The following is a 144,179-nucleotide window of genomic DNA, read 5'->3' as shown; positions in this document are numbered from 1 at the left end:
AGGAAGGTAACATTTGCAAATTCCTACTTAAAACTTTTCCTTTAGAAATCATGCTGCTTTGCTTTTTTTATTTCCTCCAAATAAAAGAAAAAAAAAGAGGAGACCCAGCCCTTCTTTTTCTAGCACCACAATGCCACTTTTTTTTTTCGCCCCAAAGAAAACACAACCAATCAATCATTGGAAGAAAACAAAACAAAAAGAAATGGATCATTTCTTGATGCAATAAATATTAGGATGCTTTAGCAGGGGAGACGGAGAAGGGGTAGGGTTTGGACAGAGCAGTGGAGGACTCCTGGATGGCTGGCAACATTTCCCTTCCCAGTGAAAGTGCTCATTACGAGTTTTCACCACATGGTAATTTGTGAAGCTACACATTTGTTTTATGTGATTTCCTGTATTTGTGTTAAATTTAACATAAAAGGTTAAAAAGGGGGAAGGAGAACAGGTCACACCTTCCCACTGGAACTGTTCCTAGCCGTGTTCCTCTGTAGATAGCTGTGGGATTATCTCCCCCCATTGCTTAGGGAGCAGTGCCAGCCCCAGAAAATGGAAGAACCCTACTTCTGCAGAGAGATGTAATGATTGCTCACATTTCCGGAGCACCTACTCCAACTATTACAGTTGAAAGACTGTTATATATATTTTCTCCCCTAGTCCTTAGAGCAACCCCCTGAGACCAATACTTCGATTATCCCCTTCTCACAAATGAGGAAACTGAGGCACAGAGGTTGAGGAACTTCTAGTTATAAGTGCCCAGGTCAGAATTCAAATGTAGGCACTCTGAATTTTTCTTACCACCTACTTGGGGGCAGTGGGAAGGGTGGGGAGCAAAACCATTATGGCTACTCTCTACCTCTGGATATCTTGCATTTCTCTTTCATTAACAAAATATGGTCTTGCCAAAGAGGGAAAACAGTCCTCATCTTGGCAGGCCCTTCAACAGTTGGCTTGAGCCAGTTTGGTTGTGCCAACAAGTAGGCACAAGCTCCTGTTTCCTTCTGAGTGTGACATGCTGTAGTGACCGGCCGTCGCAGTGTGCCCAGGACCAAGAGGTGTCTTTACGTACAGGAATTTTGACGCTAAAACTGGGAAAGTTTCAGGCAAACTGGGAGAGTTGGTCAAGCTAAATGGGCCCCTGCATTCAGATCATGCAGGGACAATCTCCCTCAGAACAAAGCTCAGGTGAGAGCTGGGGCATTGTAATGGATCTGTGAGCCACAGACTGCCACCAGAGAGCACACGGAGAAACTGAGAGATCTGAGCACTCAGAGCCTGGCTAGGCAAGGGGCTGCCCGGGATTGAGTCAACTTCCTATTAGAGAAGGCTGAATGAATCCTGACAGCTAGAGAAAAAAAAAAAATATCGATGATAGCATAGGAAATGTTCAAATGAGAACAAAATTTACATTTCTTTATATTGGGCCATAAATCCCCCCTTGGACTCGCCGTCAGTCTAGAGCACGATTAATTCTGTCAGTCACTCTGAGGCAGCGCTGTGGTCTTAGCAGACAAGGATTCCTGCACACTGCTATAATCCCTTGCCGTGGACTAGGGCTCAGGGCATCCACAAATGTTGCAAGCGCCTCTGCAGCTGACTTGGACTTGTTAATAGTGTCCGGCTTATTGTCAGAGAGGATGTGAGTCAGTAGAGGCCACACGACTTGCCACCAGCATCCTTTTCCTCTGGTCAGGAGAGGCAGACGTGGAATTGGAGAGTCTCGGAGGTAGAAGGGAGGACACGGAAGAGATGTGTGGCCCGCAGCCTGTGGGGACGGAGGTGGTGCTCAGTGGGTGGTGGGGGCAGGCGGGGGGGGGGGCGTGGACATTAAAAATGACCACCATGTGACTTAGCTTCATTCACATTCTTTACTATATTTCCCTCAATATTCCTTCAACAAATATGCATGAAGCACTTGCTGAGTATTTCTCTTGGCATTGAGGATCGGTAGTACCATAGACAAAGTCTGTGTCCCCATGGAGTTACATTCTGGTGGGGAAGTAACCTGGAGGAGCCCACATTCTAATGCCTGGGTCTCAGTCTAACTGCCGTAAGTGCCTGTTCATTGTAGACTTCATATGCAGAATAGCAACGTGTTACCTTTAAGGATCTGTTGAAAAGGAACCATTTTTGAAGAACATGCTTAAGAAAAGGGACTGCTATGGTTATTTCCCTCCTACCTATACTTCTTCCTCAATGAGTATCTCTAAGCCAATCCTAGAGCCACCAAGGACAGCTGTACAGGTTGCACACTGCACAATGTGTAGGGCACTATACACTTAGATTACAACAGGTCCCCCTTGGACTTGCACAACCACCATCTACCTAATGCAGATATCCTACCATCGCACCCTGCCAAAGAATGAAGCCTTTGAACTCATCCACAAAAGACAGTCTACCTTCTTGACTTCCGGTCCTGAAACCTTGACTTGTTTCATAGTTTTTTCTAAAATGCAAACTGGTCTTATTACCTCCTTCAAACCCCTTTAAGGCAGGGACTTCCAAATTTGAGAGAAATACATCTTACGTTATAACCCAGCCCATATACACACATATACACATACATATAACTAAAACCTTCCCCTGCACTACTTAACACTGCCTTCTCTTTTCTACTGAGGAAAGTACGGTGGTTGAGAGTACGACTGTGGAGACAGACTCCAGGTTTCCATTCCAATTCCGCACGTACTAGCCATGTGACCATATCAGGTTGCTCTGGCTACCATAACAAAACACCACCAACTAGGTCGCTTAGAACAACTGAAATGTATTCTGTTATAGTTCTGAAGTCTAGAAGTCCAGAATCAATTTGTGGCCAGGCTGGGTTCCTTCTGAGAGTTGTGAGGGAGAATCTGTTCTGTGCCTCCGTCCCAGCTTCCGATGACAGCCTGCAGTACCCGACATTCCTGGGCTTGTGGATATCTTTCTCTGATCTCCGCCTCCATCTTCCCACGGTGTTCTTCCTGGGGCTCTGTCTTCACATGGCCATCTTCTTATAAGGATACCAGCCATATTGGAGGAGGGGACCACCCGACTCCAGTACGACCTTCATCTTATGAATCTAATGACATCTGCGACTACCCTACTTCCAAATAAGGATACATTCTGAGGTAGTGAGGGTTAGCACCTCAGCATGTCTGTTTTTGGATGAACACATTTCAACATAAAACAGACCTTAGGCAAGTGCTTCAAGTTCTGCATCTGCAAAATGGGAGAAACAGCAGTACCATCCTCAACCTATCATTCAGTTAATAGTGAATACACAAACTCTCAGAACAATTCCTTGAATGTCATAATTACCATTTAAGAATTTACCATTATTTTATTTTATACACTCATTATAAACCACTGTATTGATTTCATAACCACATTTTGAAGATCATTGCTGTAAATGTATCAGATCCATTGCTGTCAGAATAGAATTTCAACTCCCCCCGCACCCCCCCACACACAAACACATGGCTTCCAAGACCTTCATGATGGGCCCCTGCTAACCACTTAGCTTCCTCCATCCCAGGCTCCCTTCCCATGGTGAACTTCTTTCAGTTACCTGAGCATATCATAACCACTCTTGCTCCCAGGACTTCGTGCAATCTCTCATTCTACTACCTCTAATCATCTGGAAAACTGCTTTATCTTTCAGCTCTCAGTCAAACAGCACCTTCTCTAGGAAGTCTGCCCTGACCACCAATTATGGGCTACTGCCTCACAGTTCTCCCTGCACAGCACTTACAAATTATATTGTCAATGCCAGTTTATCTGAGCTAACAAGCTCCCCAGGAATAGCATCTGACTTATTAACTACTATATGCTCAACATTAACTACAGTGCCTGGAAAACACTCTTAACGGCCTACCAATAGTCATTTCTTCTTTTTTTTTTTTTAGATTATTTATTTATTTATTTGTCAGAGAGAGAGAGAGAGAGCACAAGCAGGGGGAGCGTCAGGCAGAGGGAGAAGCAGACTCCGTGCCAAGCAGTGAGCCCGATGCGGGCTCCATCCCAGGACCCTGGGATCATGACCCGAGCCGAAGGCAGATGTTTAACCAACTAAGCCACCCAAGTGTCCCCCAGTAGTCATTTCTTACCTCCCCCCTTTTTTTAAAACCTAACTGAACCTTATTTTTTTCTGATATCAACGACTCCACAAGACTAAAGGAACTCTTAGCATAAATCATGACTGATCTGTCCCAATGAGGGAAACCCATCCATCTTGCCAGGAACTGATTTAGGGATGGGCAAAGGCACCTACTTCTGGTCCATGAGACATGAGGGCAGTTCTGCTGGGATGACTTCTAGGAAACAGGTCCAGGAGGATTCTGAAGAGCTGTGTGAGAAGAAGGAGCCCATGCCTGTCTCTAGGTGACTGGAGTGGCAGCCGTCCCACAGCCATGGCAAGAGAGGCAACAGGACAAATGTGAATCTGCTGAGGGTGGCAGAGCCCAATGGTGGATGGAATCCATCTGAGTCCTTGGCGATTTTGCTAAGACTCTGCACAAACCATTCTACCTCTGGACTTCTTGAAGATTATAGACTTTCCTTCTCCTTATTGTTTACTGCCATTTAGGTGAGGTTTTCTGTCACTTGCTGCTGAAAGCAACCTGACAGATACAGGTACTCAGTGAGTATTCTTGAATGAATAAATGATTACAAGCTACACATGCTAAAGAGGGAGAAGAGAGAAAACAACTAGGAAGTGGCCCATCCAGCAATAGCAGGCTAGAGAGGGCTTTCTCACATATGTTACGTTACTTCATCTTCCCCGCAGACCATAACCACAGTAGCCTTGCTCATGTTGGAGACAAGAAACTAAAGCTGAGAAAAAAAACGTGTGTCCTACCCAAGGTCACAGACTTAGTAAGTGCTGGAGCTGGGAATTAATTACTGTTTTACGAGGACTTAGTTCAGCATCTTAATTGAGACTTTTCATTTATAATACAGGACTTCTTAAATTCCTTTTTTTTTTTCCATTTCCACTTCCATTGAATTTTTGCCTGCTAGTTTAGAAGTATTCCAGGGGTGCCTGGGTGACGACTCAGTCGGTTAAACATCAACTCTTGATTTTGGCTCAGGTCATGAGCTTGGGGTCTTGAGATCAAGCCCCACCCCGGGCTCCTCACTCAGCCTGGAGTCTTGAGATTTTCTCTCTTCCTCTCCCTCTCCCCTTCCCCCCATTTGCACTCTCTCTCTCCCACAAAAACAATAATGAATAAATCTTTAAAGAAAAGTATTCTAATTTTGACCTTATCCTGGTCACTCCTAACTTTTGACTCAAACTCATGTTATTTACTCCTACTAACTTCTCAAGCCCAACACTACCTCTGTCTCACCCCCAGGAAGTAGGGTGCATCACCCCTCCTCCTCGAGACAAGTCCAAGGGACACTCCTATGTCACGTGGTCTCCTTAATTCCTCTCCTACCTCCCATCAAGTTAGTAGTGCAGTTTCTCCAGGGTCACCAGCAGCCCACGCTAGTTTGCCATCTTGGCAGGAAGCCCAGGTGTGGGAAATGGATCCCATATATGTCAAATTCCAAAATGCATTATTTTCACTAGCCCGTGAGGCCTGTGTAGACACATGTAGCCTGCAGGTAGATTCTCCTAGTAATCTTAGAAACAACAAAACTCATTCGTTCAGCTCTCTGCAGCCCTCTTCTCGTCCCCTTGGTGGAAATAAGTGACAGGAACATAGGATGCATTCTTTCCTCCACCCACCAGAATGTGTGCTTCTTGCAGCCAGCATTTCACAGATGAATGCCGTAGAAAATGCCTTAGCTGCATCCAGGGAATTTCAAGTGCTTTCCTCCTGTTTCTGAGGGAAAACAAACATACAAACAAACAAAAACTGTCCTTTCTGCAGCAAAGCCGCGGGAATTGGCTGTGGAGGGTCCGCGTGAGCCGGAAACCATGTGCCCTCTAGTGGTCATCTGCAGGAAGTCCCCGCCAGATGGTCATTTCCTCAGAAAAGCAGCGGGGAGTGTGGGAGACAAAAAGACAGAGTGCCTCAGAACACTTAAATAATAAACTTTAATGGTGGAGAGCCACTTGCTTTAGAATTTCACTTAAAATACCGAATACAAGTCATGGGTGTTAAAATGGACATCCAAGCTGTGCACAAATCCTGGCAGGTCCTATGGAAGCTGCCCTGGCATTGGCCTCCTTGCACTGAACCCCCATGGGCTTGGATGGCTTCCCAAAGCAAGGATGCTGAGCTGGAAGAAATCCACTCACCAGAATTCCTCCTGGGAAGGGAAGGCTGTTTCTAGTGGGAAATATTTGCTAAGAAGCTGAGACCTGTGTGGACAGAATGAATGGTTCTGAGGAGACCTGGGAGGATTGGCTTTTTTTTTTTTTAATTGCAGCCTGAAGAAAGGCAGATGAAAAGGACAAATGGAAAGAGAGAAAGCCCAGAGGAGGGAAGGCTGCCCGCCCTTGAGGGGTGAGCTCTCCCAGGGCCCACCCCACCAAGTTTGCGATGGGGTTCTGTTCCCACTAATGTGTGAGGGGGGTTTGGGGGGTATCTCAAAGGGCAGATGAGCTCTGCATGGGAGTTGGGGCAAAAGGGAAAACAGCAAGAGAGCACAGGAGGTGGGGCAGATGTGCGGGGGGTGGGTAAGGGGGGGCTAGAGAAGAACAAGGAAATAAGCCCCAGGAATTCACAGGTGTCAGGGGAAGGGATTAGACCATAATTATCTAAATTTAATGAGATCTCTGAGCGAGAAGGGGAACCCTACCTGGTTAAGTTGGACAGGCATAAACTTAGTGAAAGTAGATGTTTAGGCTTCGGTTTTCAGAGACAACCACCAAACTTCGCTGCAACTTCAGTCCCGATGCCAAAATGTACATAATAAGAACAACAACAGTAAGACGCCGTCATAATGGTCCTTGCCAACTCAGAAATGACAAATGTGACGGTGGGGTTCAGGAACAAAGCCTGTGATCTGAAAACAACGTAATAAGCTGCGGAAATTTCTTTGCCTTTAGTTTTTTGTTGCCAAGGTGGCTAAGGGATGACAACACAAACCCAGATGAGCAACTCAAGGTCCCCCAGGCACATGTTTGTTGGACTATGACACAAGAGTAGCAGATCTAGGACTCAAACCCGTCTTTAATTGCAAATCCCACGTTCTTCTCATATCCTATATTGCCTCTTCCACACAGAAAGTTCATTTTTATTGTTTTTTTATGGTGAAATAATTTCAGTTGAGACAAGCATATAGTCAAATCCTTCTCTCTGACCTAATCTACTGCTTTCTTTTGGTACTAGAAAATCAGTGTTATAACAGCCCTAGAACTGCCAACACAAATATTTAGCCCTTCGTCTAAGGATGGGACCCAACTGACCACCTAAAACCCAAATAAAGCACATGTAACTGCTCTTTTCCAAATCTTTCGTGTGTGCCTGGAAACAAATTTTAGATTCCTTTCCATTGAGATTTCTTTCCTCCAAAATAATCGAGGGATGTGACTTTTTAACATATACCATCTTACACATGGACACATTGAGAGCAGGGTGAGATCTTATTCATCTTTGCTTCCCGGGGCCTTGCACCTTTTGGGCACCTTTTGGTAAATGGAAAGTGGACAAATGCTCCGACGTGGGCAGCAGGAGGAAGAAGTATGCTCCTCTAATTTTTCGGTAGGAGACCACAAATGAAAAGAAAAGGTTAAGTCAGGCCAGCGCACACATCCACCTCATCATTAGTTTAGAGCGCTGCAGGTCAGAGTCAGAGTTTCCCCAAAGTCTTATGTTAATTGCATAATGATTCATTCAAATGCCTCCAAATGCGATTTCCATCCCCTGGACTGACTTGTGCAGGCAGGATAAAGTGAAGACAATTTGGAGTCATTTGCTTTGTTGCCCCAATAAAAGAAAGACTTGGATTTACACAGCCTCTCTTCTCCAAGAGCTCAGCATGCTTGCCCATCTGGTGTCTCAATTTGTCTTCGTTTCACCCTTGAGAAAATCAACAAAGGGTGTGATGCTGGTGTTAGGTAGGACCAGGGCAGGTAAGACAGTATGTAGGCTCATTCATGCTCACCACAAGAGGGCGCCCATGAGCCCCCCAAGTCACACGTTTCTTCCGGGAGACTCCTATTGCCTACTTTAGTGGCCCGCACTGTGCTGTGGGCACCAGAAGATCTCCACCCACAAGCAATCCCAGCCTGCCAAGGCTAACAATGGAGAGAGACAAGCGAAGGCAGAATTGCAAAATAGAATCACAATACAGTGTGATAAGAGCAAGGCTGCAGGGATGGATTAGGTATACGTGTGGGGAGTCTGGGATGGGCACAAAAGGGAGGGACTTATTGAAGGGTTTAAAAAGTAAAGTTTGTAGGGGCGCCTGGGTGGCTCAGTTGGTTGGGCGTCTGCCTTCGACTCAGGTCATGATCTTGGGGTCCTGGGATCGAGTCCCACATCGGGCTCCCTGCTCATCGGGGAGTCTGCTTCTCCTCTCCCTCTGCCCCTCCCTACTTCTCTCTCTCTCTCTGTCTCAAGTGAATGAATAAAATCTTTAAAAAAAAAATAAAAAATAAAGTTTGTAAGTGAAATAACTGAAAAGACAGTATTAAATTCTTTTTAATTAAATTAATTAAATCAGAATTTCCATTCACCAAAATGACTGTAAATTATATGTTTTCTATGCTTGATTGACAAATTTGGCTGAAAGGACTAAGGTACATTTCCCTTAATAATCACAAAATAAATAGAAAAAATATACCCCCCCAACAAGAAGTAAAGCTTGAAATAACAAGTGTTAGCAAGGATGTGGAGGAGTTGGAACACTTGTGCATATCTGGTTTGAAAGTAAAATGGTTCAGCTGTTGTAGAAAACAGTCTGGCAGTTCCTCAAAAAGTTAGCATAGAATTACCATATGACCCAGCAAATCTACTCTTAGGTTTGTATCCAAAAAAACTGAAAACAAATATTCAAATCCTTGTACACACATGTTTATTGCACTGTTTACAATAGCCAAAAGGCGGAAATAGCCCAAATGTCTGTCAGTGGATGAATTGATACGCAAATTGTGGTATATCCATACAGTGAAATATTATTCAGCCATAAAAAGGACTGAAGTACTGATACCTGGTACAATTCAGATGTGCCTGGAAAACATCATGCTAAGCTAAAAGCTAGACACAAAAGGTAATATACTACATAATTCCATTTACACAAAATATCCAAGATATGCAAATCCATACAGACAGAATGCAGATGGGTCACTGTCCAGGGCTGAGGAGAGTGTTGAATGGGGAGTGACTGCTTAATGAATATGTCTTATTTTGGAACGATAGAAATGTTTTGGAGCTAGACAGAGATGGTGGTTGCGTAACACCATGAGTGTACTAGGTGCCACAAAATTGTCTATAATGGCTTGTTGTATGTTACCTAAATTTCACCTCGATAAATTTTTTTTTTAAAGATTTTATTTATTTATTTGAGAGACAGAGAGAATGAGAGAGAAAGCACATGAGATGGGGGGAGGGTCAGAGGGAGAAGCAGACTCCCCGCCGACCAGGGAGCCCGATGCAGGACTCGATCCAGGGACTCCAGGATCATGACCTGAGCCGAAGGCAGCCGCCCAACCAACTGAGCCACCCAGGCGCCCTCACCTCGATAAATTTGTTTTCATTTTTATTTTTATTTTTTTAAAGATTTTATTCATTTGAGAGAGAGAGAGAGAGAGGGAAAGAGTGCACAAGCAGGGGGAGGGGCAGAGGGGGGAGGGAGAAGCAGACTCCCCGCTGAGCAGAGAGCCCAACATGGGACTCGATCCCAGGACCTGGAGATCATGACCCGAGCCGAAGGCAGATGCTTAACCATCTGAGCCACCCAGGTGCCCCAATAAATTTGTTTTTAAAAAGTAAATCTTGAGGGGCACCTGGGTGGCTCAGTCGGTTGAGCATCTGCCTTCGGCTCAGGTCATGATCTCAGGGTCCAGGGATCGAGCCCCGCATCAGGCTCCCTGCTCGGCAGTGAGTCTGCTTTCTCCCTCTGCTTCTGTGCCCCCTCTCCCTCTGTTCTCTCTTTCTCTCTCTCCCTCCCACTCTCACTCTCTCTCAAGTAAATAAATAAGATCTTAAAAAAAATAAATAACTCTTGAGCCAAGAGGTGACTGGGAGAGGGAGGACAGTGGGGTCCTGACAGATGGCCTGGAGGAGGGCATGGGAGCCCCCGGAGCATCGTGTGTAAGAGGAAAGCACCAAACAGACAGCACGGGCGGTGTGTCTGGAGCTGTCAGAGTCATTCCCCATGCTGGACAGAGGTACACGGCGGAAGGTGGTCTTAAAGAGGGCTTCACCAGGGAGCAGAGAATTAGACAGCAAATAGTTCGCAGATAGATTCCATTAAGTCTCTGTGTCCTGTCATAATGTCCTGTTATATTTCCAAATACTTAGACAACTGACCAGCTGAGGTAGGAGCTGGGCCGACCAGGGGCCATCACAGCACCAGACAGAGCAGACTAGACCTCACCTGAGGCCAAGGCCAAGATTCGTCCCAGAAGCTACTCAGTTCTAGGTCTGTCTCCAACCACCACTTGGAGAAATGCAGGAACACCCTAGACGTGTACTCCATGCCATAGGCCTCTTTGCTGGGGCTTTCTCTGACCACTAAGTTAACCTCTAGGGCAGAGGCTCTTAACCTTTATTGTGCCATGGACCCCTCTGTGCTTCTTCGTTAACAGAAATTGAGAATATAATCTATGATGACTCTAATAATTACAGCATCACAACGAGCATAAATGGTGTTCTGACATATCTGCAACAAGTCTAATGTGATATAAAAACATCCATGGTTTCTCCTGCTGAAGGAGTCACTATGCTAACAGTATGGTTGTTGCTTCTATTCATGATTGAAGGGAATACTAAATTTCAGTTAGAAGCTAATGAAAATAAAGCTTATGAACCCCCAAGTGACAACCCAGAAGGTAGGAGGCAGAAGTTCAAACTCTCATTCCTCGAACCGATTGGTGGTCACTGGTGCCTAACAAAAAGAACTGAAAAACTGTGCATGGCCGAATTGGCTGAGGTCTCCTCTCAGCTGGGTTGGAGACAGCAGGCGAAGACAGATGGGACGAGCTGAAGGAGAGCAGTGTCAGGGCCCCAGGGGACAGGGAGACTGTAAAGGGCACAGTCAGAAGGAGGGAGACATCTGGGTGGCACTTGGGTTTCCTACCCGCTTAGCTGGCTGGGAATGTGATGGCGTCTGCAGTTTTTTCTCTGGAGAACTGGCCAAGCAAGTCCTGCTCAATAAGGTTTGTGAATCACCGACTAAGCAGAGTGTTAGGAATGACATTTTTGCTCAAGCAACTTTGGGTGTGTGTGTGTAGGGATGGGACATATATAGAAAAAAACTCCCCAGAAATTGCTCTTACCAAGCACATCATAGAGCAAGGAGAAAACCCAACTGTGTGCAGTATGCTTCTTAATAATGCAAACCATAATGCAAACCCACCCCCTATTTTAAAAAGCCTCATTCCCTGTAGTGATCATGAGGGGTGCCTGGATGGGATGGCCATTAAATGTGTGTGCACCACCTGTCCCCTGTTCTCCCCTCCAACCCTTCCGCACTCTGTGCCAAAATGCCATCCCTCTTCAGCTTGGCCCCCAAGGCCCAACATGAGCTGCCTCCATTGACCGCCCCCCACAGCCTCTTCATTAGTCATATCCGCCACCCTCACTTGACACCCAGCAGAAGTGGGCCACCCACTTCTCAGTTTCCCTGATGGGCCAGGATCCCTCACCTCCAGACCCTTCTCCACTACTCTGGCCACTTACGGGTCTGTCTCCAACAGCAGGTGAGGATGGGGACCATGCCTTGTTTCTATAGTGGCCTCAGCACCTGGAGAGAGCCAGTGCACAGTTGTTGAGTACATTAACATTTGAGTGTCAAATTAATACTCACCAAATACAATAGAATGTAGCTGTTTAGGTCTTACATCAGTCTGTTCAGGTTGCTGTAACAAAATGTCATAGACTCTGTGGCTTCAACAAACAGAAACTTATTTTCTCTCAACTCTGGAGACAAAAAGTCCAAGATCAAGGTGTCAGCTTGTTTGGTTTCTCCAGAGGCCTCTCTTCCTGGCCTCCCACTGTGTCCTCACATGGCCTGTCCTCTGTGTATGCATAACCCTGATATCACTTTCTCTTTTTGGGGGGTGGGGGAGAGACTCTTAAGCAAGCTCCACACCCAGTGTGGAGCCCGACACAGGGCTCGATCTCATGACCCTGAGACCGTGACCTGAGCCAAAATCAAGAGTCGGACACTTACCCATTGAGTCACCCAGCTGCCCTTCTTCCTCTTATAAAGACACCAGTCCTAATGGGTTAGGGCCATGCTAACAGCTTCATTTTACTTAATCACGTTCGAAAGATCTTTCCTCCAAACACAGTCACATTCTGAGGGGAGCCACAATTCAGCCCATGAGCAGGTCTGGGAACAGGGTAGATGGTGCCCGGAGGCAATGAATGGGTTTGCACCTCCTCTGCTGCCCCTTCTTCCTATGCTGCCATTTAACTATCATAATGAATATAAAGCCTGGTGAATTGAGAAGGGCACACATGGGCACAGGCCCTTTTTCTACAGTAGCAGCTTCCTTAGCAAACTTCTCCCAAGCAGGGCTGGAGCTAAAGTACTTAGAAAACATTCCGTAGTCACACTTTCTCAAAATTGAAGAAAGGCTCTTATAAAACTTTTGGGTCAACTTCAAAATAACCGAACAACTAGTGATCACCAAATTAGAGACACTTTTGTCTTAACATTTCCTGGAGACCTCCTCAGAGAGCAATACCCAAAGAATCTTAAAGAATCAACCACAGGGTTTGGTCCTTGCAGGTTCCCAGAATGTGGCTTCTGTGCTCTGAGCTGTCTTGCAGCTCCTGGCCCACCTCCCGCTAACTTCCTCGGTGCCGTTGGTCAGGCAGACGCTGCTCAAGCTGCAGAACAGATTCAACTACACATTTGGGTTTTTGTTGTGGTGGTGGTTTCAAAGATTTTATTTATTTATTTGAAAGAGAGAGACGGAGATAGGGAGAGAGAGCATGAGCAGGGAGGAGAGGGAGAAGCAGGCCCCCTGCTGAGCAGGGACCCCAGGACCCCGGGATCATGACCTGAGCCGAACGCAGACGCCCAACCGACTGAGCCGCCCAGGCACCCCTCAAGTGTACATTTTGTTTGAACTGAATCATGTCCCTCCACAAAAAACTCAAATGTTGAAGTCCTAATCCACCCTCCCACCCTCCCCCCAACTATATTTGGAGATAAAGCCTTTAAAGAGGTAATTAAGGTTAAGTGAGGTTATAAGGGTGGGGTCCTAATCCAATAGGACTGGTAGCCTTATTTTTTTAAAAAAGGGGGGGCGGCTGGGCGGCTCAGTCATTAAGCGTCTGCCTTCGGCTCAGGTCATGCTCCCAGGGTCCCGGGATCGAGCCCCGCATCGGGCTCCCTGCTCTGCGGGAAGCCGGCTTCTCCCTCTCCCACTCCCCCCGCTTGTGTTCCCTCTCTCGCTGTGTCTCTCTCTGTCAAATAAATAAATAAAATCTTTTAAAAAAAAATAAAAAATAAAAAAGGGAAGAGAAACCAGAGCTCTTGCTTCCTCCATGTACGCACAGAAGAAAGGCCATGGGAGAACACAGGGAGGAGGTCCCCGTCTGCAAGCCAGGAAAGAAGTCCTCTTGGATTCCTAGGCTCCAGAACCATAAGAAAATAAATTTCCGTTGTTTATGCCACCCAGTCTATGGTATTTTACGGCAGCCCAAGCAGACTAATACAGAATCCCAGGTCCCACCCCAGACCGACTAATGAGAACCGGATTTTGAAAAGGTTCATTCTTGTTCACACTGTTGCAGTTTGAGCTGCACTGTCTTAGAACATCTACAGTCTTAAAGCTCTATTCTGCTTTTGATACAATGGGCCATTCATGAACCTCAGCTATACTGAGAGCTAACAGACAAATTAGATGAAACCTTTTTTTTTTTTTTAATGACAAAAACATGCAACTGGAGTGGACATCTGATGCCCTTGTCTGCCTAGCACTCCTCTTCCTGTTGGAGAATTTGTCTATCCCGTGTAGTTCCCACAGGGATATAACCAAACAGGTCCAAGCAGATTTCCTTGAGATTTGGTGTGTGGATGCTGCGAGAGAGAAGGCGTCTTTCTTCTGGATCATAACTATGTAAGGACATAGGTATAAAGCTGCCAGGCTTCAGCAGGAAAAAAAATAAAACCAACCTGCAAAGAAAACCAGAGATGAGAGTTGGTGAGAGAGAGCCCTGTCAGCACGGTGTGGGCTCCCCAAATCCAGCCAGACCCTTGGCTTAACCGGTTCTCTAAGCCAATTTATGCTTACACAGAGACGGATTTCTGTCACGTGCAACCAACGTATTTGGATATTAGTACACTTCTCACAAATCTTGTTTGCTAGAAAGCAATATTCAGTCCAGAGGTTAACCAATCTGGTACCCCCAAATTTTAGTATTACGTGCTGGGCATCAAGCCGAGTGCCAGGGATACCAACATGAAGAAGGTGTAGCCCCTGCCTTCAAGTTGCTGACAGGCTGGGACCTGGGACTAGTGAGAGTGTCGACAATGGGGCAAATCATGCAGTAAAGCTAGTAAGTGCTGTCCCAGAGCTATGAGCAGAGTCTCATGGGAAGATAGAGGAGGGAGGGAGAATCTTGAGAGGACAGGGAACAGGCAAGGGCTTGACAAAGGAGTTAACATTTGAGCAGAATAGTAAAGTGGAAATTTCCCAGGAGTCTGGTATGGTGACTGATGTTCCAAGCTGAGGAATGGGCATGTGCAGAAACAAGGATCTGTGGAACATTCGATGTGGGGTGGGCGGGTGCTGGGAGGAGCCCACGGAGGGTGTGGTTGAGGGGGGTAAGGTACGGGGCGAGGCCACAGGATCTATGTTGTGGAAGACCTTGTCCAGCCGAGGAGTTGGGTTTAATCTGTAGGCAGCAAGGAGCAAATGTGGGGTTTTGAACAGAGAAGAGTTACGAGCAGATTTGTGATTTAGAGAGATCTCTCTGGAGGTTAAATGGGATCATTCAACTAGGAACCCCTGGCTGGCGGAAACATCATGGTACGTGGTAATATTTAATAGTACTTGTTGAATTGGGAGACAATGATGGTCTCAGTGGATGCGGTAACAGTGGGACTAGGAAAAAGGGAGCAATGTTGCAAGATGTTGAGCTAGAATGTATAGGACTTATCAAACATTTAGGAACGAATTAAAAATGATTTAGCAGTTTCTCTCTTGGGTGACCAGATGGGTAGAAATAAGAAATAGGTATAGGTTTTCAGGTAAAGATAATAACCTCAATTTGAGCATATTAGATGTGAGCGGCCTGGGAATCCAGGGTGAACTTTCTGGAAGGAAGCTGGCCTAACAGATTAGGAGCTCAAGAAAGAGGTCAGAGCAAAGGACAGAAGGGCCTGGAAGTCATCATCACAGAGATGCAGTTCAGAAGAGAGGGTGTTAGTTGAGAGATTAACCTCTGAAATACCAGAAATCACTTAAATTATGACTCTCCAAAGGAATGTGTCATACTCAAGTTCTTTCATAATTGTCGCATGCAACGACAAAGCTCCCCCACACCCCCACACTCCCAAATTCCTCCGCAGTACAGGTAGGGGTAAAACAACGGGGAATCTAGCAATTTGACTCCCTTGGCATGTCTGCACCATTAACCGTCCATAAGCTTCTGGAGATTCTGGCTGGCAGCTGATGCTGGACAATTCGTAAGGAGAAATGGCATCCGCATCCACTGAACCAGACAATGTTTGAAGCACTTCTGCCAACCCCAGGAAAACCATGGAACCAGGAGTCCTTCCAGTCTTTTCATTTTCCTGCCAGACTTGGCCCTGTGCTCACTCTCCCTCACCAGGAGTCCCTGCCTGCACCTCCATAGGCACCTAACAAGATGCCAGGGTCCTTGTGGTGGGCACACACATGAGTGATGGGGACAGGCGATCGTGACCAGGGAGCCAACAGCCCAGGGCCTGATGTACTGCGATTCTCAGCTAAGTGCTCTGGTTTAGGTAACGTTTCTGAGCCTATCAGAAAGCTGATTACTTTTCTTATTACACCTTTTTCTTTAAAAACAAAAGAGAGAAACACAAATTAACATAAATATTTCTGTTCTAAAAAGCACATCATATAGCAGTATTATAGTATGACCTTTTGAGTGTTTTTTAAAGCACATGCACGTGTGTGTGTGTGTGTGTGTGTGTGTGTTTAGAATATACCCAAGAGGATCACACCCAACACTGGGAAGCTAGGATGAGGAAGGGGGAATGGGGAGCTCTTACTTTTTACCCTTCTGTATAATTTGCTTAAAAACACAAAACCTTGTTAATTTTCAAATAAAACTTTTTTTCAAAAATCAGTGAACATTTTAATCAATCACAGAAGGACAACCAAAATGTAATAGATTTCCCAGGTCTGTGCAGGAACATGCATCACTGAACATCATGGCTTCAAGCAGATGTTCTTAACCAAGTCAGTACAAGTCTCTGATGACTGCCGGAACAAGAAGGCGGCCTCCTGTCTCTAAAATCTCCCCTTCCCCCCTTGCAGCCCTCCCAGGTCAGGTAAGAACTTGTCTGGAGACTATGTGTAGGAGAAGGGAGTTACCACGATGGTAAACAGGGGAGTCACTCTCTACAAAGGCACCGTGAAACAAGACCAGGCACTGGATCACATACTACAAATTCATGGGGAACTTGAGACTCTTTGCCCAGACTAACCCAAGTTTATCATAATCTAAGGTAACATGAAATTCATATGAGGTCAATGATCAAGTCTAAAGCTGCCTTGTCCCTGGGTCGAAGGCAGGTGGAAGCATGTTCTGAGCTGACTTCTTTCCCTCAACAAGAGCTGGATTGAGGACTGGTTGAGGTTCCCTTCCCTGCCACCCTAGGGAAAGACCACAAGGAGCATAAATCATGAGAACCTCCTCAGAATAATTAGAAAAATCATGAAGGATTAGGATTAACTGGCTCAGAAAACATTTCATGAGGGCAGAGATGAAGAATTCCCATCTGGGGAATTTAATTAAGAAGTTAAATAAAATTAAAGACAAAAATCAACTTGGAAAACGATAGACCCTCGATTACATTTTTGCCACTCTTTAAATATCAGGAAATTGAAAACACCAACATTAACGATCAGCAGCCCAAACAGGAAAGGTGGTTTCTTAACGTCCTGTGACACTGCCAACAAGTCCTCTGCGGGCACCCCACCTGCCCTCAGTAGGAGGAGACTGGTAGGGAGTCCTGTCTGCCCACCCACGACCCCATCACCTCTGCCCTCCACCACCCCCAACAAAGGACAAGTCTGACCGCTCCTCCTGACACCCTGCAGGGTCTTCATCCTCCACTCTTTGTGAACCATCTCATTTTTGTGTTCATATTTGCTTAAAATCAGTAAATTCCTAGGCCAGGTTTAGGTAACAGAAGGGCTTTATAAGTAGTTTATGTTGTCTAGACCCTAGGTCTGCTGCAAACACAGTCCGGAGCAAAGTGAAAAATAACATTTTCCTAAAGAGAGCTTAGAAATTCTAATCCAGTGCATCTTGATTCAGAGAACAGGACTGAGTCGAGGCCACTAGTCACAGGCTATTGCCAAGAAAAGACAGAGAGACTACCAAAAATAAGACCAACCAATCCGGGCGCCTGGGTGGTTCAGATGGTTGGGCATCTGCCTTAGGCTCGGGTCGTGATCCCGGGGTCCTGGGATCGAGTCCCGCGTTGGGCTCCCTGTTCCTTGGGAGCCTGCTTCTCCCTCTGCTTCTCTCTCTCTCTCTCTCTCTCTCTCTCTCCCCCTCTGTCTCTCATGAATAAATAAATAAAATTGAAAAAAATAAGACCAACCAATCCACCCCATGTCACAGTACAGATATCACAATTCAAATCACCTGGACTGAGATAAATTTACAAAATCTTTGTAAGATAGTTGTGCCATCAAAAATAAGATCACTGCCCTTGGTAAGTCAGCGTCTGGCTATACTAACTCATGTCACGAAGGGATTCAGATATTTGTACACCCAAATTCATAGCAGCGTGATTTGTAATAGCCAAAAGGTGGAAACGACCTAAGTTGTCCATCAGTGGTTGAATGAGTAAACAAAATGTAATACAACACACACACACGCACACGCACACACACAATGGAATATTATCCAGCCTTTAAAAAGGAAGAGAATTCTGAGCCACGCTATGATATGGATGAGCCCTGAAGACATGCTAAGTGAAACAAGTCAGTCACAAAAAGACAGATATTGTATGATTCCACTTAGCTACCTAAGGTAGTCAAAGTCACGCAGGCAGAACGAAGAATTGTGGTTACCAGGGCCTAGGGGAGGAGGGGATGGGGAGTTAGTGTTACATGGGTATAGCGTTTCATTTGAGAAGATGAACAAGTGCTGGAGATGGATGGTGGTGACAGTCATATAGTTAGAAAGCACTTAATGCCACTTAATGTACATTCAAAAATGGCTAACATGAAAAATTTTATGTATATTTCACCACAATAATTTTTTAAAGGCTGACCCTAGACCACAGAGAGTTGCATTGAGTCCAATATAGTTGATCCATGTTCAAGTGGATCCTTTTCTACATCTGGAAGTTGGTTGATCTTTCTGGTTATGATTTCAAATGTTGTAGGTATCATCAACCCAATGGTATCATCTGGCTCACAATTTTCCATCCTGAGCCTTACACTCTCCTCTCAGCAGCTGGTACCTCCCTGGTGTCCCTCAGCCACAAGCAGCACCTATGGCAGCTTCTGCTTCATTAGCCCAAGCACAGCCATTTTTGGCTGACCCTGTCCCTCCGAGTTTTAACCCTACAGGTCGATCCTGACTTCTGATTCTACCAACACCTACCACTATCATCATCTAAAACCCTTTCAGTGTACCAACATGCTCTGTACAGAACAAATGAAAGGCACATTTCCTGTGTCCTGGAAGATAGTATTCTAAGGATGACAATGAGCTTAAGGAGGCAGAATTTATTCCCCAAGTTGTGCTTTTAAAAATTCTTGGTGGCAGGGGCGCCTGGGTGGCTCAGTCGGTTGGGTGTCCAACTCTTGATTTTGGCTCAGGTTGTGATCTCAGGGTCGTGGGATTGAGCTCCGTGTCTAAGCATGGAGTCTGCTTGGGATTCTGTCTCTCCCTCTCCCTCTGCCCCTCCTACCGCTCACTTGCTTGCTCTCTCTCTCAAAAAAAAAAAAAAAACCTTCATGGAGGGAATCTGGCCCATGCAGCCCAGAGATGGTAATTTCTTGTCATTGTATCTCCACTCTCTCTCTTCACTCTATTTCTTCTCTTCCTCTAAACACACACACACACACACACACACACACACACACACACACACACAAAACAAAATAAAACACAACTCATCTCAGGTGGAGTTTTTTCACCCCTTTCTCCGAAACATTAGAATCTTTGGAATTTCAACTGCTTCTCCAAGAAAGCTTATCAGAAAGATCTTTTCAAGCAAGTACTCACTCTAAATATATTTTGGCAAATAAAGGAATTTTGATCTAGTTATACATATGTATATATGCCTCCTACATTTTCGTTTTTACAGTTGACCATGCACTTTTATGAGCATGATCAGATTTGATCTTGCCAAGAACCTTGGGAGGTAGGTAGGCTCATCAAGGCACCATGTAATAAATGAGAAAATTGAGGCCCAGAGAGGTTGTGTGTGGCCCAAAATTATGTGATCAATCAAGAAAAGATTTACTCCAAAATACCTTCAAGTCTATTTCTTGCTCTACTACATTGTGTGGATCAAAGCAATTAGCCAAACACCATCAGTAACCACCATTTTTGGCTTTCTACTGTGTCCGGGATCTGGAGCTGACCCTAGAATACCAACACTTAGTCCCTGCCCTCAACAGATGGTTCAGTGAGAAAAAAAGAATTTTTTAATAGGAAGTGGCTAATGCCAATCACCAAATACCCCTACAGGCAATAAATGCTGCAAAGTGTCCTACAACTCGGGGCACGTGAGCAGGCAGGACCTACACGGTGTAGGACCAACACCCTGGCAGGACCAGTGAAAAGAGTTTGAAAGTCCAAACCCTCTAGAAAAGATAAGCCTATGAGTGGTCTGAACTCCTTCTTGCTTCTAGGCACTGACTGAATTGGTCTCAGTCTGTTGTTTTGTCTGGTACGGCTGCCCTTGGGCCTTCTCTACCCTTTTCTGTGACAGACCCCAACAATGACTCACCTCCTTTTCCAAATCTTGCCACAAGCTCAGGTGTGCTGACAAACCTGGCCTAGAGCCACAGGCATCCTTGCTATGGATTCTACCCACGGGGCCACATGCCCAGCCTGCCATCCTTGATTGCTCCTCTTCCTCAGGAGCTATTGCTCACTCTTTCCTGGAATAATAGTGCCCCACCTGCCCCTGATGTTTCGGAGAGTAAAATCCTTGGACAAAGATAATTCAAAGACTATGTTATCCAATAAGAATTTATTAAGCACCTAGGGCGCCTGGGTGGCTCAGTCGTTAAGGGTGTGCCTTCGGCTCAGGTCATGATCCCAGGGTCCTGGGATCAAGTTCCACATCGGGCTCCCTGCTCCGCAGGAAGCCTGCTTCTCCCTCTCCCACTCCCCCTGCTTGTGTTCCCTCTCTCGCTGTCTCTCTCTCTGTTGAAAAATAAATAAAATCTTAAAAAATAATAATTTATTAAGCACCTAGTAGGTGCAAAACACTCATGACCTTGAGTTTGAGCAATCAGTAACCATCAGTCACATTAATAACCAACTAAACAGACATTTGTGTCTGTGATTTACCCTATTGTAAGTGGAGTAGGTGGCCAGTGGAAACTGCCAAGGGCTCACTCAAGTTATCTTTCTGTCAATTTGGAACTTGCAGGGAAATCTGAAAGCCAGACACACCCAGTTGCTACCACTAAAAAGACTCTTGTTGACTCAGTATTTCTGGACCCATTAACGGTATTGTGATATTAGCTGAGGGAAGGTTTCAGAGGGACCCCCGAAGGGTACATGGGGCAGAGAAAATGGAAAGTCCGAAGCATAAAGCATTGACCAACGAGAGCTGGCCTAAGGAGCAAACAATTTTCAGTGACCTTGGGCAACCAAAGGTTTAATGGGGACCCTCAGGGGAGGAGGTATCTAAAAGGAAAAAGAGAGTGGAAGGAGAGGTACCAGACAGGGAGCGGCAGTCTCCAAGGTTTGCCCCTGAGCCAGCCCTGAGGAGAGCTAATGGAATGCTTTGGAAAAAGGGACACCACCTCTGGGTGCCTCCCAACCCAGCCTGAGCCTGGAAGAGAACAATTAAGAGTGCCAACACTGAAATGCTAGCATGTTCTCCATTCTGTGCGAATTCCCAGAACGACTGAGGCTCTCTTCTTTGGAGGCTTTCAACCTAATGCTCCCCTTAGGCCTTTATTCTGTAATAAAGAGGACAAGGCTGTCACATTCGAGATTTACAGCCCCCTGGAATCTTCCGAGTAGAATGGGATCCTGCTTTAGTTTTCCAATCCATCCCATTCACTGGCCAAATTATTTTGTGCATAACATTAGGTCTGTAACCAGCCTTCCTTTGGTGGTCTGCCATATTGTTAAAAAATGTGCCAGAAAGGGCGCCTGGGTGGCTCAGTTGGTTAAGCGACTGCCTTCGGCTCAGGTCATGATCCTGGAGTCCCAGGATCGAGTCCCGCATCGGGCTCCCTGCTCGGCAGGGAGTCTGCTTCTCCCTCTGACCCTCTTCCCTCTCGTGCTCTCTCTCATTCTCTCTCTCTCTCAAATAAATAAATAAAATCTTTAAAAAAAATAAAATTAAAAAAAATGTGCCAGAAAACAGTGGAGATTAAAGCTTAATGGAGCTAAGGGAAATAATTTGTAATGAGCACTAATAAACACTAAGTGTGGAACTATTAGTGGGGTTGTCATCAGGATGAATCGCCGTTTTAAATGGTGTGAGATACTTTGTGGTCCACAGAGAACAGCCCTCTGTTCTTGATCCTCTGTCAAACCCAGGAAAGCCTTTAGCGTTTCAACTCTCCTGGACATTTCCCCCCGTAACTACTGGAAATCAAAACCATAACCATGATGGGAGTTTTGAGGGCAAAATTCTATAGCTGTTCCAAACTTATAAAATGTAAATATCATGTGATATTTTGTAGCTGTTTAATTTTTTACGATTTTCTCATTTTTATACTTGTAAATATAAGAAACGAGTGGACTGGGACTTGTTTGAATGTTTCTTGAAATGTACAAACTATGATTTTCCCCTTTTCTGGCTATTTTATTATGGGGATGTATACTGTCTCAATGGGGTTTAGCTGGAACTGTGTTTCCCAGAACCCCCTTATGGTTCTGAGATGGAGTTGGCCAGAAGAGGCACCTGGGTGAGGTCTGGAAGGCAGGAGTAAAGCAACATCCATTATTCTCTGAAGGTGAAAGACAGACACGGCGCTTGAGACAAGTTCTAGCCTCGCCTAACTCTCTCCCGTTCTGTGTCCTGCTCTTCCCACCACCAACGCTACTGACCACCCCTGCCCCAGGGCCCCCACTAGGAGCTGGGCTGCAGACCTTCAGAAGCCATGGTTGCACAGAAATGACCTCTTTTATGGTCCTACGCTGGCAACTGAATGTATCCAGTTTCCCACATAGATGCCCCTGCAATTTGCCGACCACGCCAGCCCTTCGAGGGCACAGATAAGTGACTTCTCTGATCCTCCAACCCCTCCTTTCAGGATCTTACTTCACCAGTGTCTCCCACCATGGTACACTGAATCCCTTTCTCCATTATTCTGCCTCCTGGATTAAACCCTCACTGAGTCCCTTGCCTCACCATGTTGGAAGCAGTAAACCAGCCAAAGCGATTTCACACCAGAGTGAAGAGCCGCAGAAAGATGTACAATGCTAAACTCAATGTATCTATTCAGTAGAAATAAAGATGAACCATATCAGGCAATATTCTATGTAAACCTTCTTTCTTGAGCTCTAAAACAAGAGCCTGGCTAAGAAGTTATTGGTTTTTAAAGATTTTTATTTATTTATTTATTAGAGAGAGAGAGAGAGAGAGAGAGAGCACCAGCAAGAGCACGAGTGGGGGGGAGGGGCAGAAGGAGCAGACTCCCTGCTGAGCAGGGAGCCCAATGCCAGGCTCCATGAGGGACTCAATCCCAGGACCCCAGGATCACGACCTGAGCCGAAGGCAGCCACTTACCTGACGGAGCCCCTCAGGTCTTTATTAGTCTTTAATTGTCCTTTTGGATTTCAAAGATAGTTAAATAGGATGGGTATCAGTTTCCGGCAAATGCTGATGCCCCAATTTTACTTGCTAGTTCTCAGCAGCTGCACAAAGAAAAAGGAAATTGGAAGCCATGGTGATTATGCTCTGTTTAAATGGTAAGAGTCCCATCTTTAGTCTTGAGCTGTGCACAGCAACAACATAGTCATCATAAATATTTTTCCACCTTCTGAAAGTATATTACACAAGAGATCTCCCAAACACTAAGACTTCCTTTATTATTCACATATTTCACCCTTTTACATGCCCCCAAGGGTCTCATCTCCGCCTCTGCCAAATGCAGCTTCTCCTGATTATCTCGTGAATTCCTCCATGAAGCGCTAGCAACTCTTGTCTGCCTCCTTGCTTTCTCTGCACTTTCTTAGGGGCCCAAGAGACAATCCTAAGCCTCAAATCCCTCATCTGTGGTAACTTGAGAATATTCTACCATGTGGTATTAAGTGTGGCAAGAGGACTCACACACAGCATCACATACATTACCAGGGTATCACACACACAAAGGAAAATGGCAACCAAAGGAAACCTGGTAAGTCACCAGAGAGGCATCTGCCCATGGTAGAGCTATGTGTGCTGTTCAGTGGACAAGATAAAGAGCTAGAATAAAAATGATACCAGACAACAAGCAACAGGAAATCTGGGAGAACTGGGTTTTATGTAGTCCTGACTCTGCAGTCACTTGCTGGATGGCGGTGGGCAAATCACACACATCTGTTGGGGCAAAAAGTACTAATTACCCCAATATACGTTTGTAATTGCATATAATTGGCAATGGCAATGTATCTGAGCATGTGACAGCCAGGAATAAAGACTGCAATTCCCAGCCTTCTTTGCAGCTAGATGTAACCCTGTGACTAAGTTCTGGCCAGTGGGATATGAGGCAAGACTCCATGGAAGTTTCCAGAAATTTCCTTACAAGACAACAGAGGTACGTCTGGATGGCTCAGTCGGTTAAGCGTCTGCCTTCAGGTCATGATCCCATGCTGGGATCCAGTCCCAGGGAGGAGAGGGAGAAGCGGGCTCCCTGCAGAGCAGGGAGCCTGATCTGGGACTCCATCCCAAGACCCTGGGGTCATGACCTGAGCTGAAGGCAGACGCTTAACTGACTGAGCCACCCACGCGCCCAATAATTAAAATCTTAAAAAAAAGAGAGAGAGAGAGAGAGAGACAACAGAGACATGTGCCTTTTGCTTTTTCCCCTATAGAATTCTGCGTTGGGCCATGACGTCAAGAGCCACACCCTAGTGACTGTGAAGTTGAAAGGTAAAAGTACCCTGGGTTGTCAACGACTGAGGAGCCCCCACACTAGACTTTTATGTTATAGAAAAATATCTCTATTGTTTAAGTGCCTGTTTTTCAGATCTCAGTTACAGTTACATCTAATCCTAACAAATACATGTGTTGCTGTTTTTTCAAGTGTATTTAGATGCCATTAAAATTAACAAGATAAATGTCCAATTGAAAGGTTATTTCATTAGCAATACTTTGACAATATTTTTTAATCAGTCAAAACAACTGCTATTGGAACTTTTCTGGAGATTTTTTATTTAAAAAAAATCTTTATTCAAGGGGAGGCTGGGTGGCTCAGTTGGTTAAGCATCCGTCTTCAGCTCAGGTCATGATCCGGGGTCCTGGGATGGAGCCGCTCCATGGGGCTCTCTGGTCTGTGGGGAGCCTGCTTCTCCCTCTCCCTCTGCAGCTCCCCCTGCTTGTTCTCTCTCTCTCTCTCTCTGTCAAATAAATAAATAAAATCTTTAAAAATAAAAAATAAGTAAATCTTTATTCTAAAAATATTGGGACACTCTGGGAGTTGGGCAGAAGCTGAAGTGAATAGAGGAAAGTAGAAAGCAGGAGTAAAAATAAGTCACAAGCTTGCCTTTTTCCACTTCACATATCCACCTGGTTTATCTCTTGGCATAATGGGAGCAAGAATAATAAAAGCAGATGTAGGAAAATAGCCTAAGGCTCCACCAAAGCTCAGCATCAACAACATTGCTGAGATCTGTCTGCAGGTATCCCAAGTTGTTTGCTTAGCTGGGCCTCTTAACCACGTTTCTCTAGGACTCATGGTGTGAGCTATTCAAGTCTTCAGTGATGCAGGGTTATATATTTTATCTGTCCCTTTTCTCACCATCCTTTGTCACTCTATGTCTGCACGTGAGCTAAAACCTTGACAGCGCTCTCTGTCCAGGTTCTTTCTAGAATATTGGCCCTTTTTTGTCTTCCCTTCTGTTTGTCCTCATTTCATCAATTTTAGCTCTCCCCGAGTGAAGGTCTCCTTTCTCCCATCAATCCTGGCTCTCTGTGAAGATGCAAAATAAGCACATTTTATCAGGGGAACACCCACTGGTCCTTCATCTCTTTAAGTGTATTAACTGCATCTTGATCCCAGGTCAATTGAGAGGCAAAGAACGCAGATCCTTCACTGATTATCACAGGAATCCAGTTACTCCATGCACTTTGGCTTTGTTTCTCTGGTCTTTCCTGACGCTCTGTGGTTCACAGAGAGAGGTCAAATGAAGCTGCACATTAGATACTCCTGTTCTTCCAGAGGCCGTCTCTGGCCTTGCCCCCAGTAACATTGTTATCAGGGCAGTTTTCTTTTCAAGAGGTCCCGGGATGGCTCCCAGCCCTTCTGCCTCCCCTCCTTCATTCTGCCTCCCTACTTCCTATGCCTTTTTCTGTGCAGATCATTTGAGATTTGCTCAGCTTTGGGCCCATTTTTACATAGCCCATCTCTGCAGTTTCAAATTCTCCAAGGTGCTCAACCAAAGGCCTGGCAATTGACAGAAACCTTGTTTGGAAGCCAGTGTATCCATTCTCTCTTCTTGCCTGACTTTGCCCCTTGGGGCCTCAACCTTCCTTCCCGGTTTATCATATGTATTACTTCAAACAAAAACAATTCCCTTCTAAAAAAGAAATCTACCAGCAGCTAAGAGAATAAAATGTCCATTTGCTTCTGCCTTATGGATTTCCCTGTAACCACTAACCTTATCGCAAGTAAATTTTCAATTACCTGTTCATTTCCTGGCTTGTTAATTTCATGGGTTCATAGGAAAAAAAGTGCTTATCCTTTTGCTTTTTTGTTTTCTTAAAATTAGTGTTTGTGATGAGCATGATCTAGAATGTTTCTGCATTTATACTTAAGGACAGGTTGGCATTGTCCCTCTAGAAAAGTACTTCCTCTTGGGTTTTAATATTTGCTGGTAAAGAAACTAAAGGGACATTTAGCAGAATGGACATTACAGACTTTATCTTGGGAAATTGAAAATAGAATCAAATGAGTCTGCCCCCTTAGCTCCTGGCCTTAAATTACACCTATCATTTCCAGCCGATCCCATTATCCTTGATAGCATAAGGAAAAAGACCTAATTTTTTTAGTAGGGCATGTAGGTTGGAAGACCATTTCTTTGCCCAGGACAGTTCTAGCATAATTATAAATAGAAATTCTTTCCATTCTCAGAACACCTGGGTGGCTCAGTCGTTAAGCGTCTGCCTTCGGCTCAGGTCATGATCCCAGGGTCCTGGGATAGGGTCCTGGGATCGAGTCCCGCGTCGGGTTCCCTGCTCAGCAGGAAGCCTGCTTCTCCCTCTCCCTCTCCCTCTGCCCCTCCCCCTGCTTATGTGCTCGCTCTCTCTCTCTCTGACAAATAAGTAAAATCTTAAAAAAAAAAAAAAAGTCAGTGTTTAAAAAAAAGTTCTTTCCATTCTCAAAAATGTCCCATTCTGGGCAATACTATATATGGTCACCTGGGTGAGGCATTTGAGGTCTGGCTCTAACACAACGACTGGACTGTAGTTAGAGGTGGTGCCTGTAGGGCCTAAGAATACGGGCTCTCTGGTCCAACTGTCTGGATTCAAATTCTGGTTTCCCCTCCAGAGTGCCCAGATCAGTTCGGGTCCTCAGCTACAAGCGACAGAAACTGCCTTTGGCTGATTTAAGCAGAAAAGGAATTTATGAAAAGGAGAGGGGGTGGCTCATGCAGAAATTGCCAGGAAGGCTGGAGAACCGTGCTCGGAGGTGAGACATTTGGGGGCACTATCCAAAAATCACATTGCAGAAGTGGTCTGGTGATGGAAGCAACCACTGTGCCCTTGAGGGCTACAGTGCCTCCCCCCGCCCAGCCCCTGCACAGCAACCCTGCAGGCCTAGGACCGGACCCTGCTCCGCTGGCCCCCAGCGCGCTCTCCATGACCCTTGCTTCTTTCCACTGCAGGAAAGGTACAAAGTAGAGCTCCGGGCTGACCCTTTCGCCAGGGCGTTTTCTCACATCTCTTACATTTTTCATTCTTACAATGCTTCTCGGAAGCCTCTTCTACCATCCACATGGGAGCTCCTGGGTCCCTGATTTCACCACCCAGCAATACTCTATTCCAATATTTGTATAAACATACAAGTTAATGAGCACAAAACAGGCTCTTTGGTGAGGCTCAAAACCATCACTACAGATAAAGAAGAAAAAGGCAATGTAAAAATCCTGTTTAATCTAAAAACATTAGAAGGATGTGTTCAGACTTTATTTTAAAAAGCAGCACATGCTGACAAAAAATCAGTAACCTACTCCTAAATATATCCCCCACAGTGGACTCTGATATACCTTGGCTTTTTTATGCCTTATATTGAGCAATTTTTTACAGACCTTGTCCAGCTCCTCAGAATAATGCACAACCAGGAATTTACACACGAGCCACTGACCTTGCTAAATCAGCGGGTGGTTATCTGAGTCCTTTGCCATTGAGCTCTCTGGAGAAGTCATGGGCAGAGAAACACAGTCTCTGGGCCCATTCAGATTTACCCTACTGGTTTGGCAGAGATGCCCGGGCAGATGAATCCATGGCGGGACCCAGCACAGACTCAGCATTAAGTGGTAGGCAGACGCTACTCAGGCTGGTCTCCCCAAAGCTGGCATTCCCATCCCCAGTGAGCAACCAAGATACCATCCGTGCTTGCCAAACTCCTGAATTAGAAAGCTGAGCCTGGGCTACTGATGTCCAATGAATTTAATGGACAATGACACGATTTGAAGGTGATTCAAATGTGCTCAGCACTCGATCATGTTCTTGGGAGAGAAGGTTCTCACTGTGGTAGATGGAATTTTCTCTCTTCCTTACGAATCACTAAGTGAACTATATTTGAAATTTTGCAAATAATAAGCAAGTCCAGATCTCAATTTTCATTCCACAAGTGGATGCTGTGGGAAAAAAAAAAGTGGCAATAATTGTTCTTTCCAGATTTTCATATGTTGAGCCTGTGAGACGCTTGTAAAACCAGAATGAAAGGGGAAGCAGGAAGCCAGGCAAAGTCTCCGATCTGGATTTTATTTCATCTGATACATAGTATAGGTTTGTTGGGCTTCCTGCCTCTGAACCTTGAAATTTTACAGAAAGTATATTTTGCATTGATTATAAAAATGATGATGGTGAGGCTGTTTCTGCTAAAAGAAAGGCTAAGCCCTTTTATTTTATTTTTTTAAATTAATTTATGTATTTGTCAGAGAGAGAGCACAAGCAGGGGGAGCGGCAGGCAGAGGGAGAAGCAGGCTCCCCACTGAGCAGGGAGCCCAACGCTGGACTCGATCCTGGGACCCTGCGATCATGACCTGAGCCGAAGGCAGACGCTTAACTGACCGAGCCACCCAGGCGCCCCTAAGTCCATTTTAAAGAGCAAAACAGACTACCTAGTTTATATATGAAAGCAAGTGCAAAATGAATTGTGGGAAAATCTGCTTAGTATAGCTAATGTCCACGAATAGATCAGAAAATGACCTCAGGAGACTTTAGCTGGCTTAGAGGGAAACTTGTACCGGTTAGAAAAAGCCAGGCCATTTTGGGTGGCTGAACCCTCGGGGAACATGGCTGTGCATTGTGGCAAAACAAAAAAGCATGACCCAGGGTGAAGGTCCTGGTTGGACTTCAGTGCTCACCGCCCCTGAGCTGGGTGCTGGGTTCATCCCATGGCCTGCACCAAAAGCAGAGAGTGGAGATATAAAGGAAATGGGACTAAATGAATTGAATTATGTCCCCCCAAAAGATGAAGAAATACCCCCAGTACCTGTGAATGTGACCTTATTTGAAAAAAAAGGGGGGTCTTTGCCAAAAATCAAGTTAATATGAGGTCATGAGAGTGAGCCCTAATCCAATATGACCATCCTCACAAAAAGGCAGAATTTGGACATGGAGAGAGACACACAGAGAGAGAAGCCAATGTGAAGACACGGGGAAAAGATGGTCATCTGCAAGCCAAGAATGTCTGAGGCCACCAGAAGCTAGGAGGGAGGCCTGGAGCAGATCATTCTCTCTCACCTTCAGAGAGAGCATGGCCCCACTGACATTGACTTTGAATTTCTGGCCACCAGAATTGTGAGACAATACATTTCTGTTGTTCAGCATATATACTTAGTACTTTATTATGGCAGCACTAGCAAACTAATCCAAGGAAAAACCGTAGGGTTGTACCAGAAGGCAAAGCCTGGGAGCAAGACCAGGACATGAGGTCAGGATGCCACAGAAGCCACGACTCACCCAAACTTCTCTCTCGGTGCTCTACAAACCACACAACAGAAGCAAAACCTGATGCCCAGGGAAGGGTCGAAGGCTGCAAACCTATGGGGGAGGGCTGGAGGCCAGCTCTGGAAGAAGGCAGAAGGTACACGGAGGCCTGATCAGACTTCCTGGGGCTCCCATCTCTAGGCCTGTGGAGAGAGCTGTCAGCAGACCTTGCCACTAGCACAAGAGTAAGACAAAGTGTAGGTAGGGCCTTGGTCCTGCAGAACAAAGGCGACAAGGTCTAAAGGGGAGGCTTTGGGGTTAAGCAAAGCACATTCAGAGCCAAGAGGCTTGACCCATCCAAAGAAAGAGAAAGGTGTTCATGACTCAAATCAAAGTAACTGAGCTGAAGGAAGACAGGAAGAAAGAGTTCTTCAAAAATAAGATTGTGTTCACAATATGTCCATTTTACCTTCATAAAAATAAATAAGGTAAAAAACAAAAATGTAAAAAAACCCAAAAATGTATATTAGTCCTCATTACTGGTGGTTCTAGTTTCTTTACTATGTACAGAAACCAACAGAACATTTGAAGCTGTCGGAGGATTTTTCAACTCTGGCCAGAGAGGGATACCCCACGTCTGCATGATTACATCACACTAAGAATTTAATTGGCTCCTTTAGGCAAGATGTCTGAATGTTTTCTATTTCCTACAGATAAACATCAAGCCATAAGTCACGTTTTTGATCCAAGGAAAATACCAAGGCAGTTGTCAGTTCAGAAAAGATAAAGTCTGATGGCCTAGGAGTGAATTTACTGAGTCTCATGTTATATTTGCAAAACAACAAGAACTGAACTAAGACTGCAAGTGAAATGGAAATCAGTGTTTCAGAACAAAAATAGAATAATGCATGAACTCTATCCGCTCTTGATCACATCTGAGTAGAGGCAGAGGCACTGGGTTTTCATTTCTGTTTGTCATTCTTGTCTTACCCACACAAAAATGAACTAGCTAACTGAGGTATAATCATAGTGCCCCAAATGGATCCATTTTCCTAGACAGTTTCAAATCATCTCATAACCACATTCAGTTGAAATATGCTTTCCTTGTAACCCATGAAAGGAATGTTACATTCCTCTGCCACACAAAATATGAACATTATCCAAATTTCCAAACAAGCACAAGACTGCCCAGATGTTTGTTATTCTGAACCCTCCAGAAAAAAGAAAAAAAAAAAAACACAACAAATCAGGAACCGTTTTTCTTGTAAAGAAAACTGGCTCTGACTCTTAGAAGGAAGTACCATAAATATATACTCACAACAAAAAATACCTATAAAATCTTTGGAAATACAAATAATGATGGAAATGCTCTTTTTTTTTTTTCAGCTTTGTTTACCACAGCAGCTGAGATTAACAGGTGTATCTGTGACATTGACCTCGTGTGATAGAAGCGAATTTCTTCCACATGATGCCAAGTAAATAATCTCTGAAGAGTGTTACCTGGAACTTTAATCTTATTATCTCCTAGAGATCCTTAAGGGAAGAGGTCAAAGTTGATTTGTTAAATACCAGTAGACACTGTTTGGCAGGGTTAAAAAGACCTTTACAAAATGTGCAATAAGGAAATAGGGTCACAGAATCATCCAGTTGGGGGACATTTTAATTAGTAACTAGACTCAACCATGAATCAGTTTAATCTTGGTAACAAAAATGATCCAAAATATTCAACTGAGCATTTTTCAATCTGCTGTGTTCTATTGTGTGAAGACCCAGAGAGGAAGATACACACAACCCAACCAAAGAAGGGATTAGGACACTTCTACCCAACAAGAATTACAGTAATAAAGTGGCAACTGTCGGTTGAGGACCTGTTATATCCTGGGCGTGGGCTTTATGCGCACCATTTCCTTTATCCTCCCGACTCTTTGGGGCAGATGTTATTATCTCCGTTTTACAGTTAAGAAAACTAAGTTAGGGAGGTACTTGCCGAACATCTCACTGTCAAAAACTGAAGGGTCTGAGATTTTACCCTTCTTGTAAATTAATGAGCTAGTCTGCCAATTTCATGCATGCTGGCAGAAGACAAAACTCCTGCGTCAGAGACCCCCAAAAATTATTTTCCTAGGGCGCCTGGGTGGCTCAGTTGGTTAAACATCCAACTCTTGATTTCAGCTCCTGTCATGATCTCAGGGTCATGAGATTGAGCGCCGCGTTGAGCTCCACACTCAACAGGGAGTCTGCTTGAGATTCCTTTTCTACCTCTGCCCCTCCCCCCCAAATTAAATAAATAAATCTTTTAAAAAAATTATTTTCCTGGCACAGCAGACACCCTGAGCTTTATGTACACATCAGTTTCCTACTTAGAGTGACCATCCATTTCAGTTTCCCCGGGACTGTTTCAGTTTCTGCACTGAAAGTCCCAGGCAGGGCGCCTGGGTGGCTCAGTCTGTTAAGTGTCTGCCTTTGGCTCAGGTCATAATCTCAGGGTCCTGGGGTCGAGCCCCATGTTGGGCTCCTTGCTGGGGGAGGCTGCTTCTCCTTCTCCCTTTGCCCCTACCCCCCCTTGGCCTTGCTCTCTCACTCTCTCTCTCTCAAATAAATAAAATTTTTTTAAAAATTAAAATCTTAAAAAAGACCCAGGCAAACCAGGACAGAGGATCATTCCAGTTCCCCCTGCCCCCCAAATCCTACAAAGACAATGGAAAGCAGCCCAGGTGTGATGCTCACACACTCGCAACTGAGGAACCCCAAGCTCAGGAACCCCCCAATCTTGTAAGATAGCTATTAGTAAACTTGCCCGTGTTTTGCCCCCAAAAGAGACAATATTTGTATTATCTTGGGTAACAACAAATGTGCCCAGTGCCCTGGAGGGAGACACTTTATCTTCTAAGCCTTCACTATACAAACACCCTTGAAAAGATTATCTGATACAAAAGCTATCGCAAATGCCGAAATGTGAGAGACTCAGAGAGAGCTATCTCCCAACTTTCATAGCTGATAAGTGGTGAGAATAGTATTCAAATCCAGATTCTTCAGATGTTGAAATCCCTGTGCTGTCCTGTCTTTTAAATCATTCTTCTCAGATTTACAGAGTTAAGGTCAAAAGAGGGTGAGCTTTTCTTTTAGCTGAAGCTTAAAAAACATATGGTATTTTCCATCTTGAATGAACTTATGGAATAGAAATTTGGGGGTATTGCAGAAATGATACTGTAATCCAAAATAAAGTACCAGGAGTCTGTTAAGCTGATTTCTAAGTGCTCTTCCTGCCCTGAGAACCTGGCATTCTCCGTCCACATTATTACCACCTGCTATTTCTTTTCCTCTTGTTATGATGAATGCCTTCCACAAAGTCATATTCTCATTTTGAATCCAGGCAGAATTTCAGCGGCAAAGCTGGGGTATGTATTTTGATACCAGTGTAATTTAAAAACAAATTACATTATAAAAAGAAAACTAAGATTATAGCAGAGAAACTCACTTTTTCTTTTTTTAAGTAAACTCTACACCCAGTGTGGAGCTTGAACTCACAAACTCTATGCTCTATGGACTGAGCCAGCCAGATGCCCCTCACCTTTTTTTTTTCTTTTTCTTTCTTTTTTCTTTTTTTTGACAAATCTTAATTAATTGTACAATGGTAACCACAGCATCAAACAGGTATGACTTTTTAGGCAAAGTTTAAAGCATATTTTTTCTCTAATATTGAGATCAAGTTTCCTTTTTCTATTTGTTTAACCCAAGGCTCTAGCAGGGGAGGATATTACTGTATGTTTTAAAAGGTTATTTTGAATTCCTTTCTGCATAGAGCTGGTTTTTCTCTCTATTGCTCTTTAAAGATCAAAGAACAATGAAGAGATGAAAAGAAGAACCAAATAAGCAAACAGAGAACAAAGGACCGATGATAAGAGAGTTTCTATATTGCCTTGGTGATCATTTGCTATAAGGACATTGTGACCAAATGGGGGCACAAAAGTTAAGCAAAATATGAACAAGTTGATAAAAAATAACCCATCCTTCAAAGAGGTAGCTGGCGATCAAGAGACCCTTAGGACATGATTGCATCACCCCCAACCACATGGATTCCCTTGTAAAAACAATTACGGTCCCCATTCTGGGATTGCCACGCTGCTCAGGGACGATAAAGATGAGCACTCATGACCCAGAGCTATTTTCAGTGTGGCAAAATTATCCACTCTCCCAGCAGGGGCCTCCAAGAGCCAGACCATCCATCCAGTGCATGAAGCAGAAGAAATACTGTAGGGGATGGTGCAAATTTTGGCAAACTAAGGAGCACTCATCCCCATCTAAAAATGCTCAAATTCAATTTAAACAAAACTGCCTAAATAGACTCTGAGCCAATCTGGACCGTCAGGGGGCCGAACGGCCCCCCTTGCCTCCCAGGCTAGCTCAGCCAGTTTGCTAAGACTTCAGCAGCAGTGAAGAAATGCCCAACCAAAGCTTTGATGAAGAACACAAGAAATATGACTTGCTTATCAAATGCCATTTGACTGACAAAAATCTTTCAGAACATGGAGTCCATGGGATAGAAAACAATGAAAGGGGTGTTTAGAATAGAGCTGTTTTTCTCTCCAAATGAATTGGGATCTGGCACGCTAGGAAAAGAACCAGAGTGCATTTGCAAGAAAATTTAATGAGAGTTGATTTTCAGTAAGCTTATTGTTAGAAGAAATACTCTTTTGAGGGTTCTATGTTCTATTCCCTGATATAAAGCATGAAGATGCCCCTGGCTTGGGAAGGACAGGCACACCAGCCTTATTGACATTTCTACTTGGAAACTGAATGGGCTTCAGCAAAGGATATTGCTGCTTTTCTGAAGCATCTCCTGCTGGCGTCAAAACACAGACCCACTGGCATTTCAGTAGGGTCACGAGTCTAGATAGCTCGTGACATCAGCTCCCCTCCCCCTCTGACTCCTCCACTCCACCCAACTTTCATCCTATGCAAGGTATTCTTTGCATCTTCTTTCTTACTTTCTTCTCCCTCTTATGCCCAATTTTTAACATTTCCATTCATCGCCTGCTACCATGGCTATTTTCTGACCTTCTCTGTAGTTCACAGGCTTAAGATGCTTTTCTTTCTTTCTTTTTTTAATTTTATTTTATTATGTTATGTTAATCACCATACACTACATCATTAGTTTTTGATGTAGCGTTCCATGATTCATTGTTTGCATATAACACCCAGTGCTCCATGCAATACGTGCCCTCCATAATACCCATCACCAGGCTAACCCATCCCCCCACCCCCCTCCCCTCTAGAACCCTCAGTTTGTTTCTCAGAGTCCAGAGTCTCTCATGGTTTGTCTCCCCCTCCGATTCCCCCCCCCGCATTTTTCCCTTCCTACTACCTTCTTTTTTTTTTTTTTAACATATAATATATTATTTGTTTCAGAGGTACAGGTCTGTGATTCATCAGTCTTGTCATTTCTGTTTTCATGGAATACACACTGACCGCTGACGAGAAACATTAAAATTACTGTTTATCCCAAGTGATTGGCATTTTGTCTTCTGAGTGCATCAGTAAGATGTGTAGGTGACCTGGATTAGAAAGGCCCAACCTTTCTGACGTGGAATTCTAGAAGTTGGAGAAGCCAACTTGCTGGGTGACTGTTCCTAGTAACACACAATTGAGATCAAAACACCTCTCACTACTGTCCTTCCTAGTATTCTCAGCACCAATAACATGCATTTATTTTGTGCCAACCACATGCCATGTGATCTGAATAACAAGCAGATTCCACTCTCCTAATCCCCCTCCCCCATAAGCACATGCAAAGATAAAAAGGCAGATGTTGCAAATTAGCCTGTGTTAATATCCATCCAAGAGCCAAAGAGACCCAAAATCCAGAGTCAAGGTTCTTGTCCTGACTTCCTACATCTTAAAATCTGTGACTTTCTCCACACCCACATGCAGACACAGGATTTCAAATAGCGTGTAATTCAAGCAAAGCAAATAGAATGAAGGGACTATTTTTTAAAATCCATATTTATAACAATAAAAAAAATTCAAAATAAAATCCATATTTAGTTGTGGTCTTATAGGAAAGAAGGAATTGTTTTATCATTATCTACCTTGAAAAGGTTTTTCATTCAGAAATCAGACTATTGGGTAACATAATCCCCAAAATTTATTAATGACATAGTATAAAATGTCAACATATGTATGTGTATCTTATTGTTTTAATCACCAACCAATGCTATTAAAGAGCATATTATTTTTGGACAGTGGGCATTTCCTCACTACTTCTCTTCAACCACAGTTGAAATCAGATTCTACGAGACCTGTCAGTCTTCAAATTGTCATTAATTTCTCAATTTCTAAAGTACCTCAATCACCACACACACCCACAGCGCAGTCTCTGAGAGAACAGAACACACGTGCCTCCTTTCCAAGTGTGTCCACTCCCCAACCCACATCGCACATCTTCAACTTGAAGGCAGGTTATTGTCATTTGTTTCAGACCCACAGGGAAGAGAAGGCCCAGAGTAGGGGCTTCAGTGGAAACCTTTCAAAGAAGAGACTTTGCTTGCAATTGCACCAGTTTATCACTTCATGTTTCATAACAGGATTATCATGAGTTATGTTTAGAAAAGTCATTCTTTATGGTTAAAGTAGGATTAACTAATAGGATTGAGAGAATTTTAAAACCATTCAGAAAATAAGATTCTTCACAGATGTATTTCTACTTACGTGAATAATAGGGAATGATCTCTTAGCCAAGATGACCATGAAGTTCACTTTATCTAAATGTGTAAGCACTAGAAACATTGCAGACAGTGTAGAAAGGCTTTAGAGAAAATCATTTTCCATTGAGAAACCATGTGGGCTACTTGTCTTTGAAGAAATACAGTTTTAATGTAGTACAAAGCAAAGACACTTGATTCCCTTTCCACACGTACTTCTTGAGGACCCATGGGTTGGTCCAAATCCGGGATACCATGAAATTTCATTTATTGACTGTACAAAGCATTATAACTGGGGAGATGGGGATGATAGCAGGAGCATCTCACAGATGGTGGGGTCACGAAAGGCTGGGTGTCAGCCAGAGCGGATGGCGCAGAGAGAGGGGGAAGGGAAAGCTCAGAGACCCAAAGACACATAGAAACTGAGAGCCAGCACGGTCACAGCTGAGACGGCAGGCAGCAGGAGCCCTGGAAAGCCATGTTCCAAGCTCTGAGACCTCCGCTGACATTTTAGAGGCAGCTGGGAGAAGCATTTTATTTTTTTTAATTTTTTTTTAAAGATTTTATTTATTTATTCATGAGAGACAGAGGGAGAGAGAGAGAGAGAGAGAGAGAAGCAGAGGGAGAAGCAGGCTCCCAAGAAGCTGGGAGCCCGATGCGGGACTCGATCCCAGGACCCTGGGATCATGACCTGAGCCGAAGGCAGATGCTTAACCATCTGAGCCACCCAGGCGCCCTGGGAGAAGCATTTTAAAAAGCAAGATGTAATAAGCAAGATGAAGAAGTCAATGAAAAGGACAAATGAAAAGGACAAGAAGGTAGAAAAATGTCTGAAATACAAATACATTTCGATACAGTAAGCCAGCATATACGTCCCACAAATACCTGACCGTTAAGACTAAAAGGAACCTGGGGTGCCTGGGGGCTCAGTCAGTTAAGCATCTGCCTTCGGCTCAGGTCATGATCCCTAGGTCCTGGGATCGAGCCCCACATCGGGCTCCCTGCTCCGCGGGAAGCCTGCTTCTCCCTCTCCCACTCCCCCTGCTTGTGTTCCCTCTCTCGCTGTGTCTCTCTCTGTCAAATAAATAATAAAATAAAATTAAATTAAATTAAAATAAAATAAAATATAAAATAAAATAAAATAGAAGACTAAAAGGAACCTGAACCAAAAGAACACAGTGTTATTCTGAGCCTTTTACTTTGTTAAATATGAAAGCCAGCTTCCCACATTGCATATTCTCTCCTCCCAAAATGAAGTTGTGGGGGTCTCTCCTCTGGCACTTCATTTTCTAAAGAGAAAAGTTTTGTTTTCTGTATCTCATAGTGTACTTCAAAAACAGAATGTCAGCTAAACTGCCCAATCAAACTCAACAGAATACCCAGAGAGACAACCAGATTTGATGTGTCTCTTGACATAATTCAACAGGAAGTGCACACTAACACCCCTGAAGTATACTTGCCAAAAAAAAAAAAAAAAAAACACTTGAATCAGATCAAGCCTCTAGTTCTAAACACCAATTTGCAGGAAATACAAAAGAACAGGAAAACATGTTAAAAAGCAATATGACAAATCTAACAAAATCTAGAATGTGGCAAGTTCTACAGGACTACAGACCCACCTTCTTAAACAATTGCAAGAAAAAAAATAAGGGAGGGGAACCTATAGATTTAAGACATTTAACATTATGCAGCCATCAAAAAAAATGAAATCTTGCCATTTGCAACGACGGGGATGGAACTAGAGGGTATTATGCTAAGCGAAATAAGTCAGTCAAAGAAAGACAATTATATAATCTCACTGATATGAGGAATTTGAGAAGCAAGGCAGGGGATCATAGGGGAAGAGAGGAAAAAACGAAACAAGACAAAACCAGAGAGGGAGACAAACCCGTAAGAGACTCTTAATCTCAGGAAACAAACTGAGGGTTGCTGGAGTGGTGGGGGGTGGGAGGGATGGGGTGGCTGGGTGATGGACATTGGGGAGGGTATGTGCTATGGGGAGCGCTGTGAATTGTGTAAGACTGTTGAATCGCAGACCTGTACCCCTGAAACAAATAATACATTATATGTTCATTTTAATTAATTAATTAAATAAAAGATTTAACAGATGCATCAACCCAATGTAAAGTGTACACTGGCTCAGATTCTGGTGTGAACAAACCATCTACAACAAAAAACTTACGAGACAATCAGGCAAATTTGAATACAGACTAAATATTTGATGATACTAAAGAATGACAGTGAATTTCGCTTAGAATACATAAAAGTGATATTTTAAAATGATAGCAATCATTATGGCAAAATTATAGAATGGCAGGGATTTTGCATCTGAACAGTTCAAGAGACAGGGCAAGTTTTGTGGGAGGGTGGGGTTAAGCAGGAGGAGGTTATAAATGAAATAAGACTGGCCATGTGCTGACGATTGCTGGAGCTGGGTACTGGGTGCGTGGAAATGTGTTATGCTGTTCTCTCTACTTCTGTGTATGTTAAAAATATCAATAATGAAAGGTTTTAGTTTGGGACGCCTGGGTGGCTCAGTCAGTTAAGCCTCTGCCCTTAGCTCGGGTCATGATCTCGGGGTCTTGGAATCAAGCCCCACATTGGGCTCTGTGCTCAGCGTGGAGTCTGCTTCTCCCTCTCCCTCTGCCCCTCCCCGCCATGCTCTTGCTCTCTCTCTAGTAAATAAAATCTTAAAAAAATTTTTTTAATTTTTTTAAAAAAGGAAAGTTTTTGTTTAATGAATATGTAACAGCATTAAAAATAACAATATTTCCTCTAGAGGAGACTTTTGACATATACATCAATAACTTATACATATTTTCTAATTTACACAAAAAAATTATCAAAGCATGGCTTGTTATGCTAACAGTATGTAAAGAGTTTCAAAAAAAGCAATAATAAACAAAACACCAACAAATCCATAGAAGAATCAACATAATTTATGAATGAGCAATTCACAACAAAAAAAAATGTGTCTTAAACATCAAAAATTTTTCAACTCCTCTTCATACTAAGAGAAATGTAAAGTAAAAATAAATACTATTTTTTCACCGATCAGCTTGACAAAGATCAAAAGTTGGCATATTGGCAAGACAATGAGGGAAAAGGCTTTCATATATTTCTGGTGGGAACTGCCCTCCAAATTTGTGGAAGGCAAGTTGGCAGAGTCAGCCTTACAAATGCACCTACGTCTTGACACACCAATGTACTTCAAGGAATTTATCTTATAGATAAACTGGCACACACAGGCAAAGTTGCCTTTGTACAAGATTATTCACTGCAACATTTTTTGAAATAGTAAATGGTTGGAAACAACTTAAATCTTTATAGAAATGTACCGGTAAAATAAATTCTGATCCATCCATAAAATAGAAAACACTAAATAATAGTACAGTTGTTATGTCTGATTAGGAAACTATCTTCAAGATATACTGTAACTGGAAAACATTAGGTACATAATAATGTATGTACATATTACCGTATGTGATATAAATAGGAAACAACATATATGTATGAATTTCTTCTTAATATCTAAAATGCCTTAGGAAACTGATTACTTCAGTTGCCCTGGAAAGGGGACCTAGAGGTTGCTGGGGAGGCAATCAGAGGAAGAAGGGCACATAGATTCACTGCATGCCCTTTCGTATCTTTTGAGTTTTGAATTACATGAATATATTAACTGTTGAATAAATTAAAAATGTAACAATCTTTGGAGATGTTAAATTGACTAATTCGTAGGAGACTTGGGACAGGGTGTTGTCGATACAGAGATACACAGTAAGTCCTTAAGTGGGAGGGTTTTCCCAATAGTAGGATGGAACTTACAGAGGAAAAGGGGCCATCACATGACTACAGGGCTCAGGATCCATGTAAAGAGATTCCCAGGCTCAAAAAAATCCACTCCCCTACACCGCGTCACACTGCAAGGAGGGCCCCTAACAGGCAAATGTGTCTTCGCCCTTTAAAGACCAAATGATCATTTTCTCTGTAAACCTACCCCACGCCAACACCCACCTAGAGCATATATATAATAGGGAAACAGCAGAGAAAATAATGAAATCAAAGGGAAAAACAAAGCACTAAAATAAACTGATATAGACTAAAGAAAAAATTACAGCAAAAGTGCCTGCTATGAATTTCCAGCTCATTTCTCCTCCGACAGGAAAGGCAAGGGAGGGCCTTGGGCAGGAGAGGTGGGAAACCATCAGCAGAGCGGATATGGTCAAACACCGACCCACAAAAGGCTGGTGGCTGGTGACCTGGCAAGGCCTCTCTTTCCCATGGCCATCTGGCTACAGCTGGAACTCCTTTTGGAACCTTTGGTACCTGAACCTTCCTAGGACACAGAAAAGGCGTCCATGCCTGTGACATATGACCTAGGATGAACATCTGCTGCCCAGAGTGGGCTGCTCTTGGGCTGTTTTCTTGTTAGCAAGTGATACAGATCCTCAGTGTGACTTCTCAGACACCTCATGGGTCAAGCTCCTGGTTGATTAAATAAAGATTGGGCCAACAGTGGCTCAATAGCCACTTCCAATCATCTCTCTGCCATTTTACAATGTGTAACAACTCATTTGCCTCTCTTTATCTCCTTTTATGGCCTTTTCCCACCTATAAAATGGGGTCAATACATTTTCACTTTGTAGGAGGTGGGGAAGGTAGGGGTTTGCAGAAATTAATGTTTTCACTAATCTTTCAAGTACTTCTATAAACAAGTGACTATTACTGTCTTCTAACGAAGGCTCTGTCTCTTTGCCCTAACACCCACCAAGCCTCCAAGGCCCAAGGCAAGAGAAAGTATACTCTTCAGGGTTTACCTTGTTATCAAGATCAACTAGTATCAGGATGCCTGGGTGGCTCAGTCGGTTGGGCGTCTGCCTTCAGCTTGGGTCATGATCCCAGGGTCCTGGGATTGAGTCCCGCATCAGGCTCCTTGCTCGGCAGGGAACCTGCTTCTCCCTCTGCCTGCCTCTCTCCCTGCTTGTGCTCTGTCTCTCTGACAAATAAAGTCTTTAAAAAAAAAAAAGATCAACTAAGATCAAAGCTATGCTTATATACCATCCTACACAAAGACTCCATACTTGTTTTGTTGCTGGGGTAGTCCCCTATCTGCAAAGGTGTCTGCCCGCATGATAACCCAGAGGAAAGATCCCTACATACAACTCTGAATTAGTAATGGATTCTTTGTTTCAGGTCTGGCAAATAGAGAAGACAGCACAAAGTTTGCTGCTAAAGAATACTAGGCATTTAGGGGCACCTGGGTGGTTCAGTCAGCATCCAACTCTTGATTTCTGCTGAGAGTCGTGAGTTTAAGCCCCAAATGGGGCTCCATGCTTAGCATGGAGTCTGCTTAAGATTCTCTCTCTCTCTCTCTCTCTCTCTCTGCCCCGCCCCCTGCCTCCAGCACATTCTCTCTTTTTCTCTCTCAAAAAAAAAAAAAAAAAAAAAGTCCCTGGAAGAAAGGAAAATCCATTGTTTTGGAGAAAACAGGGGACAGGGCCCCTTGCAGAGGGCTTCCCTCGAAACCACCCCCACACGAGAGTGAGCCTGCTTAGCTTTCTTGCTGATGACAGCGTGACATATATTTCTCACACTTTCAAAACTGGGCATTAAATACTGTATATAACTAACGTTAAAAGCAAAAAAAGCAAGGGGCTTCTGGGTGGCTCAGTCGTTAAGCGTCTGCCTTCGGCGCAGGTCGTGATCCTGCGGGATCCTGGAATCGAGCCCCGCATCGGGCTCCCTGCTCAGCGGGAAGCCTGCTTCTCCCTCTCCCACTCCCTCTGCTCCTGCCGCTGCTCATGCTCTCTCTCACTCACTCTCTCTCAAATAAACAAATAAAATCTCTAAAAAAAAGAGAGAGAGAAAGCAAAATATAAAAATGAAATGCACACCGCAAGCCTGTGATCATATGAAGAAGTTAATAATGGCTCCACACACACAGATTAAAAGAAGAAAGTACTGCGATGAAAAGTGTGGTATGATTTTAAAACATTATTAATGTCTTTAATGTTATATTGTCCTTTCACTTAAAAGACAAAAAGCTGTCTGGCAACTTCACCATCATGAGAAGCCATTTTACTAGGCTGTTAGCATTACTAAGCACAGTTTCAAATACTTTGGTGCTAGCAGAACTACTCTCCCATTACGGTTAACTAGACCAATATTCCTCTTAAAATGAGGTTTGTAAGCCTATTTAATGGGTAATAACATGTTGCCTTTTTTTGGATGAGACTTTCATCCTGCTGGAGGCTCTAGTCCATCCTCAAAGTAAAGAATCCAGGCTATCCTCACCTCACAGCCTGCAAAATAGGCGTGGGCTTTAATGACTTCTATAAGATCGAGCAAGGAAGGACCCCACCACCCCGAGGCGGCTGCCCCACGGTGGTGCACCTGCACCGAGGCAGTCAGATTTGGGACTCCAGACCTCCTGTTCCTGTGGAAGCAGAGATGGTGGCAGAGTGGGGAGGAACATGCTAGAAGAGGCCTGGAGGGAAAAACACATGGGCCTCATTTTCACTTTTCCCCTCTTCTTCTGTTTCCACAGTAAAACAGGTCGGTTGTCTCTTTGTAGGTTATGCCAATCTTTTACAAAACCCCATTTACAGTCCTGTTAATAACTTGTGGATATTTTCCATTTGGGGTAGAAGGAAACAAAACAAAAGTTAACACACTACGTATTCGCCTGTGAGGCATATGTGACATATGTCAGGTTGGGAAGGATAGAAGAGAGTGGAGGCCCTGTGGAACCAGATGACTTACACCCTTCACATCTCCTTGGTTCTCCCTCCTTCGCCACCAGCTCCTGGACACCATCACTCCTGTCATCTCAGATCGCAGTGGTCCTCCTTGGATTTCAAGGGCACAGAGTCTAAGGGTTTTTATTCAGGGCTGTGAGAACAGTGGTTTGCATAATGAAAATATTGCCTACGAACTCACCCTCCAGAAGGTCACGGCACGCATCCACTGTCGAAAGCCTCGCTCGTGAATGAGGTGAAAGGAATTCTACTTAACATAACTTCATGGTAAAATAAGCATTTGCTCAGAAGAAGCCTTCTTTGCCTGGACACACGTTATATTCTGGTCCAGTCAGGTTGCCCTCCGTGCAGCCTCTCCTGAGGGGTGACTGCCCTTGGATGCCTTCCTGGTCTTCCGGACCTTGCAGAAATCGAGGCCAATCAATGAGTTCTGGGCAACAATCACACATCTAGGTTTTATGCTACAGACCCGTGTCATTCAATACAATAGCCATAAGCCACATGTAGCTTTTTATATTAATATTTAAATTTTAATTAAAATTATGTAATTATTTAATTTTCATCAAATTGAAAATTTGATTTCTCCATTGAACCAGCCACATTTCAAGTGCCCAAATCAAATGTGGCTTGTGGCTCCTGTATTGGTCAGAGCAGATCCAGAACATTTCCATCATCACAAACAATTCTGTTGTCAGCCACAGACGGAATCCTCTTAACCTTCTTCTCATCTCATTTTCTTTTTTTAATTTAATTTTATTATGTTATGTTAATCACCGTACATTACATCACTACTTTTTGATGTAATGTTCCATGATTCATTGTTTGCCTATAACACCCCATGCTCCATTCAATACATGCCCTCCTTAATACCCATCACCACCCCCCATGAGACTGTGAGATTCTCTGAAAGCCAGGGTGGGATTTTGTCACCTCTAAACCCCGGCTCCTAGTCCAGGGCTCTGCAGGGAAGGCACTCAAAAAATGTTTGCTAGATGATATGGACAATCCCTTCTCTTGGCTCCCACGACATGCACCTACCTTGGTCACAACACTTGAACACCCTTTTCAACCAAAAAAGTTTTTATTGATTTTTACTGATTTTATAAGTAATACAGAAACGGGGCGCCTGAGTGGCTCAGTCGGCTAAGCATCTGACTCTTGATCTCAGTTCAGGTCTTGATCTCAGGGTCGTGAGTTCAATCCCTGCGCTGGGCTCCACGCTGGGTATGGAGCCTACTTAAAAATAAAATAAAATCCTGGGGTGCCTGGGTGGCTTAGATGTTAAGTGTCTGCTTTCGGCTCAGGTCGTGATCCCAGGGTCTTGGGATCGAGCTTGCGTCGGGCTCCCTGCTCAGCGGAGAGCCTGCTTCTCCCTCTGCTTCTCCTGCTCCCCCTGCTTGTGCTCTCTTGCTCTCTCTGTCAAATAAATAAATAAAATCTTTAAATAAAATAAAATAAAATCCTAAGAAATAAATAAATAAATGTAATACAGAAGATAATAAAAATCAACACAGAATAGTCCCACCTATAGACAACAACTCTTAACATTTTGGGATATTTTCATTCATTTATTTAACAAGTAGATATTTTTGTTGTTTACTGAGGTATAATTTGCATACAGTAAAATTCACCACTTTTATATGATATGTGTATGATGTGTGATGAAAGTAATTGCCACCACATTTCTAACAGCCTCAAAATCCCCTCCTGCCTGTTTGTGGTTAAACACTCTCCCCACCCCCTCCTCTGGCAATCAAATGGGATTTTTTGTCCTGTAGTTTTCACTTTTCACAAATGTCATACAATGGAGTTGTACAGTAAGTGGCTTTTTAAGTCTTGCTTCTTTCATTTAGCATGCTTCTGACAGTCATCCATGTTGTTGGATGTAAATATCTATTTTTTTATTATTGCTAATTTTTTTTTTGAGAGAGAGAGAGAGCACAGGGGGTGGGGAGGGGCAGAGAGAGAGAGAGAGAGAGAGAGAGAGAATCCTAAGCCAGCTTCATGCTCAGTGTGGAGCCCAACATGGAGCTCGATCTCATGACCCCGAGATCATGACCTGAGCTGAAATCAGGAGTCAGATGCTTAACCAACTGAGCCACCCAGGCACCCCTTGCTGAGTAATATTCTATTGTATGGATATGCTGCAATCTGTCTATCTATTCTACATCTTATGGACTCTTGGATTGTTTCTAATTTTTGTCCATTATGAACAGAGCTGTTAAAACATTCATACATAGATTTTTGTGCATACATGTGTTTTCATTTCTCTTGGGAAAATTCCTAGAAATTGGATTGTTAGTCATACAGTAAGTGTGTGATTAATATTATAAGAAATTTACAAAAAACTGTCATACCAACTTCCAAAGTTACCAGTTTGCATTCCCACCAGCCATGGGAGAGGGTTTCGGTTGCCCCACATCTTCATTAGGATGCTGTATTATCCTTTTTTTTTTTGGTTGAGCCATTCTGATACATATGTAGTATATTTCATTATGGTTTTAATTTGCATTTTCCTAATGATTAATGATATTGAACATCTTTTTATATGGTTATTTGTTGTCAATATCTCTACTTTGTGAAGTTTTTGTTTTAATCTTTTGCCCATTTTTTTTTTAATTGGGTTGTTTGTTTTCTCATTACTGAGTTGTTTCTTTATGTATTCTAGATGCCAGTACTTTAGCAGAAATGTGTTCTAGACATTTTTTTATTTTTCCCCTCAGTTTGTGGCTGGTCTTCATTTCCTTAACAATACTTTCTGAAGAGCAGAAGTTTTTGTTTTGGGGGGGGGGGTTGTTGTTGTTTTTTTGAAGAGCAGAAGTTTTTAATTGTATTGAAGAACAAAGAAATATTTCTTAGTAACTGCCATATGCTCAACTTTGATCAGCACTGGAGATATAATAAAGCTTAAATTTGGACTTTTGTTTTTAACAAAATTGGCATCCATTGGCTTCTAGCCTACTTTTTCACCATCTGATCATGAAAGTTTCCACATCATTAAATATTATCTGAGAATATAATATGTAATGTGTGCATAGTATTCCCATGGCTATATCTTAACTATCCCTCTCTATTATGGGATGTTGATATTGATACCAATCAATCCTAAAAAATAGAGAAAAGAAAGAGAAATGCATGATTGCCATCCTTGAACAGAAGTCTCTGTGCACATCCCTGATTCTTTTCTTAGGATGAATGCTTACAGTTCCAAAGGCTGGGGCAAAGACATCGTGCTTTGTTTTCTAGTTGTCTCTTGAGCAAGACTACAGATGTCTTGAAACAAAAATCTTGACCTCCTTGTGGTGCCTGTCACATTGGAGGCGCCCCATATGTACTTGATGGATGAATAGTTAAGAAGAAAAAGGATTCCACTGAACTTCATCCTCTCCTCTTCCTCTGGCAAAAGAAAATAGGAGTGTCCCTCAGCTGTCTACCTTGCTTTCTGAGATAAAGGGACCAAGAAGAAAGTTTTCTTCTGCGAGAAAGCTTGCCAAGGAGAGGTGGGTTCCCAGAAAGCTCGGTGACAAGCCCTGTTGCTGCTCAGCAATGCCCTTAGGGGGCCCCACCCCCTGAGCATATAAAGCCAGGCTGCACCGGGGCAGCAGGTGCTGGTACTCAGCCTCCAGAGCATCGTCCTGGCCTTGGCACCGGCGCTGGCACGCGCTATGGCAAATGAAGTGCAAGTCCTGCTCTCCCCGCTGAAAGGGGGGCATCCTCCTGCAGGTAGGCTACCCATCTGCCCTCTGCCGTCCTGCAGAGCGCCCTGGTCTCCCTGCAGCCACTGCTCTTCTTTCCATCAATGCCTGCTACGGGGGCACCCCAGCAGAGCCAGGGTTCTCAACGTCCCCTGTTGCTTTAACTTCCCACCGCCTGATGGCCTCCTATGTCTTAGAACTCTCTGGGCTTGTGAATAAACCCCCTGAGGATTTGTCAAGCCCCAGTTGAATTAAAGCCTCATTACAGATGAAGGTGTAAGGGATTCAGAGCTTGTGAAAAGGGATAGCTAAGGTTGGACCTTCCCTCCCAGGCTGTAGGTGAGCAGCGACACCCCACAGGAAGAAGATTTACTGCCATGGCAACCTTCTTCCCAAGACGTGCCAGCTCGAAGACCCAGTCACCCCAAGCTGACTGTGCACCCTCTGACTTTGGACCCAGGCAAACCCACTTCCGCACAGAGGACAATTTTATTTTTCTCTTTCTTCTCAGGCTTTGGGGTTGGGCGAGGTTAATCCAGAATGTAGTTTGCCTTGTCATCAAACAAACGGGCACTTTTTAATACGGACCCAAGCCCTGGAGGGGGCTGACTGGGAAAGGTAGCAATCAAGGTGTTTTGCAAAGTATCCACAGTTTTCTCTCACTCTTTTTTTTTTTAACTTATGCTCTCTGAAATACGGAAATTAGTTTTATTGTATTTAACCATATGTTCATATAGATTGGCTGAGGCGTGCAGGACTATTTTTAGTCAGTTTTATGTTCTTTCAACTGCCTTCCTTCTTTTTTTCCTTAAGAAACATCTCAAAATCTCAACCACTTTGTCCTTGCCTTTCTCCATTGACAAAATTTATTTATTGGCATAATGCTTTGGCACCTCTAAGCCGAGCTTATTTCAGTCATCTTTGCTGCAGAGGATGGTGGCAGCTATACCCTTCAGAAAGCTTCAAAAACTGACACAGAGGTTCGATGACTTTCTGGTGGGCTGCCCACCTGAAAAGAATCCGAATTTTACTACTAATTCTGAGCTTCAAGTTCTGGGCACCATGCCCTGGTTTCTTGTGGCAGACTCCTGACATTTTATACTTAAAATTGGATTTAGCAATAGTTAACATTATCTATATCTAAGGTTAATGATGCTGGGGGCACCTGGTGGCTCAGTCATTTGAGCGTCACATTCCTGATTTCGGCTTAGGTCATGATCTCAGGGTTGTGAGATCCAACCCCACATCAGGCTGTGCACTGGGTGTGGAGTGTGCTTGGGATTCTCTCTCCCTCTGCCCCTCCCCACCTCTCTAAAAAATTAATAAATAAAATAAAATAAATTTTAAAAAGTTAATGATGCTAACTAATGGTCAGGAAATATACATGCAAATTATCAGAAGAGACATTCATAATAGAGAGAAAAAAAGAACACATTGTCTTCCCACCACTTCTACCCGAATCTTTCATGAAATGGGTAAGCTAAAACCTGATTTGCTAAATTACATTTATGCACAAAGAACACAGAGATAAACTTAACCAAATGAAAGTTTGAATGAAACCACCAGGAACTTTCTGTCCCACCACTAATGATTGCTAATTACTCTGTGTACATAGCACACCATGACTCCATCAAGCATGTCATAATGCCTCTGGCGTGACAATTAATTATTATGAACTGTGACACTACAGATAAGAGGTTTGGGATAATTAGAATGGAGATGAAGGCAGACTTTTGCCTCCCCACTGAGAGCAAGGGAACAAAGAAACCTCATCCTTCAGCTTGTCTTGCTACATATTTTAAGTCTGAACCAGTTTGCTATGGTACAAAATTTTATTTATGGAACAAAAATAATTCATTGCCAAAACACCACTAAATTCTTCACTGATTTTTATAAGCAATATAGAGATCCCTGAAAGTGGGCAGCAGGTGTGATATGGCGGGAAGGTTCTGACACCGCATTTGGAATCGGGCAGAGCCTTGGCTTAACCTCTGCCTTCATTCCACACCTCTGGCCTCAGAATCCTCATCTTTAAAGCAGCGGCTAATAAATAGCATCGATATTATATGGTTGTTAAGACAATTAAAGGAGAAACCCCATGTAAAGCACCTGGCGCATGAATGTTAGTCCCCTTAAAATGCAGGTCTAGTGAAACACACGGCTGGCAGAAGGAATGATTCTCCCTGATCGATCGCAAGATGATCGATCACAAGACAAGTTTTCTTGTCCATTTCTTGTCCTGATGTTCGAGGGCTGCATGAGGCCCGGCCGCGGCAGTCAGAACAGAAAGGAATGGAAGGAAATGGACCAGATACATGTGCCTGCCTCATCATAGTTAAAAATGAAACCTCTCAGAAACCAACCAGCTGTAACTCCGTCCCACCTACGTGTGGAGTGCTTAGCCATGTTTCTTTCATGTATGTTTATATAGTATACATCTCAATTTGGTTAGCCCTGGTTATAATTTGTGCTGGGAAAAAGACTATATTAAACATGAGGTGGTCAAGGCGCTAGTCAGCTTAGCTTTGGATTTTCTGCTTTTTTGATTTGCCTCGCTCTCAGTTTTAGAAGAACCCCATTATATGAACGGCCAATGTGTGAGTGGAAGGTGATAGGAGGAAGCCAAGTACATGAGGAACTAGAAAGGGCAGGAGTTCCTGAGTTTTTCTGTATTTCTTGCAGGTTGTAATTGGGTTTAAGTCAAATGAATCAGAGCCATCAGAGGGGTCACTGTGGAAGGAACCCCCAGAGAATCAGTTTTCTGCCTCGCTAATGAGAGAGGGAAGTTTGGAGACATGCCCAAGTGTGAATCAAATACAGAAAAGGAGAGGGAAACCATAGCTACCTAAGGGCCAGGATCATTTGAAATAGAACAAACACCGAAGGCTTCCTTCTCTCAACTCCAGTCTGCTCAAGTCAATGTATGGGGGTTGATCTGTGAGGCTCGAGGAGAGGTTGTGAGACCCACTCCCCCACATATCACGGGGACAAGGGTTTGGATGACGGCAAGACCAGCTGCTTTCCTAGACACGGCAGCAGCCCTGTAGACAGCGATGCGCCATCATCCTTGTTTCACAGAAGAGCAAACTAAAAGTCAGCAAGGTTGAGGGACTTGCCCAAAGCCACACCGCTAGTGGGGGCCATGGGGCTGAGATCTGAAAATAAAGTGGGCCCCATGCCAAAGCTCTCCTGCTCTAGAGCCCTCTCTCTTTACTTCACCACCTTTTCCTGACTTTCCTTTTGGGTCTTGATTGACATCTTAAAATGGGCTGACAAACTGACTATAAGTGCAAAGTGAATGTTTTGCGAACATCTAACTTCTTAGTTAAAATCTTCAAATATAACAGCTCAGTCACAAGGCAGAGTGTGCACAAACCTTTGTGTTATTCAGCTTTTCCCCTCCATTTTCCACTGATTAGTGAAGGAAAAAAGCTTACTTTGCGGGCATATGTGTGTTTATCTCGACTATCCTCTATCAAAAATTGTTGTCTGGAAAATCTTAACTGGAAAATTATCATATAGCATCCTTAACTCAAGGGCCTATTTTTGCAAAGTTATACACTACAAAAGCAGCCACAAGAGTATAATGCTTACTCAGAGATAGGAAAGCAAAGGTTCATTTTCCCCACATAAATTTAGATTTTTCTAATGAAACTATCCAGAAGGGCATCTCTCTCTTTTACATTTTTTATCTCTAGTTCATTTTGCTTAAAGTCTTTTTTTTTTTAAGATTTTTTATTTATTTATTTGACAGAGAGAGAGAGACAGCATGAGAGGGAACACAAGCAAGGGCAGAGGGAGAGGGAGAAGCGGGCTTCCCAGTAAGCAGGGAGCCCGATGTGGGGCTCGATCCCAGGACCCTGAGATCATGACCTGAGCCGAAGGCAGACGCTTAACGACTGAGCCACCCAGGCGCCCCCATTTTGCTTAAAGTCTTATCCTTATGTATTTGTACTCAAAGAACTGTTAAAATGTTAAATCAGTTCATATTTTACCTTGCCCAATTCCGACTGGTCCTTCTACAGAAGTTCAAAAGGCAATATAGTCCCAAACATGGAATTGTGTAAATTATTACAACTTTAAGTAAACTAAGTTAGATACAGTGAAACTTTGAAGAGTTCTCATGAGTCGGACCTATCTGGTCTATCGAACATGGGCAAGTATCTGATTGTGTTGGATTGTAAATATTTATTTACAATGGTTTATCTTGATTCTGGGAGACAAGTGTGACTAGTGTTCCCAGCAAAGCTTTGAAGATGACCCTCCCACAAACTGGTTCCATCTAGTTCAGTCACACCAAGTAGTGAGAGCCTTAATCTATATCTTAGTATTAGCCATGTAGAGTATGGGGATATTCTCTTCTGTGTCTTTCTACTGTACATGGCTGACCAAGCAAATTACCCACCAGAACAAGTTTGATACAAGAACTGTGCTCTGGAAATCCAAGGTGTGTGTGGTTTACTTATGCTTCCTAAATCACTGACTTAGAGCACAGAGCCCCATCACAGAGAGGATTCAAAGACTCCTGGATGAAAGTAGGAATCTTCTAGGAGGACTTTTAATTTCCCTTCAAATGTCTCTGTTTTATTGTTCTTAAGAACATTCCTAAGAATGCATTCTTAAATTTCTTTTGGCATTTACTTTTCTGTTAAGTGCCTTATATTCTTTCCAAACTCCCTCCAAAGGGAGGAAAGTGATTTTATTTTGGAGGAAAAGACTTAAGAATAAAGATCACCTAGTTCAACTTCCGGCAAATTCCCCCAAAGCCTTCTGAGATGTTCATGGCAGGTGGACTCCTTTTCTTTAACAGAGAGCCAAGGGACGTACTCTTGTACTAGGCAACCTACTTCCCTTTGAATAATACAATCTAGCCAGGCTAGTAGCCAGGCTCTGCCTTTCTGGAACATTCATTCTTTGGCTTCAGTCTCTCCTCTGGAACAACATCAAATAAATACGAGTAATAACAATTACTGTGAACCAGGTGCTTGTGTCACCTCTATTGTCAAGAGCAACCTCAACAATTAGTATTATTGAAGGATGCAGAAACTGAGTCTTAGAGAGGTTTAAGTAACCTGCTCAAGGTCCCAGAGCTCAGTAGGGGTAGAGCTATCTGACCCTACATAAAATTTCCTCACCAGGAGGGGCACCTGGGTGGCTCAGTCAGGTAAGCATTTGACTCTTGATCTCAGCTCAGGTCTTGATCTCAGGGTGGGGAGTTTGAGCCCCACGTTGGGCCCCACACCTGGAGCCTACTTAAAAAAAAAAAATTTCCTCACTAGAAAATCATTCCTCCTCCACATGATAGCCCCTCAGATCTTTGAAGATGGCACCTACACTCTCTTGAGGCTATCTTCTTCAGAAGTGATCTTTCCAGGCTCCCTTGTTCCTCCTGTGACATGGCTTCCTTCCTCACACTGGTCCCTCTCCTCTTGACTTCTCTAGGTTGTCAAGGTCTTTGCAAATCAGTAGCATAGAACTCAACATTCCAAAGGCATCTCATTTTTAACTATTGCTTATTTTAACCATTAACAAGTTTGCTTCTATAGTTGGTGATAATAATCAGTCCAGGTAGAAGAAAATATGTAGGAACAATAGCATCAAGGAAAACACAAGGAATATTAATAAGAAAATAATTACAGAACTCCGTATTTCAAAAGCACTTGTCACAAGGAGAAAGAAAAACACAGTTGGGAGGAGTACTGAAGGCCCAAGCTCTAGACCTCCTGTTTGGCTCGTCTCAGCGCGAGAGAAACAGCAGTGCTGTGAACACCAACCCCCTCACACAGAGGCACACCCTCCTCAGTCTTCCTGGGAATGCCGTCCCTTGGTTTATTTCACATCTATATTCCATGGCTGTTCAGAAGATGTTTTCTCATCATTTGATTTCTGTTGCTGATTACTTTGTATGCCTTTTTCTCATATAATGTGTGTCTCTCTCTGTGTGTGCATGAATTTAAAGCAGACCATGTGTAAAAATAGCATTCTTTTCCTAGACTGCATCTAATAATACAAAATTCTAATGAGAAGCTTTTATAGTCAATGAAAAAACAACTGGGTGATTCAAAATGACCAAGTGGAGTTTATTCCTTGAATGCAAGAATGGTTTGATAGTAAGATATCCATTAATCTATCTTTATAGATTAGTATCTGTTAATACAAGTAACCACACGAAGGACAAAAAGCATGGATCATATCTATGAATGCTAAAAAGGCATTTGTAATTTTGAAGACCAGTGAAATAGTAATAGAAGAACATTTCCTTAATATGAAAAAAAATATAAATATATATAATATTTGCATATGTATCTGTATGTGTGTATCCATCTAAGTACACATCATACTTAATGGGAAAATACTAAAAGCCATCTCTTAAAAATTAGTATAATGAACATGTCAACCATCACAACTATTTAACATTATTCTACAGGAAGTAGTACTATTATTTTTTAAAGGTTATATAATTTTTTTACCTGAAAAACCTAAACGAATCAACAAAAAAACTATTACAAACAATAAGAACTCAATAAGGTCTGGTTATAAAATCAATGATATAAGAACAACAATCTGTCAGAGTTAGAATTGAAGAATTGACCCCATTTATAACAGCAACAGCAACAAGCAAGATAAAATGCTTAAGGAATAAACCTAACAATAAATGTGTAAGATTTATGCGAACTAGTTACTGAGGGACCCAAAAGAAGATGTAAGCAATGGAAAAGCATACCATGTTCTTGAATAGAGAGTAACCAGGAATATAAACATACGAATTTTCCCTTTAAATAAAAATCTATAAATTTAAAGCAAGGCCATTAAAAAAATACCAGCAGGACTTTTTGTGAAAGAATTGACAAACCAATTTTAATGTTCATATGGAAAAATAAGTTAGAATATTCTGCTAGTAAAATTCTGCAAAGGAAACAGCAAAAAAGGACTCTCTATCAAACATTGAAATGTAATGCTACATTGTGTGTCAACTGTTCTTTAATAAACATATATACATATATATGTACATACTGCTACATTCATTAAAATAGAGTTGCAAGGGCATGTAAATGGACAGAGAGATTAATAGAACAGAGTAGAAGTCAAATAGAAAAAAATGGACAAAAGAAATTGAGCAGTTCATAAAAACAAAATAGAAATGCCTTCTAAAACAAAGAAACAGGGGCGCCTGGGTGGCTCAGTTGTTAAGCATCTGCCTTCGGCTCAGGTCATGGTCCCAGGCTCCTGGGATCCAGCCCCGCATCAGGCTCCCTGCTCGGCGGGAAGCCTGCTTCTCCCTCTCCCACTCCCCCTGCTTGTGTTCCCTCTCCCACTGTCTCTCTCTCTGTCAAATAAATAAATAAAATCTTTAAAAAAAAATAAAACACAGAAACAAGCTCAACCTTTAGTAAAATAGAAGATATGCAAATTAAAACAAGTTATCTTTTTTTTTTAACTTACTGGTCAAGAAAACCAAACATTTTCCAGCTCCCATTGTTGCCAAAAGTAGGGGAAAACAATCACTGTCATCATTATTCGTGAGGTTGTAACTGGTACAGCCTCTGGGAAAGACAATTTGGCAAGATGTAACAAAATTCCAAATGCGCATACCCTTAAGAACTAACAAGATCACTTGTAGGAATTTATCCCACGGGTATACTTGCACTTGTGCAAAATTATGCATATAAAAGGATATTTGTTGCAGCATTGTCTGTGACATCAATGAATTAGAAACATCTGAAATGTCCAACATTTGGGAATTGGTTAATAAATACAGAACGTTCACATAATGAAATTTTAAAGCAGATGTGAAAAAGAACAACCCATTTCTCCATTTATAGATAGATAGGGAATTTACTCCAAAATTTATGATTGAATGAAAAATATAAACAAACAAGATGTAGAACAATGTGTATCTTACGCTGTCATTTAAACAAGAGTAATATGTAGAATATCTGTGGACGAACACACAGGACACATCTAACATTAGCAGTATCTAGGGAGATGAACTAGGGGCTGGAAATGATGGTGGGAGGGAGACTGCAGACCCTTTCATGCTTTTTTGAATTATGTGCCTTATGCATGTTTCACAAAATCAACAAACTACGTAATAATTTTTAAAGAACAATGATAAAGTCAAATTCCTAAGCGCATCAAGAAATAGAATAGGTTTTCCTTACTTTTCATTTTATTGGAGCTAGTTTTAGAATTTGCCAATCTGACATTTCCATAAAAAGAATTAACAGGTTCAAACAAATCAATGTCCATTTAGCTTTTTCTCATTTGACCTCGTCAGATTTTAGATGTGCAGATTTCCTGGGAACAGAAAGAAGTATTTGCTTTGACTTGCAATCTGAAATGGGTTGTTCCTTTTCAAAAGTTGATTTCATCTGACACTGTTAAACACTTGAATAGCTGTTAGGTCATCTGTAGCCTAATTAACACTAATTGATCTCCTGAATGGCAGGATTATTAATGTAGTTTAATTACTCATTAGAACATCTGAGCTTGGCCAACGTCCAGAGGTTTGGGGTCTGGGATGGAAGGTGGGGTTCTGGTGGGATCAGAGGCATCGCTCTTGAATTAAATGCTTGTTACCACCGCATGCCCTGACTTTTGGCTCATCTCTTGGAATCTGCTTTTGAATGCTTTAGTTGAAAAGAAAAAAAAAAATGCAAGCCTTGCACAAACTTTAATCTTGTGGGAAAACAAGAGGGTCACATTGTGATTGTCTGTTGCTATCATAAAAAGCATAATTGGTTTGATAACAAGAAAAAATGTTTTTCAGTGAAATGCCTAAGGGAGTATGTTGCTATTCTCCTCCCAAACCAAAGGTGTAAACCTCTGCTGCTTTTTTTAGCCTCAGTTCCTGCTCTCTGAACATAAACAAGCAGACCTCAGCCTTTCTCCCCTTTCCCATCTTGTCGGCATGAGACAATATTTTTTTTCTTCTATTCAGTTCAAGGTAACGTTTTATTGTGTTGTTTTAGATAAAAGTTTAGGTCTTCAAAAAGTAAGTTCTAAAATTCTTTTCAAATCTAAATTCAGACCTTGAATAACAAAAGCAAACCTACTCCTTTTATTCTAACCACGACTCCTGTGTTGATGCTTATTTGTTTATAGTAAAGGCTGGAGGAATGCGAATTTCTAAAAAACAAGAAATTGGCGTCCTGGAGAGACATACCAAAAAAACAGGATTAGAGAAAACAAGGTAAGGAATACCTAATTTCTTCGTCTTCATCACCTCAAGGACTTTTGAGTGACTGCTTCTGGAAGTCAGAGGCCTCCCTGCATTTTAGGACAAACCAAGGCTCCCTAGGCCTTTGCTGAGCAGGGTTAGAGGCAGCCAGCTGAGGAGTGGTGACAGGGGCTAAAGATGAAAGGCACATTCAGGTGAAAGGTGGCTACCTTCTAGAAGACTCTCTCTCTGGGCCCCCTCACTACTCACATCCTCCTCTTCTCTGCAGCCAGCCCAGCTGCCTTGTACTTAAAAAGCACAATCCTGAGTGCATCCAAACCGGACTCATATTCCTTGATCCTATTATCACATTAGCTTTTAATGTCCCTAGGCTGGCCCTGTTTTCATAATATGCTTTCTATCACAAATATCACAAATCTTCTGAATTAACAATAAATATTTTGGGGGGGGCGTTATTTTAAATCCATCACTCAATTATTTAGAAAATAATGGCCACTATATTTGGCATAGCCAGAAGGCACAGAGACACTGAAGTTGGTTCCTCCCCGCTCCTTCCGCTGTAACCTTGACAAAAGACACCATTCCCCGCACTCAGCAGAGAACTGTGGGCTGGGCAGGTGCACAAATGGCCCAACCAGTGGACTGTGGTTAAGGAAAATGACCGTGTTTGAAAAGAAAGAAACGTGCAAAACTGGCTCCTCCAAGGACGTAATGGGGGCGCTTCAGAGACCATTTCCACAGATGAGTTGAAGAGAGATTCAAACGGAGTCAATTAGAGGACGTTCAGGGATGCATCCTTAAGATGTATAATAGTCTCAGAAACGGAATGCAGAAGGAAATAGACTATGGAATTTCTCTGGCTCTTTCACATGAAATTATATCAAAATCTCTTTTAAATGTTTCTTCCCAGTTTCTGGGAAGGGAATTTTCTGAGGATTTTTTCCACTGTAAAATGAAATGCTCATTTGCCCCATTACCAGTATGTTTTTGTTTCTTCTGATATCAGAAAATAACTGTCACATAATGAAAGCTAAGGCTGTAAATCCTCAATGGCGGGGGTCACATATCATTTATCTTCTGAACCAACCTCTAGGACAGTTCTTAGAATAGAGAAAGCACTTGAAATGACACCAGACTGTTGTTGAATTGCAGGCTGGTTTGATGCTCTTACTAAAACCTAACCAAGCCTAAGCCCTGTTTATGGTGACCCTGGTTAACATGCCTGGGCCAGGGGCTTGGGAACTAAAAAGTCTTGGCTTGGAAATGACATCCAGTTGGCAGCCAGTGGACAGGGCAGTCATTGCTCTGCACCTCAGGAAACGGGGACTTACTTAACTATGAATTCTGACATCAGCCGAGCACTGTAGGAAGAGTTGACCAGAGAGTAATAAAGTGGAGATTGGAACCCTTTTTAAAAACTCAATTGTTTTCTAATAGTTATTAAAAAATGAGAAGGGGGGGCCTGGGTGGCTCCATTGGTTAAGTGACTGCCTTCCGCTCAGGTCATGATACTGGAGTCCCAAGATTTGAGTCCCGCATCGGGCTCCCTGCTCAGCGGGGAGCCTGCTTCTCCCTCTGACCCTCTCCCCTCTCACGCTCTCTCTCTCTCAAATAAATAGATAAAATCTTAAAACAAATGAGAATGGGACCACTGAGGAACATAAACAGCAAGAAATAACTCCCTCTCTCTCTTGCCCTATTCACCAGCAACAATTACAGGTTTTTGGGGCCTGATGTGTGTAGGATTTGGGGGCCACTTTTTTTTTTTTAAGATTTTATTTACTTGACAGAGAGAGACACAGCAAGAGCAGGAAAACAAGCAAGGGGAGTGGGAGAGGGAGAAGGAGGCTTCCCGCTGAGCAAGGAGCCTGATGTGGGGCTTGATTCCAGGACCCTGGGATCATGACCTGAGCCAAAGGCAGACGCTTAACAACTGAGCCACCCAGGCGCCCCATGGGGGCCACTTTAAAGAAAAATAGTAAAACATTACAGATATGAAAGGGTTCGCCACCGGCCTGACTAGGAAGGAGCTGGTGCAGGGGGAGGGCCCTGAAGCTGAAACTTCATTTGCTCCACCCTCAATTCACCTCAGCTGTTGACATTCCTCTGCTTGAGGAATTGCTTGCAGGAGATATGAGGGCCTCATTTTCATGGACAAATATCCCTCCTGACATCTTGGAGAATGGCTTTTGCAAAATGTATCAGAGGAAATAAATTTCTAAGTATCATCAGTCTATGTCCATTTCCTAATAACTTCCACTCACCAACGCCAACCATCCAGAAAAAAAAAAATGCCAAGAGCAAAGTTTCCATCAAGAAATTGTACAAGCAGGCTCAGCCCTGATTGATGCTCTCCTACAAAATACATTGGCCTGAGAAAAAGAAGCCAAACACAAAAGAGTCCATGCTTTGTGATTCATTTTATGAAGTACAGAAACAGTCAAAACTAATCTGCAGGGCTCTAAGTCAGGGTAGTGGTTATCCTTGGGGGCAGCTGATTTGACTAGTTATGAAGAGTCACCAAGCTATATACTCCAATGAAAAGATGAAATAAAAATACACCAGTAATAATAATTTGGCCTACAAAGATTTTTGTAGCACATGGGCACACAGAAGCAGAATTTTTTTTTCTTCTGGATACTGCCAAGCAGAGTAAAAGCTTAAAGGCCAAGTAGATAGTCCGTCCTATCAATCATTTAGCCTCCCTAGTAGGAAAGTTTTCCGGTCCTATATGAAATTTTGTTTCATCTTTTTTTTTAAGATTTTATTTATTTATTTGACAGAGAGAGCAAGAGAGGGCACACAAGCAGGGGGACTGGGAGAGGGAGAAGCAGGCTTCCCGCCGAGCAGGGCGCCTGATGCGGGGCTCGATCCCAGGACCCTGGAATCATGACCTGAGCCGAAGGCAGACGCTTAACGACTGAGCCACCCAGGTGCCCCATCTTACAGTACCATTGCAAGTGTTGCCAATATGAAATTTTCTTTCATTTTTACAGTACCATTGCAAGTGTTGCCAAACTGCAGGCGATGGATGCTCTGAATGACACACTGGAGAAGGTGAGTGGGGGTGTGGGTGAGGCCCCTCACGGGAAGCTCCGAGTCAGTATTTATGCAACGCGTCAGGCTGCATGGGTGAACGAGCACTGAGCACTGAGCTTTTATCCAACTGAGAGATTTGCCATCTTGTGAAAGACTCTGCCCTCAGTCCAAGGAACACAAAGAAGTTTTGGTGAGAAGAGCTGTTTCTCCCAGATTCCTAGTGTCTATTCAATAAATCATTTCAAAAATAAGATAGAAAACAAGGCAAGAATCCTGACACCAAACTGGCAGAGTTGTACTTTGCCATCCCAAATATTCCTCAGAAACACTGGCATGTTTTTTAGAAAAAAAGCAGCCTATGTATTGGGAATTCAGCCGTGTGGGGCCTTCCTCCCCACCACTGCATACCCACAAGGCAATATTTGATTTGAGGTGAAGGTTGGGGGGTGGAGGGTTGCACAGGTTAGGGCTGGAGGAGCACTAGGCACTGGCTGAGTTTATTTCTCTATCTTGTATTTCTTCTGAGTAGCTCCGGAAACTCAGAAAACTCTTACCAGATCGACAGTGGTTTGGTTTTGGATTTACTAGTTTGTTTTTAAATTTTGTAGGTAAACTAAGTGAGGGTCCTTATTCTATTTCTAGGGGGCAGATAATTTGCATTGAAAGCAACAAATAACCACTCTTTCTGCTGCTCTCACGTTAATTGAAGGGACAGGACTGTGCATAATTTACAGAAGGAAGACTAGCTGTCACTGCCAAAATCAGGGGTCTGGAAAGATGGGAGCAGAAACTGAGCAGCTAGACCTCTAGGGGCCTCCATGTGGTAGCGGCTTCTCCACTTACTATTGGTAGGACCTTGAACAAATTACTTCTATTGTGCCTTAGGTAAGTTATTTGTAAAATGGAGATAAGGAAGGGCACCTGGGTGGCTCAGTCGGTTAAGTGTCTGACTCTTGATCTCAGCTCAGGTTTTGATCTCAGGGTCTTGATCTCAGGGTCATGGAGTTCAAGCCCTGTGTCGGGCTGCATGTCCAGCATGGAGCCTACTTTGAAAAAAAAAAATGGAGATACAGAAGACTTTCAGGGTTGCTGTGTGGAATGAGTGAGTTTGTACATATGAAGCTCTTAGAACAGTGCCTGGCACAGAGTAACCTGTTTGCACTCTGCTTAGTAGCAGTGAAATAAGCAGGCGTGTCCTAAGTCCATGGGATGTAACCAGGCAGATGGTACTAGACAAATCTTTTTTTTTTTTTAAGTCATCTCCATGTGCAACATGCCGCTGAAACTCACCACCTCAAAATCAAGAGTCGCATGCCTTATTGACTGAGCCAGCCAGGTGCCCCAGTACAAGGCAAGATCTTGATTATAGGCTATAACTACAAAGCCTTCTAGTGTGGGGGGCTTGGTTCTCCCACAAATAGATTTGAGCTGAGGTCATAAACAACTCTTTGCCTTCCTGGCTTTAGAAGAAGGGCTGGGATGAATGTGCCAGAGCAACACAGCCTGCCAGCTTCTGCATCCCACGTCCTCTTGCACCTGCCCACCAAATGCCGCTTCTGCGGGGGCCACAGACTGTGCACAGTTGTAAATGGAACTGGAGGGATTAGACACATTCCTCTAGGATATATGTTAACCCAAAATAAAATGTTTAAAGAAAGTGGTCAGTAGAGGTTGATTATGCTATACATCAGTTACCGTGCCAGAGTCTACACTGTTTTTTATAGACATATATGCTTATGTCTTGACATAGAGGAGTTCTTTTCCATTCAGTTAAAAATATCACTTCCTTATTCCACAGATTAAAAGAAAAACCAAAAACAATAACAACAAGTTGTATTTTAAACTACAAGAAAACATTGAGATGGTGTGTTGTTAAAATATTTTTAACAGCCACTCTACCTGTATAAAAAAACAAACAACTTTAACACTTAGTTCAAAGTGTACTGTAGTAGGACTGTGGCTAAGAGTGCATAGTTTACTGGTTAGCACAGGGCTGATATCAGACATCAGTTGTGTCTCCTGCTGGCTCTGTCAATGAGATTTCTTCCCTTTTCTATGCTTCTGTTTCCTCATCTGTAAATGGGAATGTGGCTAATAGTATCCACTTCACAAAAATGTGAGAATAAAACGAAGTTATATAATATATGCAAAGTACTTGGCAGAGCCGGGTACAATTAGCTCTCATGAGTGTTAGCTTCTATTCCCAGGTGGGTATCCTATAGGACAACACTCAGAAGCCGAAGCAAAGGATAAGAGGCCAACAACAAAATCAAGTCCCAAGATCACCATGTATGACTATCTTGAATATGGTAATTGGTGGGAATCCATGTGTCTTCTTACCACTAAGAAAAATCGTCCCTGAATTCATATTTCAACCTGAAGCATAATAAGATTTTTTTTTTTAAGAGAGAGAGAGCGCACAGTGTGAGAGGGAAGGAGGGAGGTACAGAAGGAGAGAGAGAGAATCTTAAGCAGATCCCGCGCTAAACTAGGGCTTGATCTCTGAACCCTGAAATCAAGAGTCGGACGCTTAACCCACTGAGCCACCCAGGAGCCTCTAAGATTTTATAGTAAAAGTCAACTTGGGGTGGAAAGACCAATGCCTTTAAAAAAATAGATCTGTTGAGATCAGCGGTTGTCAGGAGCTGGGGGTGAGAGGAGGGGTTAACCACAAAGGGACAGGGGGGAATTTGGGGGGTTGAGGGTTCTGTCTTTTGATTTTGGTCACAAACTGTATGTACTTGTGAAAACTCATGGAACTGTACCATAAAAAGGGTATGTTTTGCTGTAGATAAATTATACCGTAATTTTTTAAGTGAAAAAATGCATAAACTATATTGCCTCATACAAAAAAATTAAGATATATAAAAGATAGAGAAATGTAAATAGAGATATCTGCTGATGGATTTTCACCAGCATAACCATTGCCCCCACAATATATATCGTCATGAAGACCTAAAAATATACAATTGGCCAGAAGAAATACAGTAGCAGAAATGAGGTTTGGGGTGCCTGGGTGGCTCAGTCGTTAAGCGTCTGACTTCGGCTCAAGTCCTGCATCGGGCTCCCTGCTCGGCAGGAAGCCTGCTTCTCCCTCTCCCACTCCCCCTGCTTGTGTTCCCTCTCTCCCTGTGTCTCTCTGTCAAATAAATAAATAAAATCTTAAAAAAAAAAAAAAGAAATGAGGTTTATATCCTCTGCATTTAGTAACATTCATACATGACCTCAGCTAGAATTATGTCTGGTTCCAAGAACCCATGTTAATTCTCATACCAAAGCAAGAACTTAAGAGTCTAAGGCAGTGGGGCGCCTGGGTGGCTCAGTGAGTTAAGCGTCCAACTCTTGATTTCAGCTCAGGTCATGGTCTCAGGGTTGTGAGATCGAGACCTGTATCACCTCCACGCTGAGCATGGAGCCTGCTTGGGATTCTCTCTCTCCCTCCCCCTCTGCCCCCAGCCCCACGCATATGTGTGCACTCTCTGTCTCTCTCTAAAAAAAAAAAAAAGTCTAAGGCAGTAAGAGGACAGTCCTATTCATAGGATCTCATCAACCACTTAAACATGGCAAGAGATTTCTATCCATATGTTACTCCTCTCTGGATACCCTACTTTATTTTTTTGTAAAAGATTTTATTTATTTGTCAGAGAGAGAGAGAGCACAAGCAGAAGGAACTGCAGGCAGAGGGAAAAGCAGGCTCCCCGCTGAGCAGGGAGCCTGATGCGGGGCTCAATCCTAGGATCCCGGGATCATGACCTGAGCCGAAGGCAGCAGCTTAACCGACTGAGCCACACAGGCGCTCCTGGATACCCTACTTTAAAATCAACCTAGGGTTTGAGATTTGGGAGATTGAAAAACAATCTCCCAAAGCTTGTAATTGTATGAATCTAAATGGGAAGCAACCTGAAATTTTCCTTTCCCACTATTTCCCCCAACTCCTCCCTGCACACAGAACTCTCTCCCTCTACCTTTTTCCTTCCCTCCTTACCTCTCCAGTCAGCCCTTCCTGTCTCTCCCAGCCCTGCTTAATGAGAGAAATCATGTTGCCTGGTGACAGGCCATATAACCTGGTATTCCTGCAGAAAAAGGTTTATGTAACCCCAAAATTCCCTCGGCTAAAAATCTGGGAGAACTGGTCTCAGACCAAGTTCCACCAACTCCTTCAAGGCTGTTTGACCTTTTAGAAGTCACGTAGCTCCTCTGAGATTTACGGTTGTTCATTTAATCTTTTTTTTTTTTTTTAAAGGCAGGGAGTGAGAGAGGATGATACTGCCAAATATAATTCTTTAGACAGTTATGGAAGTTAAATTTGGCAATAATTGTGAAGCCACTCTGAACATGAGAGTATCCAGTTGAAGCATTAGTAACAAGGTTGGGTTATGGTGTGGAGGGGGTGGGCTGTTGAAGCCTAGTTAAAGTTGGGGCACTTTTCAAGTTGCCAAATGTGTCATCACTGCAGAGTTAGTGAGATGTATGGGAAATGGGATCCTGAGGGAGCGGAAACTCTCAAAGGCATCTGCAAATCTAAAAAGGTTTCTCTTGTTCTGTAGAAGAACATCACCGTAGGAGTATCCTTGAATTTCATGGACTCGAGCTGAATGTTTTGTTTTAAGCATTTTGCTTAACGGGGTGTGGAAATCTAAGTGCCAACATTCAAGTTGGAAGTTAACACCCTGGAAAGATGAATGGAAGAGCTCCCAGTCTGCGAATACTACCTCACTTCGGGCTCTAAACCAAAACCTGCCACTGATTTCCTTGCGTCTAGAGTTTCTTTCCCAGCTCCAATCATAACGAGTTTTATTATACTTCTTTTGCTTTTTTCTCTGAAACGAAAACTATAGGTTCTGAGGTCACAGCTACCCAAGATGAAGGTAGATTCTCCACGTGGCAGTTTCTATTGATCTGCTTTTCAAGTTCAGTATGTTGCCCCTTATGTGATGGAGTCACAGCAAGACAGAAATCCTTATACACACACTGGCCTTGAATTCTTTCTCTTGTGGGGTTACCTGAGATTCTCTTATCCTAATGAATCAGACAAGAAACACCTTTCTTTTTTACAAACCCTGTCATTTTATAAAGACTAATGATGAGAAATCCAAAGCTTCACCAAAGCTCAGATGCCAGCCTGAAGCTTCGTTGGAGGTTGTACTCTGGAAAGCTATTCCTACTTATTTCTGGTTCCAGCTTGAAAATACAATCTTCTTATCACCACTGATACAAAATCTATAGCAAAGAATTAGGGCATTTCGAGGTTGACCATTTTACTGATAGTTTCTTTTTTTTAAGATTTTATTTATTTATTTGACAGAGAGAAACACAGTGAGAGAGGGAACACAAGCAGGGGGAGTGGGAGAGGGAGAAGCAGGCTTCCCGCGGAGCAGGGAGCCCGATGCGGGGCTCGATCCCAGGACCCTGGGATCATGACCTGAGCCAAAGGCAGACGCTTAACGACTGAGCCACTCAGGAGCCCTACTGACAGTTTCAATTCTGATGGAAGACTCTTTATAGACTCTCCACCAACAACCCCCAAGTCCTTCTACATTCAGGTGTTCCCCATTGAGGGATTAGAGCATATGAGAACAAGGACTTGATTCTCTTATATATTCAAGAGTTGCTGGACAGCCCTGCTACGGGCTCCCTAAAACCTGTACATTTGTAATTTAATAATTATGGGCAGTTTCCCTAAGGCTGTTATCTTTGCCAGAATTATTTCTACTTCCTTCTCACTCGTGTTGATTTTTTTCCCCCTTAAACTTTCCCAGTTCAGTTCACAGATGGCCAACAGGCCCTACAGACAGCCTCCCATTCCTTCTGATCTCCAACAGTCCCCTCCTGAAAAGCAGTTGAGCAGAACTTTTAGGACCTCTGTTAAATGCCTTAGTAAAAATGTAGCCCCTAACCCTTGTGCATTACTGGTGGGAATGTAAAATGGTACAGCCACTATAAAAAACAATATAGCAGGGCCCCTGGGTGGCTCAGTCATTAAGCGTCTGCCTTCGGCTCAGGTCATGATCTCAGGGTCCTGGGATGGAGCGTCACATCCAGCTCCCTGCTCAGCGGGAAGCCTGCTTCTCCCTCTCCCACTCCCCCTGCTTGTGTTCCCTCTCTCGCTGTGTCTCTCTCTGTCAAATAAATAAATAAAATTAAAAAAATATTTGGCAGTTCCTTAAAAAATTAAACATAGAATTCTATGATCCAGCAATTCTACTTTTGGGTGTATACCAGTGTTTATAGCAGCATTATTCACAATAGTCAAAAGGGGGAAGCAACCCAAATGTCCATCATCATATCATCCATATGAACGGATAACAAAATGCAGTATATACACAGGCAGTGGGGTATTATTCAGCCTTCACAAGGAAGGGAATTCTGACACATATTACAACATGGGTAAGCCTTGAAGACATGATGCTAAATGAAAGAAGCCAGACACATAAGGACAAATCCCACTGGAGTCCACTTACATGCGATACCTGGAGTAGTCAGCATTCATAGAGATAGAAGGTAGAATGTGGTTGCCAGAGGCTGGAAGGTGGGAGCGGGAGTAAGGCGTTATTGTTTAAAGGGCACAGAGCTTCAGTTTGATGTGCTGAAGAAGTTCAGGAGATGAATGGTAGAGATGGTGGCAAAACAGTGTAAATGCATTTAATGCCACCAAACTGTACGCTTAAAAAAGGTTGAAATGGTAAATTTTGTCCTGTGGATTTTACCACGATTTTTTAAGAGATTAAAAAAAAATTATAGCCTCTAAAGTGCGGAGATATGCCTAGAGATGGTCAGGTCATGAGTCGGTGCCTCTGCCCCTCCTTTCCCACCCTCACCGTGGTCACTCTCACGGCCACTCTGTGGCTTGGTCTCCTCAGTGACGACTTGTCATCTGGCCCCGTCTCACCTCAGCTACTTGCCCACATTCTGTTATGTCCGAATTACTTGTTGCTTCCTTTCTCACTCCCTTCACCTTGTGCTTGACTTGAAGTAAACGGGCAGGCATCCCTCCCACCTGTAATCTCTTGTATGTGGTTTAGAGCCAACTTGAAAGAATCCATCTGTTCTAGTTGACACTAAAGACACCAGTCTGGAAGAAAACTATTGAAGTTAGTGGCCTCTTAAGTTTCCTTTTGGTTCTAATGTTAAAAGAAAAACATAACACTCTGCCCTTACCACACTCTAAAATGTCCTGTGGCCCAATGATAATTGATTTGACCAAAAAAAAAAAAAAAAAAAAAGTCACTGGCTCTTTTTTTAGATTCTAAAGCAACATTTATGACCAATACCTCAATTGTGTTTCTCCATTCCTCCTAGAACACCAGCAGAGACCATCCTTGGGTTTCATTGTGATATTACTTCTGCCTGCTCATTGTAAAAGAAAATTTTTAGAAAAATACTGACAGGCAAAGTAAAGAAGAAGAAGGGGAATTGCCCATAATCCCTCAGAGATAACCATTGTTAAAACTTCAGTGTATACTCTCCTAGTGTGTTTAATTGTTTAAGACCAAGAAGAAAGGACTTTCTGGAGTCAAGTTTCACATGAGAAGGAAGGCTGTGTGCCCGGAGCTCAGGGGTATTTGAGAAGGGATACAAGGCACATATGTTTTCCCTGGCTTAGAAGAGCCCAAACAAATCATGAACAATGTGGTGCTTGGGGTCATGTGCAGTTTATCTTCCCCTTTATTTAACTTGAGTGTCAGGGCAAGGGCATCTAAGTTCTACAATGATAAGTTAAATTCCTCATGAGCTGAGGCATCCCTTCCTTGCTGGCTAAGATAGGTGTCCTTTGGTATTTGTATCGATCGGCTTAGAAACCAAGAACTGGAATGGACCCAAAAGGTCACGGGGTCCAAATTCTTCTCCTAGGAATACTACATCTGAATTGCTTACAGCATTGAACATCTTTTCCATCTGAAGCTGTCCTTAGTGTAAATTCCATAAGATCTCTCGATTCTATATGAAATTCCTCTTATTGTCAAAATCTCAGTCTGTATTCATTGAAAGACACTTGCGCCATTTTCCTCACAGATACCTTCCATGGGGTGACTAATAAGATCTCCTGTTACCTGAAGCTACTAATCACTCCTCAGCTTTCTTTTTACCAGGCTGTTGAGACTGAACCATATGAAATTGCCAATATTGGACCATTGTTTACCTACAAAAACAGCCATTTCACACGCTTCAACGTACTAACTGACCCTAACTCTCCCCAACATCTTTCAGAGGTTCTTTATTTCTGATCTTTTGAAAATGGAGGTGTTCCTCCCCTGTGGGCTCTTCTCTGGTGTCCCCTACAGCCTCCTTAGAATATAGTGATCCATATATGCACCAGAATACTTGTTAATCTTGGAAGACTGATGAGATATAATTAAGCATTTCTACCTTTAAAAATGTCCCTTCAAATTGTACATATAAATGCATATGTATATTCTGCATATTATCTTGTGTATGATATAGTTTATGGTTTTCAAAATCGGAAGCAAGCTAATGAGAGAAACCTGGATGAATGCATACCCGTGTGAGTCCAGAGTTGGAGATGGTATGGGAAAAAGACATATGAAAGAAGTAACCAGAACTGTGAAGTTCTCCTGACCAACTGTGTTGCTTTCTGCTACTCTAATACTGCATGACCAAAAAGATCCAATACGCTTATTTTTTCTTTCCTTCTCACCTTTAGCTCAGCCATAAATTTCCAGCAGTAATGCACCTGGCACATCAAAAACCCAGACCTGCCCTGGAGAAGGTCACTCCACTGAAAAGGATCTACATTATTCAGCAGCCTCGAAAATGTTAAGCTGGAATGTAAAACACAGCCATCTGGCCAACTGCCGCAAACATCAGACAGCTTAGCGAAAAGGACCAAAATTTTCCATAGGCCCAGTGTACTTGCTTGGTAAATAAAACAGCTTTTGTATCTTCTCTTTTGACTTTAGATAATAAAGCATCCAAATTTATAAATCCAGTGCCTTCCTGGGCCTCATTTTGGTCCAGGTCAGGATCCCACTGATATTTACATAGGTAATCCTATGGAAGAAGTGGATTGTGTGGAAGAATCCAGAATACTTGAGTATTCCACTCCACCTCCCAGGATAAGCCCTCTCCTTGATGCTGACCCTGAGCTGTTCCACCCACAGTGAGTTCTTTCGGAAGGACAGAGGTGGGAGAGGAATACTCTGAGCTGTGCAAAGGTCAATACTCTATGCAAACGTGAGGAGTGATTCTTCTTGGTATGTTTGTCCTCAGACGCTCCAGCTTTTACTTGAGGTGAAAGGTCATTTCCAGCTCCCCACATAAATACGTAAGTTTGTTTTGAAAATTTGGTGAGGGAAAATGAAAAACTTAAATTTGTTACAAACATAATCTCTTCTTTAAAGCAATCGAGGATGAAAGGTAGAATTATAGTTTCAGCAACAGTTTGGCTCAGGGCCTCCCACAAAGTTCATGCTCAAGAACCTAGGGAGGTCGTGATGCTGTAGGGCATTGTGGTTAGGGTATAGATGTTGATTTTATTTTTTTATTAAAGATTTTTATTTATTTGTCAGAGAGAGAGAGCAGAAGCAGGGGGTTGGCTGACAGAGGGAGAAGCAGGCTTCCTGCAGAGCAGAGAGCCCGATGCGGGGCTGGATCCCAGGACCCTGGGATCATGACCCGAGCTGAAGGCAGACACTCAACGACTGAGCCACCCAGACATCCCTAGATGTTGATTTTAACTGGAGGTGAGGATAGGAGAGAAAGTGTTGCCAAGCTGAACCTGCTCTAGCTCTCCTACCCTCCACCACACACAGACAGACACACACACACACACACACACATACTCTCTCTCTCTCTCTCTCTCTCTTCGTATACTCACACATGAATAGCCAAGGGGATTTTCAGGTGATAGTAGGGGACAACCACATCCTTTTTCTACAAAGCTTAGCTGTCACTTATAGCTCCACCATCTGCACCTCTCCTTAATAATGTTATCCAACAGTCAGCACTTGTCTTGACCCAAAAAAAGTGGTCAGTCCTCTAGGCCATCATGTTATAGGTTGATAACCCTTGGAGTGTGACCTGGTGCCATGCCTATCTCTGGTTCCTGGAACTCCAAAAGTGCTTGGCTAAAGTCCAGTGGTCATGATGACGCATCTTGCCTCCTCCCCTGCATTGTTTGGCTCTTTTTCAGAAATAAGAAAATTGTTGGAGACAATATTGAGACTTCAGCCAGTGGCAGCATGAATCAATAAGACAGTGAGTCCTAACCACCCCACTTTGGCTTAGCTCAGTTCCCAGTCCTCTGGACCATTGTCAGAAATATTCCAGAAAGGTAAGTGTTGCAAGGCACAATTGTTCTTGTAAATGCACAGAAGTTCAAGGTCAGCCATGACTCCCCAGGGGACAGTAGCAAAATATAGAGGATGGTGGACACTAGCTGGGACACTGGACTGAGATTAGGAGACTAAGTTTCTACTTCTGACCTTTACTACTTCCTTTTTTTAAAGATTTTATTTACCTGAGACAGAGAGAAAGAGAGAGCAAGAGAGAGAGCAGGAGTGGGGGCAGCGGCAGAGGGAGAAGGAGAAGCAGACTGCCTGCTGAGCAGGGAGACCGACACAGGGCTGGATCCCAGGACCCTGGGATCATGACCTAAAACCAAAGGCAGACGCTTAAGTGACGGAGCCACCCAGGCGCCCCTGACTTTTACTAGTTCTGAAACCTTAAACAAGCCACCCAGCCTTCTGATTCTTGTCAAATGGGCATAATAACACCTGACCCACCCACCCCCAGTTTAACCCTCCCAGTGGTACACTAGGAAGAAGGCAAAAGAGACACTGAGATTTGTAATAAGCCATTTTAAGAGTAGTGAGAGCACGGGTAGTACCAGGATGACTGTTCTAGAAGCTTCCAGAATTACAGGAGCAGGAAAACTATAAGAGATGGTATAAAATGAGCCTAGAATAGGAATTAAGGGGAAAGCTGAAGATTGGGGCCAGATGGCAGCAGGGAGTAAATGGGGGAGGGTAATAAGGGAAATGGGAAGCTAGGACGACAGTACTGCTAGATTTGCCTCTCGTGGGGGTGAGAGGAGGGCCAACAACCCAAAGGAAGGAAGAAGAGAAGAAGGATGCCATTCTCTTCCTCTAGGTTGGAAGATGTGTTGCAAGGGAAGAGGGGCTGCTCAAAGTGCGACTCCGTAGCCAGGAGCCCAGCATGAATTTAGGCTCACAATTGCAGTCACTCAAAGTAAGACGTTTCATGTGAACGTCAGATCCGAAAGGAATTGGAATTATCCCAGAGAATGTAGAAGAGAAAAAAGACCAGGCCAGTAAATGTGCTTGGTGGTGAAATGGCTGCTTATGTAGAAAGCCAAAGGGGCTGTTCCGTCGTCTGCCGAGGAGTAAGCCCTGCATGGATGTGCTGTGGTTCCACTCAGATGGAAGCCCCTGTGATACATTCATAGGCCCAGCAAAAACCGTGACAGTGATGAAAGACTGTGTCAGGAGGTGCAAGGCTGGGGATTCACGGGGAGACACTTTTTTTCAGCTCAGTTCAGTTCAGTTCAGAGAAAGTGTTGCCAAGTGCCTAACACTCTGTGTTAGGCCCGGGGACACAGAGATGAGTAAGAAGTTGCCCCTGCCTTCCACAAGATCCTAACCCGAAGGGAAATAAGCCTGCTAGCAAATCCACATGAAAAGAGAGCTTAGAAATAGCTTGGTGAGAATGGGGGGGCATGCTGGGGAGGAGGTCATGTATAGTCGAACAAAAATGTGTTGGCCATGGAGATCACTAACCCACATGCAGATCTTTAATAAACAGCCTTTAGTTAAGGTTTTTATTATGGAGATTGTCAAATATATGCAAAAGTTGAGTGAATATTGTACTGAACCCTTAGGCATTCAGCACAGAGCTTCAACAATATGGCCAATCTTGTTGAGCCTATAGCTCTCAACTTCTTCTCCCTCTTCCTCTCTCCTTCTGGATTCCTTTAGAGCAAATCCCAAGCATAATTTCATCTAGAAACACTACAGTGTGTTATCTCCAATAGATAAACACTCATGTGTACACACACATTGTCTCTCTCTCTGTAAACTAGATTTTGCAAATATTGTGAAGCAAAAGGGAGTATTAAATAAACAATCCAAGAATCTTTCACAACAAAAGCAAGACTGGCATTGCTATGCGAGCCACAAGAGCAGGAAACAAGTATGCACGCACACACACACGCACACGCACACACACACAAATATGCACACACAGCTGAGCGGGTAGTGCCCACAGAAATTTGGGAAGTCGGTGAGGGGTGGAACTTGAGAAAGGGAGGTAGAAAATGAAGATGGTTTTCAGGTTGAAGAAAAGAAACAGGTAAACATAAAGTCAGTGGGAGTAAACGAGTAAACAAGAGGTACGGGAAGAAACCACGAGGGAAAATTCGTTCTCGGTGAGTAAAAGAATATAGAAAACACTTAAAAATAGCTAGTTCTGAGATTACTCAGAATAATGGGGTGATAGGCTTTCTTTAGATGGAACCTAAGTCCGAGGAGGATATAACTGGCCTTGGGTACATATTATGTTTTCAAGTGAATGTCTGGACGTCACTGAAGTCACTGTCCCCTTCACATAGATCAGACGAGCTCAAACCCCCATCCTTCCCTAGTGGGTGTTCAAAGTCCTTCCACAATGTCTGTGACTCTCCGGGGGGTTATTATGGTCACCTCTGACTTCCAAGGGATTTGCTGTCCCTGAATCCCACCATCTTGATCTCATCTTGGCACTCAGCCCTTTTCCACGATTTCCCACGAGTTCCGCAAACAATTAGTGTTTCTCGTGTTGTCTTGACTCCTGGACAACATGTCCTCTGGGAGTCACCTTACCCCCAAGTAATCTCCCTGCTCCCAGCAAGTCTGACATCAACTGTCAGGATGTCAACATTTTCATCCAAATATGAAAGAATGGATGAGTAATCGATTGATTAATTAATTAATTAGGAAGACTGAAGTGACTGAGAAATTGAGCCAAGAAAAATGAGCCAAAGGAAAAAGTGGAGAACTTCCAAAGGAGATGTTGAAGGACGGAAAGAAAAACACACGAAATTAGGGTGAGCAGAGCTTCAACTAAAAATATAGAATACAGATAGAATTTTGAACCTGCTTTTGCATATGGTATTTCATGAAATCACAAGAATCACGACATGGTAGCTATCATTATCCCACTTTGCAGATGACAAACACGAGCCTCAGAGAAGTTAAGAGATTCCAAGTTTTTGTAGTTTAAGTGGAGGAATTTCTCTGGGAATCTCTTAATCACAAATCTAGAGCTGTCTCCATGACCCCATGAGAACACAGGCTGGAGCTGAAGCTTAGAAGTCTCCAAACAGAGAGGATCTGGATGTAATTTTGACTTAAAAAATAGAGCTGCATTTGAAGAGAGAAATCTGTGTGAAAAGACTGATTTAGGACCAATCAAATCTCTCAACAGGGGAAGAGCCATTTGAGTTCAGATTTTTAGGTTTTTGTTTAAAAGACACAATATTAGAAATTTGAAAGATCATGGAAGTGAACCGGTTGGGAGAAAATAAATAATTTACAGATATGAACCCCCAAAAGAAAAGAGAAAGCCAAAAAAGAAAAATGTGCACAGGACGCCTCCCCTGGGCACAGCAAAGGCGTGAGGCTGGGGAGATGACACATGCAACTTGGGAAAGGTGCTAGGGCAGTGGACAAACAAAAGGTGACCTCTGTATAAAGTATTTATTATCAGCCTGTGAGACACAGTAACAGAGATATGAATGTTTTCTTTCTTTTTTTTTTTTTAAAGATTTTACTTATTTATTTGAGAGAGAATGAGATAGAGAGAGCATGAGAGGGGGGAGGGTCAGAGGGAGAAGCAGACTCCCCGCTGAGCAGGGAGCCCGATGCGGGACTCAATCCCGGGACTCCAGGATCGTGACCCGAGCCGGAGGCAGTCGCTTAACCAACTGAGCCACCCAGGCGCCCCGAGATGTGAATGTTTTCTACAAGGGCTTTCCAAATCAAGCTAAATAATTGTGAAAGCAGTGGCCTGAGCCTGAGTCCTGGCCTCTCATCTTACTCCCCGAACAGCATGAGCTTCACCACCTACTTCCCCTTCTCCTCCAACTATCCGTCCCTGGGCTTCATGCAGTCACCCAGCCACTGGGTCTGGCTGGCCAGCATCTAAGCAGGCGCCAAAGGCTCAAGCTCTCAGATCTCTCCATATCCCACTCCACCAGCTTCTGGGGGCCTGGCCACCAGGACAGTTGGGAGTCTGGCAGGCATAGGGGGCACCCAGGATGAGAATGAGACCATGCAAGACCTATCTGGTCCTCCTATTTGGAGAGAGTGAGGAGCCTGGAGGCTGATAATCAGAGACAGGAGATCAAAATCTGAGAACACTTAGAGAAGGTCAGAGACTGGGGCATTACTTCAAGACAATCAAGAGCTAAGGGCTCAGATCTTCGCAAATTCTGTGGCCAATACCCGGCTTGCTGCCGATGACAATGACTTCAGAGTCAAGTATGAGACAGAACTGGCCACGTGCCAGTCTGTGAACGACATCCATCGGCTCTGCAAGGTCATTGATGATAGCAATGTCACTTGGCTGCAGCTGGAGACAGAGATTGAGGCTCTCAAGGAGGAGCCACTTTTCATGAAGAACCATGAGGAGGAAGTAAAGGGTCTATAAAACCAAAGTGCCACCTCTGGGTTGACCATGGAGTTGGATGCCCCAAAACCTCAGGACATCAAGATCATGGCAGACATCCGGGCCCAGTATGATGAGCTGGCTCAGAAGAACCAAGAAAAGCTGGAAAGTACTGGTCCCAGCAGACTGAGGAGAGCACCAGAGTGGTCACCTTGCAGACCGCTGAGATAGAAGCAGCTGAGATGACTCTCACAGAGCTGAGACATGCGGCCCTGTCCTTGGAGATCAACTGGGACTTGATGAGAAACCTGAAGGCCAACTTCGAGAACAGCCTGAGGGAGGTGAAGGCCCGCTACACGAAGCAGATGGAGCAGCTCAACGGGTCCTGCTGCACATGGAGTCAGAGCTGTCCCAGACCCAGGAGGAGGTGCAGTGCCAGATCCAGGAGCACCAGGCCTTGCGGAAAATCAAGGCCAGGCTGGAAGCTGAGATCGCCCCTACCATTGCCTGCTGGCAAACAGGGAACATTTCTGTCTTGGTGACGCTCTGGATAGCAGCAACTCCTTGCAAACCATCCAGAAGACCACCACCTGCAGGATTGAGGATGGCAGCGTGGTGTCTGAGACCAATGATACCAAAGTTCTGAGGCACTGAGGCAGCAGAAGCAGGGTACACTTTGGGGAGCAGGAAGCCAATAAAAAGTTCAGAGGGAAAGAAGAAAAAAAAAGAAAGGAAGGAAGGAAGGAAGGAAAGAAGAAAGAGAGAAAGGGAGAGAGAAAGAGAAAGAAAGAAAGAAGAAAGAAAGAAAGAAAGAAAGAAAGAAAGAAAGAAAGAAAGAAAGAAAGAAAGAAAGAAAGAAAGAAAGAAAGAGAAAGAAAGAAAGAAAGAAAGAAAGAAAGAAAGAAAGAAAGAAAGAAAGAAAGAAAGAAAGAAAGAAAGAAAAAGAAAAAGAGAAAGAAAGAAAGAAAGAAGCATGTTTTGAACGTGTAGGCCCACCTCATGAGCAGGCATACCACAGGCTTCAAGCCCATGTTTGCTCTGGTAGTTTTCAACCCCACTGGGGTCAATCATACCACTGCTATAATTATAAAAGACCTGTGAGAAAAGAAAAGAGGAAGATGGCACATAAATGTTCCTCATGAACAAAAGTTTCAGGGTAATTTGGAGAAAAAGTGCAAGAGAATTGAGTCACCATAGGCTTGCTAAAATCAATACACTGTCCAAATTAGCCAGAACCATATCTGTATTAAAACAACAATTTAGGGGCGCCTGGGTGGCTCAGTCGTTAAGCGTCTGCCTTTGCTCAGGTCATGATCCCAGGGTCCTGGGATCAAGCCCCACATCGGGCTCCCTGCTCGTGGGAAGGCTGCTTCTCCCTCTCCCACTCCCCCTGCTTGTGTTCCCTCTCTGGCTGTGTCTTTCTGTCAAATAAAATAAAATAAAATAACAATTTATTATAAATAAAATTATTAGGTCACTGGTATGGTTCCAGAAAACTTTTTTCTTTTTTTTAAAGGTCCATCAATTACTCAAATTTAAATGTCATTACATTGGAGAGAAGGATATTTGCTGCCAATGCTAGCCATTTGAATATAGTAGGATTGAGAGTATCGTAAGAAAAATGTCAGAGATCATAAAATGCAGAGTGAAAGATTTTATTATTTCTATTCATGCAATGGCAGAGATTGAAATTAATTTCTTAAAATGTAGAGAATTAGGTAAAGGGGTGAGGAACCGAAGTCATGCTCTCCTTTAAAGATTTCAGAATGATGGAACTTTTTTTTCATTGACATAGGGCTTTCTAAAGGAATATAGCCAAAGGCCTCCAAGAATAAAATAGATCTTGCCACAGAAGCATTTAAGGAAGAACACAGGCAGATAAAACCAAGGTGAAGACACCAGGGCCGAAACAGTGAAATCAAAGAACAGATGAAGCAGAATGGGGGTATTAAGAGCAGAAGTAGGTCGTACAAGAACAAAAACATTCCCTTCAAAAATCAAGGGTCTATGAGAAGAGAGAGGATTGTTGCAAGATGAAAATGGCCAGAATATGGTACCCAAAGAGAGCCTGGAAATAATGGAGGGCTTTAACCAGATGGATCAAGTGCAAGGAAAGATTGAGTCACGCGCTTGGCCGTGGCTGCCGAAGAAACGAGTGGCCCGACAGTGGGCATGATGGGTCAAGTGGTTCTAAGTGAGCTGGATCTGGAAGCAAGGAAGCCCTCCTGGCTTGGGCAGACCCGTGGTCCAGCTCTGCCAGGTTTTAAAAAATGAGCAAACTGCTGTTTTCAATGGCAGACACTTAAGGGGAAGGGGAAGTGAACCCACCAGGGAGACAAGGAGCTCATGGTACTTTACAAAGGAAAGAGGGTAGACGTTGAGGACAAGATGCCACTATCTTTAGAAGCACAGAGCAGGAGACTTTGGTAGGAAATTTTCCACCCCATAACAGAATGCTCAACAAAGTGGAAAAAGAAAGCCTAGACTGGTGTGAAATCACAAAACATGCCAGGGGGCTTAGAGGGGATAAACGACAATGGGGAAGAAGCCGGAGCGGAGAGATGGTGCCGGGATCACAGAAGACACTGGCAGATGGTGGCCCTTGTTGTGCCTCCTGGATGCGAAGGATGTGAGAGCAGGGCCTGCAGGGGTGTTGCAGAGACAGGAGTCAGCCAGCAGGAGAAGTCAGCTGGAGCTCGATGCCAGGATGAAAAGGAACCGCTTACTCTGGGCAGAGCCCGGCTTCAGTTTCTGCAGTCAGTATCAGTCTGGCAGTTACCAAAGGCTTTTGCCGGGACTGGCAAAATAAAATACGAGGTCATAAAAATGAAAAACCAGGGAAATCTGATGCTATTGAAAGGATGGACTGATGAAGAGGCTAGGCCCATGAGGATTTTTACCTCCAGGTTTGGCGGGTGGAGAATAATCGCTATCATGTTTTGAGGATTTCCTGTGTACCAAGGACCTTCTGTCATATCTAACCTCTAATTTTTACAACAACCCATTTTACAGATGCCAAATGCAACACCCCTGGATCTATATTCTTTTCCTTTGACGTGGACATTTTTCCCTAGTCCTTTTCCAAGATATGCATTACAACATTATTCATATTAAAAAACAACAAACGTCCAAGTAATTCCACTCCTAGGTATATACCCAAGAAATAAACACGGCCACACAAAAAGTTGCATACAAATGTTCACAGCAGCATTTTTTGTAATTGCAAAAAACTGAAAAGAACCCAAATGTCCATCAACGGATGGATGAGTAAACAAGATGTAGTATATCCATACACGGGGACATTATTTGTCAAATGAAGTATAGGTACCTGTGACAGCACGGATGAATCCCGGAAGCATTGCGCTGAGAGAAGCCAGTCACAAAGGACCACATATTATAGAATCCCATTTCTAAGAAATGTCCAGAACAGGCAAATTTACAGACACAGAAAGTAGATTAGGGGTTGCCTCGGGCTGGGGGAGGGGGTGCAGAAGTCTGGTGGTGGCAGCTAGAGGCTATGGGGCTTCTTTTTGGAGTGATGAAGATACTCTAAAATTGATTGCACTTACGCTGTACACCTCTGAAAATACTAAACACCATTGAATTATACACCTAAGTAGGTGAATTATAGGATATATACATTACCTCAAAAAAACTGTTATTGGGGTACCTGGGTGGCGGCGCCGGTTAAGCATGTGACTCTTGGTTTCGGCTCAGGTCATGATCTCCAGGTCATGAGATCAAGCCCCATGTGGGGCTCCTCACTCAGTGTGGAGTCTGCTTAAGATTCTCTCTCCCTCTGCCCCTCCCACTTGTGCTTTCTCTATCTAAAATAAATAAATAAATCTTTAAAAAAAAAACTATTACCAAAAAACAAATAAATAACAGAAAACATGGTTTTGAAACCTCAGTCATGTGTCATGACACACATAAAGAAGGTAATAAAGGGTGGCACTGTTCCCTCCCGCGGCTCATCCTCAGGCTCACTGTCCACAGTATTGGTGCTTGGCTCTGCCCCCAGCCTCAGACCAGGCAAAGCAGCTGAAAGGCTATTCTTGGGGCTTGGACTGGAGCTAGAAGAAGTAACCAGGGCCAGTATCTCATTTATTTCCACCACAGCCCTGTGAGAAAGCTGTTATTATTAGCATTCCCCTTGAAGGGAAAAGGAAACATTTAGCAAGATTGTATCATTTATGACTATGGACTCTGAGAAACAAACAGGGTTTTAGAGGGGAGGGGGGTGGGGGGATGGGTTACCCCGGCGATGGGTATTAAGGAGGGTACATACTGCATGGAGCACTGGGTGTTACAGGAAAACAATGGATGGTGGATCACCACATCAAAAACTAATGATGTATTGTATGGTGACTAACATAACATAATAAAATAAAAAAAAAGATTGTATCATTTATGAAAGAGCAAAGCTCATATGTTGCTGAAGTAGGGTGTGAACCCAGACAGCTGATGTCTCAGCAGAGACTTTTAACTGCAAGCTTCCAGAGACCAGGTAGGTCCTGAGAGTAAGACACATTCTCATACACTGTTAGTGGGACTGTAAATTGTGGCACAGTTTCTGGGGAACAATTTGGCAGGAGGTATCAAAAGTCAAAAATAGAAGCACACTTTTTGATCCAACAACCCCACTTTGAGAAATTTATTCTACAGAAACTATCAAACAAGTGAACAAAGATATATACTAACAGAAGGATTTTCATCAAGTTGTTGTAAACATAGTAATAGGCCCAAAAAATTTTTTTAAAGAAAAAATCCATGTTTCCATCTACAAAAGATTGATTAAATTATAGCATAACATGTCCCTCTGCCCCAGTGGCCCAGGAAGGTGGGGTTCTGTGGATAGCAACTGGGGAGCACAGAAGCGGTGATGCAATAGGGGAGGAGGAGGGAAGAAGCCTCCCCGAAACCAAGTCACAACCCCCAGCCTAGGCTGACGTGTGTCCCACGCAGGAAGGTCACCTCCTTACCACTTTCCATGTCTTCACAAGGATTGTATTAATGACAGAATAATTCTTCAATATCATTTACCTGAAACATGACATCTAACATTAAGGTATTTATGGAATGCTTCTGAAATTAAAAAAACAAACAAAACCTAGATCTTGGGTTGCAAAATATTATTTCTATGTAGACTGAAATAGCTGTGTGGGACTCTAGGTCTTCAACTTAGTCCTAAGGGGTAAGGCCAGCCTCCCTTCCTTCTGTGGACCTCTTGGGCTTACCTGCACATCCAAATTTCTCCTTTTTCCAACAGGGGCAAGCTCAGCAACAAAGGTCAGAGACAAAAAAGGCAAGTCCAGAACCTGACCACATTTACCACTGTTGCAGATGGTAGCAAACAACTGGATTTTAAACGGATGATATTTATATTTTTAAAATTCCTTTTAAACAATGTTAAATTGAGGAATCCTCTTCCAAGCCCATTACTGAGCTATAATGGGAGAATGCAGAATTTTTTTACTGGGACACTGGGGAAGCTGCAGGCTTTTAGAAATGAATGGCTTGATTCACACAAACAAGAGAAGGAAAAACAGACCTGAGACTGACTGGGACACTATTTGAAGTGTTTGATGAGCTCCTCACCTATAACAGTAGATTGCCCAAAGTCCATTTTATACAATATAAAGTTAAGCCGGGTCTTATGGTTAGGAGACATCTGTTTCCACAAGAAGACTCTCTGGTTCACATCATATCACTGCCAATTCATGAACCTGATAACTGTTCGGTAGTTATACTCTATAGAAATACATGCTGAAATATTTAGAGGTAGAGGATCGTGAACTTCAGATGGTTCAGACACAAAATTAGAAGTAGATAATAGAGGGCGCCTGGGTGGCTCAGTTGGTTAAGCGACCTGAGCCTTCAGCTCAGGTCATGATCCTGGAGTCCCGGGATCGAGTCCCGCATCGGGCTCCCTGCTCAGCGGGGAGTCTGCTTCTCCCTCTGACCCTCCCCCGTCTCATGTGCTCTCTCTCTCTCTCATTCTCGCTCTCTCAAATAAATAAATAAAATCTTTAAAAAAAAAAGAAGTAGATAATAGATAGAGTGCACTCATATGGGATTAAATGCTAATAATAGGTTAATCTGGTAAAGGACACACAGATCTTCTTTGTGCTATTTTTATTTTATAATTTTTTAAAAATTTGAAATTATGTCTGAACCAACTGTTAAAAATAAAAGAAGACTCTAGGCTAGAAACTAAGAATACACTATTGCTTCTCAAATGGTAACATATCATCTTGGGAAAGTTACTGGCCTACGTCTGATATTACTTTATTTTCTTACAATTATTTTAAACAGATTTTACATTTATATGATTGAAAAATCTGAACACGGGGGTGCCCAGGTAGCTCAGCTGATTGGGTGTCTGCCTTTGGCTCAGGTCATGGTCTTGGGGTCCTGGGATTGAGCCCCACATCAGCTCCCTGCCCAGTGAGAAGCCTGCTTCTCTCTGCCCCTCTCCCCACACTCGTGCTCTCTCTCAAATAAATAAATAATTAAAAAAAAACCCTGAACACTATGAAAAGGTAGATCCTGCAAAATGTCACTCCCGCCCCATCCGTAGCCACTTAGCTACCTCACATCTGCAGATAGCTACATTTATTAGTTTCTGATTTATCTTTCCAGTGATTATTTATGCTAGAATATATTATTCCTCCCTTCCTTAAAGAAAATGGGCTGTGCTGTATACACCATTCTATGCTTTACTTTTGTCACCTAGCAGTAGATCATGTAGATCTCTCCATTCTCTCACTTTAGGATATTATCTTTGTTTATAAAGAAAGAGCTATAATAGCGGCTTCCTTTATTTACACAGAATGTGTGCCCAACCCTAATACATGCCTCTGGGTTAAATTATATGTGCTTTGCATTTACATTTCACAGCTGACTAGAAAAGTCAACTTCTAGGCTTGTCAAAGGTCAAATCCCAAATACCTAGACATTTTCTTAAGTATTCTGACCAGTTTTGAACATCAAGGAACAATAAAATTTCAAATATGTTTCTTGAAAGAACACTGGAAAGATGGGCTGACCACAGAGTGCACTTACATTGTCATTGTTCCTTTTTTAAACGCCTCACTCTGGGAATTTTCAGACAATGTTTGTTTTGTGTTTTTGCTTTTTGCTCTACGTGGCTGTAGCCCAGAACTGTCAGAAGAGATTAAGTTTATAAAATAAAACTTTCTAAATTTTTGAAATATTATGAGCAAATGAAATACTTTTTTTTCCCTGCCTGTAGTGCAGTTCAACTCAGTTCAACAGACTAGGCCTCATACAAACTACTGCGATTTATTTAAAAGATGGATAAGACATTGGTCCTGGCTTCAAGATGCTTACAAAGAATGTCCCTTTCATGTGGAAACTGCTGTGCTGTAGCAGGCACACACAATATGCTACAGGGGAACAAAGGAAGGACAATTAGCCCTGCCTCATTTGGGGAAAATGAGCTCAGTTATAAAGACAAGTAAACGCTGACCAGAGAAAGAAGGCTGGGACAGCAGAGGGGCAGGTCATGAAGCTTCATGAAGACACCAAAGTACCCAGTACAAATGGGGAAATGGCAAACGGCTCAGGGTCACTGGAGTTCAAGGTCTTAACAGATGTGGCTAGAAAGGGGAGGGTCTTGTATGGTCTGCCCGGGAGCTGGGGCTTGACTCTGGGCAGTTGTTAAAGGATGGAGCTTGGGCAGGTTTGCCTTTTAGAAAGCTTGTCTTGGCTTTGGCATGGAGAATGGGTTTGAGGAGGGGATCAATCCAATTTATAGGGATGGAGAAGAGGGGGCATATTTGAAAAAACCCTACAGGGCTTGACGACTAGAGGAGGCCAGGAAGACCCTTTGGTTCTGGCTTGTGTGACTCCGGGAGCAGTGGTTCCGTTAAATGAAACCAGGAAAGCTAGGTGGAGGAGGGAGGCAATCTTAAGTTCTGGTTAGGTCATGTTAAATTTGAGGATAGCAGGCAGATGCAGCTACATCTCTGATGAACAGAAGAGAGTTCAGGTAGTCGAGATATAGATTGGGGCATTGTGTTCTTTTCCTGAGGTTGCTGTAACAAATTACCACAAACTTAGTGTCTTAAAACAATACAGATTTATTCTCTTACTGTTCTAAATGTGGAAGGTCTAAAATCCATCTCACTGGGTTAGTTCCACCACTCTAAAGGTGTCAGTAAGGCTAGTTCCTTCTGGAGGGCTCTAGGAGAGAATTTTCCCTACCTTTTCCTGCTTCTAGAAGCCAACTACATTCCTTAGCTTGTGGCCCCTCTTTCATCCTCAAAGCCAGCATTGTAGAATCTTGCTTGCTTCTTCTATAGTCAAGTCTCCCTCTGTGTCCCTTTTATAAGGACACTTGTGATTACAGTCTCCCCATCTTAAGACCCTTAACTTACTCACATCTGCAAAACCCCTTTTGTCAAATAAGGTAACATTCACAGTCTCCAAAGATCAGGACCTGGATATAGTCAGGGGACATTATTCAGCCTACATGTGTGGTTGGCATTAAGTTAATGAGAGTACATACATACAATCAATGGGGTAGACCTGTGTATGGAAAGAAGAGCATTGGATCAAGAACAGAACAGTGGGAACACCAAAGTTAAGAGAGTGAGCCTTGGTAGAAGGAACTCAAAGGAGATGGAGAAAGAAGTCTGACCAAGAGGGTGAGTACCAGGAAAGAGCTGGTGTCATGGAGACAGAAATTGGCGAGTAACAGGGAGGAGGGAGTGAAATTGGGAAAACCACCTGGAGGTCCCTGGGTCTCCATTCTACGGCAGTGTCAGTGGAGTACAAGGGGTGGAAAACAGATGGCAGTGGGCAGTACGAATGGACAATGAGGAAGGGTGGACCACCTTGTCAACAAGTTGGCTAAGAAGAAAAGAGATATAGGGTGCCTGGGTGGCTCAGTCGTTAAGCCTCTGCCTTCGGCTCAGGTCCTGATCTCAGGGTCCTGGGATCGAGCCCCACATCGGGCTCCCTGCGTGGTGGGAAGCCTGCTTCTCCCTCTCCCACTCCCCCTGCTTGTGTTCCCTCTCTCTCTGTGTCTTTCTGTCAAATAAAATAAATAAAATATTTTTAAAAAAGAAGAAAAGAGATATGATGGCCACTAGAAAAAAAAAAAACGCAAACTCAAAAGAAGTTATTTTGTTTTATTTTGCTTTGTTTCTAGGAAAGTGTGAGTCCGGAGCATACTTGTAGGTGAAAAGAAAGAGCCCATAGATTGAGGGATGCTAAAGATTTATGTAAGAGAGGGAACACCTGATGGAACAAGGTCCCAAAATAGTCTGATGGATGTGGACTCCAAGAGCACAGATAAATAAAATTTGAAATAAGCCTAACCTTTGATCCAGCCTCTAGAAATTTATCTTACAAAAAGAAATCTTACCAAAAAACTTATAAAGATGCTCACATAGGAGGAAAAAATATACAAGATCACAAGATTCTTCAAAGGCAAAGATATATGTACAATGGTGTTCAAGACAGTGTTGCTTATAATAGGGAATTTGAAACAATTTACATGTCTATCAGGAAAGAATTAGTAAACTCTGGAGTTGAGAATAGCTTTAAAATCCTGGGGTGGAAAGATTTCCCTATATATGATACGATCCAGACATCATAAAGAAAGGTGTTACATAATTGATAACAAAATAAACAGCTTCTATAAACCCCATAAACAAGTAGATTAGAAAAAATATTTCTAGTCTACCTAATATATAAAGAATTCCTTCAAATTCTCTCTCTCTCTCTCTCTTTTTTTTTAGAGAGACAGAGCGAGTGAGCGAGGAGGGGGTAGGGAGGGCAGAGAGAGAGGGAGACAGAGAATCTTATATAGGCTCCATGCCAAACGCAGAGCCCTACACAGGACTTGATCTCACAATCCTGAAATCATGACATGAGCTGAAATCAAGAGTCAGACACTTAACTGATTGAGCCACCCAGGCACCCCGTTTCAGTTAGGCATCAGACTCTCGGTTTTGACTCAGGTCATGATCTCAGGATTTTGAGATGGAGCCTTGGGTTGGGCTCCACACTCAGCAGGGAGTCTGCTTGAGATTCTCTCTCTCTCCCTCTCTCTGTCCCCCTCTGTCCCTCCCCTCACTCGCTCTCTCTCTCTCTCTAAAAAAATAAATAAATCTTGGGCACCTGGGTGGCTCAGTTGGTTAAGTGACTGCCTTCGGCTCAGGTCGTGATCCTGGAGTCCCGGGATCGAGTCCCACATCGGGCTCCCTGCTCAGCAGGGAGTCTGCTTCTCTCTCTGACCCTCTTCCCTCTCGTGCTCTCTATCTCTCATTCTCTCTCTCTCAAATAAAATCTTTTAAAAAATAATAAATAAATAAATCTTTTTAATAAATAAATAAAATAAAAATGACAACCTAATAGAAAAATGGACAAAAGCGATAAACTGGCATTTCATAGAAGACAAAGTCAAATAGTTAATAAGTGTATATTTAATGATCTATCTCATTAGGGATGAGAGATAGGCAGTAATACCATCATTTTGCCAATATGAGCAACAAAAATTAGAAGGGTTAATATCTGTTGTTGACGAGGTTATGGGGAAAAAGATACTCCCAAACAGGGCTGATGGAATTTAAATATATACAATAGTTTGAGAGAGCAATTTGGAAGTGTCTATTAAAATTTTAATGTACCTGACTTTTGACTTAACAGTTCCACTTCTAAAAATCTGTCTTAGAGAAATACCTCTATACATACACAAGAAATTATGGGTAAGTATGCGTTTTACTGGTACATATTTTTATACTTGCCTGAAATGGTGAAAATTTGGATGTGACATGATTGTCCGTTGAGAGAAGAACAGGGAAATACATTACGTAGCAAATATATGATGGAATACTGGGAAGCTATGAGAAAGGAAGAGTTAGTTCTAGATTTAATAAATTATGTGAAGTTGGGTTATAACATTTAAGTAAAACAAACAAAAAATATATATATATACATTTATGTTTATTTATGTATATGTATATGCATATATCTAAGTTCTAGGTATAGCATGATCCATTTTTGGAAACAAAAACTGTTTCTATGTACTAGACAAAATAAAGGTTTGAGAACACATCAATATGGGGGAATCTCAGATGCATTATGCTAAGCGAAAGGAGCCACACTCAAAAGGCTACATGCAGTGTAATTCCATTTATACGGCCCTCTTGAAAAAACAAAACTGTAGGAACAGAAAACAGATCAGGGGTTGCCAGGGCTGGAGGTGGGGAAGGAGGTCACTGTAAAGGGACAGAAGAGAAATATTTGTTGTGATGGAAACGTTCCATAACTCAGTTGTGGTATTGGTTCTACAACCGCATGCATTTATACACTACACAGGGTAAACTTTACTGCGTATGAATTACACTTCAATACAGCTGACTTTTTTTAAAAAAGTTTGTAAAGATTCCCAGTAAACTGCTAATAATAATTACCTCTGGGAGAGTGGGTATGGAGGAGTATGGGACGGGAAGAATCTTGCACTTTTTACACTTCTGTATAATTTGGGTCATTTTTAGTAAGCATGCACTGCTTCTGTAATTTTTGAAAAGGTTTTAATAAATATGTCATGCTCACACCATGGAACATTATGCAGCCCTCGAGGTTGTGTTACCTGCACTAACACATAAAGCCATTCACAATCGCTGTTAAGTAGAAAAAAGACAAATTGTATGACAATACACAATCACAGGGTTGGAAAAACACAATAGAATTATGTGTGTACATGTACGTTTAGCTTTATATGGGGTTGTATCTGTGTGTGTGTATGAGTATGTGCATATCAGGAGGATACCTGCCATTTATTCAACACTAATTTAACAATATTTACTTTGGGGGCATAGTATCGTTGTGGGTTTGTGGAGGGGATTAGTTTTATTTTTAATTTTGGTTGAATAGTTACTAGGGTATGTCATTTCTATAATTATAAGAAACATTATGGTTTTTATTTGTTTTTTGCCTGTTTTTTTTTAAAGATTTATTTATTTATTTGAGAGAGAGAGAGATCATGACACTTGATCTTAGCCAAAAGGCCGAGAAGTGATAGAGAGAGAGAGAGAACACGAGCAGGAGGGGCAGAGGGAGAAGGAGAGAGAATCTCAAGCAGACTCCATGTTGAGTGTGGAGCCCACTGCTGGGCACAATCCCAATCCCCTGAGATCAGGACCTGTGCAGAAACCAGGAGTTGGACAACTTAACCCACTGTGCCACCCAAGCGCCCCTCCAGCATTTTTGGAGGGGGACTTTTTTTATTTTAAGCAGTCTCCACTTCCAACATGGGGCTTGAACTCAGAACCCCAAAATTAAGAGTTGCATGTCCTACCAAATGAGTCAGCCAGGCACCCCAGCATTATGGTTTTTAAAGATTTTATTTATTATTTTGGGAGAGAGAAAGAGCGTGCAAGTAGGGAGAAGGGTAGAGGGAGAGAGAGAAAATCTCAAGCAAACTCCATGCAGAGTGCGGAGCCTGACTCGGGGCTCAATCTCATGACCCTGAGATCATGACCCAAGTGGAAGTCAAGAGGCAAACACTCAACCAACTGAGCCACCTAGGATCCCCCAAGATTATGGTTTTTAAATAGCGTAACTGAAGAGGTTGCTTTGACCAAGAGGAGGACTGTCCATCCTGAGAGTGGAGGCAAGACCAGTACGGATGTAGAAAACTTTGTAGGTTGGACAGTAGACAGAAAAGTCGGTAATTTTGGCCTCAATTTTCTCAATAGAATATGTCATCTGGTGAGAGCGCAGGGGAATGGGTTTGGGAGAGAGTAAGGCGTTTAAGGAAGGTACAAAGTTCTGGAATAACTGAAGAGGTACGACAAGAAGGTTTGAGGCTAACTGAAAAGCGCTGCTGAGGGCAGAGGTTAAAATGCCCTCCGGAGCTGGGGTCCTGGGCTCAGGAAACCCTGAACCTCATCAAGCCCTGGGGGGTTAGGGGGTTTCAGCAAACCGCTGAAACTGCAGGCAGGGTTATCCCCTGGGGCAGCCCGGTCCTGGTGACTGCTACAGCCCAGGGTTGCCATGACTCCAAGAAAAGGCAGAAATAGAGCTTTTTTATTTATTTTTATTTTTTTTAAGGTTTTTATTTATCTATTTGACAGAGCACAAGCAGGGGGGAGCAGCAGGCAGAGGAAGAAGCAGGCTCCCCACTGAGCAGGGAGCCCCATGCGGGACTCGATCCAGAACCCTGGGATCATGACCTGAGCCGAAGGCAGATGCTTAACTGACTGAGCCACCCAAATACAGCTTTTTAGATGAAATCATCCAACTGAAAATACTGACAAGTAGTTAAATGTCTCAAACGCTGTCCAGGCCAAAACAAAATGTAACAGCCCATGGCTGTGGGGGGGTGTACGTGTGCATTTATTTTTTCCTAATATTTCCCAAAGTATTTTTTTATTCCCCTATTTCTTTACAGCCCAACACCATTTAACTCACTGAAGCTTGTTTCAGTGGGAGGTGAGATACAGTTCAGAATAACAACGAAATCATTGCTCAGTTGAGATGTTCAGTACATGCCTTTTATTTTTATTTTATTTTTTTAAGATTTATTTATTTATTTTGAGAGAGTGAGAATGAGAGAGAGAGTACATGAGAGGGGGGAGGGTTAGAGGGAGAAGCAGGCTCCTCGCTGAGCCGGGAGCCCGATGCGGAACTCGATCTCTGGACTCCGATCATGACCTGAGCCGAAGCAGTCGCTTAACCAACTGAGCCACCCAGGCGCCCCCAGTACATGCCTTTTAAAAGAACCCAGCAGTCCGCAAGTACCACTGAAGAGGGCCCAGTGTGGAGGCACTTTCGGCATTCCTGACCATGACCTTTGCCTGGCACCCTTGAATCTTTTCATATTCTAATTCAGAATTAACATCCAATAAAAGTTGACTGGTACTTGGACTGCTAAATGAAAAAAGAAAAGAAAAGAACCCAGCAGAAACAATAGTTTTGAAATTCAAGCTTTCAGAGCCGATACCCTTTTGAGAGAGAAAAGTGTTTCTGTATTTTAAAAACTCCCTCTTAGATATCTAGAACAGGAGCCTGGCTTTCACAGAGCCCATAGGAGAAGGAATTTTATGAGACGCAAGAGCTGTTTTCCCTCAAGGAAAGAGTTTGATCATTTGGTTGGCAGGAGCAGGGAGGAGAGAAAGAGTATTGGATAAGAGAATGAGTCCTAAATGCCCAGATAGGTCTGAAGTGGAGGGGGAGGGGTGGGCAGCGGTCACTCATGTCCCGCTTCCCTCTTGAACCCCTGGGAGGAGGTGTCTTCCAAGCCAGCATTGGGCAGCCGTATTCGGGTAGCAACTTTAGTAGGACAAGTCGAGACAGATGGACCAAGTTAGCCTCTCCTTTGACAAGCCTCTCTGACTCTAAGAGGCTGAGATGGTACCAGAATTTCCCTCCGGCCTCGGAGGAGATGGAGAAAAGAGCAGAGAGGGCTGCCTGCAAGCCACGGAGTCACCGAGGTGAGGGATGAGCCCACCCTGTAGCTAAGGGCTTCGGGGTGAGCTGTCCCGGTCAGAGCAGACCTCCGGGAGGTCGACACGGCCAGTGGGAGCTGAGGTGGGCAGCAAGCAGTAAGAGTATGTATCTCAGGAGATTCTAAGGCATGCTCAAGTGAGAGCACAGGTAGCTAGCCTTGGCTGTTGCCTGGCTGGGTAGTGGGGGGCAGTGTGCAGAGGGGATGAGAATACTTGGGAAATGATTCTAATGACCCAGTGAGCAGACTAAAATCATTCTTGGAATGCTGACAATGCAGGGACACCCAGAAATGAAAAAAAAAAAAGTTTTTTTTCTAAGAATATTCTCCTCTTGGGGCACTTGGGTGGCTCAGTCAGTTGAGCATCCAACTCTTGGTTTCAGCTCAGGTCATGATCTCAGGGTCATGAGCTTGAGCCCTATAGCAGGCCAGAGTCTGCTTGAGATTCTCTCTCCCTCTCCCTCTGCTCATCGCAGAGTCTGCTTGAGATTCTCTCTCCCTCTCCCTCTGCCCCCTGCCCCCCCAACTCATGCACGAACTCTCTCTCTCAAATACATACACACATACATAAAATCTTTTTTTTTTTTAAGATTTTATTTATTTGACAGAGAGAGACAGCGAGAGGAGGAACACAAGCAGGGAGAGTAGGAGAGGGAGAAGCAGGCTTCCCGCGGAGCAGGGAGCCAGATGCGGGGCTCGATCCCGCGACCCTGGGATCATGACCTGAGCCGAAGGCAGACGCTTAACGACTGAGCCACCCAGGCACCCCCATAAAATCTTTAAAAAAAATAATATACTCCCCTCCCTTCCTACCCCTTCAAAACAAACAAACACTAAAGCAGTCACTATGAGAAACAAATCAGAAATTGGACTTCCTTCTGCTTTTGAATTACATCTAGGACAAGGGCACCATAACTTTTTCAGTGCCTAGGGCACTAACGTGGCTCTGATTTTCAGGGGAGTACCCGAGCGATCTTATCTGGATGAGCTAACTAAGGAAGGTGCCCACAACGAGAATAACAAGGAGGTCTTAGGTTAAAGAGGTCTCCCTAAGGTCAGAGAGCTGGTGAGGTAGGGGAGAGGCTGTAAGGGTGTGGTCAGAGCCCCTGCGTGCAGGCCTTGGGCTATGGCCACGAAGGTGGGTGACTAAATGGAGCTAGAGAAGGGGCCAGATTGCTGACAAGGTCCTCAGGATAAAGAGGTGGTGGGACGGAGGAGTCAGGTGCCAGACTTCAGTGAAAGCCAGAGAATCTCCTAACGCTAAACAGATGCCAGGTGCCCCCGGTTTCCATAATTGGACCTTCATCTGATGAAGCCTGTAGGCATGTTATACTGAGTAGTAAGTTTACATGGAATACTAACATAATTACACACTGATTAATAACATTGATTATTTTTCTCTTGTTTGTCAGACTTTAGCGAAATTAGGATTCATATGTGCAATATTAACTCTACTGTGCTGCTTCCTTTTTTTTTTATTAAACACACATATAAACTTGTCCTTTCCAAGTTTTCAGTTGACAAAAGGAAACATATTATCATTTGAAAGTTTTGTTTTTAGGCAGTTAAAGGTGGACCTGAGCTCCCCGGGGCGCTGGTCTGTGCATTTTCCTTTGACATCCACAGTGAGGTTGCAGAGAGTTTTTAGTTCGCATAAATGCCTCTTTTCTTTTTTAAGTCTCCAGAGAAAATTACTACCCAGGAAAGATTTCTGTAAGACTTGTTTTCATTTTCCCTGTGCCAGAGTGAGTATTCCTGAGAGAAAACAGACCTACTCAGGGAATCCATACTCAGTGCATGATATCCAATTCTGAGTGAATTAATATTTTTCCTACCGAAATGAGTGAAACGCAGACCATAAGGCAAATCTGTGTTGACTCGTGGTTAATCTTTAGTTTTACGACACATTAGCCTGGTCTTTTCTCCTTAATGATTCAAATACCTGATGCTAAGCTTTCCTTGTCAAATAAACTAAAAGTCTGGCTTTATTCTATTTTCAAGTTTACAACTAAATATTTGCCTATGGTCTAAAGAAAGAGGGAAAATTCAAGTTGGTTGTAGTAGAATGTTGGAAATGGTGATGTAATGACTGCCATTTTAGTAACAAACTACGGAAATGATCCCTGAAAGTATAGTCTTAATGGGATCCGCTCTGCTGAGTAAAGGAGGTTCTTTTTGTTTTTGCAACAATGTCCACCTAATCTTCTCTAATTTTTTTAAAGATCTATTTATTTGAGACAGAGAGAGAGAGAGAGAGAGAGAGAGAGCGTGCACATGGGGGAAGGGGTAGAGGGAGAGGGAGAGACAGTCTTAAGCAGACTTGGTGCTGAATGCAGAGTCTCGTGCAGGGCTCAATCTCATGACCCTGAGATCATGACCTGAGCCCAAATCAAGAGTCCAACACTTAACTGACTGCACCACCCAGGTGCCCCCTGTTTTCTCTTTTATTTCACCTTGCTAATTGAGATTTCCACAAGACCTGAGGCTGCACTAGATCCAGTCCAGGAATTGGTAGGGGGAGGGAAGTCCTTGTGAAAATCAACGCAGTTTGATATCCCCAATGCAATGGGCTACGTTTTCAACTATCCATGTAGAGAGGGAGAAATTTTAGTGATGAAAACAGCAGATAATATGGAAATCCTTTTTATTTACTTTGGACAATTATCCCAATGCACACACATTTCTATCACATGGCAATGTGACATGACTGCAAATGTCCACAGGGTCCGGCGGGAGATACCGACCGGCTTTTGTATCTCCTTGGGATCTTCGAAAATCGGAGGGAGAGGTATGTTGTGGGGTGAAGACTCTTCAGGAAGAACTCAGATCTACAGGTCTCCTGAGTAGGAAGATTTCTATTACACTTTAAACCAGCTGCGTGGTTTTCCTACCGCAGCTGTAACAAATTACCACAAATTTAGTGGCTTTAAAAACAACAGCATGGGGCACCTGGGAGGCCCAGTCGGTTGAGCGTCCCACTCTGGGTTTCAGCTCGGGTTGTGGTCTTGAGGTCCTGGGATTGAGCCTCACGCTGGGCTCTGCACTCAGCAGAGAGTCCGCTTGGGATTCTCTCTCCCTCTCCCTCTGCCCTCCCCACTTGTGCTCTCTCTCTCTCTCAAATAAATAAATCTTTAAAACAACAACAACCAAAACCCCACAGGTCAGCTATCTTACAAGTCCTGGAGATCAGACATTCAAAATGGGTCTCATGGGTCAAAATCAAGGTGTTGTCACGGCTGTGTTCCTTTGTGGAGGCTCCAGATTAAAATTCATCTTTTTGCCTCTTCCAGTTTCGAGAGGCCACCTGCAGCCCTCCATCTTCTCCTTCTGTTGTCACATTGCCTTTCTCTGATGCTGATCTCCTTGCCTCTCTTTTATAAGAACCCTGTGAATACGCTGTCCCCACCCACTAATCTGGGTTAACCTCCAAGTCTCAAGATCTCACAGTAATTGCCTCAGCAAAGTCCCCTTTGCCTTGCAAGGTAGCATACTCACATGTCTCGGGGATTAGGACATGGACTTTGTTCCGCTGACCACACCAGGGCCGGCTGCGCTGCCTCAAACCCAGGACTAACCCTAGTCTTCAATTACCACAGCAGGTTTAATCTGGGCTGGGGGTCCTTCACCTACTCCATGATCCGCAGCCAAGCAGCCAGGACAGAGCTGAGCGGCCATGGAGAAGAGCTCTCGCATCACTGCAAAGAGCCCACAAAATCATTTCAACCCAAGTGAAATGGATATGGTGAAGAAGCATGAGTTATGACTTATGATGTAATCAAAATATGCTTTACTTTTTGTCTTCCACTGTCTTTTTAAAAATTTGCTCAGGGAAGGGGTGCTCCTGTCCTTGCTTCTGTGAGTGTGTCTCAGTGGGGACACTGTCAGCATTTCAAGGAGGACAATTTTCAGGATTTTTAGCATCTCAGGCTCTAACCCTCTAAATGCCAGTAGCACCCTCTTCCCTAATCATTGTGACAATCAAAACACACTCCCACATACACCCTAGTGATCCTTCAGGAGGTGGCCCTGCCCAAAACTCAGGCCGGTGGCTTACTGATTCACTCTCAGGTCTTCAGGGACTAATTTTTTTGTGGTCCCTTTAGGTCACACATACCGTTTCTATTCAGTGATTAGGATGCCTGATCAATGTAAAAACCAAAACTCTGATGGACTTAGGGCTGCTCACAGGGAAAGTCTCCAGTAGGGGACGGGATTGTGGTCAACTTCCCCCTTATTATACTCCGGGCCCCCGTTTGCTAATGTGAGTGGGAAAGTTTCCAGGTCTCTTGATGAAGGCTTAATCACAACTGACTTTTCCTTTTGGGGGGCTTTTGTGGGTTTTTCAAAGATTCCCATCCAGGAATCGCTTGAACAACTCTCAGGAAGTATGGAATGCATTCTATTCTCAAGGCAACCCCCCCCTCCCCGCCCGTCCCTGCCCTGGTAGGAGTCTCCGGGGCTCACCTCCTTCTGGGGTACCGGGGCAAGAGTCTCCAAACTGCTTCTTCATTCTATTTATGGTTATGGGGCCTCCCTTGGAGTGTCACATCTATGGCATTTTAGTATCTAGTTGAAATTTCCATTTCAACATTTTATTGTGATCAGGAATTAAGAGGATAATTTCAAAACAAATAACTTAGAGCCAATTCCTCAATGCCTGAGAGCCTCCTGGTCTCTGAGATTCTACAACATGATTAAGTACATACAATTTATTTTCATAACCCAGTACCTTGTCAAGCTGTATTTTGAAGATAGTACTCGAAATGTCCTTTTGTCTGGAAGGATGTTTGGGCATTTTTCCCCCTCCCATTAAAATGCTGTTCTTTTTTCTACTAACTCTTAAAACTCATAACACTGATAGTTTCTATTTTAGTCCCTTCAAAATGGAGGTTTGGGGACTTACAGATAACTTCTCATGCATGTTCTGCTTTGACTTTAAGGAATATCTTGAAGCCAAAGGAGTGACTGACTCAAATACAATGAAAACATAATGACCTATTTCACAAAAACTACCACATGTGGCCCTTCACAGCTTACAAAGCATCTGCACGTAGATTTTCTCCTTTGATCCTTATGAGGCAAGTCCTATTTTATAGGTGAAGTAAGTGAAGCCCAGACAGAAAAGGAAGGAGAACTAACATTTAATAAGTGCTATTATATGCTGGATGGCTTTTTATATATTCGTCACCTCATTTAATGTCCATAATAAATATAGAAGACAGATATTATTATCATCCCAAGACACTGAGGCTCAGGAAGATTAAGTAATTTACCCAAACTCACACAGCCAAGAAGGATGCCTTTTTGCTGAACAGTACATCTAGTCTCCTCTCTTGAACTCGAACTTGTTCAGTTACCCAGAAAATGCTTTGACATTTAATGGATGCTAGGGAAAAAGGTTTAGGGGTGTTTTTGTCTGGTTTATGTGATTGAACTTCAAGGCCAGCAGAAAGTCAGATAGCCAAAAAGAGTAGCCTTTTATGGTTCCCAATTTGGGCATGTAAGAGTGAGCAAAAAGGAACATAAATTTGAGGAAATAGCAGGACCGGGCATTGCGCGTCTTTGTAAAGCCATTACTTTGAGACCAATCAAGCCACGATGAACACCGAATCATTTCAGGGGAGAGCAGCCCAATCCCGTCTGTACATCACTCCTGAGGAGCCCAGGGCACAACACTTAGGAGACGGGCGGTGGAGGGTTAAAATCTGGAGCCCTCCCACAACATGTCCAGGACCTCCTTTGTCCTTTGTCAACTGCACCTTGAACAGCTTCTTGAGGGCGGGGCCCCTTCCTTGCAGGCCTCCCACCACGCAGAGCCTCCACCCTTGATTTTACTCTTTCCTATCATTGTAGGAAAGCCCTTCTGCTCCCTTTGTTGCAGTTTTTTGCTGCCCGGAGGACACAGGCCTTCCCAAGCCCCTTGTCCCCTGAGGATTTACGGCTCTTGGCAATTCCTCTAGCTCGCCCACCACTCGCATTGCTCGGGATTCCTTGTTGTCTATGTACCCTCAAGGATTACTGTGACCCAGCCTCTTGAAATCGTTGAGCTGTAGCAAAGAGCTGTGTCATGCAAGTTCAGATAATGATGTTTTATGGGATGCAGGCGATTCTTCAGATGACAAAGAACGTAAATATTTAACAGTGGTGATGGGGCTCTCCACACAATACCACCCAAAGTGAGAGAGACTGACCAGCAAGGTTTGGGGGACCCATCTAAGAGGTGGTTGCTAGATGTAAATAATATGTGTAAATAATGAAGGAGAATTAAAAAAGCGACAAGGAAAGCCTCAAACCTGAGCGACTCCCCAGAAAGAAACCTCTCTTCTATATACCCTGTAACCTCACTTCAAAGCAGTTTTATGGTGCCAATAATTATGATCAGTATGGCCACAATGAACTTCTTGTCTGCTGAATAACTGATGGAGTAAAGCATTCTGGGATCATGGTAAGAACTCATCCTCAGAGATTGCTTACCATCTAAGTGGAGAAAGCAGCAATTGTGAGTCTGCACTGTCTAGGGATGGGGTTTACGCTGCCTGGGGGAGGCTCTTTCAGCTTGTCAGGAAAAAAGGGCTCAGGTGCGCTGCCTTCAATGACGGGAGCTTATGATGAACACAAAAGGGTAAAAACCCAAAGGCTGATATGTAGCTAAAACCTCAGGCTCTGGAATTGGGCTGACTGATTCAAATATTGACTCTCCCATCCCTAAACTGCGTGGAAATTACTTACCCTCATTCAGTCTTCATTTTTTTTCACCTGTAAAATGGGAAGATTATTATCTAACTTAGAAAAATTTTGAGACTTAGTGAAACAATGCTAGTAAAGCATTTAAGACAGTGGCTGGTACTCAAAACAATGTTACTTCTTTCATCAAAAAATGCAAGACAATTAATAGGTAAGCCACAGACAGGAAAAAATACATACAGAATAATTTATCTGAAGAAGTGTTCATATCCAGAATATATAAAGAACTATAAATCAACAAGGAAGAGATGAGCAACCCATATTCTTTAAAATGGGCAAAAAACTTGGACAGATACTTCACAAAAGAAGGTGGATATCAGCACATGAAAATGTGCTCAACCTCACTGATCCTCAGAGAAATGCATATTTTCTTAAGTTTTATTTATTTCAGTAATCTCTACACCCAACATGGGGCTCAAACTCATGACCCCAAGATCAAGAGTCGCACGCTCTACCAACTGAGCCAGCCAGGTGCCCTGAGAAATGCATACTAAAGCCACAATGAGATGCCGTTTTACATCCAATAGAGGAGCTAAAATCAAAAAGACTGACGACACGAAATGTTGGCAATGATGCAGAGCAATCAGCACTCTTGTAGGTGGCTAGGAGGGGTGCAAAATCATACAATCATTTTGGAAAACAGTCTGGCAGTTTTTCATAAATGTAAGCATGCATCAACCCTACGACCCCAAAATTACACTTCTTGGTACTTATCCAATAAAATTAAAACATATATCCCCAAAAAGACTTGAACATGAATGTTTGTAGCAGCCTTAAACTTAATAGCCTCAAACTGGAAATAATCCAAATGCCCATCAACAGAAAAGATAAATTATAGCATATCCCTCTGATGGAATACTACTTAGTCATTAGAAAAACCAACTCTTGATATTTGCAGCAATATGGAATACTCTTCATGCCCTTATGTTAAGCAAAAGAAGTGAGACATAGAAAGGACGTTGTATGTGAAGCACAAGAATAGGAACATCAATCTATTGAACTTCTGGTATAAAATGGATTGACTGTACAAGAGCACATCCTGGGGTGATGAAAATGTTCTATCATGTTTTGGTTGGTGGTGACATGCGTATATACAATTTCCAAGGTTCGTAGAACTAAACATTTAAGATCTGTGCACATTATCGTGTTCAATTGTATATCAGCAAAAAGTAAAATAAAAGAATATTACTATCATGTTATTGTTACAACAGAACATCTCAGCAGCCACACCACAGGCCTGGTGGAGACCGGGGACATGATTTGTAGCTACCCAGGATACACCAGCAACTCTGTGACTCCGGCGGTCCCATCGGCACGGGGCAGCTGGGGTTCCCTCGGACCTCGGCACTCATGACTCAGAGTCTCTCTCAACAATCCGATCATTCCTACTGCGGCTTTCTTTACTTCTCTTGGTTTCTACTGTAATTTTTCCTACTTTTCTCTCTCGCCCCCAGAGGGAATAAGATTGGGTGAGTTAGCATTCTATTTGGACATTTTTTCTGGTCTAATTTCTCATCTTCAGCTACTTCAGAAACCTCTGCTCTCCTGACTTAGGACATATAGAGTCGCCTTGGTCAGAACTCTATTTCTGGTTCAATCTGTATGGCCGGGTTGATAGGGTCTCATGACATACTTCGAGGTAACCTGGGCACAAGGCAGGAACTCCAGGGGCTGTGGATGGTTGAGCACTTGGAGGTCCCTGAGCCACATGTTGGAATGACCATGTTCTACCACAGGGAAGCAGTCCCCCTGGGCTCCCCAGGTCATAGGAGAAAGGCTGTAGTTTGGGAGCACAGATCATAGCAGCTGGAGGTTCTGCAGGCCTGTGTTTTACACCTACAAGGTCATCTTCCTGGTAAGGTCACAACGTTACCACATCAATATAGTTAAATATATACTTAGTGTCAACTGTTAATCCCAGAAAAGCCTATGGATATTCATTACCTTGTAGGGCAGAATATTTTCAGGTTTTCAGGACCTGGGTGGAATGATTTTTTTTTTAGGCAGGACTTGCAAGGTGAGGAGCCGGTTGGAATTAAGCAGAGTTTATGACTCGATGGCTTTGCATACATGGGCTCAGTAAGGCAACGGTCTTGAGGAGCATTTGGCTGCACAAGCTGTTATTCTTGATCAGGAAGCTGTTTAGTGGCTCCTCCTCTTATCTTCCAGGGGTAAGAATATCCTGGAGCAGGCAGCTAACTTATTTTTTTTTTTTTTGCTTTACCCCAGCATCGGTTAACACAAGAACAGAGAATTCTGTTTTGCAGTTCTCATTAATTTACTTATAATTTTTTTTAAACTTTGTTTTATTATATTATGTTAATCACCACACATTACATCATTAGTTTTTGATGTAGTGTTCCGTGATTCATTGTTTGGGTATAACACCCAGTACTCCATTCAATACAAAGGCAGTTCCTCGTGTACTCTAATCTCCTGCCTTCCAATCCATCAATCACAAAACAAGGTTACAGCAGCTGGAGACCTTGGGCAAACAGAGCAGGCTGTGATAGGGTGGCTGTTGTTTCTTAAATCCTTCCGAGACAGATACTTTTCATATTGCATCCATTGTTTTCATCTTATTAAGTGTATGATCCAAGGCACTCCTCCATTTCCTCATTTACAAAATAGGGAGAACAAACGTGTCTACTTCGTGGAATTGTTGTGAGGTTTAAATGAGTTACATACATGCAAAGAACTTGAAAACGATTTTTAGTATTGTTTCCTCTTTTCTCCAAGCTGGAGAATCTGTTATGCCATGAGCATATCTATGGCACCTGCCCCAGGTCTTCTGCCTGCTTACCACTCCCCCTCAGTAACCAGGGGCACCTGGATGGCCACAGCTATTAAAAATATTGAGAACTTCCAGGGGCCTTGGGTGGCTGAGTCGGTTAACCGTCCTACTCTTGATTTTGGCTCAGGTTACAATCTCAGGGTCGCGGGATTGAGCCAGGCGTTGGGCTTCACGCTCGCAGGGAGTCTGCTTGAGATTCTCTCTTTCCCTCTCCCTCTGCCCCTCTTTGCAGGTGCATACTCACTCTCTCTAAAATACATTTTTAAGGGGCGCCTGGGTGGCTCAGTCGTTAAGCGTCTGCCTTCAGCTCAGGTCATGATCCCAGGGTCCTGGGATCGAGCCCCGCATTGGGCTCCCTGCTAAGCGGGAAGCCTGCTTCTCCCTCTCCCGCTCCTCCTGCTTGTGTTCCCTCTCTCGCTGTGTCTCTCTCTGTCAAATAAATAAAATCTTTAAAAAATAAATAAAATAAAATACATTTTTAAGAAATAATTAAGGGGCACCTGGGTGGCTCCTCGGTTAAGCAGCTGCCCTCAGCTCAGGTCATGATCCCAGAGTCCTGGGATCGAGCCCCGCATCGGGCTCCCTGCTCCACGGGAAGCCTGCTTCTCCCTCTCCTGCTCCCCCTGCTTGTGTTCCCTCTCTCGCTGTGTCTCTCTATTAAAAAATAAATGAAATCTTTAAAAAAAAAAAAGAAAAAGAAAACAAAGTTGCTACAAGCCGCCCTGGGGCTATATTCAGGTATACACAGTTAAAAGAATCTCAGTAGGTTAATCACTTGAGTTTGATTCCATTTAAGAATCATTTAACTGAAAACAGCATTATACTGAGCTGGGGGTTACCAAACAAGGAACTCTTCTTTTTTTTTTTTAATTTTATTTATTCATTTCAGACACAGAGATACCGAGAGAGAGCATGAGCAGGGGGAGAGGCAGAGGGAGAGGGAGAAACGGGCTCCACGCTGATCCAGGAGCCTGATGTGGGGCTCGATCCAAGGACTCTGGGATCATGACCTGAGCCAAAGGCAGACGCTTAACCATCTGAGCCACCCAGGTGCCCCAACAAAGAACGCTTCTCAAATCCTCAGCTAAAAGGTGTCCTCAGCTGGGAAGGCTATGGGAGCCCAACAGCTGAGGGTCCAGCAGGTCCTCTCATCCTCTGGAGCTCAGCCAAATCCGAGGGAACGGGCCCCTGCCTAGTCCTGCAGAAATTGGCAGCAACCTCAGGGCTGACTCTAACATGGATTCTCCCGGTATCCAGCTGCTGTCAAATTAAAGCTTCTCCCTTCCCACTAGCCATCTTCCCGGCTTTGAACCCGGATGCCCGGTTTCTCCTGAATTTCTTGGAATCCAAGGCAGCTTGTTTCCCCAGAAGGGATAAAGAGACATTCCTTCTCTATCTACTTATGCTAGAGATGTGCACTGCATGTGAAGCCATAAACATCATCTCACACATCCAGACCCTCCCTCAAGGTGGGAGTTGGGCTCCAGAGTGGGAGGAGGCACAGCCTGCATATGAGGGAAGAGATGGCTGCAGTGGGGTGGAGGCTGAGCCGCTCTCCACTGCCCGGCCCGCCCTGCCTGGCAAGTTCATGGACATAGCACAGCCTGGGTATTGCAAGAGCCGCCTCCCTAGCCTCCCCAGCTCTGCTGTCTCCTACTGCCATGCGTCCTCTACTGAAGGCAGTGTTCTCTTCTTCAACAAGGAATCCTGTCACATTCTCTTCAACAGCCTTTGTTGACTTCGTGGGCTACAGGATAAAATGCCTGGGGCGCCTGGGTGGCTCATGGTTAAGCGTCTGCCTTCAGCTCAGGTCATGATCCCAGAGTCCCGGAATTGAACCCCGCATCGGGCTCCTGGCTCAGCGGGGAGTCTACTTCTCCCTCTCCCTCTGCCTCTCCCCTTGCTCATGCTCTCTCTCTGTATCTTTCTGTCTCAAATGAATAAATAAAATCTTTAAAATAAGATAAAATGCCAGCTCCTTAGCTTGGCCTGGGTCACCTCCCATGTTCTGCTAATCACAAAATGCTCCTGTCACATGACCCTTCAGTCGTTCCCAAAGTGATTATCCATGTCGCCACGCTCTCCACGGTTGTGAAGTGGGGCAACCCTGTCTCTGGAATTTTCTACCTGCTCTTCTCTGATGCTCTCTACCCCTTTGAGAGCCGTCTCCTCCTCCAGATGCCCAGAGGGAGAGCAAAGCCAAATACCACAATTAGTGTGCAAACCTGGGTGAGTCCTCTAACATTCAAGACTGCATCTGCGAAGTGAGAGATTTGAACCAGGTGATGTGTAAGGTTATTTGTTGTTCTAACAATCTGTAAGTCATAAAGCAAGTAACTGGAATTTTAGGCATTCCCAAATGATAGCAAAATTATTTCTGTGCGGAGGGCCTTTTCAGTGTTTCCAGGTAATGTCACTTTATCTGCGAGTAAGGCCAACCCTTGTGATCGCTTCTTCCTTTCGTGGCTCATCACCTCCCACCACTTCTGACTCAGAGCTGCCTCCTGATTTGCCAGCTGGACACTTGGGAAACTTATTTACTTTGATGCAACAGCGTTTTCAACTGCCACAACTTGAATAGTCCAAACTCTTCCTACCAAACATTTCTGTGTTTCTCATCTCCTGAGGGTGACAAAAGCCACCACTCACACCCTGGACCATTCTCAGAGGTGGAGAGTTCTGGGCCCCTGCATTTTGAGAAGCTGTCTGTCAGGGACTCTAACTGGTGCAGGCAGCACATTGCACAACTCTAGGGGGCACCCTTCACACTGAGATCACCGTAGAATTGTACATGCATTAGAATAATTTCCTGGCAGGTGGCAGCAAGTTGTCAGCAAGTTGAAAGGAAAAGCTTTCTTTTCTTACTCGTACAAAGGAACTTTGAGGGTTGGCTGCTGTGGTGCCCTCCCCCTTTTTTTAAAAAAAGAAGCTTTGCTAAAATAAGTTTATGCAAATCTTGGCGGCTTATCCAGGTTCCCATGTAACAAATTAATACATTTTAATTGCAATAAAATATATATAACAAATTTTCCATCTTTACTGTTTCTAAGTGTGTAAGTCAATAATGTCAAATACATTCACATTGTTGTGCAAGCAATCTTCAGAACTCTTTTCTTCTTGCAAAACTGAAATTCAATACCCATCAAACAACAATCCTCATGTCTCCCTCCCCCAGCCTCTGGCAATCACCCTTCTACTTCCTGTCCCTTAAGAATCGGACTACTCTAGGTACCTCATATAACTGGAATCATATAGTATTTGTCTTTCTGTGACTTATTTCACTTACTGTCATGTCCTCAGGGTTCATCCACGTTGCAGCATGTGACAGAACTTCTTCCTTTTTAAGGCTGAATCATATTCCATTGTATTGTGTACCACATTTTGTTCCACTTTCGTCTGTTCACAGACTGGGTTGTTTTTACTTTTTGGCTATTGTGAATAATGCTGGTATGAACATGGTGTATGAATTAATGTTTTATTTGTTTTTTTAATTTCATTTTATTTAAATTCAATTAACATATAGTGTATTATTAGTTTCAGAGGTAGAGTTCAGTGATTTATCAGTTGCATATAACCCCCAGTGCTCATCACATCACGTGTCCTCCTTAATGCCCATCACCCAGTTACCCCATCCCCCCACCCCCTCCCCTCCAGCAACCCTCAGTTTGTTTGCTATGATTAAGAGTCTCTTATGGTTTGTCTCCCTCTTTGATTTTGTCCTTCCCTTCCTTCCCCTATGATCTCGTTTTGCTTCTTAAATTCCACATATCAGTGAGATCATATGATAATTGGCATTCTCTGACTTATTTCGCTTAGCATAATACCTTCTAGTTCCATTCACGTCATTGTAAATGGCAAGATTTTATTGTTTTTAATGACTGAGTAATACTCCATTGTGGGTGTGCGTGTGTGCGTGTGTGCGTGTGTGTGTGTGTGTGTGTGTGTGTGTGTGTGTATATATACCATATCTTTTTTTATCCATTTGTCAGTTGATGGACATCTTGGCTCTTTCCACAGTTTGGCTATTGTGGACATTGCCGCTATAAACATTGGGGTGCAGGTGCCCCTTTGGGTCACTACATTTCTATCTTTTGGGTAAATACCTAGTAGTGCAATTGCTGGGTTGTAGGGTAGCTCTATTTTCAACTTTTTGAGGACCCTCCATACTGTTTTCCAGAGTAACTGCACCAGCTTGCATTCCCACTAGCAGTGTAAGAGGGTTCCCCTTTCTCCATGTCCAATTTAATGTTTTAAACACACCAAAAAAAGTTGCATAATGAGTAACTCCTTTGGGCCTTTTGGAGTACCTCTGGGATTACTTGTATAAACTATTTCCGTTCAGGACCCTACTGCTCCCATGCCACATTGCTATAGGCTCTTTTTTATAATCCCTCTAGCAGACCTCCCTTGCATAACTGGCAACCAGAATAGATCTTTTTTAATACCCCTCCCCTAAACAACCAAATTTCAGATATAATCATGAAATGAAAGGAGTAATAATGATAGCCAGAAAAGAAATGCAAAGAGGGGCACCTGGGTGGCTCAGTCGTTAAGCATCTGCCTTCGGCTCACTCAGGTCATGATCCCAGGGTCCTGGGATCGAGCCCCGCATTGGGCTCCCTGCTTCGCGGGAAGCCTGCTTCTCCCTCTCCCACTCCCCCTGCTTGTGCTCCCTCTGTCTCTGTCCAATAAATAAAATAAAATCTTTAAAAAAAAGTGCAAACAGTATGAACTTTATTTTATTGAACTTCTTTATTGCATTTATTGCACACATTGAGAACTGACACTGTCTGCGATCACACAATTTACTGTCTGCAGTAGAATGATTTTCCTTTTCCAGAAAATTCTTGATGAGGAAGATAAAGTTGAATTTCCTGAGAAATCGATTAATCCAAACAATAGTCTACCAATTTGCCCTTAGTGGGGTGTCTTAGTTCAGGCTGCTATAACAAAATACTATATACTGTGTGGTCTGAACAACAGACATTTATTACTCAGTTCTGGAGGCTGGCAAAGTTCAAGATACCGGTGCCACCAGGTTCTTGGTGAGGGCCCTCTTTCTGGTGTGTAGACAGCTGCTTCTCACAGGACCTTTCCCTCAGGACACATGTGTGGAGAAAGGGAACTCTGGTGTCTCAAACTCTTCTCATAAAGACACTAATCCCATTTTGGGGGCCCTACACTCATGACCTCACTTAAACCGAATTACCTCCCCAAACCCCACCTCCAAATACCATCACCCTGGGGATTAGGACTCTAACATGAATTTGGGGGAAACACAAACATTCAATCCAAAACTTTGGGTAAATTTCTCCTTCTCAAAGCCGTAGTTAATTCAACTGTCCTTAACAAATGATTGTTTACTTTTTAAAGGCTCACTTCAGAATCCTAACTTAACTGTCTTAACCAGTACTTAACCATTATATCATAAACCTTGTCCAATTCCCATCAGGCCTGACATGGAAAGACCCACCTTAAATCAGACCGCAGAAACCTCGCAAGTAATCCCTCCTCTGGGGCGCCTGGGTGGCTCAGTCGTTAAGCGTCTGCCTTCGGCTCGGGTCATGGTCTCCGGTCCGGGGATCGAGCCCCGCATCTGGCTCGCCGCTTGGAGGGAAGCCTGCTTCTCCCCCCCCCCACTCCCCCTGCTTGTGTTCCCTCTCTCGCTGTGTCTCTCTGTCAAATAAACAAAATCTTAAAAAAAAAAAAGTAATCCCTCCTCTGATCTCCCTCTTCAGAGACACTACTAAGACTTGGTCAAAGTAGTTACCTCCACAGGGCATCAGCAGTCGTCAGTATAATCATCAGTAAAAACATTTTAATACAAAAAATCAAAATAAATACTACAGGACACAAATGGGAATGTGTAATGCTTTAAAAACACATTACTTTTGGGGCGCCTGGTGGTACAGTCAGTTAAGCGTCCGACTTTTGGTTTTGGCTTAGGTCATGATCTCACAGTCGTGAGGTCGAACCCTGTGTTGGGCTCCACACTCAGCAGAGAGTCTACTTAAGTTTCTCTCTCTGCCCCTCCCCACCGTGTACACATGCTCTCTCTAAAATAAATAAATAAATAAATCTTAAAAAAAATAATAAAATAAAAAATACAAAAATACGTTACTTTTTAAAAACACTTTTTTTACTTTTTAAAATAAAAATACTTTAATTTTTTTAATTTTAAAAACTAAAATATAGGGGCACCTGGGTGGCTCAGTTGGTTAAGCGACTGCCTTCGGCTCAGGTCATGATCCTGGAGTCCCGGGATCGAGTCCCACATCGGGCTCCCTGCTCAGCGGGGAGTCTGCTTCTCCCTCTGACCCTCCCCCCCTCATGCTCTCTCTCTCTCTATCTCATTCTCTCTCTCAAATAAATAAAATCTTTAAAAAAAACAAAAAAACTAAAATATATAACTTGTTTACTCTAGGCCCAGTGTGGGGCTTGAACTCACAACCCCAAGATCTAGAGTTGCATGCTCTGCTAACTGAGCCAGCCAGGCACCCCTAAAATATATAATTTTTTTAAAGGGGGCAAAAACTTATACCTACATTTGGTCTATTGCAGTAATGAGTTAGTACCACAGTTTCTATTTTCAAGCTTTTACTTTTTCAAATTTGCCAATGATTGTCAAAACCAACCTTCACATGCTTAATAGACAGCATAGCTCTCTCCACTCATATTAAACAAAGGCACTTTGAATTATTTTAATTTTTAAAATATTTAAAATAAAGCAATAAATACACAAATAGTTAAGAAAAAAACTTAACCATAGGTTGAGATTGGCAGGTTCATAATAATCCCATTTAATAAATCCCAGAGATTGTAATACTATCCACATCTTTGTTTCTTCTGGATGAATTATGGCAGTTTTCAAGTCTCTGCAGTCAAAAAAATCCCCAAAAACATCCTCACAAAAAAATTTATCATAAATTTCTAAAGTATTTTGTTAAAATTTCCCAAATTTTTCTTTTACATGAGTCAGAGAAAGTGGTTGATAGTTAACATTGATTGTATTTGATCCTTTACTTTAGAAGGAGAGTCTAGTTCATGGTGAAAATGATTGAAGCGGGCGCCTGGGTGGCTCAGATGGTTAAGCGTCTGCCTTCGGCTCAGGTCGTGATCCCAGGGTCCTGGGATCGAGTCCCGCATCGGGCTCCCTGCTCCTTGGGAGCCTGCTTCTCCCTCTGCCTCTCCCTCTCTCTCTCTCTCTGTCTGTCTCTCATGAATAAATAAATAAAATCTTAAAAAAAAAAAAAGAAAATGATTGAAGCATGCAAATATTGTCCTTTTGATTTCTTCTGTCAATGTGCAAGACCAATATCTTTTGTTGACAAGACATTCTTGTCATTCTTCTTTGAAATATCCATTTCCTTATGCTTTGTTTTTGCAGAGCTGGTGGTGTTCACCACAGTTTCTCTGTGCCAGTCTTAAATGAACAATTTATTTATTTATTTATTTATTTATTATTTATTTGAGAGAGAGAGAGAATGAGAGATAGAGAGCACGAGAGGGAAGAGGGTCAGAGGGAGAAGCAGACTCCCTGCCGAGCAGGGAGTCTGATGCTGGACTCGATCCCGGGACTCCAGGATCATGACCTGAGCCGAAGGCAGTCGCTTAACCAACTGAGCCACCCAGGCGCCCTTAAATGAACAATTTAAAACTTGTCATTTTGGGGCACCTGGGTGGCTCAGTTGGTTGGGCATCTACCTTCAGCTCAGGTCATGATCCAGGAGTCCTGAGATCTAGCCCAGCGTTGGGCTCTCTGCTCTGTGGGGAGTCTGCTTCTCCCTCTGCCCCTCCCCCACTTGTGTTTTCTCTCTCTCTCTCTCTCTCTCAAATAAATAAATAAAATCTTTAAAAAATAAATAAAGCTTATCATTTCCCTGTACATTGTTCTAGGTTGATTCTGATGGTTTGCCAATATGTTTGCATGGTCACATGTGGACAGAATTAAAGTTGCTCTAGTTCTGTTTCTTGGTCTTTACAATCACTGGGTTATCATTGATTAGTTCAGATCTACAGTTTAGACTCAGGAGTATATGATCAACTGTGCCCAAATTGAGGTCTAAATGATTCCAACTGATCATGAACTTGCTCCTAAAACAAATGCTTATAGCTGAGTCTGCACATGTCCTAGGCCAACTGATAACTAGAAGTTCTCCCAATGAATATCATGACAAAGAACACAGTGTTTATGAAAGGATGAGTACTAAAAGTGTGTTAATTGGAAATATATATATATATTTATATTTATAAAAACTAAATAGAAACCACAGTACTTGTTTAGAATTTAAACCAGAAAAAAGTTTCAGGGAGAATTATTTTATCACTGTCATTTTTTTTTTTTTTTTAGAATTGCATGCTGTTGGTGATAATAAAAAGCAGGCCACTTTTAGTTGGTTTTATTGTTTTTAAATTCCCTTTAGACAATGCACTCCATACTGCCTGCCTGAGGATTGTTCCTACCACCCTCCCAGCTCCAGGTCTCCAACTCCTCAAGTCAGCCAGGGATGCAGACTAGGGGGCAAGAGAGACTTAAGTAAGACTGCTATGTATCCTGTAGTAGGACTTCTTCCTGGTAAACAGAAAATCAATTTTCTTTAGGTCTGTGCCTCTCAGGGAAGGGGACCCTATGCTCAATTCAGGAGAACATACCGATTAAGATTTTGTGTTCATTCAATTCCCCTTGTCTGTGATTGGTTTCGGTATGGGTATTTGTTGAAGTTCCAGCCAAAGAGCCTTGAAGGAAAGTCTGTTGTGAGGGCTTTCAAATCCATCAATGCACCCCAGCATAGTCCAGAGCTAAGACTTACAAATAAATCTCACACACACACACACACGTGCGCGCGCCTATGTATTTGTGCATCTATGTAGATATACATGTATGTGTGTATATGTGTATATATACATATACATACACATTGAAAACAAGATAATACATACATGTCATCTTGTTTTCAATCTATATGTATACTATTGAGATGAATAAAAATGCATTCGCATAAAAGAGATACTAAAGTCATAGTAGCTCCTTGACTTTATATATTTTTCTCAGTCAAAAGATACTAAAAGTACAAGTCAGGGCGCCTGGGTGGCTCAGTCGTTAGGCGTCTGCCTTCGGCTCGGGTCTTGGTCCCGGGGTCCTGGGATCAAGCCCTGCATCGGGCTCCCTGCTCCGCGGGAAGCCTGCTTCTCCCTCTCCCACTCCCCCTGCTTGTGTTCCTTCTCTCGCTGTGTCTCTCTCTGTCAAATAAATGAATAAAATCTTTAAAAAAATAAAAATAAATAAAAAATAAAAGTACAAATACTATCAATACATGTTCATAACTTTGTGGTTAAAGGAGTCTTCTTAATGAACAATATTCTATTCCTTTGTCATCAAATGGGCGTAGCATCAGAATTTCCTGCTAACCACTAGAGGGCAGTATACACCAGCAAAAAGCCCAGTCATCCAGTCAGCAGCCGCCTAGTCCTGAGAATGACTGAGCGGTGGTACAGCCGCTTCATCAGAATGGCCAACTTAGGCAAAACCATGCAGGTCCCATTTTTCTTTAACTCAGAGTGAAAATACCTTTACTAACTCTCATGAGAAATATGTATATTTTAACTGGTTCAACAACCTTAGACGTGTAGTGTTCAGAGTCTTGGGTCACAATGACGGTTTACATCTCACCTCCACCCTTAATAGCAGTGTGACCCTGGGAAAGTTTTTCTGTTTCTTTATCTGAAAAGTGATAGTAATAACAGTACACACATGCTCCCTAAGTGCTAGCTCTTATTAAAGCTTCAAGCACTGAGGCTCTGCAGTTACACTGCCTAGCTTCAAATACTGGTTCGACTAAGCTAAATAGCTTAGTAACTATGGACATACTTTTCTTAAACTTGCTGTTCTCGTCTGTAAAATGGGGCTAAAAATGCCAACCCGATCATGACTGCTTAAAGAGTAAATGTACATCAGCACCTAACACAGAGCCTGGAACATAGTAAAATGTAATATATGCTTATCGTTAACATTATTTTTAATATTCCTTTTATAATTACTAATGATATTATTATTATACTTGGAATGAAAAACTTGCCACAGGTATTTGTGCCATTTATTGTTTGCCTTAAGGCACATTTGAGAAATAGCAACCCGAAGTACGTTTTCTGATTCTCCCCAAAGCTAGACAGTCCCCTGCCCGCAGACAGCTCCCCACTATTCCACAGCTTTGTCTGTACCGGGAAACCAAATGGAAAGTCATGACTTTAAGTGGAGAATTTTATTTTTGTCCCATGGAATTAGTGCCCCTTTAAAACTTGCTTTCTTTTTGGAAGGAGATCTTTTATTTGGATCATTCAAAAACTTTTGGGTTTCTGCTGTAAGACTTGCACCAGGTGTCATCCCTTGTTTCTTTCTCGATAGACCTTTACAGATCCTAGTGAGTGCCTGCTTTCTCCCTCAGCGGGTGTCAGCCCAGCCTTCCTTGTCATGGAGCAAGGATGGTGGCTTTTGCAGCCCAGCTTATATCCCCTATCTCCATGGCGAAGCTTTCCTTTAAAAAAAAAAAAAAATCAGACTTAAAAATTATATAAAAACATCATCAGTCATTCTGAGAGTTTTATTATATCTGCCAGAAGATATAATAATTTGATGGTGTTGGACTGTTGCTTAGCATCGTAGTCTATTTTAGTAATAAAAAAATTATTTTTAATGTTGGCAACAAAAATGAATTGATTTCATGACCTGACCGATAGTGTTGGGGGATTTAGAATTTGCCAAAATGAACCAAGAGGGCCAAATTGCTTATAAACCCCACAGCTGCTAGCCAGCCTGGTCGATGCTCAGCCACGGATTGACTTCCCTGTCAGCTCTGCTCAGTCTCACCTCCGAACTTCCTATTCTACTGGACACCATTGTTGCTCGGATCAACCCCAGTATGGCCAGAGCTCCAGTGGTGGTATCACGGAAAGACGGAGAAAATGGCTGGGTCAGACCACCATAAGCCGTGGATCATTTCCAGAAGAGAGCTTCCCCATGGACCCAATGAATCTGTTTTTACCAAGAGTTCAAAAGTCTTATCCAAAAAGTCCAGAGCTTCTATGGTTGGACAGCTGGTGTTCCAGTGTGATCACGTCTGCCCTTTCAATGGAAGAACTGAAGCACTTTGTAAAACCTGAAAACAGTTTAAGACATTAAAAAGACACACCCCCTTCCAAAAAAAGGAATTTTCATGCACTGTAGAAACCATTCAGAGGCAAAACATCACATCCTAGTGAATATAATGGGGTCTTGCTTCCCCCTCTTATTTGAACACAACTCTCATTGACTTAAAAGTGACATTTCCAAACTGGCTGCAAGAATGATTTGTCCTCTAAACAAAGCAGGCTGCATTTGTTCTGGTAGAATGGCTTCTCTTCTTTGTCTCCGGATAATTTGATACAGCATTCATTCATTCAAGTGTGACTCTCATTTGAAAAATTTCTCAATGAGACCATTTAAAAAATATTTTTTAATCTGGAGCTTTCATGACTTCTCTAAGGCTTCTTTCAGCCTTGTCCTTGTCAGCTTAATAGAAATGGCAAAAATTGATCTTTTGAAATAAAATTGTTCCCAGTAAATTTCAACCTAAAAACAATCATTTTTCCCTAAAACTTTGTTTGGACTATGCATGGGCAGTTTGTGTCTACAATTTTAAGATGAGGGATTTTCTAATTGCTTCAAGGACTCCCCCCCCCCCCAGCCCCCCCAGATAAAATGACAAGCTTCCAGCCTGTGGACTTGGAAAGGAAGGGAAGTTACTTAAATTTAGTGTCTTCCATATGCCTGGGGCTATCTCAAGAATAACAAATCTCCAAGTGTTTAAAAACAGTGCTGTGGAAATTAGAGCTACAGGTAATATTATTTTCTCTTCTGGGAAATGCACCACATCCGGGGCCAGTCTCCACGCTTCCCACCTTCTCCAGTCTCAGGCACTTCCTGGCCTCTGAGGTCAGAATTCCCATAAATTTCAAGGCCTGCCATTTTCTCAGGGCAGAGGTGAGACCCAGGGAAGGAGAGACCCCACAATCACATCTTCATAAACTCAAACAAAGCAGACTTGCAGAGTTTACATTTTAAGCCTATGAATCTTCTTCGTGATGGTTCCCATGTCTCTTGAAATAAACAATGTGGGAAGGAAAATATTATGGTCTCTATTTGCAGCATTTTCTTCTGAAAATAACTTGGACAGGAGAGGTGAACCAGTGGCACATGCGCAGGCAAAGCTTTCCGACTTCACTGCACAGTCGTCTCTTCTTCATAAACAACCAGCACCCAGTTCAGAGGAAAGCCAAAATTAAAAGGTCTCTTTAATACTCAAGGTAAGATTCAAGTTAAATTTAGGGCTAAGGAGAAGGCCGTGTGGTTAGTGATTGTGTTTTGCCTTCAGCTTCTGTTTTTAGCATGTGAATAAGGTTTAAAAGAATAATGGGCATTTAAAGTTGGTGTGGTCCTTTAAGACATAAATAACTGAGACCATCAATGAGATTTTTAGGTATCAAAGAGGTTACTGCTATAGCTTAAATTTCCCCTTGAGTGAGAAGTGAATGATCAAATTCAGAAACACTTCATTTGATAAAGCTAAATGCTATCCTTCTTGCTAATGTCCTCCCGAGATTTTGCTCTTCACTTGAGCAAATTAACTGAGGGTGAACAATGATCAAAAGAAAAACTTATGAAGAGCAAACTCCATAAATCGCTAGTGAGACTGAAATACACATCAGAAAAAAATCTTTCTTTAGTCAGAGATCAGAAGCAAAAGACACAGATAGAAGCATGAGTTATCTGCTATAGAATAAACAGAACACAGACAACAGTCAGGTTTGGAGCAGGGTTAAGAATATCACTATCACAGAAGAACTTTGTGGGGCCGGGCACTTCCTCTTCCTACACCTTTCTTGGCAAGTAGAGTCTGAATTATGAGGAGCTGACAGTCTATAACCTCCCTATGCCCACCCCATTCCCCCCGCCCACACACACACACCAGTTTTCTTTTTCATAAATAGGGTTTACACAAGACCCTTGAGCTGAGTTGAAATGAACAGAGGAAACTTACATAGACATGAAGATAGCCATGCTTGAAGAAATAGTAGTCTGAAAATTACTTTTGGAATATAGCCTACAGATATAACTGCGTGCATACCAAAGAACCTGTGTAGAAGGTTATTCATTGTATGTAGTGCTATTTGTAAAGAAGTAGTTGGAAACAAACATCCATCAATTGAGGGCTAGCTAAATAAGCCTTCTTCCCACAGTAGAATCCCATGTAATTATAAACGCACACTATCTGAGAATGTTTTCCAGAGTATACTGATGCTGAATGGTCTACACAGTATGTTATTTCTGGTGTAAGAATGGAGAGGAGATAGGAATACATATTTGTATTTACATAAAGAAACTCTGGAATGAAACATAAATTAATGAGACTATTTTCTAAAGCTGCATAGTCAGAGGTTTAAAGGGGACAGAGTTGGGCACTTCCCCATGAATGACTTTTTTGAACATTTTTGGTTTTTTTTTGACTCTGTGAATGTATTATCTATTCGGGATTTTTTATTTAAAATAATAATAATACAACTAAATAACAAAACAACCCAATTTTCTTTTTTAGATAAGCGACAAATTTGGACACTTCACCAAAGAAAATATATGGGTAGCAACTAAGCACATGAAAAGATGCTCAACATCATTAGTCATTAAGGAAATGCAGATTAGGGGCGCCTGGGTGGCTCAGTCGGTTAAGCAGCTGCCTTCGGCTCAGATCATGATCCTGGGGTCCTGGGATCGAGCCCCACGTCAGGCTCCCTGCTCAGCAGAGAGCCTGCTTCTCCCTCTCTGCCTGCCTCTCTGCTTACTTGTGCTCTCTCTCTCTCTCTCTGTCAAATAAATAAAATAAAATCTTTAAAAAAAACTTAAAAAAAAGGAAATGCAGATTAAAACCAGAATGGCTCAAATGAACAAACCTGACAATTCCAAGTGCTGAGGAGGATGGGGAGACACTGTAATTCATACACTGCTGGTGGGAATGCAAAATGGTATGGCCACTTTGGAAAGCAGAGTATCAGTTTCTTGTAACATTTAACATGAATTTACCATACTGCCCAGAAATCCTACTCTTGGTATTTAACCAAGAGAAATGGATACATTAAGTCTCTCCACCCAAAAAATCCAACATACTTGAACACATATGTTTATAGTAGCTTTCATTATAGTCACCAAAACCTGGCAATAACCCAAATGTCTACCAACTGATGATGGATAACCAGTTATATTGCTGGAATACCAGTTAGCAATAAAAAGGAAAGACCTGACACATGCAGCTAATGAATGAATTTCAAATGCTTTCTGCTAAGTGAAAGAAACCAGACTCAAAAGGCTACATATAGTGTGATTCCATTTCTGTAAGTTTGTGGAAAAGGTACTAGTCTTAAGACAGAAAACAGACCAGTGGCCAGGGGCTGTAGGTTGAGAAAGATTTGATACAAAGAAGCTCAAGGGAATTTTGGGGGGCAGTGGAATTTTTCTATATTGTGGATGTGGTGTACATTTGTTAAATTTCATGAAATTTTATACCTTAAAGGGATGAATTTTACTGTTATGTAAAAGTATACCTCAACAAACCTGACTTTAAACATTTTTAATAGCAAATACGAGGGAGACATAGTCATACTTGTGCTTTGGAAAGGTCACTCTGGTTGCTATGTGGTGAAAACCCCAGAGTAAGCAAGAATAAAATTGCACATGTTACAGCAGTTCTGTGGGACATCTCCCCTGAGAGCCAGGACCAAGATGGTGGTGAAACTGGACAGAGGCAGGCCCGTTAGAAGCGTTGGGAAGATTTGCTAATGGACTGGCTGTGGGTCAGGAGGACCTAGAGTTATCAAAGGGGACTCCAAAGATTCTTTTATTTCCCACGTGTCTTTGTCCATTCGGGCTGCTTTAACAAAAATACCAATGACCGGATGGCTGAAGCAACAAATATTTATTTCTCACATTTCTGGAGGCTGGAAAGTCCAAAATCAAGGTGCTGGAAGATTTGATGTCTGGTGAGGACATAGATGGCCATCTCCTGACTGTGTCTTCACATGGCAGAAGGGGCCAGGGAGCTCCCTGGGGTCTCTTTTATAAGGGCACTAATCCCATTCATGAGGGCTCCACTCTCATGACCTAATGATCTCCCAAAGGCCCCACTTCCACATACCACCACACTGGGGTTAGGTTTCAACATATGAAGTAGAGAACATACACACATTCAGTCTGTAACACTATGCCCTATGAGGCGGGCATAGAGCAAAGATTATCACACAGTTCTATTCCCAATGCCACCATGATTTATTTGCAGAACCTCTGGTAGAGTCTCTAAAATGTATGCTAAGGACTGGAATAATAATATGAAAACTGAGAACATGAGACTGAGAATCCTTTAGTTGTTTGTCCTAGAAATTACAGAGAAAAGAACCAAGTCCAGGTCTTCTCAGCTAAGAAGGGCTACTATGGGGGTGCCTGGCTGGCTCAATGGGAAGAATTTGGACTCTTGATCTCAGGGTCATGGGTTTGAGCCCACATTGGGTATAGAGATTACTTAAAAAAGATAAGTAAACTTAAGAAAAAAGGGGGGGGCTACTGTTGAAAAACATGCTACCCCTCCAGGAGGGTGAAAACAAAAAGATGAAACTCTGTCACTTCTATTTTCTGGTCAACATAAAATGGCCTGATAAGAAAAGAAGAGAAAAAAAATTGGTGGAAATAGATTTTGTTTATTAATTAATAATAATTTATTTGTGGTTTTTTTTTTTTTTTTTATTGTGTAAAGTTCATTTCCTGGGCTTGCACATGTATTTGCTGTGGCTGACCGTGGGCTGACAAGTGATTGCCCATTAGCCTAGCTCGGATGTTCCTCGCACACCATTAACATGCTGACCCCAATTTGGATCTAACAATTCAGAGCAGGGAAGTTGCCTTTGGTCACCTCAGTTCAGAGTCATTTAGTCAAAATAGCTAAATCATATCTTAGAATGCCATGTGAAGTTCAACAGGAAATCCTTTCAGGTTTGTGCTCGTGAAACACTTTTGTGATAAGGGTGAAGACCATAAAGAACAGCAATAATAGAGACCAAACCTACTGTGTACAACCTCTTGTTTTATTTTACATATATATGTGTGTGTATATATATATATATATTTATACACATACTTACAGATATATTCTGATTGTAAAGATAACACACAAAGGCTATCAAACATTTTAGAAAACCTCCCCCAATGTCACTTACCAGATATTCACTGTTAGCTTTTTGTTATATATTCCTCCGGATTGTTTTCTGCACAACTACATTTATTTTAAGAGTATTACTTATACAAAGATAATTTAAAGAAATTCAAGCCAAGACTTTGACACTGGATATTAATACTTCTACACTGATTAGAGGGAGGAAATTAAATGAGAGGATATATCTAAATATCTCTAAAGGATATGTCTAAATAATTCATTAACTTTTAAAGTATTAATCTAGGGTTGTTTCCTTTGATGGTTATTAAGAGAACATGATAGAAAATTCATGTAAAAGAGTAAAATAAAATTACAGAATTATCTGATTCTATATAAAGAGTCTTAGCAACAATATTTTAAAGAGAGTTAATACATTTAATTCATTATGGTGACAGGGTTCAGAATATACTACTCCCAAATATGGCACTTTGGCATATAATATTCTAAGCTAAAGGAATCTGGGAAATGGCAGGTGCTATGATCTTCCCTTCTGCCCTGCATTAGGTCATAAAACCCTCATATGAGGGTGCCTAGGTGGGTTAGTCGGATAAGTGTCTGCCTTCAGCTCAGGTCATGATCCCAGGGTCCTAGGATGGAGCCCCATGTCGGGCTCCCTGCTCAGTGGGGAGTCTGTGTCTCCCTCTCCCTCTGCCCCTCCCCCCTGCTCGTGTTCACGCTCTCGCTCTCTCAAATAAATAATCTTAAAAAGAAACAAAAAAAGACCCTCATATGAGAAGCCCTATACCAAGAGAAAAGGAGCATCCTTTCCTTCAAAGATAGAGGAAGAGGCACCTAGGTGGCTCAGTCAAGTGTCTGACTCTTGATTTCAGCTCAGGTCATGATCTCAGGGCTGTGAGATTAAGGCCTGCACTGGGCTCTGCACTGGGCGTGGAGCCTGCTTAAGATTCTCTCCCTCTGGTTCTCCTGCCCCCACGCCAGTCTAAAAAAAAAAAAAAAAAAAAAAAGACAAAGGGACTCAGAGGAATCCAAACAGGTTTTGCTAAGTTTCCCCCAGTTTACTACACTCAACTTATACACTTTCGCCCTCCCATATTTTTCCAGACTTTCCACTCTTCCTCAAACTCAGAATAAAACCACTCAGGTTTAGCGATTTCTTGGGATCTTCATTTCCTTATGAAGACTCCTGCATTACATAAGATTAAGATTAAATAAATGTGTATGCTTTTCTCTTGCTAATCTGTGTTTTAGGGTTGAAGAAAAGGATTTTTTTTCCTACCCTACAATAGAAAATTTTTACTCTGATAGAAATGTTTTCTAAATAATACAATAAAGTATATACTCTAATGTATTTAACCTTTTGAATTAGGAAAATAGTGATTAATAACTAGTAGATAATTAGTATCAAGGTATCTTGTTTGTCTAGACTCAACCTATTCCAGAAAGCTTAAGAAAACCTTTAACACAAATATGTTTTGTATCACCTTGTACACAATTTCGTTTGGTTATAAAAATATTTTGGGTAACAAAAAGATACCCAGATGTGTTTTGGAAGATCAACTAATACCACCAAATTTGTAATAACAAACAGCAACAACAAAAAAACAGTAGTTGTCCCCAGAATTAGACTGCCCCAAAGGCAGAGGCAACATTTAATTCAACACCTGTTTCTCCTCTTATACTTTACTCCTTAGTTTTAATAATAACTTTATGCTGCTATATACTGATTAAACAATTTTAGACATTATGTACTCACTTTCCACTACGGAAATAAGGACTTAATATCCTTTTACCACTCCTACACACACACACACACACACACACACACACGCTCTTCTCCCCTCACCCCGTGTATTTTTTTTTAAAGATTTTATTTATTTATTTGAGAGAGAGAGAATGAGAGAGAGCATGAGAGGGAAGAGGGTCAGAGGGAGAAGCAGACTCCCTGCTGAGCAGGGAGCCCGATGCAGGACTCGATCCCGGGGCTCCAGGATCATGACCTGAGCCAAAGGTGGTCGCTTAACCAACTGAGCCACCCAGGCGCCCATCCCCATGTATTTTAATAATTTTGTCTTAAATGAATATTCAGTTTTTATAACAGAATAATGCAAATATTGATTACAAGTAAGCGATACTTTGTATACATTTCTTTTTTATATATATTTTTTATTTTTCCAGGAGCTAAATATTGCTTATTTAATCGTTTTGTTTTGTTTTTGTATGTGTGAATAGAGATTGTGCATGCGTGTGTGTATAATTTTTCTTATACTTCTCCAATTCTCTTCCCAGCAACATGGTCAAGCGCCTCAAGTTTTCTTGTAGGTTTTGTTTTTGGGGTTTTTTGCTTTTAATGGAGACATCTCTCTTAGATCCTTCCATCCTTCTGTTTCTATCAGGACTGGTTGATCTCTAGAACTGCTGAATTTTGTCAGCCTTGTATTTTCTTCATCATGACTCTAGAAATTCAATTTGCCTCTTTCCTTTGTTGGGATTCTTGTTTCCTTACTCACATCTTCCTCTTTCTTGGCTTATTCTCGTCTTTAGTAGCATACATGTTCCAAAAGATTCCTGGGCGGGGGGGGGGGGGAAAGGACGTAAAGAAAGCAAAGTTTTTGAGATTTGCCTGTTTGAAAACATCTTTTTTCCTATCTTCATATTTGATCGTTCAGCTGAGCAGAGAATTGGATTGGAAAGATATTCCCTCAGAATTTTGAAGGCATTGCTTCATTAGCTTTCAGCTTCTGGTCTTGAGAGTTCAATGCTACTCTATTTCCTCATGACCTTTCTTTTTCTTTCTGGAAGCTTTTACATTTTTTTTTTATCCTTACCGGGGATTTTACCATGCTGTGCCTGGGTATGGGTCATTTTCATTTCTCCATCTTAATGGGACCCTTCCCATCCTTTATTCTGGGCTGTGTTCCTCTGTCTGTGATGGTTCATTCTATGTGTCAGCTTGGCTGGGCCACAGGTGCCCACATACGAGGTTAAACATTATTCTGGGTGTGTCTGGGAGTGTTTCCGGATGAGATTAACATTTGAATCAGTAGACTGAGTAAAGCAGAGTGCCCTCAGCAGTGTGGGTAGGCCCCATTCAATTCCACTGAAACTCTGGGGACAGAAGAAAATGTTATATTAGAGAGAATGCAGTTTCTCTGCCTGACTGCCTACCACCTGGGCTGTTGGTGTTCTGTCTTTGGCCTGAGACTCGAACTGGAGCTCTACCGCTGGCTCTCCTGGTTTTCTAGCTCGTTGATTGCAGATCTTGGGACTAATTGGTCTCCATATTCAAGTAAGCTGATTCTGTATAATAAATATATTACATTTATAGGTACCTATACTATTGGTTCTGGTTTTCTGGAGAACCCAGACTCATACAGTATCTGACAATTTCTGCCTCTCTCTTTGTCCTCTTCTTGAAATCCCTATTAAGCAGATATTGAACCTCTTGAATTGCCCTTCTTTTCTTCCCTTTCCTTTTTTGTCCTACTTTTGAGAAATTCTTCAACTTTATCTTTCAACCGCTCTATTCCATTTTTTATTTAAATCAACATATTTTTAATTTCTAAAGCTCTTTCTTGTTCTTTATTTATTCCATTGTCTTAGCACACTATTTTTATTTTTTAAGATTTTATTTATTCATTTGACAGAGAGAGAAAGACAGAGAGAGAGGGAACACAAGCAGGGGGAGTGGGAGAGGGAGAAGCAGGCTTCCCGCGGAGCAGGGAGCCCGATGCGGGGCTCGATCCCAGGAACCTGGGATCATGACCTGAGCCGAAGGCAGACGCCCAATCACTGAACCACCCAGGCACCCCGTTAGAACACTATTTTTATCCCAAGAATGCAATAGCATCACTTACCTTTCAGAGGGTAGTAATAGTTTGTTTGAGATTTTTGTAGAGGCCGCTTTTAGGCAACAACAGGCTTGAGCAATGGAAACTTGCTCAAGGTAACAGGGCCCACAGCGACCACCGACCGCCGAATGGTGGTCTGAAGGCAAACAGGCTCATTAAACAACCCACCTTGACATAGCCATAGACCTTAACTGACCAGTCGGCTACTTAGAACCTGGCACAGTTCCTAAGATGACCGGAAAAGGGGGGAAATCCCATACAGCCCCCATACTCCCTCTCTCTGCCCTCTAACTAGAGCCCCTCACCACCGCCCCATCAGTCTCTGCTTTGCTGTGCTGCCCGCTTTTACTCCCTTGTTGCGTGTTCGATAAACTTCGATGTCCGTTGTTCTGCCTCTGGTGAATTCTTCCTGGCCCGTGCCACCGGCCTCCACCTGACCTGGAAGCCCCCCAGTGTTCTTCTGCTCCTTGCACGGCCTTTGATTCTCCTGAGTTTCCTTTTTTTCTGTTGTTTCATTACTTTTCTTTATGTAAGAAGTTTTCCTCAAAAGTCTTCCAGTTCATATTAAAACTGAGGTGCTCAAAGCTTGACTGGAAGCTTGGACAATGCAAACAGGGCTTGTCCAATGGTGAGTTTCACTGTAGGGTAATCAGGTGGAGCTTGGATGTTTTACTGGACAACCCTAAAAGCCAATGAGTCTTTTTCTTGGGTCCTCTCCAAAGAAGTGTTATCCAGTCTGCTGAGTGAAAGCTATAGGCTTCCCTGCTAGCATTCTGGGGACTGAGGATGGGAGCAGGCCTGGGCATCACCCTGTGGTATGCAGCCTTTCACTCAATCCCTCGGTCTTCTGTCCCGTGCCTCATCCCCACATTCAGCTGTGCCTGGCATCATCCCTGAGTCCAGAGTATCTTTGGCATAATCTCTTCATCAACAAACCTCCCATTTCCTTCTTGGGTTGGGGATGTAATCACTGGACTTCAGGGGGTAGAGTAGAAGTTCAAGGGGTCTAACTGCTCCTTATGCAAACTCTCAACTAATTTTCCTATGTTTATCTCACATCTTGCTCCTCCTTTGAAGGTGTCTAGCTTCTGAGTCTTTCAGGGGTTCCAGGCCATGAATCAGTTTGCTTTTCACTGGCAATTCCCTCTGCAGAAACGTAAGCTTCAGTTCTTACTGCTCTAACACTTCAGTTACTACCTAGCCTTCACTTTTAACCTAAAATGTTGTCTCTATCGAGGTCTCTGTTCTACTGGCCCTGTATTGTCTCTTTACATCTTCATTGTCATTTTGGTGAGGTTTTAGGATAAAGCATAAATGAACACAAAACACACGTTCTAAAAGATACACAAGAGTCCTGTGCCATCTGTAAGCCGAGCACCATTCTCCGTTCTGCCAAGGTGCTGGCTGTGGGCTGGCATGCTCAGCCTCCCCAGCCTCCTCTTCATGATTACACATACACAAAACGTTTGATTCTGTATTTTGTGTCCAGATCTTGGTTTTGTCACTTAACAAAATGTCTTGGAGCTACTTCCGTATTAGTACTTACAGGCCTATCTCATTCTTTTTAATGACTGCATAGTATTCAACGGTATGAATTTATCATGATTTATTTAACCACTTCCCCACTCTTTTTACATTTTATGCATGCACATAGACACATATCTATACATGCATGCATTCATATTGTCTTACAAGTAAATTAAGTGCCTAAAATTGCATAAATATCAAATAATCATATTTATGCAAGGAAGGGATCTAAAGAATATCCAATATCATATACATAGACATCTTCACTATTGACTTACGTCTAATAGTGATTGACTAGAACCATCTCCACTGCCTTCAAAATCAGCGATCTTAGGTTTCCCCTTCAGTTGAAGATACATCAGAAATTAAGCGCCAACATCCTTGAAACTCTGCAAGCCCATAGATGTAGATTTATGTAAATGGAAAACCAGGATTCAATTTACTATTTATATTTTTACAGAACAGGTAATGTATTCTCCACTAATCGGATTTTATGTCAATCAGAGTCCTGACAGGAAACAGATGGCATTTTCCAATGGGGAACTGAGGAGAATTTAAGGAAGGGACCATTTTCAGTGGTGTTTCAGGGTTTAAGGAAACCGGAATGGGACGGCGAAGCACTTTGGGGCTACAACAGAGAGAGCCTTTGCCACTTCTGGGCCCGAGGGTCAAGAGACAAGAGTTACTGGGCTCAGAGAGTGAGTCTGGCTGTACGACGGGCCCCCTGCAGGAGCTGTGGCTTCGCGGAGGGACCCACTGACCTTCAGCAGCCAGAGGAGGAGGAGCTGGGGGGAACATCTGACCTCACTCTTTATCCTGTAGTTTTGCTAAATCTGGCAACCCTGGGGGGGAAGAGTAGAGTCAGTGTGGAGGGGCAGACGGAGAAGCTTCCTCTTACCTGAAAGAGCAGTGTGTTACTGTGCTCATTAGTAGCCGTGTCTGTGGACCTTGGGCCAAAGCCAGACAGGTGCCAAGAACCACAGACAATGTATTTATCCAGTCATGATAATGACTTCATTAAGTCAGCTCTGAAAGTTGCCCACATCTTGGCTTATAATTCCAATTATATAGAAAAGAGACTACGTATAAAAGGAGTCAATAAAAACGAAAAAGCAAACTTTTCATTAAGAGTCAATAAAAATGAAAAAGTAAAAACATCCCCTTGTTGTCCCCTCTCATTAGTATTTGGTTTCTTTATTATTCCAGCCCATGGGTCTGCAAATAAGATATGGCATCAGTAGCTGAATGGAATGTCTCTGTCCAGGCGTTAGGAGAAAAATGCCATCATGAATAGAGGCTAAACAGACCAGAGGATGCAAGAGGGAGAACTTGAGCAAAGTGTGGGAACCAACCTTACATTTGTAATAAACATCAATTCGTGACAGAAACAACAAAGAAGAATATGGATGGGGCCAATAAGAAAGCAGAGTCTCTCACAAATCAGTATGATTGAATAGTAGTCTGGTAATTCCTAAGCAGCAATCTTCTTTGTGAATAAAATTGATTTTAATGGGGCACCTGGGTGGCTCAGTTGGTTAAGCAACTGCCTTTGGCTCAGGTCATGATCTCGGGGTCCTGGGATCAGGCCTGGCATGGGCTCCCTGCTCCGCGGGAAGCCTGCTTCTCCCTCTCCCACTCCCCCTGCCTGTGTTCCCTCTCTCGCTGTCTCTCTCTCTCTGTCAAATAAATAAACAAAATCTTTAAAAAAATTGATTTTAGGGCGCCTGGGTGGCTCAGTTGGTTAAGCGACTGCCTTCGGCTCAGGTCATGATCCTGGAGTCCCGGGATCGAGTCCCGCATCAGGCTCCCTGCTCAGCAGGGAGTCTGCTTCTCCCTCTGAACTTCTTCCTTCTCATGCTCTCTCTCTACCATTCTCTCTCTCTCTCTCAATAAATAAATAAAAATCTTTAAAAAAAAGATGTTTAAAAAATTGATTTTAATTTATAAGCAAATAGAAAAAAAATAAGAGACGGAGTGTCTGTAGTCATTCTCACCTTAAAATAATAAATCTGAGGGGCACCTGGGTAGTGCAGTTAGTTGGGTGTCTGACTCTTGGTTTCAGCTTAGGTCCTGATGGCAAGGTCATGGATCGAGCCCCACTTTGGGCACCTTGCTCAGTGCAGAGTCTGGCTTAGGACTCTCTCCCTTTCCCTCTACCCCTCCCCATTGCATGCTCTCTCTCTCTCTTTCTCTCTAAAAGTAAATATATACATCTTTAAATAATAATAATAATAATAGATCTGATTAGATGGGGGGAGAAAAAGCCCCAAGGAAGCACTAAAATTTTATAGGTTTGGAAACTATTTTTCCCCTTAAGTCTTTTTTAACTTAAGGACAGATTCTATTTATTCCATTTCCTAGTTCATCTATTTACTGCCAAAATATGACATTTTTATAGGTTTGACATGTTATACTTTTTATTATAAAATTTGTTTTTCGAAAAAGTACTGAGGAAGAAAAACTATTTTAAGATTCTGCCATTTGGCTCAACAGCTGTAAGAGAGTTTGTACTCATTTTTAGTGATGAACTACTATATACCTTGAGGCCTAGGCAAGTCCAAGATTCTGGTTTCCAAATAATGACCCACATAGCACAGTGATCTACCTGGGACAGATCACTTTTTAACACACCCTCTCTATGTGACAAAAATAACTTTTAAAGGTTTTATTTATTTATTTGAGAGAGAGTGAGTAAGAGAGCATGAGCAGGGGGAGCGGCAGGCTGAGGGAGAGAGAGAAGCAGGCTCCCTGCTCAGCGGGGAGCCTGACGTGGGGCTCGATCCCAGGACCCCAGGATTATGACCTGAGCCGAAGGTAGACACTTAACCGACTGAGCCACCCAGGCACCCCTCATATTATTTATCTCTAAAAATAATCATGTCATTAAAAAAACAAACATTATAGTTAAAAAAAAAAAGGATTGGATTAATTCTGTTTAATTACATTATAGTAGGTCTTTTTTAAAAGGAGCAGGAACATATAAAGAAAGCCTTCCAAAAATTGTGACTACAAGGGGGTAACACAAGGATCTTTGCAGTGATGGAACAATTCTCTGTCTCGATTGTGGTGGTGGTGACACAAACCCCCATGGGATAAAATTGTACAAGAACTGTATACGCACCCACAAATGAGTGCACGCAAAACTGATGAACACGGAATGAGGGCTATGGATTGCACCAAGGTCAATGTCCTGGCTTTGATACTGCACTACAGTCAGGTTAAGATTACAGCATTGGGGGCGCCTGGGTGAGTGTCAGAGTATCAGGATCTCTGTGCACTATTTTTTACAACTTTCTGTGAATCTGTAATTATTTCAAAACTTAAAAATTCTTTGAGAGGTTACATACTGTGTGATTCCATTTTTTTAATATTCTCAGAAAGACAAAAGTATGGCAACAAAGAGAGGGTGGTTGCCAGGGGTAGGAAAAGGGTAGGACTACAAAGGAGTAGCACTGAGAGATTTTGGGGGTGATGGAACAGTCCTGTATCTTGATTGTGGTTGTGGTTACATGAATCTGTACATGTGCTAAAATTCATAGAATTGTATACCAACAAAATGTCAATTTTACTGTATGTTAATTTTTAAAAATTTTGTCATCATCTTAAATATTTTTTGAAAACTGTTGAAAGCTTTGGAATCAGTCGCTTTCACTTCAATATTGGATACTGATCTCACTTATATGAGGAATCTAAAAAAAAAAACAAAACAGACTCATAGTAGATTCGGGAAACAATCTGTTGGTTACCGGAAGGGGGAGGGGTTGGGGGTGAAGGGAATTAAGAGGTACAAACTTCCAGTTATAAAATAAATAAGTCACCAGGATATAATGTACAACGTAGGGAATATAGTCAATAATATTGTAATAACTTTGTATGGTGGCAGATGGTATCTTATCATGGGGATCATTTCATAATACATGAAAATATCAAATCACTATGATGTACACCTGAAACTAATGGATACTGTATGTCAATTATACTTCAATAAATAAATAAGTAAATATCGGGTTACTGGGCACATTAGTCTCAGTTATCTTATCTGTCAAATGGTAATATTAAGATCCATCTAAGGATAACGTATGTAAAGGCCTTAGTATGTTACCTAGCACTGGGAAAACACTGATTGAATAGCATTACTTATTTTTATTTACTTTTTATTTGGGGAATTCATTCTGTAAGGAAATTTAGAATAAGCAGAGGAGATAACTGGATCTTTCTCATGAAAAATTGTATTTCTTAGAGCACACCCTTTGTCTTATCTGATTCAACCTTTTCACTGAGCTATTTTATAACTCAACTTGTAGATATGTGATAGCAATGCAAAGTAATTATCTGGTGTCATGCAAATAAATTCTGTGGTAGAATTGTGGTGTAGTGGTTTAAACTCACCTCCCACACACCCCTGAACCCCCACCTAAGTGAAAAATGCCAGTTGTGTGTCCCTATGTAAACTCATTTCAACATTTCTTTACTCCATATAAAATGGTGGTTCTTTTGATTTTTCCTTTGAACCAGTTACACTGTATTTCCAGTTTCTTCCCTGAATAATGAATTAAGTAAAATCTTTAACATGGGTTCATTTTATATCTGCTCGAGAGTCATGATTTTACCATTTTCAGAAATCTATCCTTTAACAATTTTATAGCTGGGGGCGCTTGGGTGGCTCAGTTGGTTAAGCGACTGCCTTCGGCTCAGGTCATGATCCTGGAGTCCCGGGATCGAGTCCCACATCGGGCTCCCTGCTTGGCGGGGAGTCTGCTTCTCCCTCTGGCCCTCCCCCCTCTCATGTGCTCTCTCTCTCTCATTCTCACTCTCTCAAAATAAATAAATAAATCTTAAAAAAAAAACAATTTTATAGCTGGAAAATGCTGAAAGACAATGTAAAATTGTAATAAAATCACTCTGCACAGCATCTTATGTCCTAAGTCCTTTTGGCTAGTCTTTTTTTTTTTTTTTTAAGATTTTATTTATTTATTTGAGAGAGAGAGAATGAGAGATAGAGAGCACGAGAGGGAAGAGGGTCAGAGGGAGAAGCAGACTCCCCGCTGAGCAGGGAGCCCGATGCGGGACTCGATCCCTGGACTCCAGGATCATGACCTGAGCCGAAGGCAGTCGCTTAACCAACTGAGTCACCCAGGCGCCCTGGCTAGTCTTAATTATCTGGAATTTTAGTGTCTTAGAAATAAATTGTCCTGATAACCAAATAAAGTTTTTTGTTACCCTTATTAGTATTTGAACAGAGGAGGTCCTTAATAAATATTTGCTAAGTGAATCAATAGAATTGGTATTTCATCTGAGATTCCTCAATCAGGTGGAAAGACAGCCCTTAACTTTTGTACTCGTGGGCTGAGGCCAAGATCCGCAATGCTCTTATTACTTATTTATGGTTGTTCTGAACTTTATCTGAAATATTATGAATCTAAACTGTGGAGATATTAGAAATTTACTGTACACCTTTGCCCCTCACAAATCCTTTCCCCCACCACTATGCCACAAGAAATCATCCTTTGCATTGTTTTCTTTTTAGTTAGAGTTCACAGAAAAAGAAGGAAAACTTTTATTTTTATGGTCACCATCAAAACCCTGGTAAAGGTGAGGAGAACCTATAGGCACTCACCAAAAAGTGGGAATAATCTGAATGTCTAAAGGGAAAGTGAACACTTAGAATCAAAATAAAATTTCAAGTGAGGGGGGAAAAAAGGAGGAATGAAAAAATAGTTCTAATTGGATAAAAGTAAGATTTTTCAGAAAGCAGTGGGGTGGGTGTAAGAAAGTATTTACCTGACAATCCACCACGAAAGCGGCTTCAGGGCCCTAGCTGATTTTTGTGTTCTCTTTGGTGAAGACAGAATGATTATGCCTTGGCACAATTTTAAAACAGGAAGAATGAAGGTTTTAAATCACTGTTTTATTGAAGGAAAAAACGGAGTCTGCACCAGAGGATTCAAAAAACCCAGGAAGTGAAGTGTAGCCAACTGCTGCCTGGGGGGATGGGGGGGCCAGGTCGGTACCTGGATCCAGACCAAGTCTGTTTCAAGTTTATTTGATTGAGAATTTCACTTTGAAAAGAGTACTTCACGGGACCTTTGGGAGCTGTCAAATGCTGCCCCCCGGCAGAAGATTAACGGCTCTGTGGACCAGCAGGGAGAAGCCTACTAAATCAGAGGCCCCTTGTTCCTGGGTCTGTGGGCTTACAGGTGGCAATGTAACAGGCTGTGCCTCTCCTGCGGGACTTAAGAGTTTATGGGTCAGAACTAACCGTGTGGACGAAAAGGAGCATTTGAATCCATTTTCCAAACTGCAGATTGAAAAATGGGCCTGAATGAGCCTGCGAAAGAATTATCTGTCTTCTGGAAGGATCCTCAGGAAGTTGATAGCAGTAGTGGCTTCTGGGGAGGGGAACAGCCCTTTTGTGTCTTACTGAAGGGGGGCTGTCAAGTGTAGCAGTTAAGAGCATGACACTGGAAGCTGTGGTCTGTCTTTTCGTTGTGCGGGTTTTCAGCCTGCAGTGGTCTCAGCTGTGAAATGGGGATTATAGTGAGGATTAAACGAGTGAACTCTACGGAACGTGGAACAATGAACATAGTACTACATACAACTATTGGCTTTTATCATTACATGTATTTGCATATATTACTGAAAATAATGTTATGTTTTTATAGAGCATTAGAAATATTTCTATAAAGCAAATGATTGTCTTATAATCTCTCAGTTTTCTGGCATTTTTTTTAAAGATTTTATTTATTTATTTGACAGAGAGAGACACAGTGAGAGAGGGAACACAAGCAGGGGGAGTGGGAGAGGGAGAAGCAGGCTTCCTGCTGAGCAGGGAGCCGGATGTGGGGCTTGATCCCAGGACCCTGGGATCATGACCTGAGCCAAAGGCAGATGCTTAATGACTGAGCCACCCAGGCGCCCTGGCATTTTCTTTTTATAAATAACGTTTTCTTACAGTTAGACACAACTCTAATGCTCCTTCCTCCCTCTGTCTCCCTTCTTTGCATTTCTCTTCCATGATGCTGCTCTGCTTTAGCTCTGGGGTGGCGGGGAAGTGTGAGGGGTCATTTCTATCAGTTAGCCCCTGGAGCCTGGTTCTCCAGATAGCACCTGACTGCTCCCCAGAGTTTATCAGTAGTAGAGGAAATGAAATAATATTTACTGTCCCTCAGGCAATCCTGCACTGCAGGCACCTGCAAAAGAGAGGAAGGTGCTGTCTTCCTCCATTTTATTGTGCAATTAGTAAAGGCAAGGGGATGCCTTCTCAAATGTATGCCCAAGGACATGGATGTTAAATAGAACCACTACCCTCCTTCATTAAAAAAATTTTTCAAATATACAAAGAGTTAGAATAGCATAATGAGCCCCCATATATCCAACACCTAGATTTAACAATGTTAACTTTGCTATATTTGCTCCTTGTTTTATTTTTTTTAGTATCTTTTTAAAGATTTTATTTATTTATTTGAGAGAGAGAGCAAGGGGGGGGGAAGCGGGGGAGGGACAGAGGGAGAGGGAGAAGCAGGCTTTCTACTGAGCAGAGAGCCCGACGTGGGGCTCGGTCCCAGGACCCCGGGATCATGACCCAAGCCCAAAGGCAGATGGTTAACCAACTGAGCCACCCAGGCACCCCTACGTCCTCCTTGTTTTAAACAAAATTACAGAGCATGATTCCCTTCTTTTCTTTTTTAAAAACAGCTTTATTGAGGTATACTTCATATAGCATACAATTCACCCATTTAAAGAGCACAGTTTAATATTCTTAGTGTATTTACAGATATGTCCAACCATTACCAATATCAATTTGAAAACACTGTCATCACCCCAAAAAGAAACTTTAAATCCTCTAGCTGTTAACCCCACTTCCCACCACTTCCCTAGCCCTAGTCAACTACTAATCTACTTTCTGCCTCTATTATACATTTTGCCTGCCCTAGACGTTTCGTATAAGTGAAATCATAACATATGGTCTTTTGTTACTGGCTACTTACACTCATTTAACATAATATTCTCAAGCTTTACCCATGTTGTAGCATGGGTCAATACTTCATGGCTGAATAACAACCCATTGTTTAGATATACCCTATTTTATTTATTCATCAGTTGATGGATATTTGGATTTTTTTCTACTTTGGGACTACTATGAATAAGGCTGCTATGAACAGTAGTCTACAAGCAACATGACATTTTACCCCTAATTTTTTTATATTCAATCTCAAAGAGATAAGGACACTTCCCTACATAATGACAGAATAGCATCCAAATTAGCAATCATCTAATAACCCAATTAAAATACAAGTTTCTTCGATTTCCTCAAAATCTTTTAAGTTTACTTGTTCAAATCAGGATCCAGTCAATACAGCACTTCAATATATTAACATTTGGTTGTTATGTCTCTTGAGTATCTTTTAATAGAAGAGCGCCATCCCACCCGCCTTTTTTTCCTGACATTGGCTTGATGAATAGCCACAACCTCCTTTAAATCACCCTCTGGTTGGGGCACCTGGGTGGCTCAGGCAAGCATCTGACTCTTGATTTCAGCTCAGGTCATGATCTCAGCATCCTGGGATCAAGCCCATGGGATCAAGCCCAGAGTCAGGCTTGGTGCTCACTGGGGAGCCAGCTTTAGGATTCTCCCTCTCCCTCTGTGCCTCCCCACATGCTCTCTCTCAAATAAATAAATCAATCTTTAAAAAAAATAAATCACCTTCTGGCAGCCTATAAGAAAATAGCAGATAGGGCTTCTAATAGCCTCAATCCTAGTTATGTTCATTCATTTTTTTTTTGTAGTGAGTTTGAATTTCAGTCCACAAAATAAGTGTACCTTTCCTTTTCTGTATAGAACTTCCTTTGAGCCCTGCCCTATTCTACTATATGGTGGATACTTAATCATGATTAGGATGGGCTTTTACCTTTCCCCAGGGTGGTGTCCAAGTTCCTGGGGGTTTATAGAATGTAACATGTGTGGGAGGAGGGGCTTGGGTCCCTGGATTACCATGTCCACAGCATCCACTGAGACATCCAGATGGCCCTCTGTCCGTTCAGCGCATGCCGATTGGTGCTAGATCAGGCTCCCCTCAGCCTGGAACATGATGTCCTTAGGTCACCTGGTTCTTGGGGCCTTGTCAATGTATTCTTGAGCACATAATAAATATTCTATGGCTCCAATTTTCATCGGGGAGATTAGGCATTCCATGGGGCCATTTTAGGTCTGATTGTCCAGACTTGTGCTGTGTAATATGGCCTCCAGCTACAGGTGGCTGCCAAACACGAAACTGAAATATAGCTCCTCCAGATTGGGATGTGCTATGACTGTAAATATGTACTAGATTTCAAGGACTTCGTGCAAAGAATACAAAATAGCTCATTCACGATTTCTGTATTGATTACATGTGGAAATAGTATTTGAATATATTGGGTTAGATAAAATATTTTATTAAAACTCATTTCACCAGTTTCTTTTTACTTTCTTTAATGTGGCTACTTACGAGAACACTGAAAATTCCATATGTGGCTCAAATTATATTTCTTTTGGACACTGTGTTGGTCTAGACTCTCTACATGGCCATTCCTTCCCTATTCTTCTAACGCCACACCGAAGCAGGGAGAGTTTGGATGTTCTATTAACTGGGCAAGCTCTATTCTGGAATGGGATTCAGCAGGGTGGGATTCACCAGGGATTCACCAGGCCTCTTTCCTGAGAGGGAACTGACACCAGTATCTCACTTGTTTCTTTTTTTGTCAACTTTCCTTTCTCTTCCCAATTTGACCATATGTAGTCAAGGGTAATACAGTCCTTCAGCCACTCTTCTAAATGTGTTGTGTATACCCCACCTGAGCTTTTGAAGGTCAAAAGCCAATCATTTGACTCTGGTTCTACTGTGTTATTCTTACCCCCAGGCAGTCTGTGGGCAGAACACCCTAGCTGCTGCCGGAATGGGGAGCTTTTAAAAAGACACAGGAAATACTGAGAATGAAAACTGCATCATGACTGTACCAAACATCGCCCATTACCATATTCCAGAAACGTATTGTGCAATGATTCTGTGTTAAATGCTATGCGAGGATCTGGGAATACCAAGATGAATGAGACCTAGGTCCTACTCTCAGAAAGAACAGGCCTCGTGGGTGATTCAAGAATGTAAATCCATAGGTGCCGTGGAATGTTAGAGGCACTGTGGCTGAAACATCTGTTCAGGACACTGGAGGGCACAAGGAAAGGGCTAGACTGGCCAATTCTGCTGTGGGGTGGGGGCAGAGCAACCAGGAAATGCAAGTGAAAGCACTATGGAAACGAAACACTTTTTATTATGGACTGTTCTAGTGCCTCAGGAAAAAAAATCTCTTTCTGAGCCTTGGTTTCCTCAACTGAAAATAATGGGGATGATTTTGAGCCGTTCTCTACCTCAGAGCACTGTTGTGAAGGGGAAACGTTCAACAAATATACCAAACTGTTAACATGGTTTGGCATTGGTGGTGGAATTATGGGTGATTATTATTTTGTTCTTAATATTCTGAATTACCCAATTTTATATAATGAACAGTATTACTTTTATAGTCCGTAAAAAAAGAACAATTTTATTTTAAATTTTGCCTTTGCTGCCAAACTTCTTGAACTAGTGGTCTAAACTGGCTCCCTCTACTTGCTCCCCATCCACTGAATCCAACCATTGTAATCTGGCTTCCACCCCTCATCCAAAGGTCTCCAATGGCCTCCCACTTGCCAAGGCCGATGACCTCTTTTCAACCCTTGTCCAACTTGACTTCTCCACATCATTAACACAGCTCCTTAAACTTTCTGAAAAATCATTAAGTTATAGTGGTAATGTACCTATACTACAGAAAATAAAAACAAAAACCAAAACCCGGTATCTACAATTGCCACCACCATAATACAACCATGGCCATTTTGGTGTATTTCCTGCTAGTCTTTTTACTTAAGCATATTTTTACATCATTATGGCATAAATGTATATCCAATTTTGAATTTACCACCTCCTTGAAACTGTCCTTATTTCCACAAAACAATTCTTTCCTGGGTTTTCCACAAGTCACCCATCTCTCAAGCTTATACACTAATGCACTAGTATGCATAAAATTTTCCCAAAGTGTTTGTTAAAATGCACATCCCTGGACTTCACTCTACCTGCTCATTCATATCCTATTTTATTAGGATTGATTTGGCTCCAAGAGCCTATGTTTTCCACTTTCTGTAGCATGTGGTCCAAAGACTGTACCAAAAAACACAGCACTGGACTCACATCTTCACAGCGAACAGCTAACCAAGCAACCCCAAACCCAAAAACAACCTTGCAAACCCAAACCACTGTTTCCTAATCATCAGATTCTCTAGGGCTAGGATTTGACTATCTGTATATTTATTACGTCCTCCTTGTGATTCTGATGAACCACTGCCTTAACTACAGCTGCACTATTCTATTTGCATTTCCCTGAACACATAGCTCACTTTCAAGTCTCAGAGCCTTTGGCTCTTCACTTGGCCTGGATTCAATTCTTCGTCACATTCTTCCTTGAGCCTAACTCAAAGATGGTCTCTCCTATAAAAATGCACAGAGGCTTCTCCTCCATCTCCTCCACCTTCCTTTCCCACTCGCAAATTAAAGTTAGTCATTTAATGTCTACATCTTTAGGCTGGGCAAAGAGCTGCCTGGATGTATGAGTTCCCATTTCTGAGGAACAAATTACTCCAAGACTTAATGGCTTAAAGGATAATAAGCATTTATGATCTCACAGATCTCACAGCATCTGCAGTTCAAGAATTCAGAAGAAGCTTAGCTGGGTAGTCTCTCCCGAAGTTGCGGTCAAGGTGTAGGCCACAGCTGCAGACATCTGAAGGCTTAACTGGGGCTGGAAAAACTACTTTCCAGATGGCACACTCAAGTGGCTACCAAGTTGGAACTAGCTGTTGGCAGAAGGCCTCAGTGCCCCTCCCCAGGGATCTCCTCAGGGGCGGCATGTGCATCCTCACAACATGATGGGTGGCTTCCTTCAGAGCCCGTAATCCAAGAGAGAGCAAGGTGAAGCCTGTGATATCTTTTATGACTTAGCCTTGAAGGTTACACACCATCGCATCTGCAGGATTCTATTAGTCACACAGGCTAGCCATAATACAGTACGGAAGATTATGCAAGGATATAAACACCAGGAGGTGAAAATTGTTTGGGGTCTTCTTTGAGGCTGACTACCACAGTGAACATCTATTCTTTTTCTCTATCCATCACCCCTTTCTCTGTGTGGGAAATGCATTTCATGTGGTACAACTGGAGTTGAAACTTCCTCATCTGAGGGGGAAGCAGGTAACCTAAGTATGGCCGATTTGAATATTCTATTCTCCTGGTCAGAGTGGTCAATCAAATGGGCATGCCATCAACTGCAGCCAATCAGAATCTTCCTTGATTTTTGCTAGATGGATTCTGAGGGAGAGGGGGTTTCTATTCCTCTGCTATTTTGATCCCTAAGAATGACTTAAGCTGAAGCTTCTTATAGCCATTGGCTCAGGTTATATCGGAGAAGGCTATCTTTAGTAAGCGGAAATGAGGCCAGCACACAAAGAGAGACAAAGACGAGCAGAGATGAAAAGAGAAAAGGGAGTCCTGATGAAATAATTTGAGCTCCCTTGATCCATCCATGCCTGAAATTTATTTTTTTTAATTTTTATTTTTTCTTAAAGATTTTATTTATTTATTTGAGAGAGAGAGAATGAGAGAGAGAGAGCACATGAGAGGGGGGAGGGTCAGAGGGAGAAGCAGACTCCCCGCCGAAGCCGGGAGCCGGGAGCCTGACGCGGGACTCGATCCAGGGACTCCAGGATCATGACCTGAGCCAGAGGCAGTCGCTTAACCAACTGAGCCGCCCAGGCGCCCCATGCCTGAAATTTACGCTCAGACTTTTGAGTTATATAAATCAATACATTTCATTTTTTGGTTAAGCCACTTTAAGCTGGATTCCTATTCCCTACAAGCAAAACGATTCCCAACAAACCAGCAGGATCCAGATCCTATTTCTCTTGTGTTTCCAGCACTGGGTTCAATTCCTGGTCTCAATTCAAATTTGATGAATAAATAAATTATTATATTTTTATATAAAATCAAACTGACATATGCAAATATTGGGGATTTTTTACAAAGAATTCGCAACTTACCAAGTAACAGTTATAAGAACCCTAAAAGTCCTAGAACCTTGAAATGCTTGCGGATCTGGCCACCCCCAGAGCCATGATGTTAGTCGGCTGAGCTCAAGGTTAGTTTCCTGCAGTTCTGTGATGTGGCTGAGTGAGCGGTTTGCCAGGATCCTGAGTGTACGCAGAACTAGGCTGAAATGGGGAATCAGAGGAGATGCACACCATGCGGTTTGCCAGGATCCTGAGTGTACGCAGAACTAGGCTGAAATGGGGAATCAGAGGATATGCACACCATATTCCCTCCATGACAGGGAAATGGAAAAAGGTCCCGAGTGGACCTCCAAACACTCGCTTCTGTGAGATGTGGGTAAAATTATGTTGCAGGAATTAAAGCAAGTAAATGGTAAAGGACATCCATAAAATGCCGGCTGTGGGCCGGTGGTTTCTGTCTCCTTGAATAACAATGCCCAGGGAGGAACTTGCAAAAGCAAGGCACAAGATCAGATTAATAGCTGCAGGTAAAGAGTTCGCCGAATAATTGTGCCCGTGATAAGATTATCCAACTCTGGGGCGCCTGCGTGGCTCAGTCGGTTACGCGTCTGCCTTCTCAGGTCATGAAACCAGGGTCCTGGGATCGAGCCCCACGTCGGGCTCCCTGCTCCGCGGGGAGTCTGCTTCTCCCTCTACCCTTCCCCCTGCTTGTGATCTCTCTCTCTCACTCTCTCTCACTCTCTCTCTCTTTCTCGTAAATAAATAAAATCTTAAAAAAAAAAAAAGATTATCCAACTCTTGCCCTGGCTGAGGGATTGAAAAGATCAAAAGGAACAGAGAAAAATATGGCTTTATCCAGGGATATTTTGCTGCGACTTACCTTAGTAACCTCACGTGTGTGAACGGTTGATCTAGCATGGAATGATACAGGGAGATAGAAAAGGAAGGAAGCAAAATGTGGAAGAGAGAAAAACAGCTTGTCTGCTGCCTGCCTTTTTCTTCAAAGTCTTACAACACTCGGCAGCTTCGTTGCGTCTAGGAGAACTGTTATACACATCATCGACCAAGTGACAGGTCTTTATTTTTAATTCATTGCAGAAGCCCTGCTGCCCAAATGATGCCTGACAGAAAGACCCCTTGTTGGCAAGGGCCTTTTCTCTAGCCAAGGAAAACCACAGAATTCCTTAGTTTTCCCCTTGGGCTCTTATAGCAAGTCCAGTTTTCTTTAACTCTATAAACTCCTGTGGCTCCTGGTCACATAGCGATGGCTATGTTTCAGAAAGGAGACTCTGATTTCTAAAACAAAGAGTCTGGATGAGACTGGAGAGCCTGGATTCTAGAGTCAGACTGCCTGGGTTCAAATCACTGCTTGTCCACTTACTCACTCTCTAAGATCTAGGGCAAGGCATACTTTGTGCCCGTTTGCTGGAGAGTAAAACGCAGTTCAGCATATGATAGAGGACACCTGGGTGGCGCAGTCGGTTGAGCCACCAACTCTTAGTTTTGGCTCAGGTCATGATCCAGGGTCTTCGGATAGAGACCCGCCATCAGGCTCCGCACTTAGCAGGGAGTCTGCTTCAGGATTCTCCCTCTCCCTCTGCTCCTCCCCCGCTTACTCTCTCTCTCTAAAATAAATAAACAACTTAAAAAAAAAAAAGAATATGATAGTATTTCTTCAAAGAGCTGGGGAAAGTATTAAATGAATACATGTATATGTTTATGTTTAGAGAGAGTTTAGGACATGTAGTAAGCCTTATATAATTCATTTACATTATTATTGTTATGCAGACAAAACCCCCATTTTTCTCTATGAATCTTCCTGAATCTTTGTCATTGTAAGTACATTTTCTTTTGGTCCTCTTTTTTTTTTTTTCTTTTTCATTAAGTATATCTCATGGTAATTATTTGTGGACCAAATGTTGGTTCACTGGCTTAAGCCAGTTTGGTGGCACTCCATTGTCAGTATCTTGGTGGGGACTCTGCCAATGTGCATCCATAGAGCTAGGGGCTTCTTGCCCTCCATAGGACTACTGGGTGGTGAGGTCCATGCAAGTCAGTGTCTGACCAAATTCCACGTGCAAATACTGATTAGCAATCAAGCATAAGAGTCCTTGTATGCGGGGCGCCTGGGTGGCTCAGTTGGTTAAGCAACTGCCTTCGGCTTAGGTCATGATCCCAGGGTCCTGGGATCGAGCCCCGCATCACGCTCCCTGCTCAGCCAGAAGCCTGCTTCTCCCTCTCCCACTCCCACTGCTTGTGTTCCCTCTCACGCTATCTCTCTCTCTCTCTCTCTCTCTCTCTCTGTCAATTAAATAAATAAATAAAAATCTTTAAAAAAAAAAAGAGTCCTTGTATGCTCCCTGAGCTCAAGGCTCCCGACCAGAACCTTGCAAGAAATGTTTGCTTGAACCAGATGCCATGTTGTCCTAAAGCAGGATCCAGCCACACTTCTCATTGACTCAGGTGACAGAATTCTGCATTAAGTGGCAAGCATAGAACTAAACGAGCACCCAAGCTGAGAGCCCTGTTCTGGACTCATCCAAAACTTATGCCCCATTCCTTTAAAGGTGAGATTCCTGTTTAGTACACGTACCTCAAAAATCACGCATTTCACTAATAGAAAGTTCTTTCTAGCATCTCTTACACTAAAGAATAAATCCTCTAGTGTAGATTCAGAAATGAAACGTTCAAGGAGCTGTAGTAGCCACAGATCCCAAGATTTTATTTATTTGACAGAGAGAGACAAAGCAAGAGAGGGAACACAAGCAGGGGGAGTGGGAGAGGGAAGCCTGCTTTTCCCGCAGAGCGGGGAGCCCAATGCAGGGTTCGATCCCACAACTCTGGGATCATGACCTGAGCTGAAGGCAGATGCTTAATGACTGAGCCACCCAGGCACCCCTCTGAAGGCCAAGTTCTAATGAGAGCCCCTCAGTGCTCACAAACCACCCCCTGGAGTTTGTATTCCCCATGAGAGCTTTAAAGTATTCATTAACAACTCTTAGGGTGAATATTAAAACTAATTTTTAAAGCACTCACATATATCTTGCTGTCTATACTGAAGTATTTAAATTATAACAATAATCACCCAATGCCTATGAAACCCTCAGACCGTAACTTGATTTTTTTTTTTTTTAGGTGACAGACAGTCTACCTATTAAGTCTGATTTTTTGAAGACATTCATAGATTCCTCATTAAAGATGAATAATTAAAATAACATCAGCTGATGAAATACTCTCTTTGCAAGAAATCTTCACAGCTCTTGATTTTATAATCGCTGAAAAATGTGTTTTCAGACACGTGGTGGGTTGTGATTCTACATGTGACTCAGGCACTTTAGAGGTGACACTAGAGCTCTTTAATACAAGGATTATCAGTGGGAAATGGTCCCCAAAGAAATAGATTCCTGATGAAGCTTAAATATCAATATATTGATACAGAAGATCTTTTAAATTCTTACTGTCTATAGAAAACAACTTTGGTTTATGCTAAAAAGCCATGCAGCCAAAACAGTAGAACAGAATTCAATGCCATGTTTATTTAGGACACACCTCATCCCCTTGCTTATGAAACTGAGCTAAAAGTAGGTCACAGTAGGCAAAATATTAAAAGAAAATATAGATATTTATTTTTAGTGTCCTGGATGGTACATAAGTTTGGCTCTAGTTAATTGCACAGAGGGCAGCAGGGGGCATAGCTTTTCTGCGGGATAAGAGAGAGAAGGCAGAAGCCAGGAAAGATTTAAGAAGGGCATTTGCCAAGGACTGAGTTTGTCTAGTGTGAAGTGGGTGGTATAGGGGCTCCTGGCTGGCTCAGTCCCTAGAGCATACAGCCCTTGATCTTGGGGTTGTGAGTTCAAGCCCCATGTTGGGTGTAGAGATTACTTAATAAATAAATAAATAAAATCTGAAGTGGATGGTGTATCACTAAAAACCCAAACCAAAGTTTTTGTTTTTGTTTCTCGTTATTGTGTTGTTAGGGGAAATGAAGGAACCCCACAATTTTGGAGGCATAGCAATTCACTGGGGTGTAAGCATGAAGCTGTTTAACCGCTCCCAGTGCCCTCCGGTGGAATCCCTGGGCAGTGGGCTCCCTTCCCAGTCCTATTTCTAATGCTCAGTCCTCCTCATCATCTCTCAACTTCAATCTCAAGAACAAAACAACACAAAACTTCAATGTCAATCTAGCGGGAGTGGGGGTGGGAGATGTGTCTGCCTTCACACACCCATCTTCTTCTTTCCTAGAGAGGACCACCTGAGGTTTGGGGGAACGAATGAGAGGTGGGATCTCCTCACTTGACTCCTTTGGGCAGGAGGGCAGGAGGGCAGGAGGGCAAGAGGGCAAGAGGGCAGGAGGGCAGGAGGTGCCACGACCAAGGTTGCTGTTGCCTCTCTCACCCTTGTTAAAAAATCTGTTGATTTTATTCCCCACTCTAGCTGCCCATCTTCACCCTCCGTGGGGGCACATATCCTGCCACATAGTCTCTTGACATGGGGTCTGGCTCAACTAAGCCTCTTTTTCTTTCTCTCAGCTCAGGTCTCCCCCTACCCAAGCGGCCCTCTTATACAACATTCTCTTGGAGGTGGTACTGGCCAGGTGGCTCAGGCTCTGTTACTTGTCTACTCCACTTAGAGGAAATTCTATCCTTGCAGTGCAAAGGGTGGAAATGCAGTCTGGAGCCTCAGGAAGAGGGAATTAGAGCACTTTGTAGGAGACAAGGAGAACAATAGAAAACCATCTTTCATTAACTCAAAGGAATGCATCATTCCTAGAAGGAATGCAATTCCAGGCTGGCGCGGGGAGTGGATAGAGCAAACTCTCAACCCATCTCCTAATTCCAAGCAGTAACTTAATGCCCAGCACATGGACAGAGAACACATCAGATGCTTTAATTGGTGAAAGCAGATACTGCATTTGATTTTAGCTAATAGGCAGAGAAGAGAAATGATTCTACTTAAGCCACACCTTTCCCTTTCACACTTGAGGTGGAAGCTACAGCCTCCAGAGCTCCCCACACCTCTTCAGTGCTCTGAATCTTGCCCTGATATTGCTCTGAACTGTTAAAATGCTCCTGAAGAAAAATCTTTCTTACTGGAAATGATTAGGTTTTCTTCAAGATTTTATTTATTTGGGAGAGAGAGAGCGCGCGAGAGAGCGAGAGCGCGAGCACGAGGGGTGGTGGGTGGGGGGAGGGGCAGAGGGAGAAGCAGATTCCCCGCTGAGCAGGGAGCTCAACCCAGGGATCCCAGGACCCCAGGGTCATGACCTGAGCCAAAGGCAGACGCTTAACCAACTGAGCCACTCAGGTGCCCTGGAAATGATTAGGTTTTGATGTCTTCTTCCTGAGGCCTGATTCAAACCCCTCCTTTGTGTACCAACTCCCTAAACTTAATCATTCTGCTCCATCCCCCAGCTCGCATATTTTCTGTACCTCTTTGGGAGTCCAGGACAACTCTGGGGCTCAAGTGAATAGATTTTTTTTTTTTTAAGATTTTATTTATTTATTTGAGAGAGAGAGGGAGAGAGAAAGCACGTGTATATACAAGCAGGGGGAACAGCAAAGGGAGAGGGAGAAGCAGATTCCGGCTGAGCAGGGATACTGACCCAGGACCCTGACCCAGGACCCTGGGATCATGACCTGAGCCGAAAGCAGATGCTTAACCAACTGAGCCACCCAGGTGCCCCTAGACTTTTTTTTTTTTTTTGACAGAGAGAGAGCACAAGCAGGCGGAGTGGCATCAGAGACAAAGGGAGAGAGAGAAGCAGGCTCCCTGCTTAGTGCAGGGAGCCCGATGTGGGTCTTGATCCCAGGACCCTGGGATTGCTACCTGAGCCAAAGGCAGACGCTCAACCGTCTGAGCCACCCAGGCGCCCTCTAGACTATTTTTTTTTTTTTGACTTCTTATCACGGGAAATTTCCAAATCGTAGTAATCAAATTTCTACAATGGTTTCATAAAATGAGATCCTAATAAGGTTTATCTGTTTTATTTGATCGAAACATTTCTTACAAGAGGCAGATTACATGAGGTTATGCTGTGGTAGCAGACAGCCCCCAAATCATAGCAGTTTATAACAACTCAGGTTTATTTCCTGCTCACATGAATTACCATTGTGAATCAGCTTCACAGACTCTTCACTCCTGGCCATGGGCTGAAGAAAGAGTCCCCGTTCAGGATACACCCACTTCCTGGCAGATGGAATGAGAAATGGTTAAAATACAATGACTTTTAAAATTTCTGCTCTGAAGTAGCAAATAACACATCTGCTCACATTTCATTGATCAAAGAAAATCACATGGCCAAAGCTGATGTCAGTGTGGAAAAGGGAAGCATAATTCTCTCAAAAAGGAGGGCCACATATATTGGGAATAATGCAATCTGTCATACCTTCTAAGTCTCTTTTAATGTTAGATTTCTCTCCTCATCCTTCCCCACCCGCCAACTTACTAGTTGAAGAAATTCGGTAATTTGTGCTGTAGAATTTCCTATATTCTGGATTTTGCTAATTGCATCCCTGTGGTGTACTTGTTTAACACATTCCTTTGTTCTTCTATTTCTTCTAAATCTGTCATTAAACATACATGCATATTCAGACTCAGGTTCAAATTTTTGGCAAGGATACTTCTGGGTGGTCAGGTGTGTCATTAGTTATTTCTTGCTGTGTAACAAATCGTCCCCCAACTTGGTGGCTTAAAACAACAGTCATCATGTATTATCTCATGGCTTCTGTGCATCAGGGATTCAGACAGGGCACAGGGGGAAGACTTGTCTACCTTATAATTTCTGGGGCCAAGCTGAAAAACTCAGAGGCTGGACTGAAATCACCAAAGGCTTGACTGAGGCTGAAGATGCCTTGTTCAAGCTGGTTCACTCACTTGGTTAGCAAGTTGGGTTAGTAAATGGGTTCTTTTTCTTTGTGGGCCTGTCCATAGGGTGGCTTGGGCATCCTCATAACATGGTAGTGGACTTCCCCCACTGTGATTGATCCAAAAGACCAGTGTCGAAACACCAATGTCTTTTATTACCTAGCTTTTGAATTCACGTGCTGACACTTCAACTGGTGACAAAATCAGTCCTCATTCCGGGTGGGAAGTCTACACAAAGGCATAAATGCCAAGAGTGGAGGTTCACTGGGGGTTGGTCACCTTGGAGGTTGGAGGTTACACGTATCAAGGGGTTTTTGATGTTAAAAAAGATAAGTAGGAATAATCTATAGCATGCTGTGTGGGACAATGGTTTCCAGCATTTGAGATGGCATGGTCCAGGAGAATTTCAGGGGGGAAAGTAGGCCTAAGTAGAACTACTAGATCTTTATTTTACCATATAAAGTCACTCAAAAAGAGTAACCTGCTAATTCTACCATCATTATTTTTTCATTTTTTTAAAAGGCCTTTTTTTTTTTAATAGAAGTACTTTATCTCAGAGTGAAGAACTATCAGTTTTGATGTGGAGCAAGGAGAACTGCTCCACAAATGTACAGTGAGAATCCACTTCGAAAACATTCTGTGGTCAAGTGGAGGTTTCACATGCTCTATCATCCCACAGTTCCACTCCCAGCTGTACACCCCGATGAAATGTATACATGCACACACCAGGAACCACGCATAAGAGTGTTCGTGCTGGTATGTTAACAATAGCCCCACACTGGAAACAAACCAAATGCCATCAACAGTGGCTAGATAGACAAACTGATGTATATTCGTACTGTATGCTTCCACTTACATTAAGTTCCCCAACAAGCAATACTAAAGTACAGTGCTTTAGGGTGCATACTTATATGAAAAAAAGTGAAAGAAAAAAAAGAATTAGAGTGTGATTGTGATAAAGATCAAGGGGCACCTGGGTGGCTCAGTTGGTTAAGCATCTGCTTTTGGCTCAGGTCATGCTCCCAGGGTCCTGGGATCGAGTCCTGCATGGGGCTCCTTGCTCAGAGGGGAGTCTGCTTTTCCCTCTCCCTCTGCCTCTCCCTCTGCTTGTGCTCTCTCTCTCTCTGTCAAATAAATAAATAAAATCTTTTAAAAAAAAGGATAAAGTTATGGTTACATTTGTGGGGAAGGAGGGTTTTCTGATTTTGGAGAGACACAGGTAGACTGTTGAGGTGCTGGCAATGTTTAATTTATTGACCTCAGTGATGGTTACACAGATATTGCCTTGATAACTCATTAAGTGGCACACTTTATGTTTTTTTTCTGTCTGTATGCTATATTTTACCATAAAAAGGCGGTTTTAAAAAGGGAAAAAATTAGTCTTTTTAATTAAAAATTTTAGCTTTAGGGGAAACTTTTTTTTAAAAAGACCATCTGTTCTTTCTTGGCTCCGTTACCCCTCTCCCACCCCTTTCTCTGCACGGGGTGTCCCAGGATCTCTGTTAGTCCCGTCGTCGGCAGCTTCACACTAGAGACTCTCACACACCCCTGATTCAGTGGGGCAGAAGTGGATGTATGGTTGCGCGCGCGCGCACACACACACACACACACACTCACGAGGCTTCCCTTCCTGTGCTTCAAGAGGGCACCTTTGCTCCTCTTCCCAGGTTGGCAAGAAGAGGGAATAGCCTCTCCTCACGAACTCTGCAGTTTCCCAAAGACTGCCCCCCCAAATCTCCCCACTTCCCCCTCCCAGGCCTTCTGGGCAGGAATGAGGCAGACCTGCTGACAGGCATTGTCAGCAGGCCCCGCAGGCAGCCCCAGGGCCTGGGAGTGCCCTGGACTAAGAGCCGTGTGGCACTTAGCTTGTAGTTCTCAGCAGTGGGCCCGAAGAGCCCATTTTGGGACCAGGCACTTTATGGCATCCTGTTATGATGTTGATGGAACATCTATTATATGCCAGGCATTTCGCTAGCTGTTTACATGGGGCAATGCTTTATAATTTACAACAGTTTATTTCATCTTCATAACAATTCTATGAAGTAGATGGGTGATATCTAATTATTTCCCCTTTCCAAGAGGCCATCGAGGCTCCTAAGGTTTGAGTATCTTACCTAAAGTCACTGTAAAGGGCTAGCCCTACCTCTGAATACCTACCATACCCAAAACCTCTTGGCAGAAAAGTAACCCTGCCTAACTTCTCAGGCAGGGTTTGTTTGATGCTATCTCCCGACCCACCCCCACTCCCGGTCCACAGTTGATTTGGCCAGAAGAGGTGACCTGACTCAAGGGCAGCCAAGCTATAGGGCAGAGATCAATGGAGGGGCCGCAGGAAAGATCTGCCCACACAGGAATGATGGTGATTGGGGAGAGAATTCGATTATCTTGGAAACGTTTTGTGCAAAATACAAGGAAGGTGTTGTTATAATAGGAAAAGCTTTATAAAAGACTCCAGAGATGAGGAATTTGTGCACAGGTACCATAAGGAGGTAGAAATCATCAATAACCGGGGAGTACGAGTAAGAGTAAGGTTGACTGTGAACAGAGAACATGTATCTACTGATACCAACAGGAGGTGAGTTATTTAAATGACACTGGCGGGAGCCCTAGAAGCAAAGATTTCAGGGGACCAAGTTCCCATAATGATGGGGGAGCAGCACCCCTATTGCTGAGTGGGCTCAGTCCCATCTCTGTTGGCTTCTGTTGTTCAGTTCCCTCTCGACTGTTTTTTTGTTTTTCTTATAAAGATTTTTATTTATTTATTGAGAGCGAGAATGGGAGAGAGAGAGCATGAGAGGGAAGAAGGTCAGAGGGAGAAGCAGACTCCCTGCTGAGCAGGGAGCCCGACGCAGGACTCGATCCCGGGACTCCAGGATCATGACCTGAGCAGAAGGCAGTCGCTTAACCAACTGAGCCACCCAGACACCCTCGACTGTTTTTTTGGAAAAGTGTCAGCAGGGGCGCGGGAGGCCGTGGTCCCTGCAGGACGGGCGGCCTACCAGCGCTGTGTGGTGGTGGCGGGGAAGCCACGGCCGCTAGGCTCGGCTCCTGGGGGCTCTGACCCGGGCAGGCGGTGGAGGGCCGGGGGCTCTGACCCGGGCAGGCCGTGGAGGGCCCGGCGCAGCCCCTGCTCTCCCCTGCTCTGCTGCCCCGGGCCACGGGAGGCCGCTTACCGTGCGCGGCAAGCGCCGGCCAACCCAGCAACCCGAGGTTCCCGTTTGGCTGCAACATTGTCTTCTGGGTGCCGGGAGCCCTGTTTCAGGCCATCGGCTTCTGGGCCTGAGGTGAGAAGGGCGTTCTCTGCGGCAGCTCCGGGCTGACAGATCCGGGAGGCCTCCACCCCGCCTGGCAGTTCGTAGTGATAAGAGGCATCATGTTGGTGCTGGGCTTTGCCGGCTGCATCCGGCCCTCCAGGAGATACCTTCCACTCAGGTTTTTCTCAGGCTTCTTCGGTCTCGTCGCCTTCCTGGAGCTGGCAACAGGGATCTCGGCCTTCGTATTCATGGACTGGATTTGAGACCGGCTCAATTTCTTCCTCAACGACAACATCAAGGCCTTTCGGGACAACATTGACCTCCAGAAGCTCATTGACTTTGCTCAGGAATATCGGTCTTGCTGCGGAGCCCGGGGGCCTAAAGACTGGAACCTCAGTATTTATTTCAACTACACTGACTTGAACCCCAGCCGGGAGCGCTGCAGGGTACCCTTCTCCAGCTGCCTCAGGGACCCTGCGGAAGGTGTCCTCAACAGCCTGTGTGGCTAGGTCCTCCGGCTCAAACTGGAGCTGCAGCAGCAGGGCTCTCTCTGCACTGAAGGCTACTGCGTGGGCCAGTTCGACAAGTGGCTGCAGGACAACCTGATTCCTGTGGCTGGGGTCTTTGTGGCCATCGCCCTCCTCCAGATCGTTGGTATCTCTCTGGCCCAGAGCCTTGTGAGTGACATCAAGGCAGTGAAGACCAACTGGTGAGGCTGCCACAGTGGCCATGGCCACCTGCCTGTTCTACCCAGGCACCACCCCCTTCCACTTCCCCTGCCACACCACTGTGCCCATGATGGGCAAGGACACAGGTGTTTCTGCTTGGACCTGAGCTCTGCATGGGGCTTGAGTGTGGGTGTGCTGTGCGCCCCAGCCTGGACTGCCAGTCCTGGAGCTGTGTGCATGGAGGGCGGGTGTGTCTCTGTGAGTGTGCACAGGGGGCCACCATCTTGGCTGTTGGCGGGTGGCCTAGGAATGGCAACAGCTAAGAGGGTGCGGGCCAGGTTGGGTGGGAGGGGTCTGTGTTGTCCCTGCCCAAGCTAGGACACACTTCTCTGTGCATGGCTATTAGGGAAGGTTTGGGGCCTGCTGTTGCCTGGGACACAGACTCGGGCAGCTCCAGAACTGTCTTCTCTACTAGCTGGGGCTTTGACCCTGCCACGAGCCCACTTTGGCCTCAATGTCTCAGACTCTAAAATGGATCCAAGAATTTTCTCTCCCTCACTTGCCTCTCAGTGACGGCTACAAACTACCCAAATAAACAAAACCCTGGGAAAAAAAAAGTTTGAGGCAGATAACCAAGCTATGAGAACAATGATCAAGGAAGCCTAAGCCTAGAGGCAATTAATATTATATCTTTTTTTAAAAGATTTTTATTTATTTATTTGTCAGAGAGAGAGAGAGCACAAGCAGGGGGAGCAGTAGAGGGAGAAGGAGAAGCAGGCTGAGCAAGGAGCCCGGTGTGGGACTCGATCCCAGGACCCTGGGATCATGACCTG

At 43.1% G+C, this 144,179-nt stretch overlaps 1 protein-coding gene, 1 non-coding gene and 3 pseudogenes across 2 annotated transcripts; 3 read left to right on the top strand and 2 right to left on the bottom strand.

Annotated features, from left to right (window-relative positions):
* The first annotated feature begins 46,914 nt into the window (after positions 1-46,914).
* On the top strand, positions 46,915-67,943 carry DAPL1 (death associated protein like 1). The gene is given in 6 exon segments (XM_088022147.1): positions 46,915-46,972; positions 55,424-55,446; positions 55,448-55,472; positions 56,050-56,137; positions 59,122-59,182; positions 67,827-67,943. Coding segments are annotated over 6 exon segments (372 nt in total).
* A 5,285-nt stretch (positions 67,944-73,228) lies between these two features.
* On the top strand, positions 73,229-74,440 carry LOC114216449 (keratin, type I cytoskeletal 18 pseudogene; annotated as a pseudogene).
* A 13,579-nt stretch (positions 74,441-88,019) lies between these two features.
* On the top strand, positions 88,020-143,876 carry LOC114216484 (tetraspanin-17-like; annotated as a pseudogene).
* On the bottom strand, positions 90,317-90,410 carry LOC148164705 (small nucleolar RNA U3; annotated as a pseudogene).
* LOC114216547 (U2 spliceosomal RNA) lies at positions 137,311-137,502 on the bottom strand. Its single transcript, XR_003610800.1, has one exon. It is a non-coding gene; the product is annotated as a U2 spliceosomal RNA (small nuclear RNA).
* Positions 143,877-144,179: the final 303 nt, after the last annotated feature.

The sequence above is a fragment of the Eumetopias jubatus genome, unplaced genomic scaffold (genome assembly GCF_037043125.1).
Source record: "Eumetopias jubatus isolate StellerSeaLion01/CBP00866 unplaced genomic scaffold, mEumJub1_p1.0 scaffold_3, whole genome shotgun sequence".
Classification (NCBI taxonomy): Eukaryota; Metazoa; Chordata; class Mammalia; order Carnivora; family Otariidae; genus Eumetopias; species Eumetopias jubatus.
This window is presented reverse-complemented; position numbering and strand designations above follow the sequence as displayed.